Source organism: Hibiscus syriacus, unplaced genomic scaffold (genome assembly GCF_006381635.1).
Source record: "Hibiscus syriacus cultivar Baekdansim isolate YM2019G1 unplaced genomic scaffold, ASM638163v2 tig00110656_pilon, whole genome shotgun sequence".
In the NCBI taxonomy this organism is placed as follows: domain Eukaryota; kingdom Viridiplantae; phylum Streptophyta; class Magnoliopsida; order Malvales; family Malvaceae; genus Hibiscus; species Hibiscus syriacus.
This window is the reverse complement of record NW_024062816.1, coordinates 359807-503985: the sequence shown is the minus strand read 5'-3', so window position 1 is coordinate 503985 and position 144179 is coordinate 359807. Positions and strand designations below refer to the sequence as shown.

The 144179-nt window shown below is 34.0% G+C and overlaps 5 protein-coding genes, 3 long non-coding RNA genes, 1 other non-coding gene and 4 pseudogenes across 9 annotated transcripts; 4 read left to right on the top strand and 9 right to left on the bottom strand.

The window, feature by feature from the left end:
- Positions 1-15186: 15186 nt before the first annotated feature.
- LOC120137377 (BAHD acyltransferase DCR-like) lies at positions 15187-16857 on the top strand. Its single transcript, XM_039153138.1, has one exon. The coding sequence runs from the start codon at positions 15294-15296 to the stop codon at positions 16692-16694; it is 1401 nt and encodes a 466-aa protein (XP_039009069.1). The 5' UTR covers positions 15187-15293; the 3' UTR covers positions 16695-16857.
- Positions 16858-17835: 978 nt separating this feature from the next.
- TRNAC-GCA lies at positions 17836-17907 on the bottom strand. Its single transcript has one exon. It is a non-coding gene; the product is annotated as a tRNA-Cys (tRNA).
- A 10489-nt stretch (positions 17908-28396) lies between these two features.
- LOC120137301 lies at positions 28397-31369 on the bottom strand (annotated as a pseudogene).
- Positions 31370-37041: 5672 nt separating this feature from the next.
- Positions 37042-37423, top strand: LOC120137356. Its single transcript, XR_005517427.1, has 3 exons — positions 37042-37066; positions 37153-37223; positions 37303-37423. It is a non-coding gene; the product is annotated as an uncharacterized LOC120137356 (long non-coding RNA).
- Positions 37424-42325: 4902 nt separating this feature from the next.
- LOC120137324 lies at positions 42326-44536 on the bottom strand (annotated as a pseudogene).
- A 47575-nt stretch (positions 44537-92111) lies between these two features.
- Positions 92112-95618, top strand: LOC120137372 (annotated as a pseudogene).
- On the bottom strand, positions 92761-96590 carry LOC120137374. The gene is made up of 3 exons (XR_005517429.1): positions 96580-96590; positions 95768-95783; positions 92761-92873 (listed from the first exon to the last, which is right to left on the bottom strand). It is a non-coding gene; the product is annotated as an uncharacterized LOC120137374 (long non-coding RNA).
- A 5230-nt stretch (positions 96591-101820) lies between these two features.
- On the bottom strand, positions 101821-103023 carry LOC120137300 (lactosylceramide 4-alpha-galactosyltransferase-like). The gene has a single exon (XM_039153085.1). The coding sequence runs from the start codon at positions 103021-103023 to the stop codon at positions 101821-101823; it is 1203 nt and encodes a 400-aa protein (XP_039009016.1).
- Positions 103024-103259: 236 nt separating this feature from the next.
- LOC120137373 (lactosylceramide 4-alpha-galactosyltransferase-like) lies at positions 103260-104728 on the bottom strand. Its single transcript, XM_039153134.1, has one exon. It carries the CDS (start codon positions 104608-104610, stop codon positions 103345-103347), a length of 1266 nt encoding a protein of 421 aa, XP_039009065.1. The 5' UTR covers positions 104611-104728; the 3' UTR covers positions 103260-103344.
- A 5630-nt stretch (positions 104729-110358) lies between these two features.
- On the bottom strand, positions 110359-113591 carry LOC120137371 (uncharacterized protein PB18E9.04c-like). The gene is made up of 5 exons (XM_039153133.1): positions 113281-113591; positions 113028-113157; positions 112249-112363; positions 110958-112013; positions 110359-110856 (listed from the first exon to the last, which is right to left on the bottom strand). The coding sequence occupies exons 1-5, from the start codon at positions 113405-113407 to the stop codon at positions 110599-110601; spliced, it is 1686 nt and encodes a 561-aa protein (XP_039009064.1). The 5' UTR covers positions 113408-113591; the 3' UTR covers positions 110359-110598.
- A 6378-nt stretch (positions 113592-119969) lies between these two features.
- Positions 119970-122494, bottom strand: LOC120137320 (annotated as a pseudogene).
- A 9694-nt stretch (positions 122495-132188) lies between these two features.
- LOC120137277 (LIMR family protein At5g01460-like) lies at positions 132189-136356 on the bottom strand. Its single transcript, XM_039153073.1, has 14 exons — positions 135861-136356; positions 135675-135760; positions 135267-135391; positions 135073-135183; positions 134854-134952; positions 134624-134746; positions 134205-134267; positions 134042-134106; positions 133595-133704; positions 133392-133506; positions 133235-133300; positions 132919-133029; positions 132759-132825; positions 132189-132669 (listed from the first exon to the last, which is right to left on the bottom strand). The coding sequence occupies exons 1-14, from the start codon at positions 136208-136210 to the stop codon at positions 132622-132624; spliced, it is 1539 nt and encodes a 512-aa protein (XP_039009004.1). The 5' UTR covers positions 136211-136356; the 3' UTR covers positions 132189-132621.
- Positions 136357-138731: 2375 nt separating this feature from the next.
- On the top strand, positions 138732-140085 carry LOC120137360. The gene is made up of 3 exons (XR_005517428.1): positions 138732-138772; positions 139370-139437; positions 140054-140085. It is a non-coding gene; the product is annotated as an uncharacterized LOC120137360 (long non-coding RNA).
- The last annotated feature ends 4094 nt before the right edge of the window (positions 140086-144179 follow it).

Below are 144179 nucleotides of genomic sequence, written 5' to 3'. Positions count from 1 at the left end.
ATTATAAGGTACTAAATCAGTTATTTACCCTAAATATATAAACTGATAATGACTAAATGTAATAAAATAAATTGAATAACATAATTAAAAGAATCAAAATTTGCTTCCAGTGACTAATTTGTAATGTTATAAACTCGGAGTGACTGCGGAAAGGGTTTACCCATGATGGAAATTACACAGATACCCTCCCCAGAACGACGTCGTTTGGGGAGGGTTTTAAATACCCTAAACGCTTGGCCCGAAGGGCCAAGCTTCTCATTTGCCTATTTCCATTCTCTCTCAAAACGAGAGAACCAGAGTTCTCTCTGGTTTCTCTCTAGTTTCCCTCGCCGGAGGGAAACCGGCAGCCATAGGCCACCGTACTCCGCCGCCGACCACCGCCGCCGGCCACCGTAACGGTGGTCGGAATTCACCAAAAACACCCCCAAAGCGTAGATCTAAACGCCCTAAGACCGATTCCGGTCTTTGTTTTCCCTAAAAGACTCCTAATCGGAGTAAATCTACGAAATACCTTCGGTATTTTCTGTTCTCCGGCGATGTTTAGTGCTTCCGACGGTGGTCAAGGCTCCAAGGGTAAGTTTCTTTCTTTTTTCTTTGCTTTCTGTTTTGGTTTTATGTTGGTTGTGGGTTCGTTGGTAGCTTTCTGTCTTCCTTTTTTTTCTTTTTCTTTGCTGGATCTCTCGTTTCTCTCGTGTTCTCCGTTGCTCTCTGTCCTTCCTCTCCTCCTTTGTTTTGCAGGTTCAGTGGTGGCTTTTATAGCCACCACAGTGTACTCCTCGGACCGGTCCGATCTAGCATCTTTGGTGAGTCACCTAGCTATGGCGGTGACTCACCATAGAGCACTGATTTGGTGAGGCAGCTGGCTTCTGGAAAGCTCGACGAGGTCGGCGTCGTGGAAGCAGCAGCGTCGGCAGTAACTGGTTGGACCATCTGGCATCAGAGAGTCGGTCGTCGGGGTGGCTTCAGGGGTGGCGCCGCATCTGGAAACGGCTGGCTGCTAGGGTTAGAAACCCTAGGGTTTTCCATCTGGAACCCTTTTGGGCCGTTGGATCTTGTCAGATCCAACGGCTGATGATGTTGACGGCGGCTGGGGGCTAGGGTTTGAAAACCCTAGCTGAAACCCCAAATTGATTCAGGGTTTCCATTTGGGTTTGGGATTTGAATGTAATTGGGCTGTGATTTGGGCTTTGTAATATTTAAATAATAAATAATATTACTAATAATAATAATAATAATAATAATAATAATAATAATAATAATTTTAATAATAATAATTTAAAATGAAAAAATTGATTTCTACAGCTGCCCCTCTTTGCTCATTCTTGTGTTAACAAGAATAGAGCAAAGACGAAAAAGACAATAATTTTTTCATTTAGCTTATTTTGAGTAATATGGAAATGTTGAAAACATTCTGCCTAGAGGTCTTATGAATGACCCTGAGGGTTTGAAAACATCAAAAAGCTCCCGAAGGCTTTTTGGAAACATCATGCACTGTAGGGCTTACAGATGACCCGAAGGCTTTGAAAACATCAAAAAGCTCCCGAAGGCTTTTTGGAAACATCATGCACTAAAGGGCTTACAGATGACCCGAAGGTTTTGAAAACATCAAAAAGCTCCCGAAGGCTTTTTGGAAACATCATGCACTGAAGGGCTTACAGATGACCCGAAGGTTTTGAAAACATCAAAAAGCTCCCGAAGGCTTTTTGGAAACATCATGCACTGAAGGGCTTACAGATGACCCGAAGGATTTGAAAACATCAAAAAGCTCCCGAAGGCTTTTTGGAAACATCATGCACTGAAGGGCTTACAGATGACCCGAAGGATTTGAAAACATCAAAAAGCTCCCGAAGGCTTTTTGGAAACATCATGCACTGAAGGTTTTGAAAACATCAAAAAGCTCCCGAAGGCTTTTTGGAAACATCATGCACTGAAGGACTTACAGATGACCCGAAGGTTTTGAAAACATCAAAAAGCTCCCGAAGGCTTTTTGGAAACATCATGCACTGAAGGACTTACAGATGACCCGAAGGCTTTGAAAACATCAAAAAGCTCCCTAAGGCTTTTTGGAAACATCATGCACTGAAGGACTTACAGATGACCCGAAGGCTTTGAAAACATCAAAAAGCTCCCGAAGGCTTTTTGGAAACATCATGCACTGAAGGACTTACAGATGTGAGAAATAGTTTACTAAGTAAGAAACTATGGAAATTGTTTTCTTACTATTCAACAATTTCATTTTAAGAAAAGATTGAATGAGAAACTATGGAAATCGTTTTCTCATTATTTTTCAAAATAACATGTTGATTGGGTAACATGCCCCAATCTCAAGATAATGCTCATTTTTGTGGCGTTGCGTCCATCTCTTTTTCAAATGTTTGCATGATTCCTGTATTTACGGTTTTGAATACCTTCTTTTTGTAAGGTATTTCTTACCATGAATCTTCTTGTTATTCCGAAGATTTGTAAAACTTCATGTTTGAATGCACTCAAATGTATCAATGTAATGCATTGTTTATTGTGTAAATGATGTTTTTATGAATGCATGAATGTTGATGCAATTTTTATTTGACTTCAAAGTGGTGAACTTGGTCTTCCTTCACTTCATCATTTATTGCCAGGATTACCTCTAGATTTCAGTGTAGAAACTTATACTATCAAGCTTGCATTCATGCAGAATCATCTGATCAACTTGTATCTTTGCTGTCTTCTTTGCTTCATGAAAGTCTTAGAAGAAATGTTTCCCTTGTGGAACTCTTGTCGTAGTCAAAATTATGACTCTGATGCCCCATTTTGTCTTGGATAAAACCAACTTTATTTGTTTGGACTTGTGTAGAAATCCCATAAAGCTTTCATCTTTGAAAAGAGAATCTATCATCTTTAAAAAGAGAATCTATCATCTTTGAAGAGTGTAGATGTAGATATGCCTGACTCAGCAGGGATTAATTAGGAGAGTAGAGTATGTTCTTATTTAACTCTTGAAACACATCATAAGGAAGATTTATTCCAATTCATTTCATGTCTCCGCATATAATTAGATCTCGAATAAGGCAACTTGGACCATATAATGTCGAGATGTTTAACAACTTGTAGTTCAACCATAGTTGGCTCCACTAGTTTCTTATTGTTAAAATTTCTGCTTCCCTTCTGTGGAAAGAAATCTTCATTATATCTTGGGGTTGAAGAAGACAGATTTCATCTTGGATCAATAAATGGAAACCATATGATTGCAACATTGGTTCAGTATCCGAATAGCAGGTTCGTAAAACATTTAACAGTGCATTCATCCTTTCCTGTGGCTTCTGCTCAGATGTTCGTAAAACATTTGACAACACATTCATTTTTTTGTGGCTTCTGCTCAGATGTTCTCAAACATTGAAGCTCTTTGCCTAGTGTCCAAATGATGTCACAAGACCATTTGAGAACAAAAACTCAGTGGGGATTCAAGTGTAATGTTGGTATGACCAAAAAGTTGGTCAAATTCACAAGATATGCTGGTGTCGAATTGAATAGGAGACACTAACTGATCTTGATATCATCTCGGGCAAAGACAAATGTAATACTGATCACATTTTCTTCTATAATGACCTTTGTAGGAAGTAGAAACACATCAACTGTAGGATCAATGTACAGAAAACTATCCGTGGAATTTTTGCAGCTGGGGATGAAATACAAATGATAAAACCAAAATAGATGAAAACTCAGTTCATCTTGGCTAGCAATGATGATCCCAAATAACAACGGGAATAACAATGAGAGTCGAGTTTCCCTTTTCAATGTCATCAAGGAAGCAAAAACTGATGTGAAAAACAGTTTTATAATCTCAATAGTATGGTTGAAACTATTTGCTAGGAATCTCAAAGAAATATGAAATTATCACCGACACACAGAAGGCCAAATTCAATGCTGAGATCTTAAGGAACTGAACTCTGGATCGAGTGGTCTGCCTGGGGATAATCTTTATTCTTGTAACCGTAATGTAGCTTAACAAAAAACATACTATCATGTGACATATAGTTAAGAAGATTAGGTATTTGAAAACATACTTGCTGAGTAAACATTTATTCAACATCATGATCATAATGTAATTGCCTGATGAACGAAGCAATTATGTATAGTCAGCTCGACTGTCAATGTTTCACCATTTTCATTCTTCATATCTTTCTGTCTCATTGGAAATATTTGTTCAAGTCAATGATCTTTACACAGGATATTGTGGGTCTTCAGCATGCCCCGCCATTGGCTAATACAAGTGTTCAAAATGCATCAACAGTTCTGATTCTGGCTGAAATGGGTTTTCAGCATGCCCCAATATTTGCTTCTTGTTAATCTGAGCCTTCAAAATGCCCACATGGATCTGTCTGAAGGAACCTTTAAAATGCCCCAACATTTGCTGATACAGATGTTAAAAGTGTGCTCAACATTACTTCTTGTTGAGATGAGCCTCCAAAAATGCTCAAATATTCATATTACTGTGAGCCTTCAAAATGCCCCAATATTCTATTTCTGGTAGAAATTGGCCTTCAATATGTCCCTCTTGATCTGTCTAAATTGGGCTTTCTAGATGCCTCAATTTTCTATTTCTGGTTTACTCTCGACGTCTGTTTGACTTGAATATCATGATCCCTACAAGGTTCAATTTTGACAATACACTGTTGTAGGTACTTGAGGCTTTATTTGTGCCTCAAATCTATTTATCTTGAATGCTCTCATTCTGGTGTCACTAAACAGTAGTATTGTCAAGTAACTAGAGGAAATTTCTTCATGTTGTCACAAACTTAAGAAGTACTCAATCATTTTGACAGAAACGTCTGAGATATGTGTCTTCTGAATGAGGTGACCATTTTCCGTATCTGGAGGGATTTAGTCGGACAGAGTAGTAAAAATAGCTTGGTAATCCGTTCCAGGCTAACACAGTGGCTTATCATCTTTCAGTGAAGGCCATCTCTGAAATATACTTTTCTGTGGGAGAGAAACCAATTTATGCAACCAGTAATCTGATGCAATGGCAAGACTACATATACAATGGTACAAGCTCATCAAAAATCCGCACCCATGCAACATATTGATCCTGATAACAACTCATCTGATTATGAAGCGATCTTTCAGGATGATTTCATAGATATTGATAGTTCTTCAGATATCGAGGAAATCATGAATTCTGATTCTGATGAGGAGAGTAAACTGTTATACTTGACAAAAATGGGATTCTCAGAGGCTGAGGCTTCAATAGCCATGGAGAGATGTGGTCCAGATTCATCAATTGCAAAGTTGACAGATTTTATATGCGCTGCTCAAATGACTAAGGCTGCTGATGCATTTCTTCTGGTAAAAGGTAGGAAGCCATTATGCAATGATCCCAATTACAAGCAAAGGCGAAACTTGGGCTATGATTTGTGGAAAAGGAAGAAGCAGAGGAAGCTTGAAAAGAAGCTTCTTAATGAAGATGATCATGCAGTTCATCTTTCAATTCCAATGATCGGTTCTGGGGTTCCTACCGAATCAGATCAGATAACTTAAAGAACACTTCCAGAAGATGCTATTGGGTCTCCTTATTTCTACTATGAGCAAATTCATCTTTTAAATCCAATGATTGGTTTTGGGGTTCATACCAAACCAGATCAGATAACTCAAAGAACACTTCCAGAAGATGCTATTGAGTCTTCTTATTTCTACTATGAGCACATGGCACTTGCTCCAGTTAATGTTTGGACTGGAATATCACAGTACTTATTCGATGTAGAGCCAGAATTTGTAGATTCGAAGCATTTTCATGCTACTACACTGAAAAGGGCTATATTCATAATTCTGCCAATTGAGAACAGATTTTCTCTTATTCTGCTTCCTCTATGTGCTGATGCTTTTCCATTGACAAAGAAATGATGGCCTTCATGGGATCCAAGAACAAAGTTGAACTGTTTATAAACATGTACAAGAAGTGCCAAAATTGACAGAAAGGATCTGTAAGGCTCTTGAAGCTTATGACAATGAGCCACCTTCGAGTGTCCAGAAGTATGTTCTTGATGAGTGCTGAAAATGGAATCTGGTATGGGTTGAAAAGAATAAAATTGTTCCACTTGAATCTGATGAGGTAGAAATGCTTCTAGGTTTCCCTAAAAACCATATATAAGGAGCTGCTAGAGACATGTTCTCTGGTGATATCAATGTCCTGTCTCTTTTTTCTTCTGGGATCAATAATGCAGAGGCTGTCTTCTACTGTCTTGGCATATTTTTGAAAACAGATGTGCAAGAACTGAATGATGATTGGTTGGAGCAATTGATGAGTAGATTTGTCGAATTCGACCTTGTTGTCGGTGACATCGAATGTAACAACCTTACTGGAAGAAATAAACATCATCAGGATACAATAGAAGATTTTTTGCTGGTGCATTTTCTTACAATGACTACCACAATGACTGTCTCTTCTGCTGCTCCAAAATACACACTGTCTTATCCCACTCTTCCCTAACCATGGAAAGGTTTATTTGATGGTAAAACTGGTTATCTCAACTTTTGGAATCCTGTACGGCATACAAATGTAGAATTTGTTCCAATGTCTTATTCTGTGCCATAAGTCCTCAAATTCAAATTCAGCAATCTTTTGAAGGACATAATGGGTATCATCTTGACAAAGAAAGTGATCGGCATAGAAGAAGTATCAATGATGTATCAAGACTTGAGCCAGCGTCACAGTATAACCAGAGTGCAGGTAGTGACTTGTTCATGGTTATAATGTGATCTTCTAAAGAACATAAATTGATGGTTTGGGAAAATAATCTGTCTGGTGATGCTTATCGCCCTCAGCATGAGATAATCTTTCTTGATGAGTTGATAATAATGTCATAGGGAAGTGTCACAAGTTCAATTATCCAGACTTTCTGGCTTCTTGGACCATTTGCCTTCAGAAATGTGAAGTGCTTCATTATTCTGGCCTCGTTCATTCTTTTTCTACTACAGAGGTAAAATAAGCAACAATTACTTCAAGGACTTTCCTCATTTGAGACTGTCCTGTTTGAAAATGTTTTTTCTCCTTTCTTTATTGAAGAATGAAAGAATTTTGCAAAGTATTACCCCTTTCAGGTTCACAATATAATCAAATTATAAACAATGAATTTAATGAATATCAAATAAATCAACTACACTTTTAAATCATTCAAAAATCATAGTCCTATGGCAAGTGTCAAAATTATTGGCTGATTTGAGGTGTAGGTTGATTTTGGTAAAGTAGGTTCTTTCAAGTTGATTTAGTATGTCGCTTCGGGCTTCCACTAACTTGAAGAAATGGTTGTTATGCTCATCTTGTAGAGATACTTCTCGTTTCCAAAATCTCATGAACGTCTTTGGGATGTGCGGTGCTCCTTTTAAGAGCTTAAAATCGTCTCTCATGTCGTTGTTGCACCATTCATTATTCGAGCCGCCTTTTTTAGGTTTTCAACTCGAATCCTCCTTTGGTTTCAAAATGTTATTTAAAAATTTACATCTTGAACCCCCCTTTATCATTTTTCATATCATGCATTAAAGATTTTAAAAAACAATTTTTGCAAATAAAAATCAATCTTGGAAGGCGGAATGAATTCTAAAGATATCATCTTTTACTTAGAAATCTATGTATGATTAGAATGGACTTTTCAGGTACGTAATGTAGGCCATGGCTTATGGTTACGAAAGAAAGGGATAAAAAGGCCCCAAATAAGTGTTTAAGGGTAATCAAACCAAGGATCAATTCATTTTGATGCCATCAATCTTGCCTTGCTTAACTTGGATCTGCTTTGTTGGGAATTTTTCCATCATTTGGATCCCTCTAGACTGCCAAATTTTGGATTAATTTCCAATTTCTCATATCTTCAGCATTTCTTGCTCTTCTTGTTTGTACTTGACCAACCTTGTAACTTGAGGCTCAATAAATCACTCATCTTGATTCAATTTTCCTTTTTTTTTTCTTCTTTTTTTTTTATTCTTTCTTTGCTGGATGAGTATAATACTTCAATTGCTTTGAGCACCTCCTTTTCCTTTTGCATTTGGAGGTTTTCCATTATTCTTGATTGGATTGATCTTCAAGCACTCTGTATTTGACATACTTTGTAGTTCAAAACTTTCATGACTTCATGGAAACTTGTCTTCGTAATAAAACTGTATTGACAATCTTCATTCTTGTGAGAAAATATCCTTCACCTTGCCCCCTAATGTGGAGGGTGATCCTTGGTTAGGGTTGAATCAGAAGAAAAATTATTCAGGCTCAAGTGGGGACAACAAATGATATATTTATATATATAAAAGGATAAATGAAACAATGCCATTCGTCATCTCATACACAGAAACCTTTGTAAAAAGAGGTATCCACAGAGGAATGAATATTCAAGATTAATTTTATTTACATGAAAAATGTAATTAATGCATGATATATTTATTTTAATCAATCACTTTCCCCTTCTTCTTTGAGTATGCCCTAATCACTCAAAATTATCATCAATGAGTTGGTCCATGATGCCTCATCTCGTCTCTTCTTACAGTAAGATTCACGGATAATTGAAAGTTTGGTTCTTTTGAGGTCTTTTGGTTTATGATGGTTTTGGAAGGACAAATGTGTGACTTTTGAAGTCGTATATATGGTGGAATGTAGTATCATCAATCAACTCTACCCGAAAAGGTAAACATCTGGAGTAGGTGTCTCAAAAACAGATGGAGACATTACTTCGGGAACTTTGTAGTGTCAAGATTTGGTTTTGGTAAGGGTTAAGTAATTGGCATTGGATAGGGTATGGAAGATATAATTTTACCACTTGCCAAAGATCTATAACTCTTGAAAAATTAAAAGAATATTTAATCTACTTGATACTCAAGAATCTCAAGGTTAAACTTGATTCCTTGCTCATAACCATAAAAGCAACACAAGTTTATTTATTGCACAAAAAGCGGAGAAAGGAACAAAAACAAGTTCAAACAAGATGCTGAAAATAGAAAGTACTACAGTGGTAGATAACACTTCCACTTGTTTATACATCATGCCTCCTCTAATGTTGGGTGTATACTTGGACCAGGGTCATTGTCTTTATCTGCCCCCCATTTTTTTGATCATTTCTTGTGTCAGGACTCTTTTGTCAACAAGCATCTCTATTTCTTTCAACAGTGGCCTACAATTGCCTGTAGAATGCCCTTTTACCCCCAAGTGGAAATTACAAACACTATCTTGATCATAACTATGAGCAGAAGGGTTTGATGTCACTTTAGTTGGTCTTGGTGTGATGTATTGACCTTTAACCAAATGAGGATACAAGTCTGAAATGGAAGTTTGGAATGCTTCCAAAGTTTGTCTTGATCGCATGACTTTCTTTGGTCGATCCGAACAGTTACTCGCTCTTTTTCTTTTGTAATTACGAGGACTCTGGATTCAACATTCATTCACATGATCAGCTTTTGCTTTTTGATCCATCGGGCTCTTGGATATGACTTTTGAGTTTTCTTCATTGATTACATTCTCAATCAAATCTCCAGTTGTCACAAGATTCTCGAATTCCTTTGTCGGATTTGCCTGCATCAACTCGCGGAAAGGAGCGGGAAGGGAATCACGAAACATACGTGATATCTCTTCTTCTATCATGGGAGGTTGAACTTGTGCTGCCACTCCTCTCCATCTTAAGGCATATTCTTGAAATCTTTCATTGGTTTTCTTCTTTACTCTTCGAAGATCCATACGTGTTGGAGCTAAGCCTTTAATATACCGATATTGTCTCAAAAATGCATCAGCTAGATCTACCAATCTCTTTATCTGTTCTTGGGTCAACTGATTGTACCAGACTACTGTTGGGCCAATAAGACTATCATGGAAAGAGTGAATTAACAGGTCATCAGAATTTAAATATCCTCCCATTTTTCTGCAAAACATTCTCAAATGGATTAAGGGACAACTGGTGCCATCATATTTCTCAAAATCAGGCATTTTGAATTCATGGGGAATAATCAAATCTGGAACTAAGCTAAGCTCTCTTGCTTCTAATTCTTTGTGGGAAGTATCAACACATTTCATATTTTTGATTGCTTCATCCATCTTCTTGAATCTTTCCCCATATTGTGAATAATGAACAAGGCTATTCTTTGGGTTCAATTGGGATGCCCCATAGGGTTTTATCATTTTCGACTCTTTAATCTGACAGCATGGTTGCTCTTTATCAATTATCTCTTCTTTATCAGATGTCACATACTGGATAATTTGATTTGATCCATCTGGTACTGAATCTGATGTTTCTTTCCTTATATCCGGAGGTAACCCTGTCAATTGTTCTGGCCACTGATCTTGTAATCCCTTATAAGATTGCTCCATGATGACAGTAAAGTAATATGAATGAATGACCTTGGTTTTACTGTTACAAAACCTTTCATTAATTATTAACATGTTTTTATAATTAAAGTACATGACAATACTTAAATAAAAATGTGAAAAATGCATAAATGGAAAAATAAGAATGCAAAATGTGCAATTCAAAGATATAAAAAGTAAAAATACAAAATGAAAATGCACAGATACAAAATGTAAATGCATGTATGAAAAGGTGTTACTTAAGAATGATCATCTTAGAACAGATTTCATTGAACACAAAAGTTTCGGTACATCAAACAAAACTTTTACATGTAGGGGACAACTTTTAATCCTAACTTCAACAAAACTTTACATAAAGGGAATAACTTTCCCATTTTATTCTCTAAAACCAAGTTAGATTATCATCTTATGGGCCATATTGCTTGTCTGGACTGCAGCTTCTTTCATGACATTCTGGGGTTTTTTCATCTCCTATGTTAATTCTTGGAGTTGATCATTTTCCTTTGCGAGAGAACATTTGTGTTCAAAAAGTTTTTGGACAAAATCTTCATGTATGTTGCAACTCTTTTTCAGTTTGGTGACCCCTGCTATCCACTCTTCTGGGATGTTTCCTATACCAGCATTTTGAAAAGCTTGACTGACCTTCTGGAAGTCTTCATGTATGGTTTCCATTTTGGTGCTCAATTTATTGTTTTCAATCTTCAAATGACGTATTTGAGCTTCAAACCTCAGCAAATCTTCTTCTCTCTGGGCGCACCTACTGATATTCTTACCTTTGAAGACTTTTGGTATTAATCTATCAGGACCCTTGGTTACCAAACTAGGTCGATCATTTACCATAAATTGTAAGATTCCATGATTCAAAAGACTTTGGACTCGGCGTTTGAAGGCAAGACAATTTTCGATAGTATGTCCTTGAGCTCCGGCATGATATTCACAATGAACGTTGATGTCATACCAATTTGGATACGGAGGTTGGAACGGTTTTATATAATATGGATCCACTTCTCGTGCTTCAAATAGCTTCTCATACAACTCTTTATATGATATAGGTATAGCATCAACATGAGAACCACCTTTTGTCTTGGATTGAACCTGAGTTTTAGTCATTGGGAGTATACCAAACTTTGATGACTTCTGATCACATGATTTCTTCTCATCTCTGAGAGCTTTTACAGTGGTCACCATTTCTTTGGTATCTCCATACGATTTGTGAATACGAATGATGACTGTCTGTAATTTCTCAAATTGGTTAAGAATCGAAATCCCTTGCGTATCTGAAACTGCAGAGTTAGGTTCATTGAGCTCTCTCTCTTTCTGTGCTGGAATCTCTTTTCCTTTGGCCAAAACAGATATTCTATCCATCATTTTGGACATCTGCTCTCTTATTTCTCGTATCTCCTTTTGCTCTTCAATGGGCATATAATCTTTGGGTGCATAGCTCTTCTCTATCTTTAGAGTTCCCTCAGGATGTCTTTTCTTGGCTGCGTCATATTTTGTTCGATCATAAAACTTTTTGTCCATTTATGATTTCTTTCTAATTTGATGAACAATCTTTTCAGTTAACACCTTTTGGTCATGATCATGCAATGCAAACAAAAGAAAATAATTTAAACAAATTAGAGCAAAAATAACATACATGGGAAAATAAGAAAAAAAATAAAATGGTTAATACCAACTAATTGAAAGAAAAAATTTATTTATCATGATATATAATAAATCCTAACCTCATGCTTTCTAATTCCATGCTTTGTTTGGAAAAATTAACCTAACTGCATGATTTCTAGTTCGCATGCATTTATTCAGGAAAAAGAAAAGGAAATAAAATAAATTAAAATCTAAAGTTTATTTCTCCTTTGTGTATACCTATGAACAGAGGTTCAGTATTGTCTTAGATCAGAAGAATTTCTAGGGTTTATAATATGCAGAGTTTCAGTTCTAGGAGTAAAGGTACTCGAATTGTCCTTGTTGATACCCCCTTGAGCTGTCAACCCTCAATCCTAGTCCATTACAGACTTAAACGGATCGAGTTCAATTTGAGGGGACACATTTCTCTATACCTGACACGGAGAATAAATTCTCACGAAGTCATAGAGCATATGAACCCCGAAAGTTACTTGCTAGGTCTGACACGGAGAATAAATTCTCACGAAGACGTCGCTTTCACTCCCACTTAAAAGGGACAAACTCAATTATAGAGCTTTATGTTATGCAATGCAAGTGTTGTGTGTGAGGAGAAATATTCAAACCTCTAACAAATAAATAAAATAATTAATACCTGAATAAAAAAACAATATTAATATAAAAATAATAAATAATAAAAATTTAAAAGAAAAGAATTAAAAATTAAATAAATGAATTTTTAATTTCTAATTAATAGAGACAATTTATAATTGATTTTAAAGTTTGACAGTCCCCAGCGAAGTCGCCAAGCTGTCGTAACCCGGTTTTCGTCCGGGCACGAAAAATTTATTTGGCGGTGAAATTGATGTGAATAAATAGTTTTGAAAATAATTTGGGAGTCGCCATCGGCCTTTTGGGTCAGGTAGGTCGAATACCTAAAAATTATTTTTTTTTAAAAGAGTTTTAAGAAAACACCAAAAAAAAAAATGAACTGATCTGCGTTTATAACCAAAAATTCGTTCTTTTTAATAAAAAAAAGGATTCGTGGTCGGTTACGTTTAGGGAAGGATTAGCACCCCTACAACGCCCAAAATTGGTACTTTATTAACTATAAATTGTCTCTATTATTAGAAGAAAAAATTTCGAATATATTTAATTCATAATCTTTTTATTTCAAATTTATAATTTTAAGAAAATATATTAATATATAAATAAGATATTTATTTATTTAGAAATATCAGAAAAGGGCTTCTAGGTACCTTAAGACAGCTCTTTCCTTCTATATTAATAATAAATACGTAATAAAAACTAAATTATAATTTTTATAATAATTAGTTTTAAAATACCAAATAGGACATCCAGTTGTATTAAGACTGCCCTTTTCTTTAATATGGAAAATAAATAAACATTATTAAATAAATATATATATATTTATAATATAGTAAAACAATAATTAAAGTAATGATTTAAAATATATTAAAATAATAAAATTAAGTAAAAAATAACTAAACAATGACTATAAATAAATAAAATAATAATAAATGTAAAATTATTTAAAATAATGAACATAACTTGAATCATCATAAAATAAAATTACTAATAGTGTAATTAATCCTTAATTAATTAATCATTGATTAAAATAAAATTTATCAAAGTTTAAAGGCTCTATCTCGAATAAATAAAAACTTTAAATGCTAAAAATGTAATTTAGCCTTATTTAATTAATCGGATTAAAATAAATGTTAATAAAATTATAAGGTACTAAATCAGTTATTTACCCTAAATATATATATAAACTGATAATGACTAAAATGTAATAAAATAAAATTGAATAACATAATTAAAAGAATCAAAATTTGCTTCCAGTGACTAATTTGTAATGTTATAAACTCGGAGTGACTGCGGAAAGGGTTTACCCATGATGGAAATTACACAGATACCCTCCCCAGAACGACGTCGTTTGGGGAGGGTTTTAAATACCCTAAACGCTTGGCCCGAAGGGCCAAGCTTCTCATTTGCCTATTTCCATTCTCTCTCAAAACGAGAGAACCAGAGTTCTCTCTGGTTTCTCTCTAGTTTCCCTCGCCGGAGGGAAACCGGCAGCCATAGGCCACCATACTCCGCCGCCGACCACCGCCGCCGGCCACCGTAACGGTGGTCGGAATTCACCAAAAACACCCCCAAAGCGTAGATCTAAACGTCCTAAGACCGATTCCGGTCTTTGTTTTCCCTAAAAGACTCCTAATCGGAGTAAATCTACGAAAATACCTTCGGTATTTTCTGTTCTCCGGCGATGTTTAGTGCTTCCGACGGTGGTCAAGGCTCCAAGGGTAAGTTTCTTTCTTCTTTCTTTGCTTTCTGTTTTGGTTTTATGTTGGTTGTGGGTTCGTTGGTAGCTTTCTGTCTTCCTTTTTTTTTCTTTTTCTTTGCTGGATCTCTCGTTTCTCTCGTGTTCTCCGTTGCTCTCTGTCCTTCCTCTCCTCCTTTGTTTTGCAGGTTCAGTGGTAGCTTTTATAGCCACCACAGTGTACTCCTCGGACCGGTCCGATCTAGCATCTTTGGTGAGTCACCTAGCTATGGCGGTGACTCACCATAGAGCACTGATTTGGTGAGGCAGCTGGCTTCTGGAAAGCTCGACGAGGTCGGCGTCGTGGAAGCAGCAGCGTCGGCAGTAACTGGTTGGACCATCTGGCATCAGAGAGTCGGTCGTCGGGGTGGCTTCAGGGGTGGCGCCGCATCTGGAAACGGCTGGCTGCTAGGGTTAGAAACCCTAGGGTTTTCCATCTGGAACCCTTTTGGGCCGTTGGATCTTGCCAGATCCAACGGCTGATGATGTTGACGGCGGCTGGGGGCTAGGGTTTGAAAACCCTAACTGAAACCCTAAATTGATTCAGGGTTTCCATTTGGGTTTGGGATTTGAATGTAATTGGGCTGTGATTTGGGCTTTGTAATATTTAAATAATAAATAATATTACTATTAATAATAATAATAATAATAATAATAATAATAATAATAATTTTAATAATAATAATTTAAAATGAAAAAATTGATTTCTACACGATCCCTTTTGTAGGATTATAAACCCAAAACCGAACAAAATTATATGTTTTTTGTTTGGTCTGATTCATGACACCTATGGATGACCCCTTTTTTTTATAATTGTTTTTGGAGTAAAGAAACAACTACCGGGAAACCTCCTCCTTGTTCGAAGTTCATGAACTCAAGTCCTTCCTCTCTCCTATATAAACCCCATTTCCCTCCTTCATCCCTCACCCCACTTTTTCTCTACTGATCTGCAAAAAACATAGGAAAAAAAAACAAGAACCGAGAAAAACCCTTGAAGATATTCACTTCACCATGCCTTCTTCACAATGTTTTAATCTTGTTTCAAGATGTACGGTTTTCCCGGAGAGAAAATCCGACATCAAAACCTTAAAGCTCTCAGTTTCTGACATCCCTATGCTTTCATGTCAGTACATTCAAAAAGGGGTTTTGTTGACATCTCCTCCTTGTTCATTCGACGAACTCGTTGATTCCCTTAAACAATCCCTTTCCACTACTCTCTCCCACTTCCCTCCTTTGGCCGGTCGTCTCACCACCGACCACGACGGTCACGTGCACATCACCTGCAACAATGCCGGCGTTGATTTTCTTGTGGTGAAATCCCCTAATCTTGAAATTCGGAACGTTTTGTGTCCCGGCGATGTCCCGGAATGTGTCAAGGGGTTCTTCACTTTTGACAGGACGCTTAGTTACTCCGGCCACTTCAAGCCCTTGGTCGCGGTTCAGGTAACCGAGTTAGTAGACGGGGTTTTCGTCGGCTGCTCAGTGAACCACGCCGTGACGGACGGGACTTCGTTATGGCACTTTTTCAACACCTTCGCTGAGATTACTAAAGGGGGTTTGAAAATATCGAAAACTCCCGATTTCTGCCGTGAAACGGTGTTTAATTCTCAAGCGGTGCTTAAGTTCCCTCCCGGAGGACCCACCGTTACTTTCGCCGCCGACGAGCCGTTGAGGGAAAGGATTATTCATTTCAGTAGAGAAGCGATTTTAAAACTTAAATACAGAGCTAATTACGGTCGTTTATTAACTAAACAAACGAACTCCGAGGTTCTAGGAAAGATCTGTAATGACAGTTGGAAATCCGTTAACAACGAAATAAACGGTACGGTAAAGAACAAAATTGATGAGATTTCGTCTTTCCAGTCGCTTTGCTCTCATCTATGGAGGTCGGTAACACGCGCTAGGAAACTGGAGCCGACGAAAACGACGACGTTTAGGATGGCGGTGAACTGCCGTCATCGGCTTGACCCAAAGCTCAACCCGTACTACTTCGGCAACGCGATTCAGAGTATCCCGACTTACGCTCAGGCGGGCGAGTTACTGGCGAAGGACTTGAGCTGGGCCGCCGATCTGCTCCACAAAAACGTGGTGGCTCACGATGATGATACGGTGCGGAGAGGTGTAGCGGATTGGGAGATGCAACCGAGGCTGTTTCCGTTGGGGAACACTGATGGTGCGTCGATCACCATGGGAAGTTCTCCAAGATTCCCGATGTACGGTAATGATTTCGGGTGGGGTCGACCTTTGGCGGTGAGGAGTGGTAGGGCCAACAAGTTTGATGGGAAGATCTCAGCCTTCCCCGGAAGAGAAGGAGATGGGAGCGTTGACCTGGAGATTGTTTTGGCGCCTGATACTATGTCGGCGGTTGAGAATGATCCCGAGTTCATGCTGTACGTATCAGAAGTGGTGTGACTGAATACACCGTAACTGAGTCACTATTGAAAAACGATGAATCCCATACGGTGATCAGTTGTTTAATTGATCATCTTTGGACAAATCATATGATCTAAAGCCGTATGTTTCCCCCTATTTTTACCTAATTCAGATTTTAATATCCACACGTGTTTATTCTGAACTATCTTTGCATCTTCTTCTGTTTATAAGCCGCAACTAAGAAAGAAAAGTGATAACAATGGATGTGTTTTTAATAGTAGTATTATTATAAGATAGTGTTTGTTTTTAAAAAATTAACCTCTTAAATATTACATACGCTACATACGCAGCTGCTCGAATCTATAATCTTTGGAGAGAACAATATTTTTATTTATCATTGAGGTCATTTAATGAGCTCATATAAATACATGTTAGATAACAATGTACGAGAATAATCTAACGTGAGAATGATTCTTTAATATCATGTAACGGTGATAATGTTTTCGATGAGAGTAATACTATGTGTAATCCTTAGATTTAAGTTACTAAAATTAGAGGCGGATGCACTAAATTCATTAAGGGCAAGTGCATTTCATTATTTAAGAAAAAATATGAAATTTAATTTAATATGTTAAGAAAATATAAAAAATAAAAAAATTTACATACCCATTATTTAAAAAAAATATTAAAATTTTGGACGTGATTCATAAAATTTCAAATTAAGTGGGAAGAGGAATACACCCTAAGAGTTAATTTTAAAGATTTGACTTAAAAGAAGCTTAAGAAATGTGCCCTAGAGCATAATGAAAATCCTTGTTTATGCAATTCAAAACGGGATGAGAAGGGACGGAGATGTTGAAAATTTAAACTCAAAATTAACATTAAATGCAATTTAATATATTCTTTTATCAATTTATTTTATCAATGTATCAATATTAATCCTATAAAAATAATATAAAATTTATATTAAACAAAAATTGATATGACTCGTAATTTTATGGATATTAGCTAGTCTTATGAATGATTTTATAGGTGAAAAAAAAACTTAATCAAGTATACGTATGACCACCCTGTTCTAAGATGCACCAACAACACTTTCAGGACGATCGTCGACATATCAAGGCCCATAATTAATACAAAGAGACACCGGTTAGAAAAAGAGGAAAAAATTTAAGAAAATAGGGCCCTACCGGGTTCGAACCGGTGACCTCTTGATCTGCAGTCAAATGCTCTACCACTGAGCTAAGGACCCACGATGATCCCATTTTAAATAATAATTTATTTGATCTAATATATTCTAAACTGAAATGTAAAAAAAATCACATTGTACTTATATTGGGGTATACTAATGGAGCCATGGGGGGGGGCAAATTTACTTTTCGGTAAAATAGTATTTTAGACAACTTTTTAGTTTAAATATTAATTAAATAATATAATTTTTAAATTTTTATATTTAAATACTTAATAAACTTTTAACCCTTCTAATATATGATTCTAACTTTGTCCCTCATATATTCAATCATCTTTCTACTTTTCTTCCTCCCAATTTTGTTTTCATCTTAAAGCAAAGCCTTAAAGTCATTGATCCTAGTGACAAAAGCAGTGACAGAGCTATAGCTTGACGAGTACACCTTAAAATTTGAATTTTCTTCGAATAGTTACTTATTTTATTTATGTGTTTATAAGGATGAACTTAGGTGAGGGTGGGCGTCCCCTAAAATTTTATAAGTTTCTCTCATCTTAAAATTTTAAAAATTCGCCATCCCTAACATAAAATTTTTCGTTTGTCCTTGAGTGTCAACTTTAAAATTTTATTTGTATATATATATATATATATGTGTGTCCATCCTCAAAATATATTTAGATATACTACTCTTGACACAAGATCTGGAGACTAGGGCACATGTATCCAGCTTGAGGCCTTGTTAGAGCATTGAATCAAAATGGGAAAATTGGGTGAAGGATTTTCAGCTTCAATGCCAACTTTTGGAGTCATTGAATGAACCTAATGTCACGACGGCGAGAAAGAAATGGAAATGAAGAAAGTGCATGTTTGTGGTCAGCCTCAAATGGACCATCCAAAAGGAACATTAAAGCTTACTAACTCTACCCCTTTACACTTTTTTTCTGTACATGATACGTCCTTGTCCGTTACTGTCTGCGTTGTCACTACCTTCATTTCTGCAAGTGTCTAAAAAAGCAGTGGAATAGTATCAGTGACTAATTCAAAAATATTTTTTTACAGTTAGTATACATATGTTAATAACATAAAAGTTTTAAATAAAACGAGTATAAAAAAAAAATTACGTCGATATATGAAACGAATGGAAATGCTCTGGGCGCACGTTAGCAGGCCTAATGGTCTCTCAGATTTTCTTCCTCGTTTCTAATCCTTTCTCGTTCTTGTTCTTAGTGAGATTTCTAGGTTTTCTTCTTGTTGCTGTATGGAGTCGCGGTCATTGAGCCTCGATTGGAAGAAGCTCTTCGTGGGATCGAAGGAGCAGTCCCTCGACTTTTTTCCTCCTGAGATGCGTGATGGAGTGGCCACTGTTATACCCCCGGCTGAGGTAATTGATGAAGGTATAGCTGATTGGAATAGTGCTCTTGTTGGGCAATTCATTGGTTCAGCCCCGAGCTTCGGATCTATGAAGTGAATCATTGAATCAATTTGGGGGAACTCTTCGCAAGTTAAGGTCAGTATCGCTGGCCCTAATCTTTATGTGTTTTCGTTCTTGGATGCTGGCCTGAGGGACTGGGTTCTAGATAATGGACCTTGGCATGTCCAGATTAAGACACTGATTTTAAGGAATTGGGTTCCTAGTATGCAGAAACTTAGTTTTGATCTCTCCTTTATGCCAATTTGGATCCAGCTTTATAATGTTCCTTTAGAGCTCTATTCTCAAAAGGGTTTGAGTTACATAGCGAGTGCCTTAGGTAACCCTCTGTTTATGGACTCGGTTACAGCTTCAAAGAATAGGCTCGAATTTGCCAAGGTTTGTGTGGAGGTTGAAGCAGGGGTTGTCATTCCTGATATTATTCATGTTATTGTTAGTGATGGTTCCTCTGTTAGTATTAAAGTGCATGTGCCTTGGATGCCCAAGTGTTGTGATAAATGCAAATCATTTGGACATCACGTTAATTCTTGTTCTGTGGATAGACAAGTTCCTCAAAAGCTCAAAGAGGTCCAGGTTTGGAGGAAAAAGGATGTTATGGTGCCTGTAAGTAAGGGGGACTTACCAGGGGTTTCTACGGGGATTGCTGGATCAGTCAGCAGTTCCAAGGGGGTGACAGATTCTTTCTCTGGAAATCTAAATAACAATGTAGAAGAAATGGTGAATGGTCTGCAAGTTGGTGCAGCTGTTGAGACAACAGTACTTGCATTGCAGGAGGCTACTGTGCCTTTTTTGAAGGAAGCCAGTGTTACCTCCTCACAGTTTCCTGCTGCTGATTTGTTGAGTACGGTGCCCCTGACGGTGATTGACCCTTGTGAACAGGATAAGGGCCATGCTACTGAGGGTAGTTTGAGCCAGTTACAGGAAGTGGTTCATTCTGTGGATTTCCCTTCCCTCCAAGACTCCTTGAGAAAGAGGACTAAGGGAAGGAAAAAGAGGCTGTTAGTTCTTCCAGTAAAACGGAGACTGTGGTTGAGGGTCCTAGGAAAGCCCGAGTAGCTTCTATGGGTGTGGCAATGTTGCTTAACGAGATAAAATCTAAGAAAAAAAGATCATCTTGAGAAAGCTAGGTGTACGATGGGTGTTCCGGGCACTGGCAATAGTGCTCAATCTTTTCCAGCTTGAATGTTGGTTGCTTTTTGGAATGTTAGGGGGATTAATAACCCCCTTAAGCAATTGAAGGTGCTTAGAAGATTTGATGCTTGTGGTGTGGATGTCTTCTGTGTAATGGAATCTCGCATTAAAAGAGTTAACTCTGATAGGTTTCTAATGCATTGGCTGGTGACTGGAATTATGCTGAGAACTATGACTTTGTTGAGGGAGGCAGGCTTTGGATCTTTTGGAGGAAGCATTTGCTGTTCATTGTTTTGAATTGTTGTGATCAAGCTATAACTATTGTTGGGGTTGTTGATGGGCATAAGACTGCCATTACTGCTGTCTATGGTAGCAACCATGGTGTTCTTAGACGGGGTCTTTGGTCTTATCTTGGTGCTGTTGATAAAGACATTGTCCTTCTCCTGGCTGGTGGGTGGGGACTTTAACATCATTGCCAAAGCTGAGGAGAGTTCTGACTTTGATGTCATGGGAGTCCACTGCACCCTGATATGAAGGATTTCCAGGAGTGTTTGGAGAGCCTAGACCTTATTGATCATCCTTTCTTGGGCCTTTATTCACCTGGTCCAACAAGCAGGATGACTCTTTCTTGGCCCGCAAGCTTGACAGAATTTAGTCAATGATCAATGGTTATTGGATTTCCCAGACTCTTTTGTTGAATATAAAGCCCAGGGGGTTTCTGACCATTGTTTAGGCTTGTTGTGGTCACATAAGGCAACAATGACCATGCACCCAAACCTTTTAAGTTCTTAATTGTTGGATTGGCCATGATAGGTTCCTGATCACTGTAGAGACTCCTGACAGAGACATTGTGGAGGCTTGCTATGTGCTGTTTTTTCAATAAGCTTAGGAGGCTTAAGCCATTACTCAAGGAGCTTAACAATGAGTTTTTCTCTGACATTTCTGGTAGAGTCAAAGATAAAAGGTCTGAATTGGAGCATATCCAAACTTTTAATCTGACTCACACAGCTCTAAGAAGGATTGATGATGAGAATAGGGTTTATTCTGAACTTTTGGATTTGGAAACTGCTGAAGCTGCCTTTATAGACAGAAAGCCAAAGCTCATTGGCTTAGTGGACTTGAATACAAAGTCAGAAGGTTCAGGGAGGAACACTATCAGAGTTATTAAAAGCGAGGATGGGCAGGTGTTTGATTCTTTTAAAGATATGGCTGCTGAGTTAGTGGGTTTTTTTACTAACCTCATTGGCTCTCCTGACCCCTCAGTTAAAGGCTGCCCTGCTAAAGATCTGAAGAACTTGATTAATGTTTGTCTTCCTGAAGGTGCATATATATGTCTTACTAAGGAGGTGAGTGATGTGGAGATCAAAGAGGCTCTCTTCAGACAAGGGAAGGATAAAAGCCCTGGCCCTGATGGCTACACTGCTGGCTTCTTCAAAGCTGCTTGGAGCATTGTGGGCAGTGATTTCATTGCTGCTGTGAGGTATTTCTTCTCTACATCCTGTTTACTGCCTTCCTTCAATTCCACAGCCTTAGTTTTGGTCCCTAAATCTCCAAATGCTACCATAGCCAAGGATTTTAGGCCTATTTCTTGCTGCTCAGTTGTGTACAAAACTATCACCAGAATTCTTGTTGATAGACTTACTCCTTATTTCTCTGGTCTGATTTCATACAATCAATCAGCTTTTGTCAAGGGTAGAAACATAGTTGATAATACCCTGTTAGCTCAGGAAATTTTGAAGGGATGTTCTAGGAAAAACCTTTCTCCTAGATGTACTGTAAAGATTGATTTGCAAAAGGCTTTTGATTATGTTAACTGGAATTTTTTGTTGTCTGTTCTGGAGGCAATGGGGCTGCCTGATGTGTTTTGCAATTGGATCAAGGCTTGTATTACCACCCCTATGTACTCTGTTTGCTTGAATGGTAGTTTAGTAGGGTACTTTAAAGGGGCTAGGGGGATTAGGCAAGGGGATCCTCTATCCCCTTACCTTTTTGTTATTGTAATGAATGTCCTATCCTCCCTGTTGAATGCTGCTGCCAAGAGAGGAATTTTTAGATTCCATCCCAAATGCAAGAGAGTCTCTCTCACTCACCTTTGCTTCGCGGATGATCTGTTAGTTTTTTGCCATGGCTGTCTTGAGTCTGTGATGGGAGTGCTGAGTACTTTAGAGGTTTTATACGAACTGTCAGGATTAAAGCTAAATGTTTTGAAGACAGAATTTTTTGCCTGTGGCTTAAACATTAACACTCTTGGTCTGATCAAGCAAGCTACTGGGTTTAAGACTGCGCAGTTCCCTGTCAGGTATCTGGAGTCCTCTTGTTACTCGTAAACTCACGGGGAAGGACTGTTCTGCTCTCTTGGAATGTATTAAAGGTAAATTGGCTCAATGGTCTAGTAAAAAGCTTAGTTTTGGGGGCAGGCTGCAATTGGTAAAAACCGTCTTGTTCAGTATCTTTAACTTCTGGAGCAGGCAGCTGGTTCTTCCCAAGGGGATTATCAATGATGTTGAGAGGCTTTGCATGCGTTTTTTCTGGAAAGGTTGTGATGTCCCTGCCAGAGGTGCTCGTGTAAGTTGGAGCCAAATCTGCTCACCTAGGTCTGAGGGGGGTCTGGGTCTAAGAAGTCTTGTTCTTTGGAATAAGGCTTACTGCCTTTTGCTCATTAAAAAAATTCTTGCAAATGATGGTTCTCTCTGGATTGCATGGTTACATGCATACTGTCTTAAAGCTGTAAGCTTTTGGGAAGTTGAGTACAAAGCCTATTTCAGCTGGTTGTTAAAAAAGCTGTTGAAACTTCGTGAGGAGGCTAGGAACTTGTTTATTCCTTGTACTAATTGGAGCCTGATTAAGGGTAAATGGCTTTGGGATCAGATCAGAGTTCGTGCAGCGAAAGTTACTTGGCACAGGATCATTTGGTTCCCTGCTCATATTCCAAAATTCTCCCTTATTGCCTGGATGGCCACCCTTGATAGACTGCCTACGAGAGATAGGCTGATTAGGTTCGGTCTGGTTTTGGATCATGGATGTGTCCTGTGTGGGTCTGGGATTGAGTCCCGGGACCATCTCTTTGCTGATTGCTTCTTTGCTCAAGAAGTTTGGGATGCTGTGCTAGTCTCCTGTGGGATTCGTCCTGTTTCGCTTAATTGGGACGATTGCCTTCAATGGTTGATTGTTAACTTGAAGGGCAAATCTCTCAGGGTGAGGATTCTTAAGCTTGGCTGGACTGGTTTTTTGTATTACATTTGGGAGGAGCGTAACCATAGAAGCTTTAGGGGTGTTTCGCGTTCTGCTGATATGATTGTAAGTAGTATTAAAGATGCTGTAAAAATCAAATTGTATAGCTATAGTTTACAGGAGATTGATGATGTAAATAGGCAAGTGGGTATAAATTGGGGGTTGATCTAGTGCTGATTTTGCCTTGTTCTTGTAACAGCTTTGCTGTACTCTTTTTTGGATGAATATAATTTACTTATCCAAAAAAAAACGAGTATAATAAAATTTTAAAGTGAACACTCCCCATAAAATAATAAGCAACTAATAAATTAAAAATCAAATTTTATGTGGGTACCGTCAGTAAAATAAATAACTAATTGAAGAAAATTCGAAATTCAGGATAGGCAAGTGTCCACCCTCACTAAGTTGTGGCTCCGTCACTTATTAGGATTTTTTTGTATTTTTTATTGATAGTTTCTTTTCGTTTTCAAGATTTTAAAAGATATCTTTTAATACAAAATTTTACATTTGTCCTTGTCAGGAGCGGTTGCACCAAGCCCCCTAGGGATCAAGTCATTCCTATTATTTAAGAAAAAAATGTGAAATTTAATTTAATATATTAAGGAAAATGAAATTTTTTTATATACCCATTATTTTTAAGAAATTATATTAAAATTTTAGATTCTAATGTTAAATTTTTGGATCCGCTAGTACGCATGGTTTTCAGAACCGGACCGGTTAGCGAACCGGTCATGCTACCGGTTCTCTGGTTCAACCGGTTGAATCGATCCGATCGGTCGGAAGAACCGGACGACCTCATAATTATTTAAAAAATTAAATAAAAATACAAAAAATATTTAATAAAAAATAATTTTTTATATCACAAGTCATATTCAAAGCAAGTCATAACATATATAAGTTAAAAACTATAAAATCAAGTGAAACAAAATGATTCAAATTAACTACAACATAATATTTAAGGTAAAACATATTAAATAATAAATATAATTATATAACTATAATTAAAAAAATAAATTTGGGGTTAAAAAATCATAACAAAATGATATTGTTTGGTTTAATTTTTTTTTAAAAACAATCTCACATGACTAAGAAACATAGAAGAGCATCCCAAAAGTCTAAAGAGTAAAAATATGAGAACAAAACAATCTCACATTGCTAAGAAACATAGAAGCGCATCACAACTAACTTTTATAAATAATAGAGGTAATTTGACATTCAAAATCATGGAGCCTTTTGGTGAGCATTGAGAGAACTATTCTTTCACTTCAATCTAGCTCGAATTTTAGGCTTCAATAGAGCTTCTAAATTTTTTTTGAGTTCAAGCCTTTTTTAGTTCAAGTTTCAATATTATATTTCGTGTTTGAGTTGAACTTGAATTTTTAGCTTGTGAGTTTGAGTTGAGTTGAGCTTACTTTTAAAGTTTTCAAGTTCGAGTCGAGCTCAGTAATACTCGAGTTCGACTTGGCTCGTTTAACAAACGACGTTGTTTGGTTTAATTTAAAAAAAAAAAATCCCGGTTTTTTCCGGTTTTCAGCCGATTCGGTTCGAACGGTTCAGCGGTTCTGGCCGGTTCACTAATAGCGGTTCAACCGGTTTAGATTGAACCGGACTAAGCAACGATTTCCTGTCGAACCGGTTGAACCGGCCGATCCGGTTTTCAAAACAGAGCTAGCACGTGTTCGTCTGTTTGAGCCGAAACCCGTCGCAAGCAGCGTTGAAAGAAAATGATGGTTTAAAGGTCTCCCATGTGCAGTGAATCCAACAAACAAAAAGGAGTTGTCTAATTGCTTGAATTGTAAAGTTGGTAACTGTCAACAGATTCTACCTGTCAGAGCGAGAAAGAGAGCATCATTGGAGTACATGCATGCACCGTTCACAAAGCTTATCCAATGATTATTTTTGTCATTACCAAAACCATAAAATGAATCACTATTTGGACAAGGGTTAGGAGGGAAGTTAGCTACATATGTCCAAAGCTTCAACCAAACATAATATCGTATTGTAATGGAAAGCAACTCGTCTTTTTTCATTTGAAATGAAAACCTTGCATGTAAATATCCGATAAAGATAATTTTAATTTCTGTTGTAACTATGACTTAAAAAAGAAGAAGCTTAAATATAAAATAAGGGTTTAAATTATATTTTTTTTTATGAATAGGTGCTCAAAGTATTTTTTTACTCCTCTCGATACTTGACGTTATAAATATTATCATTTTAAGTATCTCGACTGCTATAAAACCCCGTTAAATGACACATATCATAATATTAGAATATTAAAATTTTATTTCTCTTAAAAAAAGATTTCCAGTTTCTCCCACCCATTCGCATCCCACCCCTTCACCCTCCCCTGCTTCCATGGCCAAACAGTCAAGCGAGCGATTAAACGTCCGGACAAATAGTTGACTTCTATAGTCGACTAAAAGTTCAATAACCTTGATCGATCAAAAAATTTAAGAGATTGAGTATTTGAGATTTTAATGATTAAAGATTGAAATGTAAATAATTATGGGTTTTGAGATGATAGTAAGAGTTGTGTCTGGTTAGTTAATGGTCGATAACATATGGGTGGCCGGAAATGATCGATAGTTGGACTAAATGAGACTAGAATAATATTTTTAAGTTTTTTTCAATATAATAAATTCCTAAAATTATCAGATTATTATATGTGTCACTTAACAAAGAAATTAACACTATTAACGGTCCAACACCTAAAATTAATGTTGTTCACTTGTCATTTTGATAACTCTCAGCAGTCATTCCGACCACCAATGATCTACGATTGATGCAGCATAAGAAACTAGGGACTAGGGAGGATATATCATCAATATTATTAAAAATTGAAGGCTTAATATAAAAATATATGCTTAAACTATACTTAAAATTAATTTTTTGTGTATAATTTTTTTTATTAAAAATAGGTGTTTAAAGTTTTTTCTATTACACGTTTAGATATATATTATTAAAAAAAACCCGTTAAGTGATAAATTTTTTTTATTGAGCCAAAATTGAATAATCAGTAAATATCTTTGTGGACAAAATTACTGTTTAATGTTGCCGATAGAACCTTGAGTGGACATCGTCCTAATATAACATAAGAAATTGGAGGGTATCCTTGGGTGGAAATGCCTTTTTTTCTTTTCGTGCGAGGCCTTCAAAATTTTCAAATGTCCTAGATGCACAAGAAAAAGTTACCTAGCATATTGGACGATCTATACTCTCGAAGAAACTAATTGGATGAAGATTGTTAACTTTTAGACATGAATTAGGGAAGAAACATGTTCTTGTAGCGAGCTCAGAAATTTATAAAAATTCAAAAGTATAAAATTATACAATTTTAAAAAAATATAAAATTATATTATCAATAAAAATATAAAAATTTAAAAATTTTAAAGGTACGATCGTATTTCAACTCTCATTCCCTAACTTGAAGTGAGTAGGCTACGTAATTAGGCAATTAATAAATGTTTGAGGATAGGCCGGTCCATTATTTTTCTCTCTTTAAGAACTTAGTTATTGGATGCATGAACGTAGGAAGCACATTTGACCAGAGATTTAAATTATAGATGTCAAAGTTATGTTTAGTTCAACTATATTTATCATAGTGGAAAATTTAATAAATATAACCATAATTAAGGTTTGTTATGTGGATTGATAAGAAGCTCAATATTGTTAAATAATATTTTAAATTTGAGTATGAAAGTAAAAAAAATGTATTTTGAGGTTTTTTTGTGGGTGCATTTTTAAAATAATATATTATTTTTATTATATTCCTTATTTACATTTTTTTGTATTTTAAGTATGTTTTAATTATATAAATTTAAGAGGGCGGACTTGAGCTTATAAAAATTTGAGGGTGAAATCATATTTTCAATAAAAAAATACATAAAAAAATCTAAAATATATGGTGATTATAGATTTTTAGAGAGGGCGACCACATCCACCCGCTTCCCCACTAAGTCTATCCTTGCCAACGATTAGGAAAGAGTTTCAAGGCAAGGGGTATGCTTGTTCATTCCAACTGCTCGGAGATTCAAACCAAAGGGCATGCTTCTTCACGCCAACGGCTAGGGTGCACCAAGGAACATGCTTCTTCACACCAACGCTAGGAGAATAAAACGATGCAACTCTTCATCGAGAGGTGCCTCGCCAAAATTCGTCTCTCTCCACCAAGAGGTGCCTACACAAAAAGTCGTGTCTCTAAATCAAGGGGTGCCACCAAGAGTTGTAACTCTTCACCAAAAATCATCTCCGGAGCCATACATGAACAAAAAGAATGCTCCTACATCAATTTGACTTGGCAATCTCCGGAGCCATGCAGCCAGTGGTTTGAAGATGCTGTGCATGTTTGCTATCTTGCAAGCCCAAAATCACCTAATTTTCCATAGAACTCACTGTCTAATAGTAAATTGCTTGCTTTATATGTCTGAAATAATTTAATTGGGCAATATGTGTTGAATAGTGGATATTTTTAAAAGGTAAAAAAACATGATTGAAAGAGTATTTTGATCATTCGAGGCAAAATGGTATTTTTTTTCATAATAAAGATTAATTATATTAATAATAAAAGATTTAAACGAGATATCTTACAAAAGACATATGAATAAAAACAGAAACACCTAGAGACATGATAAAATGAAATTATAGGCATCGATCACATATTAACAAATAAATCTTCGAAACATTCTAATGAACCATTCAAATAAACAAACCTTGAAAACAATAGATACACTGTAGTGTTACTACATATTAACAATATAGCAAAGAAGAAGAAAAGATCGATCAACGACATATACCGTAGAAGGGCCTCTTTGAAGCCTTGAACAAGTTTTCATCCCCTACAAACATGCTAATTCCCTAAATTCTACACAGCCAACCTAATATAATATATCCAGATCACCTTGTATCGATTTCATGGGACGGGGAAGGCATTCCCAAGCCGCTGCAGTGGTCGCGTTAGCTCTGCTCTCTCCTTCCGCCATAACATAATGGCATCGTGGTACTCCTTGTTGCGTATCATTCTCGTGGCTTCTTTCCAATCGTACTTCTCCATTTCTTGACGTGCGGCTCGGCCAATCGTTTCTCTGAGTTCCTTGTTTTGTAACAGGGGCACCAGTTTAGTCATGCAGTCGTCGAAATCCCCGGAGTAAAGAGAAAGCCGGTCTTGCCCTCCTGTCCGCAGGGATTATATCCGGGACTCCCCCCGGCATGAGCACCCACCACGGGAGTCCTGAAGACATGGCCTCGGAAACGACCTGTCCAAGCGTCTCGAATTCCGAAGGCAACACGAACACGTCCCCATTCGTATGCCTTGGAGAGCTCTTCACCTTGTAGCATCCCGGTAAAAACTGCAGCATGCCTCTAAACAACTTTTCTAGCTCTTCCTGCAAAAAAAATATATCATGTACATTTATAAGTTGCATGATATTTTTGCCTGATTGATTTCATATAAGTTACAAATTATCCGAGATTTACCTGTATGGTCCATCCCCAATAAAGAAATTCTTGCTTCTGGAAGTCTGTCCATAACACTGTACAATCATAGATTTGCAGTGTTTTCATGATGATTCTGTAGGAAGATATTAGCAACAATGTTCACGCATTCATAAATGGTACCTTTTAAGGAAATCTAAGCTTTTCTTGACTCCGATTCGTCCGACGTGAATTATCAATGGTTTCTCCGGTTCACCATTGCTGTACAAAGAAAAAAATGTAAAGCATTATGAGAAACATTACTAGACTGCAACTGGGAAGAGAGGAAGATATAAATATTAAGCAGAGCACCTCAATCTTAATCGCATTTCGTGAGAGCGATACGAGGGTGGAAGCTTTCGGAATCGACACCCTTGTTCCAAAGACGGATCCTATTAACTGGAAGTATTGACAAATAAGAAGCAGCACAACATGATTTATCACGAGAACACATGGCTTAGCTTTGTACTAAGCCACTACATTTACCTGCAGTTACCTCTTCTGCTTGGAGATCTCTAGCGATCGCAGCGGACGGAACCAGTGTGATATCAGCTTCTCTATGAAGAAATTCTAACAGGAAAGTGCAAAAAAATCTGTCGATGGCTCAAACTTTGGCATGGAAATTGAGTAAAAAGAAGGGAAAAACAAACATCTTACTTAGTACCCACCGCATAGGTTTCACCAACCGACTAAATGTGTATCTTGGGATATACCTGTAGAATGAAATAGAAGTTAGATTCCGGGACCGAGTACATACAACAGTTTGAGTCGATTTAAACCTGCAATGGAAGCCTTTCGAAAAGCACCAAATGATTTTCATGGTTTCATTGTGGAGTGACATGAAGGATTCAACAGGTGAATCAAAGAAGAATCAAACTCACACTGGAACATGGGGGTGTGGTAAGACATGACTATGGGCACCGATAGTAGTTTCGAAATAGCGAGAGCACCGAAAACCCTGGAATGCAGTTAGTATGAATCAGGAACGCGTCTCGACACGTTTTGGTCTCGAAAGGAAATCATAATAATCTATCAAAAACTCACATGGCAACAATTAGAACGTACCATGATACCAGGTGAAGAGGCATGGATTATATCAGCTTGAACTGCGAACCGCCGAAATTATTCTCGGACTGAGTGCCAAGGAAGAGACACGTTCTGATAACAAGGGCAGGAAGCTGCAATAGGGAGTAAGAAGAAGCAGAAGAAGAATTATACGAAAGAGAAAGCACATAGCCAAGTATAAATTATAACTTGAATTTAGTTGACTACACTAACCTGCTTGATCCAAACTGCAACCCATATAACTCCTGTGGGACTCCTTCATGTTGTTACAACCATTAACCTATTACCACCGATACCATTACTCCTCCGACATTACTAGTGCGGTTCGAAATTACTCGAATCGAATCAAATCATAAGGTAATGGAAAAATCTTGTATGATACGTGCCATCAAGCAAATCAGTCGTCTAAAGGTACTAATTTAGCTAAGCAATTAGTAAGCATAATGACAGAAGAGATCTAATTGGCTTACTCATCTCCCATTTCCCTTGAGTATCTTATAAAATTCTGGAACCTTTTTTTATACCCTGATACATATATGCACATGGAAAAAGAAAATGAACTCAGTGAGCTGCCATTGACATTACCTTACCTTACTATTAACAGAACAATAATGACATTAAAAAATTAACGAATTTGATTTTAAATATATGTTCAACTATAATCTTGATACATGCCATACTAGTTTCCGGCATCTTGATCTTCACAGACAATTTCTTGTAAGGTTTCACTAAAGTCTGCGAATTCACTGCTAGTTTCGAACTCTGATGAATCCCTGTAATTGAAACGAAATGCCACCACAATATACAAAACAGGTTAACAAAACCATAGCCGCTAATCCAGTAATACTTGTCCAACCGACTCCCTGTTTAGGTATCTTGAAACCAACTAGTTTTCCCCACCATCTGGCTAATCTTTCCGATCACCGCTGATACACACCGCAGATAATCCCTATTCCTCGAATCCCCTCGCTCAAACTTTTCAGGTACGGTCTCATGGTGGGAGGAACCTGGTTTCTGAAGAAACCCGAAACGCTTTGTTCGAAGATCCCATCGATGACAAGCACACGAACTGAGGCACCAGTACGGTGAAAAACAAGGGAATTTCGTCATCGGGCTTGTCGAGTGAACCGTGGCTCTTGACCACGTTAATCTCCAAGCCTCGACTGTTGCAGCGGTCATGCAGCAGATGGCGTCTAAAACCATGGATATACCGAGCCGATTCGGGGTTGATACTTGCTTGGGACTCCACATGAGATTACATGACTGTAGTTTTGGATATATCGAAAAAGAAAGGAAGAATTAGAAGAGGATAATTGTCGCGCTTCAAGTGGTTTGCTTGAGACATGAAGTACGTGTGACCGGTGGCGGATACAAGGCCGCAGATGATGAAGAACGGATTCAGATAAAACGAGCGGACGACCAGCTTCGTTTCTTCAACCTCGGTTACTCTACAAAGCCTCCACTGGTTTCGTTTTGTTGCTCTTGAGGTTGGTTTGGCAAAAAGTTGCAGCTTTATCCAAAACTGCATCAAATATTATAGATTCAACAAATAGATTCATTGCTAAACTGAAAGTTTAGCAGAGAACGAGAAAGCTTAACCGAGATCATCGGTGTGGTTCAGAAAAAGGATATGGTCATCGGCATATTTCTCATAAAGCTGACCAACATCCGTTGGTGTCCCATTGAACATTTTGGAAGTAGCTGCACAAATGACCCTGAACACTGGTGAATGGGCTTCCTGCAGGGGGGTCACGGCTATAATAATATGAACCACTTATAAAACCACCGTTGCAGCCGCAGTGCATATTGCCGGAAGCCCACAAACTTGGGACCATGGGTTTATATAGCTCAGTGATGAAACTGCAACAAGAGCATAATGCACACCCCGATTCCTAAAACGCAGTGTCATAGCTTTTCCTCACTGATTTCTTCTTCTTTCTTGGTATCTTCAAGATTTTTCTCCAAGAACGGGGGTAGGGAGGATCTTAGACCTGATATCCCAAGAGCTGTTAAAAGCATGCAGCGAAGAAGAAACTATCTTTTCGCCGCTGATGCAGTTCGTCTCGTATGAAGTACAGGTGCCTATTTCCTTGTAAAAACTCCCGGCGTCGACATTGACAATAGACCGAACCCCTGGACGGGATAACATAATGTCACGTCTTTTTTTCTGTATATGATAACATTTAGTTGAGAATAATCTTACTATACTGCTGATTACACCGGACAGCAAGATCATTGGAAACTTGCCCGTCAGCATGCAGCGAAGAAGAAACTTATCTTTTCGCCGCTGATGCAGTTCGTCTCGTATGAAGTACAGGTGCCTATTTCCTTTGTAAAACTCCCGGCGTCGACATTGACAATAGACCGAACCCCTGGACGGAACATAATGTCACGTCTTTTTTCTGTATATATGATATAACATTTATGTTGAGAATAATCTACTATACTGCTGATTACACCGGACAGCAGATCATTGGAAACTTGCCCGTCACGGTATCGGTGATATATAACATCAAATCGGCATAATCGACATCAGACCCCGCCAAACATTGACAATTGCAGCAGCATCCGCGTCATAAGCTTCCGGACACCAGTGAGGTAGGCATCATCAGCCATATGACGTAAGAGTTGAACACATCGGCGTAGGTAAGAGCTAGTGCCATGCATCGAAACAAACGATATGAGAAAACTACGACGGCGACGCCAATAAGGTGTTAATTAAAACAAGAGATATTACCAAGTATTGCCAAGATAGAAAATCCCATTTCTGTTCCTGCACAACATGATTAGCTGTACTAAAGTGTTTATTTATATAGAGTTGCGGACTCTACTTGATCCAAGGGAGAAAATAAACATATGCAGAGCGATGAAATCGAAACCTCGTTTTATTGCCATCGGCATCATTTCTTAGAGGCTTAAACATAGATTAATGGGCCTATGACATTAAAGATAATGGACATTAAGTTACTGTCTAGGATATGAATGTTTACTAAATATTACTCATGGGGAGTGTCGACTACGAACCGGCTGGAACATACACAAAGTTGGAGGGGGGATTACAAAGCAGAATCGTCCCTTTCTCCTAGGAATCATATGAACAAAGGTCTCAATCTCATGATCAGATCAACATAGTGATAATGGATTTTATACTCGGCTTTGTGCTTGCATTAAAGAATTAATTATAGTTAAATACAATTTTAAATATTTCACATAAATAATTTTATAATTACATTAAATAAATCTAATAAATGACAGAAAATGAAAACAAAATAAATACTTTTCCGACCCGTTTAAACAATTTGAATAAATTTTAAATAAAAATAATTAATTATTGTCACTCAATCGATAATAATCAAATTTATCATTTAAAAAATAAAAATTATGTATCAAGTGTGAATTGATATACACACTTCATTATGTATCATTTAATTTGAGATTGCATCTGATGAGTTGTAAGTCATCATGAAATATTTGAATTAATTTTAAGTTTTGGATAAACCATATTAAATATAATATGTGTGATATAATATTTTAGATAAACTATCAAATAATCTTTTTTGTTTTGGTTTGACCGATTTAGTCACCAATTTTAAAATTAAGGTAAATAATCCCTATATATTGGTTTGTTCAATTTAAGTCCCTTTACTGTTAACTTCCATTAATCCCTAACGGATATGTGACATTACAATTTAGAAATAATAAACAAATCATAAGTCACCACTACTAAGTGGCATGGAAATAAAAGTTTTGCATATATATATATATATATTACAAGAATCAATAGGATTAAAAACTACAAATTCCAATGCCCTTTTTTCTAAAACATAAAAACGAGGGAGAAACGACATAATAAGAAGAGGCAGAAGAAAAGAAGAATGGAAGCACTGACGTACCTATTATCGTGTCGACAATTAGATGGATTGTTACTGTTTGGACAGAAGATACCTAAGTATGAGATTGTTACTGTTGGACAGAAGATAACCTAAGTATGAGATTCTTTATAAAATAAGTATCATGGATTTATGATCCTTCTACAGCTAACTTTGAACCCCTTTGCATAAACCAAAACAACGTATGTTATATTTTTTGAAGTATACTTTTTATACGTAAAGCACAAAGTACCTACTATAATGAATGACACAGGTAAATTTTGTGACTCATGAACTATAAAATACAAAAATCAATCATATCAATTATATCATTAAGCTATCAATAAATAACTTACTGCATTTATTACAAATTTGTACACATTTAAAAAATATATTGTTTATACACATTTAAATATAGCACTAAAATATTATTAAATCCTACATTTTATACACATTTCAAACATATTTTTATACAACTAACCCTAAAATATTATTAATTCATACTATTTCTACACATTTAAATTTATTTTTATACACATTTAACATTTTATACAACTAATCCTAAAACATATTGTTTATACACTACTAAAACTATATAGTCTTTATACACATTAAATAATATATTGTTTTATACACACTATAGCAAAACATATATATAGCGAATTTTCAAAGAAACATCACTAATTTATACATATCGCGGCGTTTATATCCAAAACCTACTAAATGGTAACATTAACAGCTTTTTTCAACAAACACCGCTAAAGCCTCGTATTTTAGCGACGTTTATTTGAAAATGCGCTAAGATAAGTACTTTAGTGGTGTTTTTAAACAAACGCCGTAATAGGGAATATATATCGTCGCATTTTTAGACAAACGCCACAATAGGGTACATATATTGTGACATTTTTAGACAACCGCCACAAAAAATTGATACTTAGTGGCATTTTTTTACATAAACGCCACAATAGGTTTCATATAGTGATATTTTTGAACAAACGCCCTTACAGACCTTAGTGGCGTTTTTTTAGAAAACTCCGCAATAAGTTTCATATATAGTGGCGTTTTTAAACAAACGCTGCTACAACTTGTACTTAGTGGCTTTTTTTTAAAAAACAAAGCTATAAAATGATAACGTGGCGTTTGTGTCTACAAACACCGTAATATTTTATAATTTTAATCGTGCGAAACTGTTTCTCCTTTCCATTTGTTCCCATGATCCCCATTTTCTATTTCCCATCTCCGCCGGACCCAAATACCCACAAAACTACTGCTGCTCGTCGTTGCTCGAAGCCATCGAGGCCTCCAACGTCACGCCATCAACGCTCGACTCTCTGCCATCGTTCGTGCTCTTACTTACGTAAATCCCATCTTATTCTAAACCCTAATTCATTCTTTTGATTTGTTATTTTGTTTAATTTTTGAGTTTCCTTTTAAATTTGTATGATTTGCCCTGGTTTTATATCAGAAGTAGACGACTTCTACTCTCACTGCGATCCAGGCCAGTTCTTTGAAAAGATAATCATCATCGTTGTTTTATCTATCAGATTGCGATTGCTGCTTTGTTTACGATTCAAACATATTTTAAAATCTAGATTTATGAAATGTGTCGAAGTATGGAGTAATTTTGTAAACTCCACTTGTTTATGCCCTTCATATCATTACCTTTTGTTGAAATTATCTTAAATAATTACTTTAGTACTGATAGCAGAATAACAATCGAGCACATTTACTGGTGTATGTGGAATGCTTCTCACTGGGTAACAAACTAAAGTGTACAAGTTGCTGGTTTGGCTATTTCTTGTTTCACATGTTTTCTAATAGTAATGTTGCAATGGGTTTTGGGAGGTTTCACATTGTGGAGTAGTTTTATGATCTTTGCCTTAAGAAACTATGGGTTGACCATAACCTCGAGTGACAATTTATGGCACAATAGGGATAAATCGCTGATGTACCCTGTATTATAGTTCTTGCTATTGTTCAGAAAGCTCACGACTCCCTTGGTAGATTACTGGAAATGCAAGCTTTTGTTGAGACTAAAGTAAAAAGTTGTCAACTGGTTTGCTAAGAGAACCGAACTGCCAAGTTTGCTTAGACTTACTCATTTCCTTGTAGAAACTTGTTAATACTAGTGTTTTAATCCAAAATCTGGAGAATCTGAACAATCTTCAGAAGTTTGTCCGCATCAAGTACAATTTTAAACTGGAGTTAAGCAGCTTACTACATTATTTGGATCCTATATCTGTCGTTAACACAACCAGCTATCTTGTGATGTAGGGAAAAGGGATTAGTTGTTTGCTTTTACTTTCATATTCTTGTAGCTTTATGGGGTCTGTTGTCTCAGGCAAATGCAAAAACTGCTCGTTTTGAACAAATATGGAGGAGCAGAAGAGGTAAAAAAGAGTCAGTTGATGAAATGTGCCATTTCTACGATGTTGTTCGTGTTGATGTTGAGGAAAAGTCTAATAGCATATGATTTGAGTAAGTTTGTCTTAAAATTTATTTAACTTCTTGTAATTTAAAGAAATATTGTGAAACAGAGTAAGTTGCCTTGATTTTTACTGCAGAGAGAGATCCTTGGAGGATCAAAAGCTTTTGTCAAGTTATATGCCTTTAATTAAAGAGTTTATCCTTGAAGCTGTTGCCGAAATTGAATCTTATATGTGAGCATGTGTTGGAAAGGTTGTGGATTGTAATTTTTTATGATGAACCACTTTGCTGCACTATGTCTGGCCTTTCAGCTGCTATTGTTTTTGGCTTTAGAGTTCAGCACCGTTTGATCTTTCATATTCATATATGGTTTTTATGCAGTTGATTTCACTGGTTTTCCCTGCAATGCTGTTTCATTAGAGAATTAGTATTATTTGTGTCCTCTTTAGAACATCAGTGTGGCTGATATTTGGTTTATGTTCTTGAGACCATCTGATGTGTTATTTCCTTTTCTATTTAACATGCAGAACAATATGTATGACTACTACACTGTGAAGGATGACTCTGATATAGTGAGGATTATGGCTTAAAATCCATTACCACTGTGAGTATTACATTACATAGTCTGTTATTTCATCTCTCCTCCTTCTCTCTCACACACATTGAAAGTGATGCATGATCTTGTTGCAGGGTGCAGGTGGATGATGAGGATTTCTATGATGTGCCATATGAGTAGGAATATGATAGTGAAGATTCAAATGGTAACCTTTAGAGTCTAGTCTATGTGACCAAATTCTGGGGATGTTGGTATGACTTGTATATTCTTTTTGGTGTTTGCAGTTGAAGATAAACCAAGAAATGATTATCCTGATGAAACATCCGATGAGGAGGAAGAGGAGGAGGAAGAGGATGAAGATGAAGATGAAGAGAGTAAATCCTCTAGCAGCATCAAGTCTTCAGAAGTTGGATAAATATATATATGTTTTTTTTCTAGTTAACAATGTTGAACTAATTTACATTTCACTTTAATGTAAACTTTGATTTATTATTATGGATTTCAAGTTTGTTGTTATGGATTTCAAGTTTATAAGATAATGCTACAGGTTAAAATTTTAAATTTGGGTAATAAAATAGCAGAAAACAACATTTGAAAAATCAATTTTAATTAGCGGCGTTTGTATAATAAAATGCCACTAAATACATAATCAATACTTGCGTTTGTAAAAAAATGCCACTAAAGTTCAAGATCTTTTGTGGCGCTTATATAGAAAATGTCACTATATACGTAGTCAATATCAACGTTTTACATTTAAAAACGCCACTATATGTCATAACCTTTAGCGGCGTTTTAGGAACAAATGCCACTAAAGAAAAGATAAATAGCGGTGTTTAAAATGTCGCTAAAGATCATAACCTTTTAGTGGCGTTTGCTAAAAAGCACAACCTTTAACGGCGTTTCACATTCACAAATGCTGCAAGCTTTTGCGTCATTTGTTTTAGCGGCGTTTTTTATGGCGTTTCTTTTTGTGCCGTAAGGTTTTTTAGCGGTGCATAAAAACACAACTATATGACAAAAATATGTGTTATTGTAGTGTGCAACTAAACCCTAAACCATATTGTTTTTAATATTGCATACAATGTCAGCAATCATGATGTTTATACAAATTTAAAATATGTGTTGTTTATGCACTATTAAATTCTAATGTTTTTACACACATTTAAATTCGACTATATTTATACACTATTAAACCTATTGTTTTTTACACATTTTAAACATGTTGTTTATACAATATAAAGCCATACAATGTCATAAAACACATACCATGAATATTATATAATAAAAAATTATATTATAAAGGCATACAATCACATAACAATAAACCTAACAGATAAAGCATATTACATATACGATCACTCAATCCCAATGAACCATAAAAAAGCATATTCTATATACAAATAGACAAATAAACCCCTCACTGAATCAGTAATAAAGCTTTAAAAAAAACAAACAAACCCCCATAAATAAAGATTAAAAATACCCTAAAATACTTTGTCTTTATGAATACAAATTAAAAAAACCCTCAGAAAACTCCTCCATTTTGAATCGGATTAAAAAATTCCTTAAACACCTTCCATTTATCCCCAAAAATTACCTTAACAAATAAACACTAAAAATGATAAGAAAAAACCTAACAAATAAAAACCAAGAAATTACCATAAAACATCTCATTATCCCCTGATTTGCGAAGTCGTCATTTAAGTATTCTGGTATCACCTTCTTTTTTTCTTCTTCAGAGAACTCAAAAAACAAACCCTAGATTACTTTAGTAGATTAAGATGAACCCAAATCCTTTCTACCCATCTGATTTTCACCCAAGAACCCACATAGAGGAAAGATTTTTAATTCGAAACCCATATTCAACCCCGCAAAAACCCATAAAGAAAGAAATAAAAGGAAGGAAAACCCTTCATTTTTAAAGAGAAAATGAGCTTTTTGATTTGTATTTGTTCTGATTAAATGATTCAAATCATATTAAACCATCCTTCCTATAACACCCCAAATTCCGGACGAATAGTTTTGAGTTTACCCAAAAGGTATGTGGGCCCTAAGAATTTCGTGATTAAAGTCATTGATATAAGTTGAAATTAATTGGGTTGGAATTGGATACAATTAGCCATAAAAAGGGGTTTTTGAATAGTAGAAAGATGAAGGACCAAATGTGTAATTTTACAATTTTAAAAAGATGGCTTTTATATCCCATTCCATCTTCTTTTCTTCATTTTGTCCATCTCATTTCATTCTCCTTCATCTTCTCATAGTGTTATAGCTAAATGTTATGACATATAGTGGTGTTTGTAAATGTAAAATGATAATTTCACATTGATTGAATTTTATATTCAATCATATTAATTTATAACATGTGTATTAGTTAATTAAGATAGAAAATTTGAGAATTTCTCTATTCTCCTCCAGCAAAACCGTGAGCACCATAGCAAAAAGAGGTAAGAATTTTCAAGTTCATTTTTAAGCTTATTTGATTGATTTTTAGATTAAGTTATTAGATAGAGAATTAATCTACGTGAAATTCTCTATCATTTGGTATAAATATTTCATGGTGATCATGTCTATTTGAAGAGATTGGCATTTAGGATTTATGTAGGGTTTATGATTTTGAGGGTTTGATGAAGGATTATTATATTTTTGATGTTGGAGATTAATTCTAAAGTATATGTGATGATTAAAAATATGTATATAAGCCTAAATGATTTTTGACCTAATTAGGGTTTATGGAGAATTGTTGAATTTTGATGTAATTTGATGTTCTGATGATTAATTTAGCATGAAATTGAGGTAAGGAAGTTGATTTCAACCTTGAAATTGAATGGAAATCAAGTCATAATTTATAACTTGATGGGTATTTATAACCTGAGAGTTCTAAGTAAATAAAATAATTAATTCCTAAATAAAATAATCAAACTAAAAATCCTAGTAGAAGTTCTAAATAAATAAAATAACTTATTCCTAAAAATAATAATAAAATAGTCCCACTAGAAGTTCTAAATAATTAAAATAATTGATTCCTAAAATAATAAAATAATCAAACTAAAAATCCTAAATTTACAAAGTTTATCACAAAAGATAAAAATAAATTTTTAAATCTTGTAGTCCTGTTTGAATTCTACTTCATCTTTTGGATAACCTTGTCATAGGCAAATTACAAATTAAATATTCAAAATAATTCTTTCGTCTTCTAGAAATATTAATTGGACCGTCGCAATCTGTTGGTTTTTAGGCTAATTAATCTAATGAGACTCATGTTCAAAAAAAAAACAAATCAGTAATATTCAAAGCCACAAATAAGGAGTACCTAATAATAAAATTATGCATTATTAAACTCCCATCAATCCCTTACTTGCGCTCTGCAATTTAGAAGCATATGGAAAGAGAATATGCCGAGTCTGAGCCTTAAGGTCCCCTCTTCATTCCCTCTGTACAAAGGAAATGAACCTCGTGTATCATTTATGTCCTTTTACTGCACCCATTTTTCTTGTTTTTATAGGATGAACGGAGGCCCATAAGCTTCCCTTCAAAGATCCCAAGTAGTTGGATTTCAGTAGTTGTAGATTGCAACCTGGAACTTTATTTTCTTTTCAGACAAATTATGGAACTCGGAGCAACACTTTATATGCATATCAAAATTTGTGTGTATGTGAAAGAAAGATATTTTGAGACAGAACTATTTACCTGTCCAGTTCTTACATTAAACATCCCAAATTTAAGAGGTGCTGCATTTGTGGGGCTGCCTTACAGGGTGGATCAATTCTCTTCCTGTCATATCCACCAGCATCATTAAAGAATAAGAAAACAAAAGTCTAAGTTGATTTGTGAGGCTGGGAAATGTAAGAAATCCAGCTGGTTTTTTCAAGGAAGGAAGATTGGGATTGGTCAATGCTCACCTTTGCTAGGATGGTTAATGCTCACCTTTGCCAGGATGGACCATTCATGATCCAATCCAGTCCACACATTGTTCCATGAATTGTTCATCCTCTTTGCTGTTATCATTCATCATAAATTGAGGGTTGGTCCATTAAAAATAGAAACAAAACGATCTCCATTACATGTTGATGGAAATAAATTGGCTGTGACTTCGGTCATAGCCGATTCACTTTTTTTTAGTTTGGAAAGAGTTGGAAGCAATTTGTTTATGTTTACGAATAAATTCGTTTGAATTTTTGTTTATTGGTTCACGCTCATTTACATGATTCTCTTTTATTCTCTTTTATTTTTTTATTTTAAATATTGATGAAGATATGGACTAAATTGAACACTTACTAAACTTTGGAGTTCAAACTATGAAGTTTAAGAAACTTAAAGATTATTGGCATGATTTCTAAACATATAAATGAACATTTTCGTGAAAGCTAAACAATCATGTTTATGAATACTAAACAGACTAAAAACGAATATCTTCAAAAATAAATAAATGAATATGAATCCAATATTTTTTTTATTAAGCTAAGGTGATTATAAAGCATTATCTACACTAAATACTCTCAACCATTTAAAAATGAACACTCAAAATCACCCTGTTGCAGTCGCTGGTGCTCAACCCCGTGATCTCTAGGAACAACAATGATTCCTTTCATCACTGAGATAAATTGGTTCGTGCTCAAATATTAAAAATTTAAACGTACACATGCGAACATGAAAACATTCAAAAGTAAGTAAATTCATTTACACCATTACTATCTATCCGTAGGCTAACAGACTAAATGGATATGATCAACTGATAATAGATGAGGATATCTAAGGAAAGGCAGCCTAATATAAGGCTAATAAAAGACATTACCGAAAATGTTATTAATTTTTTAATATTTTCGGTAGAGTGATGCCTAAAATGTTATTTTTTTCTACTGGAAATGATAATATCGGAAATATTCATTTTAAGTAGTGAAATTAACATTTTCGGTAGAAAAAAATATTTTAGGTAGCACTCTACCAAAAATGTTAAAAAAATATTAACAATTCCGGTTTGGCCTTTTCTTAGCTTTATATTAGGATGTCGTACAACAGAACTACCGCAATAGAATTGACTTCGAAAAATAACGTCAACCTGTCAAAGTGCGTATCAAAAATTTGTAGCTTCACACGGAGTGTTAAGTGTTTTAGATGCTCTCTCAGGATCGGTCGGAGGTTTGAAAGAATGAAGATAAGTCATTTAATGCACCACCATTCAGATAAACCTTGGAAGAATGAAGATGCAGATAAGGTTGCAGAGACGAATGTCATATCGTCAGGCATTTTGGCTTAACGCATTAAACATTTGTATGTATCAAAACAGAAGCAAAATATACATAATTAGCATCACAATCGATATTTATTTGTTAAGACACAAAGTTTTAATATAATGAAAAACAAATATAAATTATCTGGCCCTGAAATCTGATCTTAGCTTTTTTTTATTTCCCTTAAGCCTTTTGCTTTTCTTGTTCTTTTTCCTTCTTCGACGGAACACGACCATCTGTTCCGGCAAGCATAGCATACTTGTCCTTCCTAGTCAAGTTGGTGCACTCGAACCCCAATGCGCCACCAAGCACCCTTTGTATGTAGTTTGCAACTTCAATTGCAGGCTTTCCGCCGTTGCAAGTCAGCTCTGCCGGCAGCTGGTTCAAGAAGGTGATCTCGTAAGTCGGCATCGGGTTCATGAACACGAAGTAAGGATCCAACAATTTGTATCCCCGGACAGTTGTTCCGTGAAAAACCGATTGCCTTGCGTTGATTGCAATCGGCACAATTCGGTCAGTGAGTTCAGCAAACAATGCACTGAATCTCAGCAGAAATGGTTCTCTGCAGGTAGTCCCTTCGGGCATATAACCAAGTCGCCTTCTTCTAGAAGGCGCTTGATGTTAGCTGCGTCTTTCTCTCGTTCCCTCGATAAAGCGACGGCTCGAATGGGGGAAATAATCTCGGTGAACTTGCTGATACTATAAGTAACACAACTAATTTTTCGGCCTAAGGCGACCGCCGTCACGACCGGGTCTAAAACCGTTCTATGGTTACAAACAAAGAGGACACCACTTTGGCCTTTCTTAGGTGCAGGTGGAGGAGTACCCTTAACAATCAACTTGATGCCTAGGATCTTGTAGTTGTACCAAGCAATTCTCTCAGGCAAAGGGATGTTAAGATAGACCCTTAGTAAAGAGAGGATGAAGCCAATAGGTAACCATAGAAAGGTCAATAGGGCAGCCAAGGGGGTTGGTCTTTGTACCAAACGTCCTTCATGAAATATAACAGGACTTAGAAGCTTGGTTCTCTGTAATGGCTCGCATTTAGTTCTTGGCACCATGTATCCTTCCTGCATTAGGCAAATTTATAAAATTTAGGAGATACCAATCTAGAAAATTTTAACGACGAAAACAAATTATCAGTAGAAAACATAAAGAAAACATCTAAATTATATGAGAATTTAAAATTTTCAGAAAAAACGGTTATCTCCACCAGTCGTCTTTGGTCAATTCCTGATCACAAGGATAGTGCTGGTGGAACGAGTAGGGCATGTAAAAGTTGATTCTAGTGGGAAAAAAATGGCCTGGAAATTGTTTCATTGCATGTAGTGGTTGAGAATTAGGGCACCTTGTGGACCACTGATTTAAATTTTGTTAACTAAAAAGAGGCCCACAAAAGGAAGGGAAAGACATAACGGGACATTATATGGATCATAAATGCTCCCACCAATCCCATTGCAAGGACAAAGATAATCTTATGTGCCTCAATTATGACTGTAAAAGAGGGTGTTGGAGTTAGTCAATGAGACCTAACCTTGCATAATGACATGAAACCATGGTCAGTTTCTCTGTCTCCGATGCCTAAATCGGGCAAATCTGTGCCAAATTCCTTCAAGATGGCAGCCCTTTTGTTTTCACCAACGAGAACTCCTGGTTTAATGGTGAAACCGGTCGCCCTGCCTGATTTCGTCACGTTCAGCTCGGTTCCAATAACCTTATCGGCACCTAAATACATCTTCACAAATGGTTCCACCATGATTCTAGGAGTTGCAGTAATAATGTATCTTCTCCCAAAGGAGCTGAAAACTCTCCAGGTCTTGGGATGAACATCGTCGGCATAAAACTTGGGCAACACCGACCTCGAAACGAGCTCGATGTCTCTTATTTTCAACCCGGCACAGGAGATGAAAACGAATGTGCTAATGGCTGCAGATTCGGACACGAACAAGTACGTAAAATACACGAACGGAACGGATGCTAAGAGAACGAGTGCTCTTATAAGGCTGCCCGCTTCCAGAGCAATAAGCATGTAATAAGGGAAAGCACTTGGTGATACGAGAAAGGTTCCATCTAAATCTGCAGCAACCGTCTGATTCGACCTCCCCTCGGTGCTACATTTCGAAATAGACGGAAAATTACACCGGCTTGCCCCCATGACCATAGGAAGAAAATTAGCAGAGGAAGAAAAAAAGATAGCAAATGGCAATGATATTGTTGAGGCTGTTGGTTGGCTTTATGTAGCATGAAAAAACTGTGGTTGAGACCAAGAAAACAACAAGGAAAGCCAATAGTTTTTCATTAAAAAAGGGAAAATCTTAATGAAAAATTGAATAATGATTGTTTACAAAGATGAATATTATATATTTTACGTATAAATATGGACAGTTGTGAAGAGTAGGGGTCCGAGTAGTTGGAGGTCGACACCAACACCCACATTTCATTCAATTAGCCTGCCTTTTAGTTTCCAGACGCCGGCCACGCCGCTTAATAAAATGTTCAGATAATAATCGTTGATTTAATGAGATGAAATATCAAATTCTCTAAATAAAGTTAAAAGAGTTCGAATTCTAGCATTGTGAATAGAAAAAAATTAAATTAGAAAGATCATGATCTCATAATAAATCTATGCAGTATTCGATCAAAATTAACCATTAAATAAATAGGATATCAGTTAAAAAAATAGTGCTCTTCTCAAGTTGAAGTAAAAGACTCTTCTTTCGTGTGCTTATAGCTAATTTTCTGATTCCTTGTTTTACTTACGCACTCCATTTGCATAAACCAAGGATAAAATGTATGTTATTAAGTCATAGTGTATCAAAATTAGGTTGGAAAGTTAGCTGTCTTGTCTTGTGGGATTTCGGGTTTATAACATTAAGTAGTTACCAACTATTCATATAGTTCTATTTTAGTCATCAAACTATTTTTTAAATCGTACATAACATTACATTTTGGTTTTATTTTGGTCACTCATTGTTAAAAAAATTAATAGATCCATTGATGTAGTAATTTTTTCCATGATGATTTGGCATTATCTTATAGACGTTAGAATCACCATTAATTTTTTTACGGCATGTGACTAAAATGAAACCAAAACGTAACGTTTAATATAATTCTGAAAAAAATAATTGAATGATCAAAATAAATTGTGTAAATAGTTAAGTGTATAGATATGTAGTTTACCCTTAGTTCAAAAATTGTACAATATTTATGAACTCTTTTATTGATTTGCATGTGGATTTAGAGCCTAGAAAAAGAAGAAGCAAGCATGTGGATTGATGGATAATACAGAGAAAACTAAATGAAGTATATCAGCTAATTTTAGTGCAAAACATTTAATTCAATAGATCTGAAAGGAGAAAAAATATAAGTGGAACGGCTTATGCACTTGGACCAGCTGGAGGTGGCTAAAATGGCTTACTTCACTTTCTTCACCATTTGGAAGCGCCATCGAAGCATGCTAGCCCACCCCCATCAATTTTACTTTTAAATAAAATTAGATTTTATTATTGTTATACTTTCACTCAAATTATAATCGGTAATTAAATTGGATTCTAGTGGTTAAAGATTATTTGGTAATTAGGTTTATTTAATAAAGTCGGTATTTATTTTAGGCAATAATTCTTGTGCAATAAGAATTTCCATAAGAATTATTGGTGACAATATATTTGGTTTTATAAATAGAGACTATAATTTAACCATTAGAGTTATATGAAAGAGAGTTATTTTGGAGAGATGTAATTCTTTTTTGGATCTCTGTAACTTTTGGGGTTTATGTTACAAAGATGATTTTGTAGGGATATTGGAAAAGTATTTTGGGATATGCAGAGTTTTGGTATCCATACCGGGTTTTGAGATATATGTGATATCATGTATTTGTACTCTTTGTGTTCTCTACGTTTATAGTGGATTATTATTCTCCTCTGCCCATATTTTATCACTTTTGGATTTTTCAAAATAAATCTTTGTATTCTTTGTTTTCTTTTTCAATCGTATTTATTTGTTTACCGATAATCATTCTGATAATATAACAAATTGATATCAAAAGTCCGAGTTCAAGATTATGGCAACAATAAAGTATGATATTCCGATGTTCAATCAAAACACCAGGTTCTCGTTGTGGCAAGTGAAGATTTGGGATGTCCTTGCACATTTGGACTTAAATGATGCATTGGAAGGATTTTATAAGAACAATTGCTTCTTTGTACACAAAATTGGAGCAACTATGCTTGCCAAAATCGTTGACCAGCAAGTTGCACTTAAAGTAGTATCTTTATTCGCTCAAGTTGGCAGAAGCTTCATCTCTTGAAGAGCATCTGATCACATTCTTGGAAACTGAATCTGATCTAAAGACTTTGGAAGTGAAATATGACCAAAAAGACATAGGATTGGTCATCCTATGTTTGTTATCTCATTCCTATTCATCTTTTAGAGATACAATCTTATAAAGTCGTGAAACACTCATGCTTGAAAAGGTGTACAATGGCTTGCACTCGGTTGACAAGATGAGACATCATGTATCTGGTTTCGAGCCTCAGGTAGAGGATCTCGTGGTGCATGGATCGACTAGCTTAGATCGTGTAAGAAAGGGCGAGCGTTCTTCTAGTACTATAGGAAGAGGCAAATCAAAATCTTCCAATCGTGAAAAAATTACTTTTGTAAAAAAATGTCATGTTAAAAAAGAGTGTTACAAACTATATAATAAAATAAAAAAGAAGCCGAAGAGCAAAACTCTAGAAAATCTGGTGAGGTTGGTGTAGCGGAGGAGTACAATGATAGAGAAACCCTAATTTCAGTTTAAGACAACTTTATAACTAGTGATGAGTGCATATTTAACTCTAGTAGTAGTTTTTATATGATTCTCAATCGTAATTGTTTGCGACGTATAAAGTTATATCCATAAGTGATATATTTTTAGGAAATAATGTCCCATGTAAAATTGCATGTATTAGCACAATCAAGATAAAGATGTTTGATAAGATTGTTTAAACACTTAGTAATATGAGACATGTCCCAAATTTGAGCAGAAATCTAATTTCGTTAGGTACCCTAGATTTAAAAGGATACAAATTCTCCAGTGAAGGTGGAGTTATGAAAATTTGCAAGGGCTTTTGTTGTGATGAAAGGGCAAAGAAAGGTTGTCAAGTTTTATGATCTACAGGGTTCAATAGTTTTAGTTAATCCATCTAATGTTTTCTCTTCCGTGTTAAATAACATTATTACTGGTAAAACTATTTCAACTAAAATAAGAAAAATAAGATTTTTGTTAAACAATATAATTGTGGGTAGAACGATTATGTGAAGCAGAAAAAGTTCAATTTTGTGGGCATAATAAATTTGAGGATAGAATTACTATTGATGATCAAGATTGTGTTGTGCATGATATTGCTCATGGTGATACATTTGTGAGCAAAGTTGGCACTTATGATAACCATATCAATATGAAGACTAAATTCAAGCTTAGAAAAAGTTTGGATTAGACCAGTCCTCATTACTGAAGAATACCCCTTGAAGAGGTGTTGTGGAAGAGGTGAAGCACTTGTTCGTGAAGTGAAGAATTATCTTTGCTGAGCTTCGGTGCCTCATTGAATTTGGGTATGTCGTATCGAATCTTCTCACTTATAGAATTTGTGTTAAGGTGGAGGTTTGCTAAAGTTTGACTCTAATTCAAAGTGGCACAATTTAATTGTAAAAGTAATAAACCTAGTTTGATTAAAATTAGATAATTTTATTAAAGTAGAGAACCATATAAAAGGAGCTTCTTATAAAGTGGGTTATTACTTTATTTAATTTTCGTCGTAATCAAGTAGTTATCCATATAAATAAATACTAAGGGTAAGGATTAGATATCAAATTTTTCTTTCTCCAAAATCCTCTTGCATTTTCTTCTTTCATATTAGTAAAATTCTTCTCCTCTGTTCATGGTTTTTCCCTTTTATATTTTCTACGTAAATCTTGGTGTTCTTTGTTTTTATATTTCGATCATGTTTATTTGTTTGTCGATAATCGTTATGATATTATGAAAAATTGATATTAAAGCTTTGGATTCAAGTGGAACACCCCAAATTCCAAATTAGTAGATTCAGGTTGACCCGAGATAGGCTAGATAAGCCCAATTTTATTTTGATAGACCTTGGTCTATTTAGATGTTGAGTTGGGCTTGGTTTTAGGGCCCATTGGGTTGTAAAAAGGGGTAATTTTAATATTAGGATGAAAGAGGGATGGCTAGAGGTGTAATTAACCCATTTTCAAAACCAAAGTTAAAAACCTTAAATTTTGATGATATCACGTTGGTACCCTCCTCATTCTTTTCCCGCCAAACACTCTTTTTTGTCTCATTCATTTCTTTTTTTTCTCCCTCTCCAAAGGTTGAGAAAATGTGAAAGCTTTTAGATTTGTATATTTAGTTTGGTTTTTCTAGGGTAAGAATATTCATCCTCACTCTCAAGCTTTGATTTAAGCCGTTAACTTTAAGCTTAGGTCATAAAAATAAAAAATGAGTTTTAGAGGGGTTTAAGAAACCAAGTGATTTCCAACCCATTTTAGTAGATTTAAGTTTTAGGAAGTGTCCTTAACTTTAATCTAAGCCCTTAAATGAGTTAGTAACTCATTTATTTTCCTTTGATTAATGAAAGAAATTGGAGAAAACTCTGAAACTGTAGGGAAAGAGAAATTGACCAATGGATTATTAGAAGGCATTTTCAATAACTAAGAGGTAAAGGTAACACATTCATAACTTTTTTATACCATTTGTGAGTCATTAGAATACATTCTAACTAAAGAGTTGAATTATGCAGTATGATTTAGCATCTATGGTAGATTACATATTTTGGTGTTTTTAACATGTTCTAAAGCCCTTTATGAACCTTGTATCACATATAAGACTTTAATAATGTTTGCGAACCTCAGTAGGTCATCTTGGGTAACTTTGGGAGTCAAATTCGTGCCTAAACACCTTATTTTTGGGTTTGGGTATCGGTACTGGAAGAATGATACCAATATTATTCTTGCGATGAGTGAAATAAGAGAATTTTGGTATAGGAGTGTCGATACTCATTCATTGAGTATGGATACTGTAGACTCAATTTCGAGACTCGCAGGATAGGTATCGATACCGATTTTCTAATAGTTTATTTTGGTATCGGTACTCACGGGGGAGTATTGATACTTGGGTATATTTTCAAAATATCAAAGCAAAATTTGGTATTAATACCCTAGCACTGGAGTATCGATATTGGTCAAGCAGTATCGATATTTCCATTCCATCTTAGCTTAATATTAGCTGTCAGTATCAATACCCGAGGGTAAATATCGATACTAGTAAGTCGACATCGATACCAAAGGGCTCTGCATTGGCACCCGAGTACATTTTTGGACATATAGTCCAAGAGAATAAGAAGAAATGCTAAGGGACCCGAAAGAACTCAAATAACTCTGGAATAACACTAAAAATGAGAACTATAATAATAATCAATTAAAGCTTGAAACAAGAATCATCTAGGATGACATAAAACTAGCCTTGGTTGATGCTCGAGAAAACAATCAGGACACTTGAGTTATTTTAGTAAATGTTATAGTTTCGAGTAATAGAATTGTTCGAATATCCTTATGTAGCCCGCAAGGCACTTTAAATTGACTAACTAGGGCGCAAGGCCCAAACACTCGCGAGTGGTGGGTTAGTCGGGTATTATGTTCGATGTAGATATTTTAAACCTCACCCTTGGTAGACTAGAGGGGTGTGTGTCATGAGATGTGTAACCCTCTAACCATACCATGATGTATACCCTATAGTAGAGTGGAGTATACGAGTATACCCACTATCTTTATTACACTCGTTAGCATGAGCATTTAATGAACACTTTTAGTATGGTTTAGTTATTAGTGTAGCACTTGGCTAGTGAGCTCAGCGTTCGGAATTTGTTTATGTGCACATGTATCTAGGAGGAGCATTCAAGGAGCTTATCGCATAGCAGACATATCAGACCGATCGAGCAACTGAGTGCGTCTTGAGTCATATTTCTTAGTGGACATGTACATTCATAGACCTTCATGTACTTGAGTCGTAACTTCATTTTGTGATACTCAATTATATTGTTTTGCTATATTAATTTTGGGAGCTCCCCGATGTAAATTATATATATATATATATATATATATACACACACACACACGTTTGATTTACTTTACTTCAAATGGTTTTAAATTTATGATTAATGAGTACTTAAATAAAATTTTTGGGTTAGCCACTATAGTGGTTCTGTGTGGCATGTTAATCAGCCGACTTTGTGTCGTACCAAATTAGGGTGTTACATCAAGATTATAAAAATAATAAAGTATGATATTTCGTTGTTACATCGAAACACTAGGTTCTAGTTGTGACAAGTGAAGATTTCAGATGTCCTTTCACAGTTGGACTTAAATAATACATTGAAAGGGTTGATAAAAAACATCATCATATTGAAAGAACAAAGATAAGTGTAAGAATTACTTGTTATATTTTTCATCGTTAAATCTTGTCTCATGTACATGTCTTATTTTATGTTGGCATCGCTTTGGTTATTTTTCCTCTCCCAGATTCCTAAAAAGTGGTATCATAGCTATGGATTAGACCGTGATTTTTTGAAAGAATTTATTACTACAAATTTATTAGCAATTTTGGAGACATACAAGTTGATATTGCTGAAATGGGTTTTCAGTTGCAAATGAGTAATTTTCGATTGATCCAGTGACACTTAAATGGATACTGCGTAAGAATTGAAGTTGTTGAAGAGTTGATGATATTGCTTTAATGAATATGTGGCTTAAGTAAATTTTAAAGTTGTTGAAGAATTGAAGACTAGTTTTTGATGAAATTTGAGTCAATTAGGAGATTTGTTATATTTTGACCCAAATTATAATTGATAACTAAGTTGAATTTTATTGTAATTTTAGTGGTTAAAAATTACTTGGTAATTAGGTTTATTCAATAAAGTAAATATTTATTTTATGCAAGAATTCTTATGGAATAAGTATTTTCATAAGAATTCTTGTTGACCAAGTATTTGGTTCTATGAATAGAGATTATGCTTTAGCTTTTAGGGTTCTGTAAGAGAATTATTTTGGAGGGATGTGATCCTTTTTGGGATATCTGTAACTTTTGGTTTTATGTTATATAGATGATTTTGTAGGGATGTTGGAATAGTGTTTTGGTATATATCATGTTTTGATATCTATACCGGGTTTTAGGATACATGTGATATTGTGTATTTGTACTCTTCGTATTCTCTACGTTTATAGTGGATTATTGTTTATCTTGCATGTGGAGGTAGGCAAGATCGAACCACGTTAAATCTCGTCTCTTGTGCATGTCTTATTTTATGTTGACATCGCTTTGGTTATTTTTCCGCTCCCAAATTCCTAACAATTATACTTTTACTCGTTGAAAATTATTATGTGACAAAATTTATTTAATTACATTTTTATAAAAATAATAATTATTGATTATCAAATATTTTATTTTAGAATTGTGGGAATGAAAATTATTTTAAAGAGATGTAATTCGTTTGTAGTATGTGTAATTTATGAGATTTATTTTTATAGATGAGTTTTATTGAGATATTGGAGGAGTGTTTTAAGATACACAAGATTTGAGTATATATATCGAATTTCAAATACATATGATATCATATATTTATACTTTATGTAATATCTACATTTATAATAAATTTGTGTTCTTTTCATCCTGTAGATTGACAAAATATAAATCACATAAAATCATGTTTCTTACATGTATCTTATTTTAAATTTATATCATTTTGATTATTTTTTGTTCTTTCAAATTTATAACAAAACCGAGTCCTCTTATTATACTTTTAGAGTCCAATAGAAGAATGTTATGAATATTTATATTAATACCTTCAAATTAATGTTGAAGGAATTAGATTAGTTTAAAAAAAATCTATGAAAGAATAAGTTATTAAAAAGTATTTTTAATAATTATATATTTTGTCAAATAAATAATAAAATTATATTTTTGAATAAATTAACTAAAAGTGATAATATAATATTTCTATTGAGTTTTTTTTACAATAAAGTTTAGGTCAGATGGCTACCCCAATCCAGGGTCATAGTATATCTAAGACTCAATTGGGATTTACAAAGGAATTTACAGATTGTCCACAAAGAGTGACAATGGTAGGATTCAAACTTGACCTTACAAGCTCAAATTCTTAAATCTCAACCACATGTACCAACACTCGTTGACATAATATTTCTATTGATGTGATAACTGCTAAACAATTTGATTTTTTTATTAAGATAAGGTGACTAAATAATTTTACATTTGAAAATTTATTGTTGAAGATAATTTTATATTATATGAATCAAATGTTATCTTACAACTATTTAATTAGAGAAATCTTATACATTCAATGATATCTAAAATTATAGATCATATTTTTCATGTTATGGTGATCATCTTATATTGATAATCTTAATTTTTAATAATACTGAGATTAGATTTAATAATATTACAAAAGATAATCTCATTAACACCTACTCTTAGGATTTTGGGAATTGTTCATTTTATGAAGTTTTATCTTTCTCATTAACATATTCTGAGCTATATGAAATTGGGGAATTAAATTATTTAAACTATATTGGGATTTTCGCACAAAAATTAATAGTTTCCTTTTAGAAAATAATTTCCTCCAGAAGTTAAAACTAGTATAGCAGTCAAAGATATTGAAATGGAAATAAAATAAAGAAAGTGTTCATCTTCTAGATAAAACGGTAGCAATTAATAAATGTAACCTTCGGTCGTGAGAATATATCAATGTTATAATTATACAATTCGTAATAATTATGGTTATAATTGAAAAGGTTATGAATAATGTAATTTTTTTTATTTTAGCCTAATTTATTATTATGTTCTACCTAAAAATTTATGTGTTAGATAAAATTTTCAGTTACAATTGATATATGTAGGGGTGAGCAAAATTCGACTTGAGTCGAAAAATCTATTTTTTGACTCGATTCGACTCGAAAAACTTGACTCGAATTGACTTCGAGTTACAATTTCATAAACTTGACTCAACTCGAAAAAATTTCAAGTTCAAATCAAGTTGTAAAATGCAACTCGAATAACTCATAATTTTTAGTAATTAGTGGATTTATTTTCAAATTTGAGTCGATTCCATGAACTTTGTATGATATATGTATATCACATATAAAAAATATGTAAAAACATATTTGTATTGTATATATGGTTATATAAACTCACTTAAATTGGAACCAAATAATATTATAATATTATAAATATTCACAATTAAATTTAAACAGAAACTCGAAAAATTGATTCGAATTTTATAAACTCAACTTGACTCAAAAAAATTTCAAGTCAACTCCGAGTTGTAAAATACAACTCTCAACTCGAATAACTCGAAATTTTTTGACTCGACTCGATCGAACACTCACCCCTAAATATATTTTGGTTTTTAATCTTATATTAACAAATTGTATTTTAAACTCTCTCATAAATCTACGAATAGTTATGTATAAGGTTATTATTTGATATATGTTAGGTAAATTTTTTTTACATAATTTGTAATCTTTTTATAAATTTTGTCTTAGTTTTCTTTTTTGTGATTCTCAAAATTTTTTAAAGTGTCGTCTTAGTCGCTGATCTATTGTAACAGTCTCTTTTTCTCTTTTTTTGTTTAATTTTTTTTTTGATTTATATCTAAATAAATATCATCTTATTTTGATTTCTTTCTTTTTACATATTCTCGAAGTGTTTGTTTTTGTCTGCTTTTACGAGATGGTTGTTCTTCTACTTTTATAGCATCATTTCTCTATCGTTATGATAGTTGGACATTTCGTGTTGCATTCATCATGTGTATCTCCTAATCAAAGAAGGTTGACGACCTCATATAATTAGATATCCTTTTGTGGTAGTTTGTCGATGCATTCAGAACTGTTCAAGGAATAATATATCAGATTGGTTCTCTAAATCTCCACCCCTACATCAATATTGTTTATGAGTGCTTGCAATAGACACTTTTTGCTTGTTGCTTTATGAACACTACTGATTTGGTTGCATTTGACTTATTTTTGTGCAGAGAACATGTTTACTGAAATTGGAAGCAAAAGGGTGAGTTCTGCAACTTTTCGTTGTTTTTTATCATTACCGGAGGCATGAACACGACATTGGGCACGAGCGATCTGACGTGGCAACTTCCAGAAGATCCAGTCAACAACAGTGGTTTCTAGAAGCAGTTTAGTCAGCATTATCTGGAAGAAGATGGACGAAATCTTTAGGAATTTAAATTTAAAAACACTTGATATTTATCTTTTAAGATTTAGGATTTTCATTTTGAATTTCCATGTTATCTTTAGGGATTTAGAAGTTATAAATACCCCTTAGGGTGAAGCTTGTAACACACTTGAATTAGATTTGTTTTTATTTTCATTTTATTAAAAGTTTTTTTTTCATTATAGCTGAGAGCTAGCAATAAATCAATTCCATGCGTGAGAATTGAACAACACTTAATTCCCTTTGAGTTGCATTCTTGTTTTTCTTGTTTATTAGTTTGGCAATTGACCTTACTTACAAATTTTAAACACTTTCAAATAAAAAGACCTCGTTGATCTAGATGTTGTTTAAATATATAGTGGGGATGAAGGATCGGCCTGTGGCAATTCGACTTCTTGTTAACATTGCGGTCCGCTAAGAAAAAACGAGATCGGATTTGATTCTCGTTGAGACAGCATAATCCGAGATGGGCCTTTCCATTACTTAATTTTGATTGTTTTACTGACAATAGTTGTGGTTAATCCACTCAAGAATCATCTTTCGAAGATAGATTTGGAAAGATCGATTGCATGAGAGAATGACAAGTTACAATGGGTTGGGCCTTGTAGACTGTTACCAACATGAATCCCAGAATAAAAATCCATTTCAATGATCAAACGGAATTGTAACAAAGCTAGCTTAAGGCGATTTCATCATTATTGTTTTCAACTTTATTTACGTTTTCATTTCTTTTAATTTGATTTTTATTTTTTATTTTCTTTTATCTTTCATCTCTCAATTACGAAACCCTTTTTTCTAATTTATTTTTCTTGCAGTTGTCTGAACTAAATCGACACTAAATCACATCAAGAGTTTCTAAGTCAATGTGGATAGACCCTATTTCACTATACTATATTTATTTTTATTTCTTTTATTTGAGAATAGGTTTTATTTTATTTTGACGAGTAAAACTATGCTTGTCAATTGCACTATTTAGATTTCCATGTTAGTATTATGTTGCCTTTATTTGTTTAATGAAAACTTATTTAGTTTCTTGTTTAAAAAATTTAAAACCCTAAATCTTTAGCCTAAATTATAAACCTTAAAAAATTAGAATTAATATAATAATGTCATTCCAATTGTTATTTAATATTTTTATTAAAAAAATATTTATTTACTAAGAAAGCTATCAATTAATCCAAAGAAAACATACCCACTTAAAAATCTTAGTTAAATGAGCTATTGATCTATTTCTCATGATTAATATTCTATCATTTTTCAAAATATAATTTTTGTGTATAAAATATTGTTTTTTTCACCCACTTTTGTGACAAATTCTAGTTGGAACAAAAGAACTATTATTTTTGCTTAATCATGCAAGTAACTGAAAATAGCACACATTTATGTCAAACCTGCCATGGAAATTTTTAGACTTTGAAATTTTAAAATAGTAAACGAAATACCTAAGGGGTAGATATTGACATATATCAACCAAAATCTAACCATCTTCCCCATTATTGGCTGCTAAGAAAGGGTTTATTGATGAACAACAAGAACCACAATATTAAAGGGTATTTTTTTAAGAGTCAAAGTCTTTTTTTATTTAAAAGTTTCTTCTTTCTTTCCACATTTATTAAGCTACCTTCTCAACTACCCTAATTTAATTTCCTTCCCTTTTCCCAATATTTTGATCAACTGGAAAAAATTGATTAATTGTTAGTTAATTTATTGATATTGTGAAATTTAAGGAGAATTTTTTTATTAAGTTAAGGTGATTACAAAGTATTATATGTTTTAAATATTTTTAATCATTTGACATTGAATACTCAATCACGAGTTAAGGTGATTAACTCGTGACTTATAATTCGTGTCTTAATTAATGAAAACCGGATATTCGTTAGTTGATTGTTCGAAATAATCAGGTGGAGCCATAGAGGATTTCAGATTAACTCGGTTTATTTAGTTTAGGTTATTAATTTGGCCAAGTTATTGGTTTTGGATATCTAAACCGAATAAATTGGTTAATTATTTGTATATATTTAACTACGCTAATCGAGATTAAATACTCAATAACTACACGTTATTAAGGGGAACATAGAACCAGGGATGGAGCTCCCTTAGGGGTAAGGGGTCCCGACCCCTGTTAAAATTTATATATTCGATATAATCATGTAAAAATAAATATTTAAATTTAAAAAATATAAAATTTTATTAAATATTTAATCAAGTAGGGGTCGAACTAAAGAATGATAAGTTTGTGTTCTCAAATTTTTGGTCTAATTACAATTTAAGTTTGTGTTCTTAAATTAGAAGTTGTCTTTTGAGTTTTGAGTTTTTTTTAAATTTAGGGTGAATACAATGTAATATATTTACAAAGACTTTCAACTATTTGACAATGAACGCTAGTACCCCTACATGCGTGCTTGAACTCGAGACCTCAAGGATAACAACAATCCCTTAATCACTAAGGTCGCTTGGTTCATGCTGAATTTCGAGTTTAAATACCTAATAAGTTTTTATATTTTTCTTAAATAAATATTTCGGCCTCTGCCAATATTTAATTCTGGCTCCGTCCCTGCATAAAACCAATTGTCGGTATGTACACGTATAGACATGTACGATGTGTAAATATGACAATTTAACCTAAATCAGACGGGTTTTAACCCGACCCAACCTGACCTGATAGGGTCGGATTTAAAAAAAAGAGTTCAGTTAGGGTCAGGTTCGGGTCGATGGTGAAAAAATTCTGACACGACCCGATTCGAGGATAATAATGTAATTTCCTTAAAATTTTTATTATCTTTTTAATTAAGTCCTTATTTTATATCGGGTAGGGTCAGAGTCGGGTGAAAGGTATATATTTTTCGGGTCGAGTTGAACAGGGTTCGGGCAGAGGGTGCATATTTTTGGGTCGGTTCGGGTTGACCAAAAACCCGACCCTAACTCGACCCGTTACCATCTTTAACGATGTGGGTAACACGAATGTCCAAACCAGTTGGGCCCTCCATGGGCTTGTGAATATTTTAATTCAAATTTGAAATAATTTTTCAAACAAAGCATATCTTTTTAAAAAATTTATTCGGAATTAAAAGGATATATTATAAGGTTCGTTTAATTCATACAGTAATTTTGTAAATTGCTTATTATTGTTATTGATTCTATTTTATTAAATGCTTCAGTGGGTCAAAAATTTCCAATAGTTCACTATGTGAAGCCCCTATAAATATTGTGTAAACCTGATAGGTTAAACACAACTTATTACAATTCAAAAAGAAATTTTTCCTTTTGTTCTAGTTTTCGGTGATAGACGAAGACAAGGAATAGTTTGTGATCTCTGCAGCAATGAAACTGAAGTTGATCATCTAGTTGTTATATCTTGGGAGACAGACAACCAACGATCTCAAGCACCATAAGAGTGGTCGAAAACCCGTCTAAAGGAAACTGTGTAGCTACATACCTCAACTTATTTCCAATATATTAATTTATCAGAAATAGAGTTTTTATTTCTTAATTGTTCTTTCCAACTATTTAATAAAATATTTATATTTATATTTTTTTCGTTTCAGATTGTTATATCTCTAACACAATTTTAATATGTATTTACCCTAACCCCAAATAAATAGCTTAGATTTAATTAAAATTTATAACTCATACATAAATATATTTTAACTCACAGTAAAACAATATCTTGTTTTACCTCAATCACAAATCCTAAATCATAAGTCCCAAAATCTCAACCCTAAAACCTTACCTTAAACCTCAAACTCTAAATCCTAAACACTAGACCCTATATCTTATATCATAAACACTAAATCTTAAACCCTAACTCTAACAAGAAAATAATAATAATTTTACTATGAGTTAAAGAAATATTTATTTATGAGTTATAAATTTTAACTAAATTTATGCCATTTATTTATTTAAATCTAATGGCTATAAATTGGTGTAAAACTTATTAGTTTTACATAGTGTAAGTGGATCATAACACACATATATATAGGGCAGAAGCCAATTACACCCAGTGTAGAACTAAGAGATTTACACCTTTTTAGAACCGTTGGATAAGGAAAATTGAGATTAAAAGTAAGAAATGAAAAGATATTTACTTGAAAAAAACACAATAAGTTCACTCATCTAAACGGTTAGCCGCAAATCCACGTTAACTTGAGGGTGGACACGTTCTCACACTAAAATCTGAATTTTCTTCGATTAGTTATTTATTTAGTGATAGTGCCCACCTTGAAATTTTATTTATGTTCATCTCATTTGAAAAGTTTGTGTTATTAACATATATGTGTCATCCTTAAAAATATTTCTAAATCTACAACTATAAATAATCTTAAAAATATATAAAACTCTTAATTTTACATTAAAGGGATACTAAATATATATATTCAAATCATTGCTACAAAATAAGAGCTAAAACAGACATTTTCGTTAAATTTATTTTAGTAGGTTAATCTTAGTTAAAACAGGTGGGATCTCATGTCACATCCTAAACATCAATCAACGTCTAATTATTAGTTGTTATTTCACACACTATTGGCGGCGTAGCATGCATGTAATTACTTAACATTGCATTAGTTCTTACCTAATTTATCGGTTTTTGTTCACTTGTCTCTCCTATAGCCTTTTCATCTACAATTTTATCATAAATCATACCTAACCACCGGTTATTTGGTTCCAAAAACCACAATTGTTTATATTAAATTTATTTTTTAAAAAACTTTATGTTAGCGTAAAGCACAAACATGCTCATCTAACTATAGGTGGTATTTTGATGATTCCCAAATCATTAAAAATTACAAAATTGTCCCTTGGTTATAGGACATTGTTTTTGTTGAGTCTACCGATTATTAAAAGTTATAAAATAGTCATTTGACTAGTCATTTATTCCATATTCGTCCTTTTTATTAAAAAAATAACGACAGCCTAAGTTGACTATTAACATGTTAATCGTGATATGATAAAATTCGATCAAAAAATCTCAAACGACTGTCATATGTAAATCAACGGATTAACGTCTGGTTCAGACGATCGTTGAATTTTAAATGAAAAAAGACGGTTTGAAACATATAAATAGTCAGATGATCATTTTATAACTTTTAATAGTCTAAACACTCAACAAAGCAACATTCTATAGTAAGGGGACTATTTTGTAACTTTTAATGGTATAGAGATTTAACAAAGCAACGCCCTATAGTCGGGGAATCATCTGTGTACTTTACCATTTATTTTATAAATATTATTTAGGGTAAAATACGTGTTTAGTACCTAAACTATTAGTTTTGACCCGTTTCAGTACATAAACTTTCAATTTTTTTTAAAACCATACGTAAAGTTTAGGTTTTTGTTTTATTTTACTACCCTACCGTTAAAAAAATTATTTTTTGTTTCATTTTAGTACCCGTTCAAAATTTAACGTTAAGTTTTGAAAAATTAGAAGTTTGGATACTCAAACAGACTAAAACCGATAGTTTAAGTACTAAACGCTTTAAGTTTTTAACGGCGGTGTACTAATATGAAATAAAAACTAAACGTCAGGCATGGTTTTGAAAAAAATGGAAAGTTTAGGCACTAAAAAAGACTAACACTGATAGTTTAGGTACTGAATTTTTAGTTTACCCTATTATTTAATATATTGAAATTATTTAATTCCAAAACCCATCTTAAGTTATAATTCGCCAAACATTCCTCAATTTTGCCAGCCTGATTCCAAGTCGGGTGTTTGATCCTTAAAATGTTCACTTAGCACGATATATCTCTTGTCAATCATCTAATTCATTGAAATAATTATTAAAATTTATGTTTAAGGATGATAATATGGACGAACGAATTGGATTTTTTATCCTACTAATTATGACATTTCACTTGTCTCGAATTTTGATAAAAAAAACAAAATAATCAAAAGGATAAACGAAAGCCTATTGATTAGATTTAACAAGGCTTTTGTATAACCCAGTTCCAGTTGTTTTCTGGTCTTTTGGCCCAATAGGGCAACCAGAAAAAAATGGGCAAAATAGGGCACATACAATTTTATTTTGAGGTTTATGGTATTTTTTACAGTGTTCATATAACTCGTCACCTCGACGTAACGAGTGTTAATATAATTTTTTTATTTAAACTAATCACGTCGAGGTGATAGGATCTAATAAAATATAATTTTTCTATTAAATTTTATCACATCAAGATAAAAAATTTGAATAAGAAATATTTTTTTATTGGAATTTATCACTTCGACGTGACGAGTATCAAATCACTGTAACAAATGATGTAGATCACAAAATAAACTTTCACATATCCTCTTGGACTATTTTTTTCTTTTGTTTTGGCGTATTGAGGCAAAAAACGATTGTTTTTCCCTTTAAGGCTCATTCAAATACAAAACTTTTTGTCCGTCGAATTTTGTTGGGTAATTACATCATTCATCATTGAAATTTACTCTCTCTCCTGTTTTACTGATTGTACTTACAATTTTTTCAATTTCTATGATTATGTGGATTGTTTTATTATTATTTTTATATGACGTGGTATATCTTATAATATTTTAATACAAAAAATGATTAAAATAAAAAAAAATTTAAAGTTTCTAAATCATTCCTTAAATTTTGATCCAAACCCTAAATTCTCATATTATATTCCAAACCCTAAACCCCAATTTACAATCCCACCCACCCTCAACCTTGATATGTTCACCCTCCCACGGTCGGACAGTGACTCACCGACGGCCTATTGGTGGCTCATCGAAAGTGGCTAAATTTAATGGTTATCTTTTGCCCTTTTTTTTATGGCAAGTTCATAAGCCTTCAACTAGAGGCTTTCTTCTCGTTCGTGTTGCTGAGAATTGCAGCTCCAGGAGGATCTTTGCAACTCCAAGAGATGGCATTGGAAACAATTGTAATTCTTTTCAAGCAACCGAGGTTTATAATCGAAGCTTACACTTACTTCTTCCGCTACACTAATACTGGACAAGAGCATGACCGGATATTACCTTGGGGATCCTGATGAGTTTAACCTTCAAATTCTTAAGAAATTCACAGTAACTTTTGAATTCAATTGCATGATTCTTGATTCTGCTCTTAGAACTTATCTTGAAACATTAGTCGGCGAGCCACCAGTGAGGCTGCCGGTGGGCCACCGTCCACTGGTGGGTGGGTGAACCTATCAAGTTTAAAGGTGAGTGAGATTGTAATTTGGGGTTTAGAGATTAAGATATAATTTGAGAACTTAAGATTTGGATTTAAAATTTAAGGAATAATTTAGAATTTTTAAATCTATTTTTATTTTAATAGTTTTTATTAAAATGTTAATAAAATATGGCACTTCATATGAAAAAATAATAAAATAATCCACATCATCATAGTCCATAGAGTGATTAAAAAATTCAATGTATAAAAAATTGAAAAAAATTGAAAGTACGGTAAGTAAGATAAGAGAAAGTGTGTGTAAAATTCAGTGATAAATGATATAATTTACCCAATTACGTTTCCACATGAATTATGGAGATCGTTCCTCTAATATCGTTTGTCAATTGGAGAATCTTCTCAACGATCGCTTCAGTTTTATTTTATTCATGACCTTGTTCAATTTACCTCAATTCTATATGTACTATTTTATTAATTATTTTGCCCGGATCGTATTTCTGTTGATATTATTAATAATCCTATTTTCGACTAACGAGCTATAAGTATTTATTTTCAAAAAAATACCAAAAAATTTGGTTAATCGTCAGTTTATAACTACTTGAATGGAATAACTGAGAGATCCTTAACAACATGCACGGCTTAATTGTGAATCTTGTACTTCGGCAACCTATATTTTATGTAATAACTTAACAAAAAGAGTAGTCGTTCATGTTCGTGTATTTGCCAATAACGAGATAAATTTACCAATTTCCATAAAGTAGAAAGATCGAAGCCCGATAAATTAAAAGTAAATAAAAAAGTTCACTTTTTACAAAATAAAAGGATGAGATGTAGAATTAAACCCAAATTTAACACCATCTCATTGGATTCTTGAGAAGGAATGCATTAAAAAATCAAAAATTATGAAAGATGGATGTGGTGGGAGAATCCACTAGGCACTTCATTTTCTCAGTTGACTTTGGCTGGGAATCTTGTAAGAAGTTTCCTGTGGGATCACAGGTGTCTGCCACAAAAGTATCCAAACCATTCGTGCAATATGATGGAAAGAAGAGTCAAATGATAGCGGGGAGAGAGATAATTCAGACTGAAAAAATATGATAATGGAATATGCTGATTATCAACTATATGGATATTCCAAAAATTCAATATCGTACTTGTCGAAGATTTTATGATCGACTCTCTCTTTCGGTTTATGCAAGGACGGAACGAGAACTAGATCTCAATAGAGGCTAAATCTATTTAACAGCTTTAACTTATATATATATATATATATATATTTATTTTTATTATTTGTTTATTTTAAAAAATATAAATGATAACATCAAATATGTATAGTTCTATATTTATATGAAATTACAAATTAAAAATTTAAATTAAAGTAAATAATAAAAAATATGATTTTAAAAAGTGCAAAAGACATAACTATCACATAATCACAATAAAACATGTCGTTCCTTCAAATCTCGAAATGCATCCACAAGCGATGTTGTACTAAAGCTCCTTGCAATATCTCTTTCAATGTTAATAAGCATGCAACTCGCAAAAAATTCATCATCTATTTTATTGCAAAGTATTGTCTTGATGATATTCATTGTAGAAAAAGCTCTTTCAACACTTGTTGTAGAACCTGGGAGAGTCAATAGAAGTTTTACCGTTCATAATATACATGGATAAGTGTTAATTTTCCTAGTATCCACCAACCACTGACTTAGACCTGAATTCCAACATAACTCCACCTCATAATGTCACAATTCTGTTTGTAAATCATTCTTTTCAACTTTTGTGAAATCCTCCAGATGAAATTTATTCACAAGATTGCAAACGTGTTCAACCTTGAAAAATTTGTCACCATCTCTTGGCTCCAAAGCACAACCAAGAGTTAATAACTCTATCGACTTCTCATTAAATCTATTGTTTAACTCTTGTAGTTGAACATCAATTGTAGCATAAAAAATTTCTACTCGATAATGATGTTCAACTGTAAAATTATCTTGTTGGAGAGAGCGCGGCCTCCTCTTTCTCTATAAATAGAACTCATATATGGGATACCTCTGTTGCAACTTTCACAAAATGAGGTAATCTCCATAAAAAAGATTATTCCGTCCATCATCTCTAAATTTTTGCAAAAGTATCTTTGAACTCTCAACAAGATGTAGTGAATTCAAAATATCTAGAGATTTTCGTTGTAATGATTGAGAAAGTGAATCAGTGATTTCTAATATTTTCTTCATAAATTGTAAAATGAAGACAAAATCAAATAAAATCAAAGTCTCTAAAGCTGTCACCGCTTCTCCACGTTCAGAAGATGTAATTCATTCATCAATGAGTTTATATAGAACAACATAAGTGACATTAAACATTTTTATCAAGCTTGAAATTGATCTCAAGTAAGAACCCCATCGAGTATCACCTACCTTCTGCAAATTACTTGTTTCATTCAAATCAGTTCCAGTTTCAAGTTGTTCTTCTTCAATCAAATGATTTATCTCATCAGAATAATCTTTTTTTAGTTCATCGATGCGCTTATATAAGGTAAAAACAACATTGATAATGAAGGATAACTTGGAAAAAAAAATGATAAATTGGTATGACCTCTTTCGTTGCAGCTACTAGTGGCAACTGTAAATGATGGGCAAAACAATGCACATAGTAAGCAAAAAGACACTCATTGCTAACTAATGCTTGTAACCTATTCCACTTTCCTCGCATGTTACTTACTTGGCCTCGAATATTCTTTATGCCAAAACAATAACGAGAAATAACGAAAAATATCTCATCTTTTAAAGTCATTGCTAAAGTATTAGGAACATGAATAATGCTAAAAATTGTTCCTTTACTAGACCAAAATTATCAACATACCGTAAAATGATAGACATTTGTTGTTTTCTTGATACATCTCCTACTTCATCAATAATAACACAAAAATTTTCTTCACCAATTTATTCATGAATTTCTCTCTTAATTTTCTCTGCCAGAATATGTAAAATATCCTTTTATATCTCAGGCGAAGTGTAAGAAGCTTTTTTGGAGCATTTTCTAATACAACTTTTTCAACATCTTTATTATAAGAGGCTAATTGTTTCATGAGTCCAAGAAAATTTCCTCAGTTAGAAGAAGATTCACTCTCGTTACCACCTTTCATTGGTAACCCTTGTAAAGCTAGACAACGCAATGCATCTATAGAGGTTTCAAGTCTATACCTAATATTAGTAATTTGTAATGATGTTTGCTTATGCAACACTTGTGGCAAGTGTAGACTGGTTAAGAAAATCCTTAAATTTTTGCTCAGTAATTTTATGAGGTGAATTAGGTTCTGAACCTACATGCATCTTAAAATAACAACTTTTTCCATTTACTTTCTTCCAATTTCGAAACCATAGTGAAAGTCTTGTGTGATGGATGACTATCTGGTTTGTTAAAAAGAAAGCAAATAAAACATAAGGCAACATCATTTTCAGGAGAATATTCTAACCATGAACGAAAATTTTTGTACCACTTAAAATCGACGAGGGTGAGAAACATGTCCATATTTTTTGAATTCAGAGGGTACTGATGGATATGGACCCTCAGCAATATAAGCTCTTCGAATTACATTTATTTCTTGTTCAGAAGGATATTCTCATATTTGTTTTCACTTACTAGGATCTCGCTCCAAGTAATTAAAGTTGGTACTTGGTTTTTGATTTCTAGCTATCTTTAAAGGTATATCTTCCAAAGGTGAAACGTCAATAGGTGTACCAGTTGTTGTACTTTTATTTTTCGACGTTTCCCCACTTTTTCTCTTAAAAAACTAAATAATTGTTGGATTTTTTCTCATGGCAAGCTGCATTTATATAAAATTAATTTACGAACATAAAAAATCAAATTTAGTAATCACCATTCACCTTAACAATTATTATATTAACTAAAGAAATACTGAAATTAAATATAAGATCAAATAATTCTAATTAAACAATAATAAATATAATATTATTTAATTACATACCTTTAAAAATTGAGTGTTGAACAATGGAGAATCAGATTAAAGAAATATTTGAGGAGCTTTAGTCGATGGGAAGATGATTAAGTCAAGGTTTTTCTATGAAATATTTTAATATTTTACTCTATTTATAAGCCTTTTGTCGACTCCTACAATTATATTAGTTCTAGGGTAAAAAAACATAAAATTGGAGTAAGGAACGAGGCCCCAAGGGCCCTTCGTCTCTGGGTTATGTGTCTCACAAGCTTTACTTAAGTGGTCCATTATCATAATATTCGTTATGTTCACAATCGAAACTAAAAATGAAGATGCAACAATAATTTAAATCCTTACCATTGTGACTGTCAGGTATTTGCGTAAATTATCTTAGTTCTTGAATATATTGCAATATGCCTCTCTCTAAATGAAGCAAAAACCTACCTTAGACATACCAATGATCCCTTTGTAAGGTGATGGTACACTTGATAACTAGGTATACTATAATACACCAAAATTTGGGTAGTGACTACAATGTAAGTTTAGAAAGTTTGGTGGCTAAAGTATAAATTTTGAAAAGTTTAGGGATCAAAAATATAATTTTGAAAAGCTATATATTAGCCCTTCAATGAACATTTTGGCCTAAAACAATGATTTTCGTGATAATCATATCTTTTGTGCGAGATTTATGTTAAAAGCTATAAAGCGTTAAAGTTTGGTGTGGAAATCAAATATTCAGATCGAATAGAAATTTTACGAAAATTTGAAGGATGTTATATAATGGTTGGAAATATTTTTTTTCTATTTTATATTAGAGAAATTTAGCTCATATCAGTGTAATTTTTCAGATTTGGTCAAACAGTGGAAGATTTAGTGACTAAAATGCAATTTCAAAAATTACATGGCCAAAGTAGAAATTCAAAGCCAAATTGATTCATCTTTGACCAAGGAATATTGTAATGGAAGATAATGCAATTGGATTTGGTAATTATTAAGGTTCATTAATGGTATTTTGGGAATTTCTCACTAAATGAATTTAAAGTTCATTTAAATTTGTATTAAGCCAAGTGTTAGATTAATTAATGTTAGAATATTCAAAAAAAGAAAATTTTTCAGCTTCAACTCTCTCTCTTGGCCAAAACTTTGAGGCTTGCTAAGGTAAGAATTTTATTTTGATTTTTCAAGTTACATTATTAGTTTTTGGATTAAGCTATTAGATAGAGAATTTATCAACATGAAATTCTCTATCAATTGGTAGAAAAATTGCATGGTGAAGATGTTTGTGTGTTGAGATATGTTGATTAGGTTTATATATGGTTTGGATATTTTGAAGAATCGATTAAATATTTTTATGTTTTTAAGGTTGGAGATTAATTATAAGGCTTGTAAGATGATTGAAATTGTTTATACATGCTTGTGTGAGGTTTAGCCAACTTAGGGTTTATAAGGAATTATTGGATTTTGATTCAATTTGATATTGTGATGATTGGAAATGCATGAATTTAATCATAAGAGGTTGAATTCATGTTTGAAATTAAACAAAAAGTTCCCCTTACGAAGCATGAAGCATTCAGCCATAGGGGAGAAAATAGGGGAAAATGTCGAAAACTTTCCTATGGTTTAGAATTAATACTAGAAGTGTGCTATGTGATTTAGAGATTGATTTGGATCAATTTGGAAGCTTGATTTAATAAAAGGGCTAATGGATAAGTTTTGAGAATTGTGGGACTTTAATGTGAAAAATTGTGTAATTTGAGGGACTTAATACTTGATTATGAGGATGTCATGCTGGAAATTTTAAGTTAGAAAGTTGAATGGAACCAAATTGCAACTTTGGTAAATTTGAAGGTGAAATTCAAAAAGTATCATTATTATAGGGACTTGGTTTCAAGTTTATTAAATGTGAAAGTATTATTTTGGTAAAATAGTACATTGCTTGAAATTTTATATATGTGCTGATTTTTTAGTTTAAATATTGAGTTGGGGTCGAATTGCAAGTTTATTAGGTTTGATGGTTGAATTTGAAAAGTCTAAGAAAGTTTAGGATGAAATTTCAAGTTTCTAAATGTTAAAGGATCGGTTTGAGTATTTTATTAAAGTGTTGAAATTTTAGTAATTAATGTGAGATGATCATAATAGTGAAGGGATGTTATGAATTTTGTGGAAAAGTTAAGGTGAATATTAGAAAGAATTCACAATTGGTGATTTGATTATGTAATTAATAATAGTTGAGGGATTGGTGATGAGAATAAATATTTATGGGATTGATCGAGTATGTTAGGAAGTTTGAAGTCATGAAGAAAATATGATTTAGTTCAATATCGATTTAATATTGATTTTATTTTATAGACTTTTATATTATTAAATTTAGATTATATTAGTACGATACTAACATATAGTCGAATATTATGTTATTATTACGATGTTGTTAGACCACGATAAACCTAACGATCCAAGTGATCCGAAAGGAAAGGAAATAGCACGTGAGTAAAGAATATCACCTAAGGTTTGGTAGTGAGGCGAATGTGAATATAGTTTATTTATTTAATTATTCTGATCGAGAATGACTTATGATAAGTCAACCTCATATTGTTTTAAAATATGATTTATGTTTTAATTATGGATTTATTTCCATAACATTTTCATAAAGTTTTATAAATGATTTAGGGTATGAACTGCCCAAGTTTATATTTAACATCGATGAATTAAAAATGATTTTGATTTCATAAATATTTATTATGAATTGATCCTGAAATAATTTAAAGTCCCATTGTATGTTGTGTTGAGAGTTATAAGTACAATTGGCATGTCATGAGGTAAAGTGAATATGATATTGATATGATACATATATGAGTATTATGTATAGCACTGTTGGTGCAGATGATATGGTTGCACTTGGAATGCATAGTTTGATTCTGATGACAGCACTAAAGTGTTTATTGCGCACACTCGTCTGACTCATATACCTTGCATTCTATTAAATATGCGCTGGGCCATGAAAATGAAATATAAAGTTCTAAAAATTTGTCTGAATGAAAAGAAATGTTAAACAATTATTCTGTCTGACACTAGTTATTATGATTTTGAGAAAATCATAAGATGATTATTTTCAGGTTTTTGAAGAAGAAAATAGCTTGAGATAATCGATTTGAACGTTTTAAGATTTTATTTGAATTATTTTGAATGTTATATTGTATTTATGATATTTTATATTTTTATCTCACCTTGAGTTATTACTGTCTCACTAAGATATACTTAGTGTGTGATGATTTTCATGCTTAGGTTTGAATAGAATTACAAACGTGCAGTGAGGAGCCTCTCGAGCAACTTTTTGGCATTGTCTATACTATCAGAATCAGAAAGACATTTATGATGTCACTTTTGACTAGTATTGACATGTATATTTATGTTATCTATCAGTAGTTTATTCGAATTTAATTTAAATGGTCTGTAACAGGAAACTAGGACTATTTTATTTTAACTAGACTAGCTATTTCCGTATTTATGAACAAGTAGTTTGATATGTTTAGAGTGATTTTAAAATTTAATAGTATTAGATAGTATTATATAGTTTATGAAATAGCTCTAAATTGCCTAATTACTTTCTAAAAATAGATTGGTTTTTTAATAATAAATTATTAAATTATGATTTCATGCGAATGAGAAATTAGTTTTAACATAGGTTATATCTCTATCTCTCACCAGTCATTAACAAGAGTAATTAACTCTTTTAACGGTACTAGATAATCATAAGGTAGGATCCGTTTGTTTCATGGAAAATAGATTTCGAAAAATGTATTTCGAAAAATGAATTTCGTAAAATGAATTTCGCAAAATGAATTATATTTTCTAAAAAATATTTTAGGGTGTTTGGATGATGTTGTGTAATTCATTTTCCACTGGTTAGTAATTTTTTTAGAAAATTTTTATTATAAACATCAAATACAATAACTAAAAAAATATTAGAATAATTTATTTAATATTATTTATGTCAATACTATTATCAAAATATTATACCTATAATTTTATAAAATATTAATAATATTATATTTTATTAAAATAAAATTATTAGTATAAATTATATTAATTATCTATTAAAATAATAATAATAATATATTATTATTTATATTAATTAAATTTGAAATATTATTAAAATATTATAAAATTATAATATTAAAATAAAATATTATATTATACTTTAAAGAGTATATTTTAAATATTCAATAAATCAATAATATTATTTTTATGAAATTAATAAATAATATTAATTTTATTAATAATTTATTATATATTATTAAAATAAAATATTATATGTATTAATAATATAATTATAACAATAAAAATATTATATTATATATATTATTAAAATTATTAGTAAATATAATTTAATAATTAATATTTTTATTAAATGATACTAAAATAATATATATTAACATTTAATATATAAAATAATAATGTTTTGAGTATTTGTGCTTTAAAGTGAAAAGTTCGTAAAATGATTTACAGAAAATCAAATTTTAAGTCGTTTTCCAAGAAATGCAAAGGAAATTCAATTAATTGTTTGTTTTCCGCCTATCAAACACATGAAAAATGATAAAAACATTTTCCGAAAACCAATTATATGGAAATAAACATAACCGTAACATATGTTCAGATGTTTTATTAACCTATTGACAACACGTATACCAGACAAGTCACGGCATGAAATATTCCGTTTCCGTCACGTAAAATATTCGAAAAGAAAGAGCAATTATTAGTCCAATTAATTAGGGAACAAATTTTGTGGACATGAAGTTTTAGTACGTAAATCTGGTGGTTGAGGCTTGGGAAATGTCTCCAGCTTGCACTCCGCGTTGTGTCGAGTGGTCCACTACGGTTTCGAAATCACACTGATTTTATTTTTCACCCACCAAAATACTCGATTGCTTTGAATAGCCGCACCTGATTCCCCTCTTAATCCCACTTCCTGCTTCCCGTTTTGCAATGTTCTTCGACGTCATCATGATGAATGAGCAATTCAGGAAGAAACAATAGTATTAAATTGTAATTGCGGTTGCTGTTGCATATCTTAAATCGTAATTTATTTCTTAAAATAACTACGTTTTTATGTTACGGACGTAATTTACGGTGTTCTTAAAAACATTATGATATAACTGTCACGTTACGTTATCATCGTAAGTTAATAATCGTAAGTTAATACTATAGAAAGAAAGGACAGAGGCAAATTGGTTTTAGTATCTTCTGGGAAATTAAAGTGGAAAAAGTTGAAGTACGCACTCATGGGAAAAAAAAGATAAGATTGTTGGGAAATAAACAAGTACGAGTAATTTTCCTATAACCAGAATAATGAGAATGCGAAATAAAAGCGGAAAAATAATACTCGAAATTGATAACGGAGTTCAGCCAATTATGCATACGTCTCCGGACTGCTGCAGATCTTTTACTAAGAGAGAAAATTTACAGGTGTTTACAAAACACTCACTACTCATAAGAAAGCTCTCTAGCATTGGGTAAAAGAAATGATTTGGGATTATTTTGAAACTAAATAAGTTAGGGTATTTATAGTTGAAGCTTAGGGACTAATCTTGTAATTAACCCTATTTCTATTTCAACAATAATCTGCCAACCCATTGAATTTTGCACTATTTGGTGCCTACCCCGGTGCCTACCTTTGAATTTGTTAATTTCCATTTAGAAATTTAGGCGGTACCCACTTTGACTTTACAATCTCCCACTTGAAGACTGATTTTAATATGTATTCACACCTCTATCAATGCAACATCATTTATGGTCTTGTTATTCTAGCATACCAACTGAAGCTTAACATAACTTCAGTTTGTCCGTAGTCACCGTCTTTGTCAACATGTCTGTCGAATTTTGAGCTCCACTAATCTTTTCAAGTTTCAAAATCCCATCTTCCAGAAGAGACCGGATAAAATGATATCGCAATTGTATGTGCTTCGTCCTGGAAAGAAAAGACGGATTCTTCACTAGATGGATAGCACTTTGACTATCGTAATACATGATTTGTGAGAATGCGAAATAAAAGCGGAAAAATAATACCCGAAAATTGATAACGAAGTTCAGCCAATTGTGCTTACGTCTCCGGGCTGCTGCAGATCTTTTACTAAGAGAGAAAATTTACAGGTGTTTACAAAACACTCACTACTCACAAGAAAACTCTCTAGTATAGGAAGAAAGAAATGTTTTGGGATGATTTTGAAGCTAAATGGGCTACGGTATTTATAGTTGAAACTTAGGACTAATCTTGTAAATACCCTAAAGTGTGCAGTGGCTAAATATGTGATTTAACCATTTTTTATTTTAATTTAATATTGGGGCACCGAATTCGGTGCCCCTTTTTTCAATGAGAATGTGCGGTGCCCCCCCCCCCAATTTTGAAAATTCTGCTGAGAAACAATTCAGATGGGCCCCACATTTGATTACTTTCAATAATCTCCCACTTAAAGATTGATTTTAATCTGTCTTCACACCTCGATCGATGCAGCAGTATTTTTGTTCTTTTATTCTAGCATGCCAACTGAAGCTGAACACAACTTCAGTTTGTCTATAGTCACCGTCTTTGTCAACATGTCTGCCGGATTTTGAGCTCCACTGATCTTTTCAAGTTTCAAAATCTCATCTTCCAGAAGAGACCTGATAAAATGATATCTCAATTGTATGTGCTTTGTCCTGGAATGAAAAGACGAATTCTTTGCTAGATGGATAGCACTTTGACTGTCGCAATACAAGACATTGTTTTCTTGTTTCTTGCCTAACTCTTCCAAGAAACTTTGGAGCCAAACCATCTCCTTGCTGGCTTCCGTAACAGCGACATATTCTGCTTCAGTTGTGGAGAGAGCAACTATCTTTTGTAGTTGAGAAACCCAACTCACTACAGTACCTCCTAGAGTATAGATATACCCTGTAGTGCTTCTTCTGATGTCAACATTTCCGGCTAAGTCAACATCTACATAGCCTGTCAATATCATATCTCCACCTTTGAAACAAAGTGCTTTGTTTGTAGTACCCCGCAGATATCTGAGGATCCATTTGACTGTTTCCCAGTGTATCTTGCCCAGATTATTCATGTACCTACTAACAGCTCCCACTGAATGAGCAATATATGGTCTAGTACAAACCATGACATGCATCAGACTTCCAATTGCTGAGGCATACGATACCTTCACCATGTGTGCATGTTCTTCCTATGTCTTTGGTGACTGTTCTTTGGAGAGTCTAAAATGAACACCTAAAGGTGTACTTATTGGTTTAGCATCTTGCATGTTGAACCTGGAGAGTACTTTGTTGATGTACTCAACCTGTGATAATATCAAAGTCCCCGACTTTGTGTCTATCTTAATCCTCATCCCAAGAATCTGCTTTGCAGCTCCCAGATCCTTTATAGCAAACTGCTTCGACAATTTTTGCTTCAAGTTTATAATCTCTTGCATGTCTGAGCTTGTAACGAGCATGTCATCAACGTACAATAATAAAATAATGAAGTTGTTGTCGAACCTCTTGATGTAGCAGCAATGATCTGCTTGGCATTTGGTAAAACCATTGCTACCCATAAAGCTATCGAACTTCTTGTACCATTGTCTAAGAGCTTGTTTTAAACCATACAAGCTCTTTTTCAACCTGCATACCAGGTTTTTCTTGCCTGCCTCTATGAAGCCTTATGGTTGCCTCATATAGATTTCTTCCTCCAAATCACCATGAAGGAAAGTTGTCTTTACATCTATCTGCTCAAGATGTAGATTTTCTGCAGCTACAATTTTCAACACCAGTCTGATTGTAGACAGTTTCACGACTGGAGTGAAAATTTTATTGTAGTCAATACCTTCTTTTTGCTGAAAACCTTTGACAACCAATCTTTCTTTGTAGCTTTTGCTCTCATCGTGTTCTTCTTTGATCCTGTAAAACCACTTGTTATGGAGCGCTTTCTTGCCCGATGGTAATTCAGTTAATTCTCACGTCTGATTTGACATAAGCGAGTCCATCTCATCTTTCATGGAAGACTCCCACTTGACTAAATCCTCCACCTGCATTGCTTCATCATAACAATCTGGTTCACCATTGTCAGTCATCAACAAGTAGTGCAAAGAAGGTGAATAACGCTGGGTTGGTTTAGGAATTCTGGAGGAGCGTCTCAGTTCTGGTGTGTCTGGTTCTTCTTGAACAGCTTCAGGACTGATCTGAATATCATTTCCAGGAATCCTCAAACTCAGCAAATTCCTTTGGTTCAGCTTCGGTATTGGAGCTACTTGATTCTATAGTTTACATGTCTTTGTACATCACATTTTCATTGAAAATGACATCTCTGCTTTTGATGATCTTCCTATTTTCGTAGTCCCAAAACCAGTATCCGAACTCATCACCACCATAACCAACAAAGACGCATTTGTTGGACTTGACATCAAGTTTGCTTCTTTCAGCAGAATTTATGTGTACATAAGAATTACAACCAAACACTCAGTGTGAAAGGTTTATTTCTTTCTTGCTCCAAACTTCCTCTGGTATTCCACCATCCAAAGGAACTGAGGGCCCATGGTTGATCAGGTAAGCTGCAGTGTTGATAGCTTCAGCCCATAGCAATTTGGGTAATCCGGCATGTATCATCATGCTTCTGGCATGTTCCTTCAGAGTTCTGTTCATGCGCTCTGCTATGCCATTCTGTTGCGGTGTCATGGGAACTGTTGTCTCCATCTTGATCCCATTGTTTGCATAGAAATCTCTGAATCTACTATTTCTGTACTCTCCTCCATTATCAGGCCTCAAACGCTTAACTTTCAGACCAGTCTCATTTTCCACCATGGCCTTCCATTTTCTAAAGGTATCAAAGACTTCTGATTTCTTCTTCAGAAAATAAACCACACACCTTCCTTGTAAAATCATCGATGAAGGTGACATAATATAGTGAGCCTGCAATAGATGGAACTGCATATGGTCCTCATACATCAGTATGAACCAACTCTAACTTTTCAGCCTTGGGTGTCTTGCCAATCTTTGCAAAATTGAATTTCTTTTGTTTGCCAAAGATACAATCCTCGTATAGTCTGACATCTACACTCTTTAGATCCGGCAGCTTCCCTTTTGACAAAAGTGTCTTCATCCCTTTCTCGCTCATATGGCCAAGCCTTTGGTGCCACAGGTTTGATTTTCCATCAGCATCTACTACTGCAATGATATTCTCTAAATTTGAGGTTACATAGAGAGTACCAGTCTTCTTACCATGAGCAATGACGAGTGCTCATTTGGTAATCTTCCATTCACAGCCTGAAAATGTTATACTATAACCTTCTCCATCAAGTTGTCCTACAGATATCAAATTTCTTTTGAGGCCAGGAATATCTCTCACTCCTTTCAGCGTCCAGGTGGTCTGGTTTGGCAGTTTTAATCGAATGTCTCCTTTTCCGATGATCTTCAAGGTTTCATCATCAGGTAGATGAATCTTCCCAAAATCACCACTGACATAGTTCTCCATGATTTCTTGGCATGGGGTGGAGTGGAAATATGCCCCTGAATCCAAGATCCATGATTCAAACGGACTGTTGACTCTTAGAATCATGACATCATCTATCTCATCTGTCATGTTGGCAGATTCCTGTGCGCCGATATCTTTCTTCAGTGCTCGGCAATCTCTTTTAAAGTGACCCTTCTTGTCACAATTATAACAGGTAAAATCTTTATTTCCAGTTCTTGATTTTCCCCTTCTGGATTTCGATCTACCACGATTTGAATTTCTTTATGAAGTTCTCCATCTAAACTCCGTGTACAAGGCTAAGGAGCTTGATGCTTCACCCGATTATCTCCATCGAATTTCTTCACTCAATACCATATCCCGAACATCATCGAATTTTAATTTACTATTTCCCGATGAGCTGCTGACTACTGTAACAGTAACATTCCAACTCTCTGGTAGAGATGATAAGAGAATTAAAGCTCAAACTTCATCATCGAATTCAATTTCTACTGAACTCAACTGGGTTGTGATTGTGTTGAGTTCATTTAGGTGTTGAGTCATTGATGCCTCTTCCGCCATCCGCAAATTGAATTATCGCCTCATCAAATGAACTTTGTTTGAGGTCGATGGCTTCTCATACATACTGGAGAGATCCGCCATAAGACCCATCATGGTATTTTCCTTTGCTATGTTGAAAGTAACATTTCGAGATAATGTTAGTCGGATAACTTCGAGGGCTTGTCTGTCGAGAAGAGCTCAGTCTTCATTCTTCATGCCCTCTGGTTGCTTTCCTGAGAAATATTGATATAGATTTTCCTAATACAGAAAATCTTCAATATGCATCTTCCAAAAGCCAAAGTCCGCACCATCGAACTTTTCAATTTTCACCTTTCCTTCGTCTACAGCCATCGCTCTCTCTCAAATCTGGCTTCGTTTGGATCGTTTCTGACAATTCTTGCGAACCACCGTGTATTAGAACACATTCCTCTACAAATTCGTATCACCGACAATTTTTTTACTATTAACGAAATTCACTATTCACGTGAATATTAATGAATAGTAGTGAATAGTTATCTCACAAAAAAATTGACAAAATTCAAACCCAAAAGCTCTGATACCAGTTGTTGGGAAATAAACGAGTACAAGTAATTTTCCTATAATCAAATTAGTGAGAATGCAAAATAAAAGCGGAAAAATAATACCCGAAATTGATAACGGAGTTCAACCAATTATGCCTACGTCTCTGGACTGCTGCAAATCTTTTACTAAGAAAGAAAATTTACAGGTGTTTACAAAACACTCACTACTCACAAGAAAGTTCTCTAATATTGGGAGAAAGAAATGATTTGGGATTATTTTGAAGTTAAATGGGTTAGGGTATTTATAGTTGAAGCTTAGGAATTAATCTTGTAATTAACCCTATTTCTATTTCAACAATAATCTGTCAACCCATTGAATTTTGCACCAATCGGTGCCTACCTTTGAATTTGTTAATTTCCATTTAGAAAGTTAGGCGGCGACCACTTTTACTTTACAAAGATTTTAATCCATTGTAGCATCTTGTGATTTGATTTTTACATTACGTTTTAAAGTATAATTATCTGTATATGATTCATTAATTCATTAATATATATATATATATATATCGATCAATAATAATTACTCAACAATTTTACCATTAATATACATATATGTTTATCTATCAATAATAATTACTCGACAATTCGACTCTATCAAGCATGAAAGATACCATGATTTATGTTGACCACGCATCTTCCTCTGTTACCCCACCAATTGAAGGCTTCACTTGATCACTTATTTTATTCCTTTTTAAATGAAAACCTAATTGAACGGTTGCATTTTAATTATATATTTAGTAATCAATTCATATGTAATTTTATCTGTTTTTCTTTATTTGGACGTAGAATCGCATCCAATCTTTCAATCCTTTTCTAGAAAGGTGTAAAAGATGTTGAGTTGAGGAAGAGGTAGAATGAAGAAGATGATGAATAGTCCAAAAAGTTCAACCTTCTTTTTAGTCTTGTATGAGAATTTATATATTGACTCTGAGTGTCGATGTCATGTTTAGAGTTATTATAACTATTTATAGGCCGACAGAGTACATGAATGTAGTCATCCATTGGTAGATTTGGAGTTGGTAGATCTCTCAATTTTACCAATTGTTTTGTCAAGTGTTTATGGTTAGGTAACAGATATGAAATTACAGAAATTTCATTTTTTTTAAAGACTGTGATAGATGAAGAGATGTTACAAGTTTCTTTTACAATATATTAAATAATTCAAATTTTTAAAAAATCCAATTAAATCTATAAAATATATATATATATATATATATATATATATATATATATATAATAGTGCTATAGGAATATTTGTGGATATTAGAAAAAGGGAATCAAAGAAGCTTAACACTTTCACTTTTGTAGTTGACCACACAACGATCATAATAACAAATTGCATAAACAAACACAAACCCAAGGGAGAAAACTTTCTTGGGAACTTGGAAACCTACAAGTTTCACCTTTTTTATTTCCTCGTTCCACTTGATCATCACTCGTGATCTTTCTAATCTTCATTTGTTGTCGCATTAAGAAATTTGGTTCTTTAGTTTCAATCATCATGATTTTCACTTATTTCCATACTTTAGATTTATAAAAAGGAAAAAAAAAGCATTTTCTTCTCGTCATGCTGATGGTTGCATACGAAGAAGAATCTCTCCATGATTGGAAGTTTTCCCTCTTTGCAGCAACCAAGTGAAAACTTTTGTGTGCGAGTGTGGAGGGGGCATTCACATGGTTGCTATGATAATTTTGGGATTCTTCTTATTCTGCAATATTTTCGAAGAGATATATATATATTAACAATATAACCTTTTTATATAAAATGAGTACAAATAAAATTTCAAAAATTAAAACGAGTTACTAGAACCCTAATTCCCAAAGCGATGCATAGACAGGGATTGAACTTTGTCCAACTAGATAAAAACACGTTCGATCCTTCTTCATCTTGTCTTGGTGCTCAAATCTGCTTGAGGTGATTGTGATTGTGTTTGTGTTACTATTATTTTTATGCTTCTTCTTAGTTTTCATTTGTAGGGCCTAGATTCTCAATTGAAGAAGACTATTCATTGACAATCACACGAGTCCCCATGCTTTTCTTTTTTTCAAGTTCGATGATCGAATATTCAATTTCGAACAATTAAAAGTTCAATGATAAAAACAAGTGTAAACTACTTGTATGATCACTGAACTATTGTCTTTTTCACTTTGACCATTGATGTTTCAATTTTGTCAATCAGATCGATTAACTATTTATATACTTAAAAAGGGCCACTAGTCATTAAAGGTGATGGTGATGTGGTAGTTAAAAAATTGGCATGATTATACATTTCATCCTCGATATTTAAACATTTTATTAATTTAGTCACCATCTAATTGGATATTAAATTTATTTCATTGAATTAAAACAAAGACTAAATTGATAAAAATGTTTAAATATTAAGGACCAAATGTATAATTATGCCAATTTTATTAATTGACACATCACTATCTCCGTTAAATGTTAACAGCTTGTGGCTTGATTGAAGCATTAAATAGTTAGGTAGTTTGATTGACAAAATCAAAACAGTTTAATGATCAAACGAGTTGTTTACCCTAAAAACAATATAGGATCTATGTTAATTAATATTTGGTATAATTTACCTTAGATATTAACATTTGAATTCACAATTCCCTTTAAAATTTAAATAAATATATAATACGAAGAATAAATGTTGAAAGCAAACCCATACCAATATATTCCACTGAAAACTGAAATGAGGTCACGCTTTTTACTGTGGAATCGACTGCAAAGTATGTTAGTAAGTAGCTATTTAGGATAGCATTGATATCTGATAGCTGTGGGGGAACCCAAAGAGTTGACAGTTTGGTACAAAAATAATATATATGATGGACCTTCCTCTACACATCAATTTTCTTTTGCAAAAAGGTCCCATTTTACAGCTATGGTTCGTCTCTTATCCCAAGTTTTTGCCCCTTTTTTTTTATCGTCTGGTCAGTTATCACCAACTAGGATAGTCCCCCATAATTACAATATTCTTTCTTCAATCTGCAAAACTCTTAATTTAAAGCTTTACATCCACAAGATTTTTTAAACAATTTTAGGGGTTTGAATTATGGCGTGTTCACGAATAGAATAAACGGAGTTGGAATGATTACCTCCATAATGATCCTCTATAAAATCCTATTCGAAATAGTCGATCAATAGATCAAATACCAGTAGTTAAAAAAAAAAAGCTTTGCACCCCCTAACTTTGCCTAATTGGTTTGGATTAAAGTACGGTAGTGGCATTTTATATACACTTTTAATGGGTTGGAAATTGCAATAATTCAGGATTTGAGATGTGTATGGTTTACAAGAAGCGGGAGATAAAGGAATTATTGGAGATGTGAAAGGGATAGACAATTAAGTTTGTGTCTTAGCATATGCTACTTATGTCCCATCTCATTATTCTTCTTGAAAACTTTGTTTGACAATTAATACGCCCTACTTCTATTAACAAATATTCTATTTTTTGTACCTACATTCACGAGAAAAAGTTATTTAGGCATTTCATATTATGATTATAGTCTATCTTAAATCCACGTCTATATAAGGATGAAACTAGAATTGTTGATGGTGAAATGGGATTGTGACGATTTTTAAAATTTCATTCTTTTTTATATAGACAAAGAGTCGAGTCAATTGTTCTGAGGAAAAGAAAGAGAGGAAAAATAAGTTAAACAAGATGATGAACAGTAAAGAAGTTGAGCCCGAGAGAGATCCTATATTCAGTCTCGTATGGTAAGTTATATAAAGATCCTTAGTGTTGTTGCATGCCTAAAATGATGATTTTTATTTGCAGGCTAGCAGTGGCGTAAATAGATCTGATTTTCAGTAAATAATTTGAGTCTATTAGTGATTATATCAAGAGATTGTGGCTCTCTATAATATATAAAACCTAGAAAGCTTTAAAATTTAATAAAGGAAAGGGCGATTTACAAAAAAAAAATCTGAAAGAGGTACAATAAGAATGAAATTACCCTACGTGTTTCAGCTTTAAACCATACACGACTCGACGGTGTGTGTACATAGTCCCTCTTGGGCAAGGGTTACCCTTGATTTGTTCAAGTAAACATTAATTGCTTTCGCATTTCGCAATATGGGCTTTGAAACTTGACCGATCATGTCGATTTCACGTACATATTTGACCATTATGGGGCAGTGCCATACAGCTGAGGTTTCCTTCAAACAGATGGGGTTTGAGAGAGCTCTTTATTGCATGAAAGGGACATTGTTATAATTCCAATCATTCAAGGACAAATCATAGTTAATGCTGCTGATTAAATATATGAAAAAGTGATGAGCTTTTATATTGTTAATGTTTATCTAATATATAGGATTAGAGTTTATAACTTGTATTTTAAGGTACAAATAAGTATAATTATATGTTAATAGGAATAAATTCGACTGGTCAATTGTAATATGTTCATCTTTTTCGATTTAAACGGAGAACCGTAGTCAATAATCGAGTAACCGTGGATGGTGAATTTTATCAAAAGAGGGAAACAATAATTTTTCCTAGACGGAAGAATGGTACTAAAGGAAAAGAAGAAAAGTCTTCTTTTTTTTAAAATTTTCCTGTGTATAAATACCTCGATTGTAGGGTGATCAATGACGAAGGTAGTAACATCATAACAGTCATTAGGGTTATCATAAATAATAGTAGATTATTAAATTTGTTCAGTTTGTGCAGATACGGTAGTCGACTGTTAAATTTAGTTATCAACATGACATCGGAAGCTAGTGAAGAGGAACATTCAGGTAACCATTTGGTTATGGTGGCTCTTGAGGTAACTTTATTTCTAAAGGGTCTTTGAAGGTTATGTTTTCTTTTTAGTATTAATTCGGGGTAAGTAAAGGTAATATCTATTCAAAGATAATTATACACTATTTGACATTGAATGTTCACACCCCTGGCTAGGAGTGAGCAAAACTCGACTCGACTCGAAAAATTAATTTTTTTTCAATTTCGAGTTATTCAAGTCAACTCGAATTATAAATTTGGTTTTTGAGTTCGAGTCGAGTTGAAATTTTGAATTTTCGAATTACTCAAAAAATCAAAAATTTGACTAAGTATTTTGAAGTTTTACGATTTAATCCCTGATTTAATTATTTCTTCAATTCTCCTTCATTTTAAGTCCATTTTTTTACCAAATTTGACCCACATGCTCCTAAACCATAGTAGAATACATCTGTACTTTCAATTACTCTTTTTGATAACAAATTTTTTATTTTTCAATTTAGTCATTCAATTTTTTATAATCTCCTTATTTCTTCAATTCGTCATTTATTTTAAGTCCATTTTACCAAATTTGAGCCACATGCTCCTAAACCATAGTAGAATACATTTGTACTTTCAATTCCTCTTTTTGATAACATTTTTATTTTTCAATTTAATCCTTCAATTTTTCATAATCTCCTTATTCCTTTAATTTGTGATTTAGTTTAATTATCTTTTTTACCAAATTTGAACCACATGCTCATATACCATAATAAAATACCTATGTAACTTCAATTGCTATTTTTTCACTAAAGATGTACTCTCTTTTTTATTTAGTCCCTTAACTTTGCATTTTACTCAATTTGGTCTTTTGACTACAATTGTTTGCAAATTCTTTCTTCTCATCGATTCTTTGACTCATTTATACTCTCATCAATATTTTACCCTCAAAATACTTTCTTTAAAATATACTATTATGAATATATTTCATAATTTTAGATTGTATTTGATATATTAAATAACATTATAATATGAAAGAATATATATATATATATATATTATGGTTGGATAAAGTCAAAAAATTGGAACAAATCATTGTCATAATACTATAAATAATTATAATAAAATTAGTACAGAAACTCGAATAACTCGACTCGAATAACTCAACTCAAATTTCTTAAACTCGAAAAAAAATTCAAGTTAAGTTCGAGTTGTAAAATACGACTCGTCAACTCAAATAACTCAAACTCGACTTGACTCGAAAAAAATTCAAGTTAAGTTCGAGTTGTAAAATATGACTCGTCAACTCAAATAACTCAAATTTTTTAAACTCGACTCGACTCAAAAAAAATTTCAAGTTAAGTTCGAGTTGTAAAATACGACCCGTCAACTCGAATTTTTTTACTCGACTCGACTCGATCGAATGCTCACCCCTACCCCTGACATTCCTGGTGCTCAAACCCAGGACCTCAAAGAATAATAACAATTTATTTACCACTGAGGTCACTCGGTTCGTGATTTTAAGTGACATTCTTCGATGGGTATAATCTGGATGTATAATATTATATAAACGTTAATTTACATAGTCCGTGGATAAAAAGAAATACATTAATCAAAGTCTCTCAATCAAATTAATGTTGCAATTAATTTAACTTAGCTGATAAATATTTTTGCATAAGCTTGCTTGGTCGATATAAGGTGTGGGGAGAGGTGAAGACGTGAAACAAAATCTTCCCCTTATATTTATTATTATGTGTAAATATAAAGAGCATCCTTATTATGTTGAGTACCTACATGGTGTTCCATAAAAGTGAAAGCCTAAGTGAGTTTTGGGGCACCTGAGTGACCCTAGAGGGCACTAACCCTAAACCAAAAAGGTAATTCCCGTCTTTGGGTTGAGATTTATGTCCCCTCCACTTAAACCCCAAACACTTCCACTTATCTCTATAATTTAAGATTCCATTGTTTAACATCAAAAGGGGAGAAAAAGCATGCTTCTAGCATAAAGTATTGTGGCAAATGATCCACTAACCATTCGTTCATGATTACATTATTAAACTCCACGAAAGTTTTAACTTAAAATTCATTTAACCAAAGTTCATTAATTCAAACTTTAACTTTTACTCAACTTCCAGCCAGCAATGCATGTTAATACAGTGACAATATTTACTTTTTGAACTACTTGGTCAATCGATTAACAAAGGGTCTATGATCTTGCATGACAGAATTATGTTTCGTGTCGTGTCGTGTCGAACTGGAATTGAATGATAGCAAGCAAAGATTAAAAAAGTTGATCGAATAAGCATTAGGTTTCTGACAGACAAACGATGAATCAAGGAGTATGTTTTCGACAAATTCCATTGCGAATGTAAGTGAAAGAAATTGCCGGACCCTTGTGGGGTGCATGGATGAAACATGCTCCGAATTTGGTTCCTCTTCGAAAATGCCAACAAAATCATTACTTCTTCCACTAAAGCATACATGATATATCTCCCATTGTTAAAACAAAATCTCATTAGTATCTACTTCCACTAAAGCATATACGATAGGTAAAAGGGTAACTTTTACCCTTGTTGGGTGACTTTTACCCTTGTTGTATGTTCAATTTATCATTTTTGTCCCTATTATTTCGATTCAATTTAGCATTTGAAGTTGCTCAATTGCATCGTTCTATATCTTACTCCTAACTTAAAATCTTAAATTATAAACCTTAAATCTGAAACTATAACCCCATTACCTCTAAACCCTAAACACTAACATAAGATTTATAATTTAGGGTTTTAAGTTAGGAAAAAGATATAGAATGATGCAATTAAATAATTTTGAGGGCTAAATTGATACGAAAATATGATAGGGGCGAAAATTATAAATTGAATTTACTATAGGGATAAAGATGACCCTTAAACCTATACAATAATATATGTTCATATATTTTTTTAATTTATCGTTAATATATGTGTTTTACAGACATAATTATTTAAATTTAATTTTTTTATCGTTAAAATTATTCAATAAATTCATATTTTATCATCGACAAATGACTAGTGAGGGACAAACTTACGGAGGACTAATTTTTCTTTATTTGGAGAGAGCGATAATAGTGGGAGATGTGCTGGATGGGTAACGGGGCAAAGGTGACAGCCCTCACCAAGCCGACAAATCCCCGTTTGAAGGGGTCTTCGTGGGTGTTTTCTATGGTGGCTCCACCACCGTTGCCACCGTCATTCCCGTCGTCACCACCCTCTTTAAATAGGTTAGATAATTATGATATAGCTTTTGTCATAGATTAAGTAGTATGTCCTTTAACATTAAATATGTTAGCGGGTTATTAAATTATTAAGGTATTTTTATATTCTTTATTGATATTTATGAACACCTCTTTCCTATGAGTAGCCATAGATTTTAATATTACTTAATTTATTCATCTTAACGTTACTTTTGCATTTAAGGGAGTTGATCCATATAGTAGATTAAATATTTTTACCCAACTCACTTTAAGAAGGTATATATTTATGTATAAACCTAGCGATTTTGATAGTAAAATAATTGTTATTGTTTTTTGGGTAAATTGTTGTTCTTTGATGTTATAGGTTCTAGCACCACAAATGTCAGGGTATAAGTGTTCAATGTCAAATGATTAATAATTATCTTTATATAGATATCATATTTTTTTGGATAATTCAAATTTTATTACCCAAAATAGCATAGTCATGCTACAACCAATCAACCAATCAACAAAATAAACAAAATGCCTAATTACAAACCAATGATTGGTTAGACTATACCCCAAGCATTACAGAAGTTAAAGTTAGTATTATCAATTCTGTTAATAGCTTTGTCCCTAAGACGAATACCAACAGTATCAATGATGTCTTTAAGAATAGCATCAACATCCCAAAAACAACCCTGAAATGTTCTCTGATTCCGTTCCTGCCATAAGTAATAGATGAACGCATTCCACGAGATCTTCAAAATGGTGGTGAGTAATGACTTCCCTTTCCAAGTTAAGCAAGAACGAGAGACCATTTCTTCCCATGTCAAAATATTCTGATTCATCCCGTTCAGATTTAAGATAGAATTCCATAGACGAATAGCCATGGAGCAGTTGGAAAATAAATGGTCTCTAGTTTCTTAATGCAAGTTGCAATTAACACAGAGACCATCTATGGAAACTCCCATTCTTTGTAACCGATCTTTGGTTGGTAACCTGTTCAAAATGGCCATCCAAGTGATTAAGCTGTGTTTTGGTATATGCATAGGGTACCAAATGAGACGATGCCAAGGTACTTTCTGCCCTTGTAACCGGATGATGTCCCATATTTCCTTTGTCTGCAGTGAACCAGCAGAAATAAAAGGAAAAGCAGTATGCCTTAGCTTTAAAATCCGTCTAAAACCCTAGCTGACGTTAGTTCTAGGTTCGAATTGCCAGAAGTCCTGCTCTTTAAGGATATAATTTTGCAACCATGCAACCCATAGGGAGCCATCAACAACAAGAATTTTCTTTATAAGGCTGATAATACAAGCTCTATTCCAAATGGAAATATTAATCAGTCCAAGGCCTCCTTCAACTTCATACGACAAATGTTATCCCAACTTAGCCGAGCATCGGTAGTAAGCTTGTCTTCTCCTTTTCAGAAGTACCGTGAGCAAAGTTAGTCCACGATTTTTAATATAGAGGCTGGGAAGGCAAGCTGTCTGCACCAGAAATTACTAACATTGAACAAAACAGACCGTATTAATTCTAGTCTACGAGCATAACTAAGGTTATGGGCAGACCAGTGGTGCAACCGTCTCCTAATATTGTCAAGAAGAGGTTCAAATTTTCGTAGTGAGTTTGCGGGTTACAAGCGGGATGCCAAGATACTTAACAGGAAGAGATCCAGATTTGAAGCCAGAAATAAATTTAATGATCTCTAGTTCCCTAGAGGAGATACCCCGCAGTAAAGAGTTCACATTTGGAGGAATTAAGTTGTAGCCCTGAAAGTTGATAGAACTTATCGAGAACACTAAGAACACCAGCCACAGATTCTTTGTTACCTTTCAGAAAATAAGGAGATTGTCTACAAAAGAAAGATGGGTAAGCCCAATTTTCTTGCATTTTGGGTGAAAAACAAAGATACCTTTAGAAGCAGCCAAATTTAGCATTGTAGAAAGGATATTCATTGCAAGGACGAATAAACCTGTCTTAGCCCTCTTGCCCCTTTAAAGTAACCGATTAAGGTACCATTGAAGGAGATAGAGTATCTAGCTTGAGTAAAGCAAACTTCAACCCAAGTAATAAATCTTTGAGGAAATTTCACGACTGAAAGAATAGAAGAAATGAAGTTCTAGTGCAAAGAATCGAAAGCCTTATGGAGGTCGATCTTCATTAAGCATCGAGGTGAAATACATTTCCGGCTATACCCTTTAACCATCTCCTGAGCAAGAAGAGAGTTTTCAATGATGTTCCTGCCACGAATGAAAGTAGTCTGGTTCAAGGAAATAATCTATGGGAGAAAAGCAATCATTCTATAGACGAGAATCTTAGTGATAGTTTTATAAATAACGGAGAAGCAGGAAATCGACCTGAAGTCTTTAACCGTGAGGGTTGAGGACTTTAGGAACCAAAGAATAATTGTGGAGTTAAAAGCTGGGTAAATGTGAGAATTGCAGAAGAAGTAATTGACAACTTTAATGATATCTTCACCCACTATGGACCATGAAAATTTAAAGAAGTAAGGAATGAAGCCATCCGGTCCAGGAGCCTTATCATTGCCTTGGCAAAAGATGGCATTTTTTATTTCGTCAACAGTAACTTCCTTAACAAGAGAAGAAGCAACCTCAAAAGGCAATGAAAAGTTAAGGAGATCATGAATAAATGAAGGATTGGAATCCTTAACCATAGAATCTATCGTACCTAGAAGATTAGAGAAAAAAGAAGAGACTTCATGGGCTATGGCATCAAAATATTCAAGTCTATTTCCTCTGTCATCGACAAGGACTCTGATGGTTTCCCTTTTGTGCTTAGAGGCCACAAATGAATGAAAAATTTGGTATTTTTAGTACCATCTTTTATGAATTTAACTTTAGTCTTCTGTTTAAAGAGCGAGATTCAGTTTCTTCAAGGGAGTTCAATTGCTCTTGTAATTCAAGTTCCTTCTCAATGGGATCCTCGCCTTTAAGAGTAAGAAGTTGATGATTTTCCAGCTCTATTATCTTAGTTTAACTCTATCAGAAAGGTTGTTGTAATAATCCTTGTTGAACCTTCTAAGACAATCTTTAAGACGTCTAAGTTTTGTGAACAAAATATCATAGGATTGCCTTGAACTTCTTGTTGCCATGAACTCCTTACTACATTCAAGAAATTAGGATTGACAGCCTAGAAATTAAAGAATTTGAATGGCTTAGGCCTGGAATCAGGAATATCTTTTGACAGCCAAAGCATGGCCATATTGTGGTCAGAGATTCCAGGGGCAAGAATTCCACAAAAGATTGTTGAAAGATGGAGCCCAACTAGGATTAATCATAACCCTATCAAGTTTCCTAGCCAGAAATAATTCTTGTTGCTTGTTACTCCAGGTGAATTTTGGCCCAAAATAAGGGTGGTCCAGAAAGCCAAGCTCTTGCGTGAAATCTTGGAAATCTTTCATATCAGGTGAAGAATAATAGCCAAATAGATCATTATCAGAACTTTCATGGGAATGGAGGAAAATATTAAAATCTCCACTTAAGACCCATGGGGATTGGTTAACTATATAATTAACTTTCTTTAGTTTGAGCCAAAGCTGTCTTCGAATAACCCCATCATTACTTCCATAGATGGTTGAGATGAACATCGGATTACCTTGGACAGTTCCTTTAGCAGTAGTAAATTGGTCAGAAACTTGAATAATGGATAAATCTATTCCCTTCTTCCAAAGCATCCATATTCTGCCATTAATGGCATGATCAAAGTTATAACAAACATTCAAATTTGAGAAATTAGTGCTGAAAATAGCCTGAGATTTTTCCATTTTCACTCTTGCCTCCAATAGGCAAAGTATATCCACATTATTGTTCATGGCTCTAAGAACCACTTTATTCTATTTTAGAGACTGTTAAGTCCTCTAATGTTCCAAAAACTGATTATCATTTGGAAGAAGATCCCAAGGAACACCCTTGGTTTTCAATAGGACTACTTTTAGCTTTGTTAAACTGGTCTTTCTTTTTGGATTTAAGTTCTTTTACCAAACCAGCAACTCCCAAAGATGCTGCCCTAGGCTTCCTTGGTAAATTGTCTAGATTATGATCTTCAACAGAGTTTAGAACTTCGAATCAGTTTTTTGAATCTGAAAGACAACTCTTAGCATTTTCTTTACTTGGTCTTCCTCTTCCCCTTTTAGAGATTACTGTCTGAGAAATTATGTCATAAACAGTATCTTCAGTAGGCAGAATATTTGTTTGGACATTAGCAGCAGCAGTTATATTTATATTTAATGGATCATGAACCACTTCAGTTACATGTTGAAACTTTACAAGGTTGTGTCAACAGAATGATCGTTTTGCTCAAGCTTATCAGAAGGATCAACAACTATCTTCTCCTGCTGGATGAAATCATTTGCTTCAGTACTGTCATTCTGATCTGGTTCCTGTAGGACTTCAACTCCTCCCACAATAGCAGCAGCCGAATTAGGGATAATGTCTCCTTCTTTTTCCAGACTTGGGAAATAGCATGTTGAGCATTTGATTTGTTGGGACAACCTTTATCATTGTGCCCAAATACTTTGCACTTCTTGCACGAAGAGGTAACCATGGAACCTCAATATAGATTGAGGTTTATTTTCCATCTTTAAGAGCAACTTCAATATACTTAGGAATAGTATCATTTACCCCTATTTCAATACAAACTTTGGCAAACTCTAGCCTAGTTTTTGAAGCAATTATGTTGTCCATTGAAAGAGGTATGTCAATGGCACTAGCTATGTAGCTGAGACCAACTCGAGAGAAGAGTTCTAATGGGACGTTAAACAGATGAACCCAAACCGGGATCTTTGTTAAATAAAACTAAGCGATTTCAAGCATGGTTCCCATTTTCTAAGTAAAAGAGTTTTGTTCTGTACGTGCCATGGGCCATTGTCGAGCACCCAATCCCTAGAAGTTTCACTATAAAACGTGAAAATAAATAGATTATTTCCAGCAGTACTAACCTGAACTCGCGAGCCCCCATAGCTTTACCCCATAAGCTGTCAACGATTCGTTGTAAAGATGAAAAGCTTGGTGTGACTCCAAGGAACTGACCCACCAGCGATAATCTCCATTCAGAAATTCCAGCATCAAGGATCTCCTGAGGGGGAAGAATAATCGGGGCTCCATCACGAACATTTGGGGGAAAATATTCTAGGTCATGCGAATCGGAGAACTTGAATAATTTCCTCCAGTCCATTTGTATTGTAGTAATGTAGTAAAGTAATAAAAAGGAGAGTGGAAACCCAAACAGCAGCGAAGAAGAAAGGTAGAACCAGAGAAACAATCGACGTCCGATCAACAGAGAACTCGGGTGACATTAGTCCCGCTAACTTGCGCCCAAAGCATTTCTTTATCGTGCGCCATTTTTGTTATCTAAGATAATATTTCAATATTTTTCTCAGATTGTTATTTCTTTAGCCATTCTTGGCCGATATCTATTTCTCTCTGTGAGTAATATTAGGACCATACTAGGAAAATGTAAAAAAAATAAAAAAAACTCATCCAAAAAACTTGAACAAAAGATATATACGAACATATCTAATTGTATTGATACCAAAACATTGGATCAAACTATTGAAAGACCAATGGTGATTGCAAATCAAAGTCTAGCTTTGTGAGAAAAATAATCTCCGAACGCAAATCATGTATCTAAACTCTATCTATTGATCCAAAGCATAAAAGATTAACATGATAACAAATAATTACTATTTTGTTCAGTTAAGGCATCGTCAAATTTAATCCTATGAAAATAAAATAAAAATGGTCAAACGATAAAAAAACATGTTAAAAGATAAAAGAAAATATGTCATAAAAATACAAAACGTAACATAAAGATAGAATTATTAAAAACTAAAAAAACAACATAAGAAAATAAAAGAAGAATAAGAAACACAAGGAATACATTTAAAAATTGATTTTAATATTGATGTTCAATATATTTGAGAAAGAATATTTTAAGTACCATATCTAAATTGATTCTTCCAAATTTATTTCATAAGTTTATTTTTATATATGGGATCCTACACTATTATCATAACTTTTTTTTTTTAATTTATGATTTAAAAAATAAAATAAGTATTTATTATTTAGTAAAATAAAATAAGTATTTATTATTTAGTAAAATAAAATAAGGACAAAGATGAAACAATTATCAAATATAGGGACTAAAAAGTACTTTATCCAGGAAAGAAAGCAATGGAGTAACCGGTAGGTTGGGTTTGGCAGCGCATTATTGTAAAAGTTCTCATCGTATCTTTACATTGGGGAACTTTGCTAAAGTATTAGAGCCACACACCCTTATCGAGCGTGCGAACACAGCCCTATGAAACTCGCCAAGTTATTGAATCAATCATTGATACTGAGTTCACGCGCTAATGAAATTGAGTGGGAAACATGATTCCATTACATTTATTGGGTATTTACTCGGTCCATTTGGTTGATCGAATAAATCAAATTATCTAACATTTATTAATCGAAATTGTTTTATCGAATACTGAAAGTTTAATAGGTATATTATGATTAAAAAATAATTGGATTTTAATTTTTAAAAGATATTAGCTTAAAATATATATTTAATATATATAAAATATATATTAATTTCAGTTAACTTATTTAATTCAATTAATTAATCAATTTCGAATTGAGTTAACTGATAATTGAACTTTAAAAATTTTCTTAATTGTTAATCAATATCAAATTAATCGACCGATTAACTGAATTAAATTTTTTATTCGATCAATTAATTCAGTTAAAATTGAATAATGAACACTTCTAAATAATCATATAGGAAAATGATTTTTTTGAAAAATTCAAGTGTTAGGAAACTAATTCAAATCATTTATTATAGTGGACATATAACTCATTATGTCCACCCATAATATTTTTGAAAATTTACCTCTAGCATAGAAAACAAAATAGGTTAAAATACACATTAAGTCATTCAATTATTACTTTGTGATAAATTTAAATTTATAAATAAATCATTGGAGGTTAACTATTAGATAAAAATAATAATATAATATGGTGTACTAAATCTTTTAATCTTCAAAATTTATAATCTATCAATTTGATCCTAATTCGAAACAATTTAATAAATTTAATATTTCATATTTAAGAATTTCATCATTTTAGTATTTGTTATTCTCTCCGAAATGCTATACTATATTTTTTGTTATTTTTACGTATAAATTATTATTTTATGGAAAATACAATTATGTAATTACTGTTTTGATCTTATAGGTTATGTTCGGGTCAGGTCAGAGTTTAGAGTGAAAATACATTATCCAAAAAATTTGTAATTTTATCTTATATATTTAAAGATAATTACAATAATACCTCTATATTATTTATTTTAATTAAATCTCTATTTTCATTGAATAAAAAAATATATTTTAATAAATATAATATTTTGATTCAGGTTTGGTTCATATTTTGTCTCAAAATATCTTGTCGAGTTCGGGTCGAGTGAAGGATTTATATTTTTCAGATCGGGTCGGTAGACCGAAAATCTGACCGGACCCATGTCCATCTTTAAAATTGAAAAATTATTAGATGGATCTGACTCACTACGTCATCCGTAATCTCAACTAATAAGATCTATCCATCTCTATGTAACTTTTAAATAAATACCCACTCTATTTTACACAGTGGAAAGAGGTAAATATTCACTTTAAAAAGAAAAAAAAAATTGGTAACATGTGAACGGAATTGATCAAATAGTTTCTCCTAAAAGTTGACCTAGATTTGGATCAGCTCCAACACCAACATCGGCATTTTTTTTAGATTAAAAAAAACACGAAAGCATAGATATAACGAAATTTAAGGTGCAAGCCACCGTTTCATAAATGCAAGCAACCAGACTCGCCAGACAGACTCAGTTAAAAAGAAGAAGAAAGTAAAAAAAATAAAAAATTCAAATCTCAGCCGTTGAAGATTACAACGGGATGTTTATAAAAGCCAATGGGGAGTTCAGTCTTCTTCCCTTTGTGATGATCACAACGTCAAATTCGCTTTGATCTCTAAATTCTCTCATTCTTCACCCACCAAGAATCGAATCATAAGTGGATTGCACAGGGAATTTGGGGTTTAGTCGCTCTCACTCTTCTTCTTCTTCTTCCCTCTATCCCTTTAATCTCAATGCAACTATATCTACTTGAATAGAAGCTTTAAAAAAAGGGTGTCTTTTGTTCACACCATTGGATTCGGGGTGTTTCTTTTAAGGTCAGTCGCCGTCTTTGGGCTGCGAAAATTGGTGGCTGAATTAAAGTGTGGCTTAAGTTTTGGTTTTTATTGACAGAAGCAAAAGGAGAAGAAGATTGGGGAGGCTATTATTTCTGGAAATTTTATAAAAGGCTCTGCGAATGGAGATTTCATAAACCCTTTTGAGAAGAAAGGTGATAGATCAATCAATACTTGAAAGAGACTACTCAGAAACAAGGTTCGTTCAGAGAGACAAAATGGAGCTTTAGTTGTTTGATTATACTTCTTTCTTTTTTTCTCATTTACTGTCTTTTATGTGTTTCAGATCTACCATTGAAAACAAAATGTTGGCTCTGAAGCAAGCAGAAGAAGCAATAGTGTCGAGCAACATAACCGAGATGGAGCTTGAAACAAGAGAAGTAAAGGAACAACAAGATGAAGACCAACAAGCATTGTTCAGCGTTAAAAACTTCCTCTGGCACGGTGGCTCAGCTTGGGACGCCTGGTTCAGCTGCGCCTCCAATCAAGTAAACCCAAAATTAATCCTCAAATCATTTCTTGTTCCTGTTCAAGTCCTCAAGAGTTTCACAAACTTTCTTCTCTTGTTCCATATAGGTAGCACAAGTGCTGTTGACACTGCCGTATTCTTTCTCCCAACTCGGCATGTTATCTGGTATTCTCCTCCAGATATTCTATGGACTCTTGGGAAGCTGGACTGCTTATCTCATTAGTGTGCTCTACATAGAGTACAGAAGCAGGAAAGAAAAGAGAACGTCAGCTTCAAGAACCATGTCATACAGGTTCGTCTTCCACACAAAAAAAAAACTTGAAAGCTGAAAATCAGCTGAAAATGATCACTTTTTTCTTGGATTTGCAGTGGTTTGAAGTGCTTGATGGGCTGTTGGGTCCTTACTGGAAAGCAGCTGGACTTGCCTTCAACTGTACCTTCCTCTTATTCGGATCTGTCATTCAACTCATAGCTTGTGCAAGGTTGGTATTATACGTATATCCATGAAGTTCAAGCAGATTCTGAAGCTGGGTTTCGTTTGTTTTTTTTTTACCCGTGGATGTTTTCACCTGTGTGATGAACAGTAATATTTATTACATCAATGACAAATTGGACAAGAGGACCTGGACCTATATTTTTGGAGCTTGCTGCGCAACCACCGTTTTCATTCCCTCCTTTCACAACTACCGTATTTGGTCTTTTCTAGGTCTTGGGATGACCACTTATACTGCCTGGTACTTGGCCATAGCTGCCTGGGCTCACGGCCAGGTAAGATAACATAAAAAACCCAGTTAAAAATCTCGATAGTAAAAGAAAATATTATTCTTTCTAGACTATACGATTTCGAACAACAACGTATACATATGATTATTTCGTGCTCAGGTTGAAGGTGTAACACACAGTGGTCCAACAAAGTTAGTGCTTTACTTCACTGGTGCAACCAACATTCTCTATACCTTTGGTGGACATGCTGTGACTGTGTAAGCTTTTGCCTTCGCTTTCTTCTTCTTCCCTTTCCTTTGCAGCTTTTGCCGGCAATCTCGGAGTTCGGTACTCCGGACAAAATCATACAAATTAGACCACTTCTGTTTTCTGGGGAAAAATTGAACTGTTTAGTTTGCCAATTGTTTATTCCTTGGTCAGTCCTGTCCAGTCTGCTTCGTCTTTACCTGCATACAGTAAAGCTTAAGCAACGTTATCTGCAATTTTTTCCAGGGAAATCATGCATGCAATGTGGAAGCCTCAAAAGTTCAAGTACATATACTTATTGGCGACCTTATACGTCTTTACGCTAACGCTTCCGTCGGCTTCCGCCGTCTACTGGGCATTCGGAGACCAGCTGCTCAACCATTCCAACGCCTTCTCTCTCCTTCCCAAGACACGTTTCCGTGACGCCGCCGTTATCTTGATGCTTATTCACCAGGTCCATCCTTTTTAAAACCCATGGTGAAAACATGTAAATTACCCTATAATGTGTGTGATTAACAGTGCGGTTTTCCATGAAAATGGTTTGCAGTTCATAACGTTCGGGTTCGCTTGCACTCCGTTGTACTTCGTGTGGGAGAAGATGATCGGTATGCACGACACGAAAAGCATATGCTTGAGGGCACTGGCGAGGCTTCCGGTGGTGATTCCGATCTGGTTCTTGGCCATAATATTCCCGTTCTTCGGCCCCATAAACTCCGCTGTCGGTGCACTTTTGGTTACGTTCACCGTCTACATCATCCCGGCTTTAGCCCATATGCTCACTTACAGAAAAGCCTCCGCCCGACAGGTAAAAAATTAAAACCCACCATTACTCATCCTCTTCCTTTACAAAAGCTCCACTCGGGTAGGACCATTATCTTGTTGTCCCACACCAGCCTGTGATCGCTTTATGTAGGGTTCAAGTTGTAGTTATCTTTCTTTTCTAGGCGTAAGTTGGATCTTTTTATTGAACAGTTAACCATCAAAGGTAGTTTTGTTCACACCCATCCTACATACATAATTACTCTAACTCAAATCTTCTAAAATTACCGTTCATATTTTAAGTCAGCAACAAATGTACAAAAGCATTTAAGGCCTAGATTTGGAAACATTAGGAGAAGAATTGGATAGTTGGGCTGTCGTTTTCATTTAGTTATTTGCAACAGTACAGTTTCATTGTTGTACATTGTCTTCCTGTGTGCATGAGCTGGCTGACTTGACTCTTTTTCTTCCATCTCCATCTGACTCTTTTAAATTAGATTTCATGTTCGAGTTTATCTCGAAGTTTAATTAACCTTTGTGCTTTTGTCCTGTAATGAGTAGAATGCAGCAGAAAAGCCTCCGCCCTTCATGCCAAGCTGGACGGCAATGTATGCAATCAATGCCTTAATCGTGGTATGGGTTTTGGTGGTCGGATTCGGGTTCGGAGGATGGGCTAGCATGACCAACTTCATTAACCAGATCGACACTTTCGGCTTGTTCGCCAAGTGCTATCAGTGCAAGCCTCCAACACCAGCCGGAGGAGCCGCCGCCACACACCACCACTGACCCGAAACATAAAATCAACAAACAAAAACCAAAAATATATATAATGAGTTCCTTGTTTCCCCTCCATATCTTGTGTCATATACATGGGGGAAGATATCAATGTTTCCCCTACTCGTGATGTGTGCTGAATTTTGCCCCTTTTTTTCTATTTTCTCTCTCTCCCACTCTTTTAAATTAGTATATTAAAAAATAGTGTGTTGAATTTGTGAGATTCCTTTGCAATCAAAGCATAGGCCTAATTAAATCAGATAAATAGCTTGTGTTTATACCTTTTTTTGTGTGGGCAATGCCAATTATTACAATTATCATGTTCCCAAAGTCACTTGTAATAAAGAAACCAAAGGGTATGGGTGTGTAGTGTTTTTTTTAGTTATTTTAATATAGAAATCAAAATTCTGATTGTCGGAGGTCTTCTACCGGAAGTTGCTCTCAACTTAGTGTTAGGGCAGTCTACTATCCTACCTTCCCTTACTCCATTACGTATGGGAATAGGGTTAACTAATTTTTTTAATGAGAGAAAATGGCTTTGATGTCAAAGACTGCATTTGGACATATTTTAATGGCCTTTTGACATTATATTCTATTGAGGAGAGTGGGCCGTGGACCCATCCCACTTTCACATGGCTTGCACGTTGGCTCAACCCTTTATCTCGTGCCACTCTTTACTTCTAAATATTCTCTTAAATTATATTTTTAGACTCTTCATAAATTACTCATAACCTAAATCTCAAATCCATGCCAATATTACACATATTTCTTTCCACCCATAGATTGGAGGATACCAAACGTTTAAATATTTTTAATTTTATATAGGGATGATGATTTAACTCAGATCCGAAAGGTTTCAACCTTATTTGACATAATAAAATTGATTTAAGTTAGGTTGAGTTTATATTTTGGGTGAAAAATCTTTACCCGACTTGGGATACTTGAGTAATTTTCTTCTATAAATTTAAGAAACATTGCTATAATACCTACCTCTATGTAGTTTTTTTTTAAATTAGGTCCTTGTTTTACTAAATAAAATTGATTATTTTTTATATTTTGGTCAGATCGAATATAGGATTTTACCCTAAAATTTGGGTGAGATTGAGTTTACGTGAAGGGGATATACCTCTCGAGTCGAGTTCGGGTGGAAGATATATGTTTCTCAAGTCAGATCGAGTTCGGGTATAGAAGATATACTTCTCTGATTGGGTCTAATTAGAAAAAACTTGATGCAACCCAACTCATTTTCATCCCTAATCTTACATCCTCTTTTATATTGTATCAACGACGTGATAACTGAGTTAAACTCAATCAATTTATATGTATCTAATGTTAAATTCAATTAATAATTAGTCAAGTTGAGATCAATTAAATATATTATTTAAAATAATATTTGAACATATAATTAAAAAAAGTCTCAAATGGGTTGAGCATAAATGTTGAACTAGTGAATAAAATCATAGAACATTTCTTTTAATACACCATTTTAAAAATTTAAAACTCTTTTTAAACAAATCATGTATGGATTCTAAATCAATTTATAAATAAACATGTTGATCAAAATTTATGAATACATCATTTATAATTAAATTAAGAATATTATTATTAATAATCATATTTTATAAATTTTTACACGCCTTTTTATGTATATAACTTCTTCAAGATGATGGGGTGAAGCAACTAAATTAAGTCCCATAATCACATATCTTGTGCTCTACATATTCATTAGACAACATGATGACAATCTGAAAATAAATAAGTAAAGGAAGTGCAGAATTTACTCTAAAATATATACCAAACTAATAGTGATTTGGGTTTTAAATTATTATACAAATTAAATACCAGCCAAAAAGAAATCCCATATAAAGGTACAAGTTCCTTAACAAAGGGTCTAACAGCATTAAGACTGTAGGTTAATATCTAACTTTCAGCCTTAACTTGTAAGCAAACTTTTGCCTTTAGACCCCTAATATTTCACTGCTTAGATCGAGTAACTTGTAACCTATCTCTAGTTGACCATATTCGAAGCATCTTTTGCATGGGAAATGTAACAATTTAAGCTTATTTCGTACTGCTTTAGCCTCTTAAACGAATTTTTATTCCTTGCTTGGCAAGGTACCTTGGGTCTTAGATCAGGGTGCCCATAATTCCTTCATTACCGTCAAAAGAAAGTAATATTTAGGATTCAGCGCCATCAATCTGGTGCAGCAAGAAACTGTTAAAAAAGAGAACAAAATATGATTCTGATATAAGCAAGCTTTAACATGATGGGATTAGGGTTACCTTAAGGTTAAAGGAATATATTGCCATAATAAAGAAAGTTGTTTGCTTGCTTAGATTGGCACACTAATTTACATGGGAAAGCTGCAGTTTTAGAAGATTTTAGTTAGATCTAAATCTTGTGTTCGGTTACTTGGTATTTCAGGTTTGTCAAATAGATTATGAGCTGCTAAAAAAAAAAAAAAAGACAAGACATGGACTCTCTTGTGTAAGAATCGTGAGTGCAAGTCCCAAAGGGATGTAAATGGATTGATGAGTTCTTTTCTCGAATTGGCCTGACAAGAAATGTTGTGATTGATCCAGAAAACTATTGAGATGTTCATCTAGGTTTTTTTGGCCCATTGGGCCATTCGGGTAAAAAAATTAGCTCATTAGGCCATCCATAAATAATATTTTTTATTTAATGTGATGAGTTTCAGTAAAATATTTTTTTTAGATTTTGTGATGTTAGAGTGACAAGTTTAAATAAAATTATATTTTATTCAACTTATCATATCGACGTGACGAGTTTTAACAAATATCTTAATTTTTAAAATAAAAAATTTGGTGTCATATTAGGCTAAATAATTAGCTCGCCTACGATATTAGGCCAATTTTACCGTTCATCCTAAGCGTTGGGCGTTGATCCACCATAAGATTACTAATCTTTTAAAGATTATTATAAAACTCCTCTCACAAGATTAGGAGAGGAAACTAGCCTTTTCTAACTTCTAATTTCTAATGAAGAGCTTTTTCTTACATTTTTTAAATCAAATGAAATTCAAAATGAAATTAAAGAAAGATGAGTTTTGGCCCGTTTTCCTATAACATAGAAAAAATTCGCTAAATTTATCGCACAAACTTTTTATTGATCTGTTTTTTTTCATTGGGATTCAATCCAAATCACGATGTCATTTTCTTGTTCCTGAATGGGTTTCATCAATTTTTTATGCATTTTTTTTAGGTTTATGCTCTACTCCGAGAAAAATCTGCCCGATTTTGATTTGGCTCCACCATTTTCCCACACATTTTTCTCTACTCCTCCCTACATGGAGTACATTGTCCATGATAAGGCCAATAGCTATAACATTACAATTTACATTAGAAGGGATGAATTATGAATAGCCATTGCAATTTTTTTAATAGAAGCCGCTAGTATTAATTAAAAGTGAAGATATTCAAAATTATAATAAAAGTTTATAACTATCATCGTAAAATGAATACGTTATTTAGACATTTTACTATAACATTAAAACTAATCACTTTAGTTCATATAAGGACCATACATGGAAAAGAAAGACTCGAACATAAATACATACGAACAAATTTGATTGCATTGATAACGAACAACAAAAGAAAATTAAGTTATTGAAAGACTACCAAAAACTGCAAATCAGACCGAACGCCGTGAGTAAACTATCCACAAAACGTAAAATCATGCATCAAAATTTAATCTGAAGATCCATAGCGCGGAAGATCAACAAGATTTCAAAAAAGCAACATCTTAATCAGTCGTGGCATCATCAAATCCAACTCTAAGAAAACATAAATAAAAGAAGACTTAATACCAAAATAAGTGACCGTTACACACGTTACCCATTTAGGTGACTGGTTGTCAACAGTGTTAATTACCCCGTTAATACGTGTCAAAATTTGGTAAATTTAAATTTTTTATTTAAAATTAAAAAATTAAATTATATATTCTTTTTAAAAAAACACAAATTTTGAAACAAACTCATAACTTTAAAATTTTCATTTCAACCGCTAAACCTACACCGACTGTCGCCTTTTGCAGTTGACGAATCTCCACTAGAGATGGTCATGGGTCGGGTCGGATTTTTGACCTATCCGACTCCGACCCGAAAAGTATTGCTCTCCACCTGCACCCGACCCGAACTTTTGAAGGGTTTCAACCAACCCGACACCGACAAAAAATTTAAACAAAAAATCCGATTCAACCCGACCCGAATTAATTTCATATTTCACTTTTTTTTTCTCATCTGGTCCCTTAGTTTCTTATCATTTCTTCAACTTTCTCACTAACCAAACAACCAAACATAGATGAAAATAAACTTAAAAATAAAACAAACTGAAAAACTACACTAAACTATGAAACAAATATGGAATTTTTAAAAATAATCTCAAAAATAAGACAAAAAATAGAAGAAATTTAGTTCACTACTTGAATCTTCGTACAAATTATTACTACTTATTACAAAAATCTTCAAAAAAAATACAAAGCTAAGATGAAAGAGACGATGGTTACTAATTATGGGGAAAATGTAAACAAAATTTAAAGGGATAAAATGAAAAGCAAACAAATGGAAGAAGAATGATTCTAGAAGAAGGAAAAAATAGAGGAGCAGCAGAAAAAAGAAAAACAAAGAAAGAGAAGGAAAGAAAGGAATGACAGAAGTGAGAAAATGAGGAGATGAACCACAGCCCTGAATAACATATAAAGGTTTGTAATTTTAAGTATTATTTTATAATTATACCGGGTAGGGTCGGGTCGGATTTTTTTAAGTCTAAATCTGACTCCGACCTTAACCCAACCTTCTCTCTCATATAACCCAACCTGACTCGAATTCGATTTAAAAAAAACCCGACCAGATCTGGTTGAGTTGGAACATGTCGGATTCAGGTCCCATACCCATCCCTAAGCTCCAGCCAACCTCCTCTCCCCCGCCGACCAAAACCCCTATGAAATCGTGACTGATCAATGATGAATTTACGTTTTATATTTGCGAACCTAGGTTGAAAATCGCGATTCCGACGGCCAATCAGCGAGAACTACGACGATGTATGACTAGGAGGATTGCAGGGGCTACGTCGACGACAATTGTTGTGGCCGGAAAAGGCAATGATGATGAGTTAAGGTTAGGATTTTGGAATTTTAGGGATTTTCGGGTTATTTTATTTATTTGCATGGATTACTTCCCATTACAGACGCGCATATGAAGACTGCATATTAAGATTGTTCAACTATGTATTTATTTATTTATACATGCATTGTATTTTATCTTTATTTTTTAATCTTCTGACTGCCGGAGCTCTTCCACGAAGCTGCTCTCAACCTGGCGTTGGGGGCAACCTACTACCCTACCTCCCCTTATCCCATTATATATGGGTTTGTTATTGTTGTTGTTGTATGTGTTTCTTTATAAATAAAATAATATTTTTAATTTAAAAAAATAAATTTCAAAACCACCATATTATAATACATATCACTTAACGAGAGAAATTAAAGTCATTGACGGCCCAAATACCTAAATGGGTAACGTTTGTAACGTCAGACACCTAGATAAGTCAAAAAAATAATTTAAGCACTCATTTAAGAAAAGCAATATAGTTTGGGCACTTATTTTGGTATTAAGCCATAAAAGAAAGTCCAAAATAATTCTCCATGTAAGGATTTTAGACGATATAATATTTCTCATATGAGTTACTTGATCTTCATAACCACATTAAACTATGAACATATTTAGCGGTCAACTGTAAAAAGATAGTCTTCTGGATGCAAATCTCCTTCGTTATATCACTTTCTCATAGTTCAACATAGGTAATCTGCTAGCCATGTTTATTTATATTATCGTTAAGTTTCTGGGAAAATTTTGACGCTAAAAGTTTCTCTTTAGTATTGTGGAAGGAGGAAAAAAAGAGGGAAGCGCTTTAACAACTCTGGCAATGTAAGTACTCTATCAAAACCCAATTTTAGTGGAACTTGAAAGGTTTGTAATGGAAATTAATTTTGATTTTCATTGAAAAGCGATGCCTAGGAGCAAGATAAGTTTGATGATAATGAGAAAACAAGATGTAATTGACGAGTCTCTTTTCTTTTCTTTTTTCTTTTCCTAGTTAATCATTAGGTCACCATTGCGGTTAATTTGTTTATTTCTTGTGTAATTCTTAATTTCCAGAATCTGGGTATCTTGCATTTGCAATTTTCAACACTCTTTTATATGAGTTCTTCTCTGTTTTCCCAATTCTGGGTTCTTTTCTGTTGTCTTGCATGAACAAAACTAGGAAATTTCTAGTACTGCACATGAAGTTAAGAAATGAAAAACAATATTTCGATGTAGTTTTACAGGAGGATGGCTGGCTATTGAGCATTGCCTACTTAGAAACAAAATTGTATCATCCCAAATAAATTATGATTTCGTTGTGGTTTTTTGTATTCAAGTGGACCATTTTCACCTACTTCCAATTGGTTTTATGTTGGATGCTCAATAGGGGTTCCTCTGATGGCAAATAACACAGTGAGCCGAGATTAGTCTTTGCACGACGCTTCCGTCTTCAATCGCCAACTCTTTGGTTCGGTGGTTCCATATGTGTATCGCGTAAGTGCTTCTTTCGAGTTCGATCAACATGTATTCAACCCATTTCTGTTCTGATTCTGTGCAGGGCTTCTTAAAATATCTGGCTATTTTGATCCAATCCATTGGATAGAAGGTTTTAGGTGGCAGGATTGTGAAGTTATAACCAGGTTTGTTTTCAACTCTTTGAATCACTCTGGAAATAAGGTATGGTCCATTGTGTCCCCATTTACTTCCATCGTAGGTTGCTGCGAATTCCTCCAAGAAGTCGTATAGAATCGGATGCCCCTCGTCGAAGATCATAGCCGCACCGTTTATTCGTGTCCATTTCTTGGTGATTGTACTTATGCTTTGTGCACCTATTGCGTTCCGCAATCCGATGAAGTCTTTGAGAATTACGAAATCTACATCCAAGTAAACCCCCCCATACTTGTATAGCATTGCTAGCCTGATCAAGTTGGAAAGATTGTAGGACAGCGGAATGCTTCCCGGATCTTGTCTACCGCTCTTCAACTCATTGAACCAACTCTCGGCTGGGGTGTTCTTCAATAAAAAAGGCAAATCCGGTGTCACCGCAAGGACTTTAAACCCGCCGTTGATTAGTGGTTTCAGAATCCGGTCCCCTTGTCTTGAATCAAGAGATGGTGATAAAATCATCAAGCAACCTTTAGGACTTGCCTTGAAGAGGCTGTCTACAGCAGAGAATTCCCTTACCCCGAATGATTGAGCTGGTGAAAACCATACCATGAAGTACTGCACTCTACAGTTACTGTCGCGAAAACCCGAAACTTGGTCGTGAAATTTCGAGTTCGAGCTTCTCGATTTGAACAACTCCAATTTCGGAAGCTGCTTCTCGAACCAAGCTATCCTTTCTTCCCTGGTGCCATTGAATGGGGGAATTAGAGGATCCTTGTATACACTATCAACCCTGTCCACCTTTCCTTCTGCTGTGATATCCTCAAGATACATATAACGATGAGTGATCACCATGTTTTCATAGACTATAAAGAAGACGGTTGCCACTGAGATGATGAGCAAAACTGATATGTTCGAGACGGTCGGAGATTTCAGAACTCGGAGGAATAGCACTCGAAACAGATTTCTCACCGTCATCTTCCGAAACAAATTGCTCATCTCTGCTGCGAATCGGAGCTTTTCAATGGTTGTGGAGTTGTAGATAAACATAATTATGGTAATAGTTTGATTTTATATCTGTTCATGTTAAAGCTTTAATGGCCATTTCTGATACATTCAATCAATTATGATAGATCGATTGTCGCACGTTTTTCACCATGAAAAGTGGCTGATGAAAACTATATGATTTTGCCAGAGGAGTTAATCTCATTACATTGACATGCTCGTGCTTTTCACATTACCAAAAATGGAGTATCACTTGTCACTGATATACATTTAATTCACAAAAGTATGTACAATTTAAGAAGTGTATACATTTTTACACAAAACACAGTGTTCCGCCATTAATCTTCCCATTACACTTCCTTCTTCAACCCTCAATTTGCTGCTCTGTTTATTCCATAGATGAACTCCATATGCTCTCTCTTTTAGCTGCTGCACCTTAGCTTCGACCCATCTCGACCCTGCTCGGTCTTTCGGGACCTTGAAAAGGCTCCCGATTTTGATCCAATCGACCGGGTAAAATGCCATGGGTGGTAAGATCGAGAAGTTATAACCGGCACGGCCTTCAACTCTTCCGACCACCCTGGAAACCATGTATGGTCCATTGTGTCCCCATTTGTTCCCATCAAATGTCAAAGCAAATTCCTCGATGAACTTGAATACAAGTGGATGGTTCATGTCGAACACCAACACTGCATTGTTCAATCTCGTCCAGTTCTTTGACGTGCCATCCACGCTTTGTGCTCCGATCGTGTTCTTCAGCCCTTTAAAGCTTTTTAACACGATGAAGTCCGTGTCCAGGTAAACGCCTCCGTACTTGTGTAACGCTAGGAGCCTGATCAAATTCGAGAGATTCTGTGCCAATGGGATCCCACCGGGGTCTTTTTTACCACTCTTCATGTCGTTAAACCAAGCTTCGGCCGGTGTGTTCTTGACCAGAAACGGAAAGTCCGGCGCCACCGCCGTGACTTTGAAGCCACGATCAATCAACGGTTTCAGTATCTGATAACCTCGGACCGAGTCCATGGTTCTCGATAGAATCATCAAGCAACCATTGGGGTGGGATTTAAAAACGCTTTCAACAGCCATGGTTTCCCTTCTCCCGAAGGACTCGACCGGTGAAATCCATGTCATGAAGAAGTGAACTTCACATCCATTGTTGAAGTATCCCAGAACTCGGCCATGGAACTTCTTCGTCAAGTCATCGGACTCGAAAATCCCGTACTCTGCTACTTTTCGCCTGAATTTCCCGACGCCGTGTTCTTTTCGAACACTCGAGGAAGAAGGTACAGAACTCCAATGTTCTTCATCGACTTTAATGATCTTGTTTCGTCTAGAAACGGTCAATGGTAGAGGAACAACAACATTCGAACTGGTTTTTCGTACAACTTTCAGAATATGTGGATCTTCTTTATCAGTGAAAGCAGCCGGTTCCAGTGATATGTTCCAAATCATGGTATCTGCCAACATGAAAACCATTAGAACAGCAAAGAAGATTATCGAAGCAATCGGCGATTTGGCTTGATTAACAAGCCGGCAGCTGAAGATCTTCGCCGGCAGCATAGTAGAATAAGGATGTTGAAGACGTTGAAGCTTATATCAGATAACTGAGATTATCAGAAAACCAGTTAGACCTTAGATAAACCTTTCATGACGGTCAATGGAAAGAGATCTTTTTATAAGTCTGCAAACCAGACACGTTCCTATGGATTAGGACTCCATTAATATAATCCTATCACAAACCCTCTAACTATGATCAGTATTTCAAATAAGTCCAAAATTTCAAAACGTTATAATATATTATTAAGTCCTTAAAGTATTAATATCTTTGGTCAGTTCAATTAGTATTCGTAAAAAATGTTTAATATCGACTTAAATTCTAATACACGATTAAGTTAGATTTTATTATAATTCTAATAGTTAAAGATTAATTAGTAATTATTTTTTTTAATAAATAAATACTTATTTTAAACAATAAATCTTACGGAATCAAATTTCGTATTTTTATTCTATAAAATATAAAATGACATAATCTTTAAAATGTCATAATCACGTTATAATGGCTGCTTACGAATTAGAAGAAAAGTCTAAATTGGAAACTCGCGTTATATATCTATCTATTAGGGACGTGGGAGTTGTGGCTACAGATTATCGTCGTAAGCCCTTGAGTTTAAATTATTGACAACTTGGCCCCCATGTTCTAAAATCTGTTTATTGTATAAATGTTTCGTGTGTCATTTTAAAGCAAAAATTGAAATAAAGAGGTCCTTGATTGAAACCTTCAGAAAAATATGTCTTATCTTGAAACTTCTGTGTTTATTGGTTTCTGAAAACTTGCTTTCATGAGGCCAACACAAATACCAACCAATCAAGGATTTAGAAGGTTGCATATGCTACCAATGGGATGATTTTGGTTTAAATATGTTAAAAGGTTCTTGTCTTATTTAAAATTTTAAATTTTGGTCCCAAATCGTAAATTAGAGTCGAGCATCGTGAGAATATTATCTGTGAGTGCAAAAATTGTGAATCCAATTCAATCCGAATGTCCAAAACAGAGAAGACTGTAATGATAACAAATAAACATCACCTTAATCAGTCTAAACGACGTCAAATCCAGCTGACTAAACCTTTCTTTTTCACGTTCAAAATCGCAAAAATTATTAGTTAATTATACGTAGGAATAGCGTGTAAATATATATAACTATGACTATCGTTTGCAAATCATACAATATTTGAAAATTCTCTTTCAAAAAATTGGAAATCAATATATTTCTAGAATAATTATGAATTATGGCACCGCCATGCATGTATCATACAATTATTATTTAATTCTTACCAAACTTAATATGTTTGAATCATATATGATATGGTCCAAGTGGCACGTTTAGGTAAATGACTTGGTTGTTGCAGTTGGTATATGTGAGAAGCAAAGCCATTAAATTTATATTGGCATGCCTTGTTTCAACATCTCAGAAAATCCCAAATTTCAAAGTTTTAATTTTTTTAATAATTTTTATTTGAGAACAAGTAAATCCCTAGTGATGATGCATGCTGCCTTTCAATTTTGGTCCTAAAATATGATTTATTACATATATAATTGATGCTGGTCCCTAATCTTATTCTTGGTAGATGAGATGTCGCTTAGTATAGCATTTAAGTATTGTACAAATGTTGTCCTACTTTGGGATTATTTGAAAATTTAAAAAATAATTTATCATTTATAATATAAAGTTGATTAATTGTATTGTAACATAAAATTAAAATAAAATTTTACGAACCAAGTTACATTAATAATTAAAAGAATAGTTGTTATTCTTAGCGGTCTTAGGTTCGAGCATCAGAAATCGTAAGGTATTTGAGCGTTGATTTAAAATGATTGAGAGTCTTAAGAATAGATACTACTACTTGTAAGCACATTAGATTAATAAAAAAATTAAAACAAAATTATTGAATAGTCTAAGTGGTAAGAGAATGTTACCTAGTGTCTACATTCCTTATATATAAAATTACGAAAAATTATGAACAAATATCATCTTGTAATTACTCCATACTATTAAAAATTTAAAATCAATAGTTAAAAAGTTATTTTAACTTTTTTTCTCATCTCTCTTTCCCCTTTTTTTCCTTCTTATTTACAACTTGTGTCAATTTTATTGATCGATCCAACTTTTTTCTCTTTAATTTTGATGCTGGTTACCACCCGTCGGTTATCTTTTTTCTTTATTTTTTTAATTTTTTAATAAAAATAATTACGTCTTTGTGACATGTTCTTTGCTTTTATAGCACGTTTATCTATGGCTTTGTGACACATTTTTTTCTACCTTCTAGTAGCTTACGATTTTTTATCGTTGTTTTTGTTTATATTTTTTCTCAGAGTTAAATTTGAAATTGTCATGACTGATCAATATGACACTTATCTGTTATTATGTTTATCATCTTTGGTTTGGACCCTCGGGTTGATTTGGATACGCGTTTTGCGCTCGTGGATAGTTTTCTCATGTCGCTTGACTCTGATTTGCGATTTGTCGATGGTCTTTCAGAAGTTTCATCTCCTTTTGTAGTTTGTTTGCCGATACAATCAAATTTGTTTGTATCTTTATTTTGTTCGAGCATTGGTTAGGTTTTTTAATATTTTCCTTTTATGGTCCTTCTGCGATCTAGGTGGCTAGTTTTTGTGTCAATGGTTGTAGGAAAAAGTCATAGTTAGAATTTAGTTTACGTTTACGGTTATGCTCGTAAATCTTTTTGTAATTTTAGATATTTTCTATTATTAATAAAACTAGCAACTTTCTATAAAAAATTAAAATTGATAATAAAATATTATTCTTCCAATTAGTTGGTGTCGAGAAGTAAAAATTAGAAGGTACTATTTTTTATTAATTTGAGGTGATTACAAGATAGTATATGATCAAAATCTTTTTTAATTGTTGACAATAGCACAACTTAAACTAAAAACCTATAAAAATAATATTTTTAATTATTAAAATCATTTAATAAATCCAGTTAAAACTCCCGCTGTCACACTAAATGTATCCATATTAACTTTTAAAAAATTAAAAATTTTAAATTTTGACCATGATTATTTTAAATATTTTAAATAAATAAATTTTTTAAAAAATATATTTGAAAAATACTTGATTTAAGGTTTTTAAAATATATCTTTTCATACTTATCAATAATAAATTTTAGAAAAATAAAGATCCAAAGTTTAAAAAAAATCGCTAAAAAATTAACAGTGAACAGATTTAATGGTACAAGGAGAGTACTAAAATGTGAAGTCTAGGGCACCTTCGACCTTGTTTGTGTTAGGCATGGCCTCAATGTACTTACACCAAACTATAATTATAATTTTTTTGGGAGAGAATAAGTTTTATTTCTTTTTACAATTTCTCTTACTTCCCCATTTTATTTTCCTTATAGAATAATGAAAATAATAATATGGTACGTTGGTTGAATTATTTTATTAGAAAACTTGGTCATATGCTCTTTTCATTATTTCTTGTTCAATAGGGTTTATGATTAAATTATTCGGGAAAATTCTTTTAAAAAATAGAAATAATCCTGAAATGGGGTCCATGGAAATACATTACTTTAAACCGATAATACAATAATCGTATTATTAATTGCGTCAAGAGTTGACGATAGTCTCGTTATAGCTTCTTAAGTAATCTAAGATAATGTAAGACTTTTCACAATTCTATCTCACTACAGTTGTGAGTGTTTGAATCTGTGATTTCTAAAAATAATAACGTTTGTTTTAACTATGGAAGTAAGTTGGCTCATGTAAATACTAACATATTGTACTCCGATTAATTGGGGAAGAAAAAATCTTTTTAATTCATCGTTAGTAGCACCGCTCAAAATATCACAATATACATCATATTCTTTTACTTAGGGTGTGTTTGTTTGTCGTAATTAGAATTACGGAATTGGTTTTTCCTAAATTCCCGTGTTTGTTTCACGAAATACGTTTTTCGGAAAATATTTTCCCGTGTTTGTTTCACGTAATTGGTTTTCCGGAATGTAATTCATTTTCCTAGTAACAGAACTTTCTTTGTGTTTTCTGTAAAATGAATTACGGATTCATTTTCCGTAAGTTATTTTCCGAACTTTTCACTTCAAAGAATAAATACTCAAAATAATTTTATTTTATGAATTTAATATTAATAAAATATTTTAATATAATTTTCATCAAACATTATTTATTTATTTATTAATATTTATAATAATATAATATTGTATTTTTAATATTATATAAAATAATCAATTATATTATAATAATATAAGATATTATATTTTTATTTTAATAATATAATAAATATTTTTATATATTTAATAATTAATAATATTATTTCTATATTTAAATAATATTTTAATAAAGATATTTAAAATATATTAATTAATATTTTTAAAATATAATATAACACTATTACTTTAATAAATAATTAATATAATTTATAATATTTTATTTCACTAAAATATACAAAAAAATATTATTTTTATTAATAAAATTAAAAAATAATATGTAATAATAAATAAATTATTTTAATATTTTAAAATAATAATATTAAGTTTTATGATAAAGAATATTATTTATTATATTTAATATTTGTAATAAATAATTTTTAAAAAATTCTTCAACTAGTGGAAAAATGTTTAAATAGCATCTTCCAAACATCATAAAACATTTTTCAGATGTTTTTCAGAAAAATGTAATTCATTTTACGGAAAATATTTTCCGGAAAACGTTTTCCAGAAATGTAATTCATTTTCTAGAATTCAAATTCCAGTAATTCATTTTTCAGTTCCAGTAATTCAAATTCCAGTAATTCATTTTTCGGAAAACCAATTACAGCCAAACAAACAGACCCTTAATACAAAAATAAGTATCTAAACTATGTTCAAAGTTAATTTTTTATTTAAGAGCGTAATATTTATAATGGTTATTTAAATATTGAATACAAAATTAATAAATTTAAGCATAAATTATTTATCAGCTCAATTAAGATTACTTGGTTTTCATTTCATGTTTAGGTGGTAATGTTAGTAATGGAACCCCTGGCTTGGGGCTTATCTTGGCTGATGTGTATCCTACTTTTATTTAGTAAACGAGCTATATATTATGTTTGTGCTCTTGCGATTTTCTTATCAAAGTTTATAACATGTTTCGTTTGTACAGACAAAGCTGGGTGTTTCGACTAACTTGGAAAGAAACCGTTAACTAATACGGATAGGAGTGTAAATGAATAGAGTGTTCGTTACGTTCGTGAACCGTTCATGAACCGTTCATTTATTAAGTTAAATAAATGAGTGTGGATACTTTTTTTATGTTCATTAGATAAATAAATAAACAACAACATATGTGTGTTCAATTCATTTACGAACAAGCTCGTTTACCTGATTGTCCTTTTTACGTGTTAAATATTAACAAAGCTAGGGACTAAATTGGGCATGTTGTGAACTTCATAATTCAACTGGTGAAATTTAATACTTAAAAGACTAGTGGTGTAATTTCACCGTTTTTCTTTAGTGTTGTTTAATTAAATTAAAGAATTAATAATTATTTGATTTTTAAATTTAAATCGATATTTATAAATTTTTTTTATCTAAATTAGTGTCTTTTTTTCATATATTTTTCATACCATATTAAACATCAAAACGTATAATAAAAGTCAAGTTGAGGATTAATTTAAACCAAAGGAAAATATAACTACCAATTTTAACCAAAATAGCAAGTTCAAAAGTTAAAAGCTATGAATCGTGAGTGCACATAATCAACCATTTTTTATAGTTTGAGAAAGGCAGGAACATTTCCAGGACCAGATATCAAAGTTCAACTACAAAACAGTCCCTTTTTTTCTTCTCAAAATCTAATCTCATCCTTGCATTACTGCACTGAAGTACTTACCTACAGGTACTACAGATTACAGACATTTGAAATGCTCCTTGAATATCAGCTTCCTTAAGAAACAGGTTGTTTCTTCGTCGTCATGCTGACCGAGCTTTCTCGTTAATTCGATATACATTCGAGGACTAAATCGTTTACCTCTGTCAGCCGGCATGCAGGCTGATGGGGGACGAGATTCCTCTCTCGCTACTGATATCATTGTCGTCTATTTCACTCCCGTCGATGAAGGAAGTGTTGTTTATGCTTGGCTCGGAGCTCGCAGTACTGCTCGTGGCAAGTGGAGAATCGGAAACACTTACAGTCCTGCTCCTTGTGGATGCTGATCTCACACTATATATCGAGGAAGCCGGAACATTCGTCATTAGCGGACGCTGATTACCTGAAATAGTTCGCCTGATATCCTGTACAAGAAATGATGAAATATATTAACGAGAATTAAATCCCGAATGCATCAAGATTCGTCGAGTTAACAGAATGAGTTGACGTAAAGAAAGAGATCTACCATGTGTCTCATAGCCATATCTAGAGACTTTTTGGAGAGTGTTCTCCCGAATCGTGAGCTGTCGAGGGAAGTTGATAATTTTGCAGTCAGGTTACTACGGTGATAGTCGTCTTGTTTCGGGGGTGCCAGCTTCCTCATATTTACCAATCTCTCAACCATTTTTGTTCCAATCACTACTGGACTCTCACTGTCGCTACCGTTGGGATCTGCTCTACGCAAAGAACGAATGGAGCTCCCATTACCGATACTGCCGCTTGATGCCCTACTTCTAGCAGGAGAGCAGGACTGGCGTCTTGGTCTTCCATTAGAATGGGCCTCAACAGATGATGATCTAGAACCGGGAGCTCCTGGCCTCCCACGAGAGGCAGAAGATGGTCTTTCTGGCAATGATGTCCTTAAGTTTGGTGGTGTTTCAAGCGAAAATCCAGGCATCTCCGATGGTTTCCAAGGCTTAGACTTTACAGTTGGCGATGTGCCCCGTGATGGTACCGAACTTTTTGTTGTAGTGGAAGCTGGTTTTGTAATGGAAGATGCAGCAGGCACTGATTTTGTAACAGATGAAGCTGGAGCTGGTTTCATAAGTGAAGTGAGGGAAGCCGATTTTGGTACTGAAGATGTGGTATGAGCTGATCTCGTTACTGAAGACGACCGACCAGAAGGTGCAGTTGCAGTAAGTGTGCCAGACGAGGAAGCTGGTCGACGTGTTGGCGTAGATGGTCTTGATGTCGACTTGGAAGCAGTCAATGAGGGTCTAGCAGTTGGTGTCAAAGAACGTGCAGAGGATCTAGTCGGAGTTGAGGACCTCACTGTAGAAGCAGCAGGTTTCACGGAAGGCAAGCTGGCTCGTGATGTAGGCGTAGAAGACCTTGAAGGCTTGGTTGCTGTGGGAAGCGTCGGCCGGCCAGTAGGTGTTGCAGTTCTACTAGCAGTTTTCGGACCCCCTGAAGAGGAGTGCCTTTTGGTTACAGCATTGGAAGAGTTTACTCCAGCCGATGGAGTTTGTTGCTTTAACGCAAGAGATTTCTTCGAAGCAGGTTCCTCTGGGAGATTTGCCAGCTGAAACCCCAAGGCAAGATAAATTTGCTAGATATGACAATAGGGAAGTAACAAAATCTCTAAAAACCACAGAGCAAATAAGGCCAGTAAACTATCAGAACTTAACCCCACAAGCCAACAAGATTTAATGCTCCCAGTATGACATGATTCAAACTCAAACCAACGGACAGGCTGATCACAGCAGAAGGAAAAGGGGTTAAAACATCTAGAACTCAAATCACATAAATGCTCTTACCCTCGTTTTCAATGCGACCGGATGAGCATTAGACATCCCACGCTGGCTCATTAGAGTCTTCTGTGATTCCATTTCCAAAGAGGGAAACAAAGGTGTACCAGGCGGAGTAAGAAGCCTGAAGACAGAAGATATCTTCCATATTAGTACAGACTACAGACAAAAAGAAACAATTCTATAATGAATCACATCATCATCATTTATATGAATTCAAGGTGCAACCATAATGAAATGTCCATAAACTTTGCTTCACTGTCGAAACATTAAAACATGATTACTAAATTTTGAAATACAAGTTTCTATGTTTGAAAGAGGGAATGGATCATGGATGCCATTAGAATTGTCAACATTGCAGAAGCAGCAGATTTAAAATTTTAATTCTGCATTAGAAAAAGGAAAAGAAAAACATTTAATGTAAAAATCCAAATTTTAAAAAAGGCAAATGGAGGTTTTCCTGTGAAGATATAGAATGATGCGAAGTACTCTCTTTATGGCTTAACTGGTACACACACCTTTCCCTCTAAAAGGAAGCTTTAAGATGAAATCAAATTATTGCTCACACAAACTTCATGATCTTTCTTTTGGTTTGAAAAAAGCGAGAAAAGGAGATTTGCTAAACACGTAGATTCAATTATCCAAAACCTACAGCTCCTTAATAAGCAACATACTGTTCCAAACAAAGATAGAAAGTAAATCTTCAGAGCAAAATACGCAGGATCGCCGAATACAGTAAAAGATCGACCAAATCAGCTAGAGAGATATCATATATCTTCAGCATTTACCAATCATAATCAGACTTTTCATTCTCCGAATTCAAAAAATTCTCCGCCGCAGTCTTTCGTACAGGCAGCGCCGAAACAATCTTTGCAACCGGAGAACCTCCGCCGCCGCCGTTTCCGTTGACATTAGACCCTATACAAATCCAACAGAACATCGCTTTAGTCAGCAGTCAACAAACAAAAAATCAGTTCAAAGAAAACCTTTTCATCTTCCACAAGGAAGAACCTCAAACGACATCGCGATCATTTTTTTTACCTAAAGGAAGATTTAGCTGTTCTTCAGAGTTATTGAGCGAGAGAAGATTGTTCTTCTCTTTCTCCTTCTCTCGTCTCCTCATTTCCAGGAACAAAGCTAGCTCTTCGTCTCTCTCTTTCATCACCATAACCTTTCGGATCTATAAAAACTTATCAAAGCCAGCAAATCCTCTGCTTTTAGATCCAAACCTGAACTTCGAATTCAAAAAAAAATGAAAAAAATAGCAACAAAAAAAAGTTGATTCAACGAAGCAAAGAACTTATTAGTATTACAACGTCATTTCCGTGTGAAAAATGATTCTTTATTCTTATTTTTGGAAGTGATCTGACAACGAACAGGTGTTTGTCTGGGTTTTCAGCTGAGGAAATTTGAAAATTTGAAGGAGGGTGATTGCTACTGCAGATGTATATATAAATAACTCATCATTGTTAAGATAATCACTAAAATGCCATTTTCCATGTATTTTTTTTTTACCTCCGAAGCTTTAAATTTAAATTTTGGCTTAAAACACGTAATGGCACCTAATAAACGTTTTTTTTTGTCAAATTAGTCCTTAAATTTGATAAGTTTAATCAAATTGGCACTTTAATGTATGGGGGTCAAATTTGCCCTTGATCTTGATGAGTTTGGTCATATTAGCCCTTGAATTTGTTTAATCAAATTATCCCTTGATATGTTGTTATATAAAGTTTACTAATTTGACGATACTTCTCGAGCTCAAAGGTGTAACATCATCTACTTGATCCGACGATTCACTCGGACAAAAAATATTATACGCAATAGGCAGAGCGAAAATTGGATCAGATTGAATATTTTTACGACTATTGCAAACCAACCAAATAATTAGGGACTAATTTGTAGTACAATCAAACTTTAATCATCAATGCTTACCGCAAAGAACTACTTATAACGTACGTATACATGTATAGGTATATTAACTATAAGCATCATAGGTGAAATCAAGATAGTTCACCAAAACCTAAATCACCAAAACTTAAAGGATTAATATAAAAATAGGTACCTAAACTATATCTTGAAAAATGTTTTAATGCCTAAAGAATTTTTCGTTAAAATAGATACCTAATGTATTTTCAATTATATTTTTAGGTGTCTATTGTTTATTTTTTAATTTTCAATAATAAAATATCATTTTTAATTCAAAAAAGAAAAATTAAAAATTTTATTTATAAAAAACCCAATTTTTTACTGAAATTATAAAAAAAATAAAAAAAATTAAAATCTCTCATTTTAACCCTCATTACCAACTGTCGTTGGCCATCTCAGACCACCATCTTCATCGTCGAACGGTCACCCACCCATCGCCATCCACTCATTGATCCATCGTCGTCCTTACCGTCACCCAAAATCCCCAAATTCCAAATTTCAATTTCCCAAACCCAAATGGTCGACGATCATTTCTGATCAGAATTTCACAATGGTTCGAATGGTGGCGATAGTGTGACTAATGGACGTTGGAATCGGCCGGAATCGACGAACAATGGTTACGGTATCAGACGAACTTTTGAATGCTTCTCTATAACAAACGATAGCATATTACGACGAAAAGGTCAACGGGGATTTGATCAAAGGTCGACGATGGTGCTAATGACGGTGACGATGACGATCAACTCTGCACACAATATTTTGAATAGTTCTGACCATTCTTCTGATGTTGTTTTAACTTCTTAGCATGATAGGCTTGATCACCCCAGTGGTCGAGTGTTAAAAACATAAAAAGATGTATTATCTTCATTTGCAATCAATAAAAATACTTGTCATATTTGTTCTCTTGCAAAACAACATTGTCTTTCTTTTCTCACATCTATGAATCATGCAAAATCTTCTTTTGAATTAGTGTATTATGGTATTTGGGGACCATACAAATCTTCTACATATAATAATTAACCGATTTTCTCACATTAGTTGATGATTATACTCGTTCTACGTAGACATATTTTGCAACATAAATATGGTGTGATCTCTATTGTTTTTATTTTCATTCATATGATCAAAAGATAGTTTGGGTAAAGCAAAATCGAATACACTTCAGGACTTATTTTGACCAAAAAATAGTTGAGATACTTAAAGTAGTTACATATAATTATTTGGGTAAAGTACACAAATAGTACCCCGACTATAGAGTATTGTTTTATTAAGTCCCTCGACTATAAAAGACAAAACGGTCATCTGACTATAGAATGTTACTTAGTTAAGTCTTTCGACCATTAAAAGTTACAAAATGATCACCTGACTATTCATTATGTTCCAAACTCGTCCTTTTCTGTTAAAAAATTGGTGGTTGTCTAAGTTGGATGTTGAGATGATGACTGGATATGATAGTCATTTGAGATTCTAAGATAAGATTTTATCATATCGCAGTCAGCAGGTTAACGCTCAGCTTAGAATATCCTCAATTTTTAACAAAAAATGACGAGTTTAGAACATAATAAATAGTCGAGTGACCATTTTATAACTTTTAATAGTTGAGGGACTCAACAAAGCAACACTCTATAGTCGGATAACAATATTGTAACTTTTAATAGTCGATAAACTTAATAAAGCAGTACTATGTGATCAAAGGATCATTTGTGTACTTTACCTAATTATTTAAAGACTTATTTTAACCAAAAATAATTTAGGTATTTAAAAAAAAGTATGTAGAAGTATTTTTCTTTAGTTTAAGCCTTTAAATAACTAATGAGTGGTAATTTTTGTGATTCGACTTAGATATTAGGTAAAAGGATAATTTTTGCTTCTGTAGTAGACTCAATTTACTATTTTCGTCATTATCATATTTTTTCATCAATTTAGTCCCCAAAATTATTCGATTGCATCCTTTTATAATCTTATCCTTATCTTAAAACCCTAAATTATAATTCTTAAACTCTAAACCATAACCCTATTATCTCTAACCACTAACTTAGAGTTTATAATGTAAGGTTTGAAGTTGGGGGAAAAGTATAGAATGATGTAATTAAATAATTTTGATGGTTAAATTGATGCAAAAATACGATAAGAGCGAAAATGATAAATTTGATCTACTACAGGGATAAAAGTGACCCTTAAGCGTATATATTTTTATCACTTAATTGGAATGAATGGCAACTGAGTAATAATGTCATAAAACATGCCTATTTATAAATAATATGAATAAAACATTCTTGAAGCAGCAAGACACATGGCGAAAAATTGCTAAAAAATGAATAAATAATAATAATAGGTAAAAACCGCCGCAAGGCATCGGATGCTTCCTACGAAGTTGAAATTCAAAAACTCAAAGGGCATTCAAAAGATGCTGTGAGTTTTAATCAAAACTCTCGAAATAAACAAAAGATGGCCGATCGGACGGCCGTGATTTAAACTAGGGCAGGACAATGAGCATCGTGAACCGAGCGGCGCCGGTCACTGCCATGCCATGCATCTTCGTTATTGTTGGCCGGCCCCACCTGAAGCCACTCAAATTTGTATTCGATGCCCCGTTTTCCGGAAATTTGGACCAACTCCTAATGTTTTCAAAATTGAAAGATCTTGTTCGGCAAATGCATTTAATCGGTTGCCGGTCCCTAAACTTTAAATGATTGGAAAGATTTTTATTTTAATAAAATATTCCATATATTATTTGTAGAGACCAAAATTCCATGAACAATGTTGAATGAATGATATCGGATATTAAAGATTTATGAGTTAGATATTGGGGTTTAAAATTTATGTAATTAGAGATTAAGATTTTTGGATTTATAATATTAAGTTTAGGGGTTAAGAAATGTGATAATATTTAAGCATTGATCTTACAATTGAAGTATTTTATTGACATCTAAAAGTGACAACGAGTCGAGTTAGATCAGATTTTTAAATATATTCTTTCGTGGTTGTAATTTGCAAATCTAAAACGTTGTTTATGTCACTATCAAGTAAAATGTATACAAATTTGGTGGTGCACGAAAAGTCTTTGGATTGAAATTATTTTTGGATTTGAATTGACGCAGAATCTTTGGATCCAATGTCCCACACATGTGTTTCCCCATGCCATTTTAGACCCCATCTAGAGAGGTTCATAATTCAACTCGTTATCGCTTTATAAGCGTAAAGGGTGGCACATATGTTTATGTGGGGTGATTTTTTTGCAATAGTGTAGTGGAAAAAAATTATTTGAATAGGGCATCCGAGAGATTATTTGCTCGAATGGGATGAATGCTACAACACACATCAAAGTGGACTCTCTGCGTCTCCCAAGGTCGCATGGAACACCATGCGACTCCCCCTCCCTCGGATCACAATGTGTCTCTCTCCCCTCCCCCATTTTAGCCTTTCCAATTTTTTATCTAATGATTAAAACTTAAATAAAAAATTAAATATGAAAAAAAATATGGGAGTCGCATTGCACTCCATGCGTCTCTCCCAAATTTATATTAGAGCCACATGGACTGCAATACATCTTTGGGGTGTACTGTAACAATCACCCTATTTGAAGAAATAATTCTGAGAGTGTCATATTCGAACAATTTTTTTTTCAACTGCATTATTGCAAAAAATCAACCGTTTATATAGTGGAGTGTTTATTGTTCGACTATAATTGAATTAGTTGAATTTAAATTCAATTCAATTAGGTTGAGTAATTAAAAGTTATATTAATTAATAGTTTATCGATCTCAATACTACTAGTAGTATTTCCTTCAAATTGTTTTCGCATGTATGTAGGGTGGACAGTTGGCTTGACGGATCATGTTAATCTATAGTTTGACGATAATGTTGTGACTTGAGATTTAACTTGTTGTTTTTTTTATTTTTGAATAGATTATTAAGATTAAGACCGATTTATTTAGGAAATATCCCTTTCAATATTGTATGAACCAACAATCGATCAAATGAAGTTAAGTTCATGATACCTCACACCACCACTTGGGTCTGACCTTAAACCGGCCCCTTTCGACAATGTTAATCCATTCTTCGACCACAATCATTTTTTTCATCAAGGTGTAAAAATTGCAATTAGACCTAGACACTTACACATAGATTTGGGGCTCACCTGCACATGGTTCATGTGAAGGTCATTCGGTCTTTTTGTAATGATATGTGAGTCTAGAGTTTTCCATGTTGAATGGTCGGTGTCAAAGAAGAAAAAATTAGCTGACCCTTATTCCCATATGTAATGGGGTAAGGGGAAGGTAGGATAGTAGACTGCTCCCAACGTTAGGTTGGGAGCAGCTTCTGTGGGAGACCTCCAAATTATGAATTGCCCACCGTGAGACTCGATCCCACGACTTCAAGGTTAAGAACCTTGTGCTCTACCAACTGAGCTAGACAGGCAACTCCGATCTATGTCAAAGAAGGATGTTTACAAATCCAAAGCACGTGACAAGTTCCCTAAAACCTTTGAAATTTTTATCACAATCATGTTCTACTTCAAATCCTATACCCCTCTCTATTTTTCTTTGTTTAACTACTTTTATTGATATTTATTTTAAAATAAGTATCGTAACAAAATTATATAAAAAAATTTATTTCGATCTAATTTATTTTATTTGTAAATATCAGGGTTTAAACTCTTAACCTATTTAAGAGATCTAAGACTTCATGCTACTAGATCAATTGATCATTGATTCTCTTTATCAATTAAAAAAAATATTTCAGAAGATCTATCTATTGATATGCTAATTGAAGAGATATATGGAATCATATAATATCATTATATATACTAAGATCTTCTTGATTGTGATTAAAGGAACAATGAATGTAAATCCAAAACTTAATTCAATCAACTCATAAAAATAGTGATGTTATCTTGAGAGGGAGTGATTTGATCTTTTACTAGAGTTTGATTTGGATGCTTTAGGTTCCGTACCTGAGGGCTATTGTTAGAGTAGTTTTGCACCACGACAATCTAATTTAAGGCTAAAGAAAGACGCGATCGAAAATATTATAAAAAATATAACATTTTCGATTGGACACAACTTAAAATGTTGAATTTGTTTTTAATATTTTCAGCTTATGTTACGAAGAATGTAACATCTTCGGTTGTCAACAAAAAATGTTACGAAAAAGGTTTACAACAAGGAAAAATTAATAAAAAATTAACATTTTAAGTTCCTCTCAACCGAAATATACATATATACATGGGATATAATTTATTTATTAAATTTATTTTAATAATTTAATATATATATATATATATATATATATATATATATATAATTAAAATAAACTCAAACACAATACATAAACTATTGTACAAATTATTACCAAAAGAGTGGCTTGACCCAGTGGTAAGGGCATGCCTAGGGACATGGCATGTTTTGACTTCCCTTTGCAAAGATGGTGACACGTGGTACCTCCGAATTGGAGTCTGATTGATCGTTTTCAAACATTGATGGTCAAAATGATTAATGACCATAATTCGGTAATCAAAATGATTAATGATCATAATTCGGTAATCAAAATTATTAATGACCATAATTCGGTAGTTACCCGTGTAGTTTACCCTAAAAGTTTTGGTTAACGTGATGCAACCTAACAAAAAGAAGCACAAGAAATGAAAATGAACAAAGATTGGCATGCGTCATCTCCATGTGCACTAGATTGCATGAAGATTTTATCAACCAACACCGTGGACTTAGAAAAATGGCCTCATTGGGCATGAGGATCACATTAAAAGAATATCTTAATTCCAAAGAATGCTTTGGCGTTCCACATAGACAATGATGAACAATCAAATGAGTAGCACATTAAACAGAAATGCCTTAATACCAAAGAATGTTTCCTTTTTCCCTTCCATTTTTCCTAGAGCTTCCACACTAGCTACAAGTGAGCCAAAGAGAAATAACAAAATGACTTCATCTAGAAAGAAGCATCTGTTATTTACATTTTTATAAAATAATCGGAAATTATACAAGTGATCAACGTTGGTGCCGCAGATCGTAAGAGACAATCTTTGGATTAGGGACGACGAGTGGCAACTTCTAGATATATATGAAAAGACGCTTCATGTTCTCCTTCCATATCAAAGATAAGTCGACAATGTCATCGTTGCTTGTGTATATCCAAAGATCACCGGAATCCACTCTTTTCAGGCTGTCCCGACAGAAGGGGCACGACTGAGATTTTATTCGTCTAAAAACACCGTGAAAGCACATGTATATTATCCTTGGTAATTGAGATAGTAAGTCAAAAAAGCCTAGTGTTATAATTATTTTCCAAGAGAAGAGCTTCATGTCTAGCTAATGTTGGTCAAGCATAACTTCGGGCTAATTACTTGATAATCATGAAGCAAAAGTAGAACATGAGCAGTTTTGATAAAGAGTGCACAATAGGACAGCTTACCAAGTTTGATAGCATTTCATACACATGGAATGGTTGCAATGGGGCAACACGATCTTGCTGTACATCTCCATGCAAATCCCGCATTCTTCTACACTTTCTAATTCGATTTCGGGTATCTTTCCTTTATTCATTTCATCCCTTTTCTTGAACTTTGTAGCACAAATTTCTTCCTGTTTCCTCATCCACATCTGTAATTCCTCGAGATAATTGCAACAATGACGGAAAGATCACCCCTGTCACAACTAGCAAAAGAACGAACAACACAAGTAGTTTTAAGATTTTATCAGAAGTTGAGGTAGACATGAATTGAACTCAAGCGTAACAACAACGGATACTCTCTTACACACCGTAGAATTCTCTTATGCTAGCTTTCCTTTCATTGATAGACATGGTGGTTTTACCATCGGTGTATGCCTTCAGAGAAACAACATTACAGATTAATGTCCCCGAAATGCTATCGTTTAAAACTCGACTGGAACATAAACGGATTTGTTACACAAGCACTTGCAATTACCTTGTATATAAGAATTCTGAGCAATCCCAAGGCACCGGTAATATGACAATCAGTCCACTGGACAAGGAAAAGGAAAAGTGAGCAGCTGAACTGTAGGATAATCGAATCTGAAGGCAAGGACCGTCATATTCTCTTGGATAATCAGAAGCCCTGATCATTCAAGAAAATTACACACATCAGAGAAAACAAAAGGCGAACAAAGTCGAGACTATAATGAACAGACTCTTCATAGAAAACATTACTCGGACATATCAACAGTGGTTGCATTAAAAAAGAACATGATAATACAATATGACTTGGCTGTATGACGATAGAACTCCAAGAATCCTCAGATACATGAAACAACTTTAAGAAAAACTAACCCAATCGCATATCCGATACATACCTATATCCGACACTCGCAACGATTTCAGTTTTAAATGTTCCCTACTCTGGTTTTCCCTTTCCTGGCAAGGGATGCCACTGGTTCAGCACGACTTTTGTCATAAAATTTCCATTTTCAAACTTGAAATTCTAAAACCATACCCCAGACATCTTAAAGCTTAGCGATGAAAAAGAACAATTACTTACGTTTTCATTACTGTATGAGCTCTCATTAATAACCAATACATAACCATCTAATTAAGCAATGAATATTCAACAAGACAGCAAAAAATTTACCAATTAAGCAAAAACAATCAATATAGAACCATGGTCATCATAAAGTCGTCGATCTGAAAATTTGAAGTCTCCCCAAAGTTAAAAAAAAAATGTTAACTAATCAAATTACAAGAGTTCAAATACTACGCTATAACATAATATAACGAAAATATCACACACTGGACACTTGAAAGAAAATTCAAAAAACTCTCCATAATTAAAGACCCAAACAAGCTTTAATGTCAGAAAAGAGAGAAATCATGGTGAATCACTGCTCATCTACAGAATATCAAAGGAGGAAGAATAAATTACAGGGTATTGGCGAACTGAATATCAGATTCAAGAGCCTTGAGAGAGTCCTTGAACGATTTCCTCATTTCCTAGTCTCTGTTTTCTGTTCTTTTTTGGCTAAAAAGTCTGAAACAGATTCACAGCTCAAAATCCAAAACCACAACTACCCATTTACCTCGAACAACAGTTCAGCACATCACCATAATCAACAAAATACTAAAAACGAACTCTAAAAAAGTAAACTTCCAATCGTCTTAATCTGAAAAGAAAAGAAAAAGGTAGACCCAGTAATTAGCTTAGATTACTGTTTACTCTCCGTATAACGAAACCAAATTTGCAATTTAGAAGAAGCTGAAGAGTGCGAGAAATGGAAAAAAAATTAAAAATTAAAAAATTAATCTGCTTCCACTTCCGCTTCCGCTTCCGCTTCGAGCACACGTAATTGTATTTCCATGTATCTCTCAGCAGGCAGCTAATTTTTTTTGGGGGTAAAATCCACGAATGGCCCACTAAAGTATATTGAAATGATCTTTTTAGATATTAAATTCTTATAGATTATAAATTATTATTAAATTTGTTAAATTGTTATAAAATAGTGATACTCTTTCTAATTTAAATAATTATAATTAATATTTGATACTAATATCATAGAACTTAATTATAAGTTTACTTATTTGATATATTTAATAAATCAATTTTAATTAAAGTTTAATAGCTAAAAATATTATTTTAACATAATTTAATGACTATATATGCATTTTACTCATTATAAAAAATGTATTTGTTTATTTTCCAGATTATTCTGCCAAACTTCAGAAATCACCATTTTCTTGGTATCTCTAGACAACTTGTTGATACGAACGGTGATTGTGCGTGATTTCTCAGATTGGCTAGGATCAACATGCTCTAAAGTAGACCCTTGCGTATTTGACACTTCGAGATTGTTTTCGTCGAGCTCTTTCTTTTCTTTTGTAGAAGTCTCTCATCCTTTGGCCAAAACAACTATTCTATCCATCATCTTGGACATCTGCTCTTTCATATCTCTTATCTCCTTTTACTCTTCGTCGAACATACGTTCTTTGGGTGCATAACTCTCCCCTATTCTCGGACTTCCTCAAGATACCATTCATCAGTTGTGTTATAGTTTACTTGATTACGAAACCCTTTGTCCTTCATGAAAACCTTTTACTCTGATGGTCACTCACAAATCAATACCTTTTGATTATGTCATGATCATGTGACGCAAGCAAAAAGAAAAACAATATAAAAAACAAGTTAGTACAAATAAGATGACAAAAAGCAACAATAGCAAAATAAATTAATTAATAATCTAATGCAAAATAAGAATGCAAGCGCGAATGCAAATGCACAAGGTGTTAATTCCAAAAGCGACCACCATAGAACAACTTTCATTTAGACAACAAGATTTCATTACACCTAGTAGTCAAAATAAAATTATGATTCTTCATTTCTTCATTTTCTTGAGCCGTACTCCCAAAGTTGTCAGTGTACTTTTTCACATCGAATGACGCCGGATGTCCTTAAATTATTTATGGTTGAATCTTGAGATCTCTATTTTTACTTCCAATGCGAAGTGGTTTTCATGTCTTTGTGAAGGGTATTCTCGTCCTTGGTATGACTGTATTTATCTCCTGAGGAAGCATCTAGTCCTTTGCGCCTTTAAAGGAAGTCTTCACCCAGCTTCAAACTTCTTCATCCATCGGATGTCCATATTCATGGATTGTTTAAACATCTTTGGATCTCCTGATTTTGACTATATGGTTAAGAATTTATTGTCTCATTATAACCAAACTTCTTATGTAGTCAATCACTTGGATGACATGAAGATACAAATACAATAAAATCAAAATAAAATAGACACAGAACAAAAATGGTTTAATACACATAAGATAAGCAACAAAATAATAAGTATCGTAATCATTAAATAAAACCTACCCTCACATGTTGGCTACCTAATCATGCTTTAGTAGATCCTACCCAACATGATATCTACCCACATGTTTTGTTTTCATAAAAAATCCTAACCGCATGATATCTAATTCACATGCTTGTTTGAAAAGTAAACCTAACCGCATGATCTCTAGTTATCATACATTTATTAGGAAAGCGAAATTAAATAACTCAAAAAACTTTTCCTTGTGTACTCTCCCTCACGGAATTTTTAAGGTTTGGGTTAAGCTCTACCTATGTTCGAGTTCTAGGTTTACTGTATGTTGGGTTCGGCTCTAAAGTAAAAGGTTCTCGAATTATCATTGTCGGTGCCCCTTGGGCTACCAGACCCTCAATCCTGGTCCATCACAAGCTTTTAGATCGAGTTCAATTCGAGCGAACACACCTCCTTATGTCCATGCAGAGTTGAATACCATCACGAGGACCATAAGGCGTGAGCTCTAGGAGCGATTCACTATCTCATGCGAAGGTGAAAACCACACGAGGGAGTAGTTTCTCACTCCTACTTAAATGGGACAAAGCGGGGATTTAGCTCATGTTATGATAATGCAACTGTGTAGTGTGTGAGGAAAAGCGAAAAACAATACACAACACACAAACTCATTCTTCATATCCAAAAACACACAATTAATCTGAAAAACATTAACAAACAAGTCAGTACAACTATTTAGTGGTTAATCAAATTACAAACAAAAATTTATTTAAAACCAAACAAGGGATCAAAAACCAAATTAGAATGAACATGTAATTTTCATTTACAAAGACAATTAATTAATCAACTATCGGCCTGACTCTCTAAAAAACGTCCTCAGTGGAGTCGCCAAGTTGTCGAAACAATTTTTTTTCAAATGGGATTTAAAAAAATCACATTTTTAATTCTCTTTTGGTTAATTTTTAATAAAAAAAAAAGTAATGTGATTTTTAAAAATCTCTCGCTTCGAAAAATTTGAGATTCTCTTTTAAAAATAGAAAAATGGTTCGAGGATTCGCCACCAATATTTGATTAGGGTGTGATTGGACACCCAAAAACGTATTCTGTCATTTTAATAAAAAAATTTTAATTTTAATTAAAAATACGAATTTGCGATCTGCGTACGGGAGTCGGTTACGTGTGAGGAAGAATTAGCACCCCCACAACGCCCTAAATCGATACATAGCCGATTAATTAATTATCTTTGCATTGAAATTTATAAATTTGGATTTAATTTAGCGTATGATCACATAGAACAACAATTTATGAATTTTAAAATGAAATCCAATAATATTTAATTATTTCCTATCGAGAAGACAACAACCCCTGATACCTTGAGGCAATCAATTCTTACTCCAATCGAAATAAAGAAATATTATGGTTCCATCATAATATTCAAATGCACCAAAACAAATTATATTAAAATTTACCAATCCTTTTTATAAAGAAGAATGATATTTGATTATTTAAATACATCGAGATCATACCTTAGACAAGTTCTAATAATCTTTTCTTGAAGAATTTAAATAAATGAATATTTCTTTTTCTTTTGTTTTCAAATTTTAGGTGAAAACAAAATTTTAGGGTTTCACTTAACAAGATATGCTTTTAATTTAAAATTCACGGAAACGACTTTCTAATAAGTTAAGACAAGCACCTCACAATTATTTTAAAACGAAAGGGTATTACCCTTAATCCAATTATTTGATATGGGACCAGTGATGCTCGTGAGGCTATAATACATATTGTGCAAAATCATGTCATGTGACTTGTAAATTAACCATTCGCATACTCATACATATGTAAACATATCAACATGCAAAACGAATATGTACAACTAATTAAAGAAGGCAATTACCTAACAAGTGACTAAATTAAAATAGATCTATATTTAAGGATTTAATCTAAAAGATTAAATAATCTAAATTAAGGGAAAAAATTAAAATCTAAGTCTAAGGATCTAAAATGAAATTAAAAGGAATCTAAAATAATGATCCAAAATTAAAACCTCAAACAAAGAACCAAAATGCACAAAAACATAAAGGTAATGAATAATTCGAAATAAATAAAATAATAATAAAATGACTGAATTATAATTAGCAACCTAATATAGGGACTAATTTAAGCTAAAGATGCTAACTTTAGAATAATGACTAAATTCAAGTAAATGTAAAATTAAACATGTAAAATTGGAAATAAACCAATGACCTAAATAAAAAATATGCATAAGTTATAGGGTCCTATATACAGTTTATCCTATTCAGTTTAAGCTAAAATAATATGAAAAATAACATAAACGGTGCTTGGACATTTGAAATATATCAGAAAATTAAAACAACCGAGGGACTATGTTGCAAAACTGCGCATAAATTTAGGGGCCTAAACCTAATTTACCCCTAAACTTTAAATGGTCAAAAGATAATTAACCCAAACGTATTAAATAAAACCTAATTTCAAAATAAACCTAAACTAAACACACGACCACCTCTTCATTTCCCAAACTCAGCCCGTCATCTCGACGCCGCTCCTCCCAAATAACCAGAACCTCGCCGGCCATCTTTCAATGGCGGTCCCTTTCTACCTCGATTACTCTTATTCCGACCGACAGAGACCCTAAATCAAACCAAGCTAGCAAGTGCTCCTACCCCCTCTTTTCCTCTCTCGACGATACCCCAAAAATACACTGTCCCCGGGCCGTAAATTGGCGTTGCTACAAGCCCCGACCACCACCAGCGGTGGTCGGTTGGACTTAGAAATGGACCTAAAATAAAAAGGCCTCTCATTTCTTGTTTTTCCCCTCTCAAGCTCTCTCCTCTAAGCTTTCGAACGGCGTCCGTGTTCAAAGGAACCCACTGCTCGCCGACGCTCCGCCGACGCTCGGCCGACCACCATACGTTGGTGGCATTCCTTACTCCGACCGCCACAGGATTCGACCGACTAAGGTAACAGAGCTCAACCTCTGTCCTTCGTCTCTAAATCCCTGGAAAGAAAACCCCCCGTTTTGGACCTAACCATCCGACCACTTGGCCTCTCAATCCCGAGTACTACCACTCCGGCCGTGAGAGCTCGCACCACTAAGGGAAAAACTCAACCCCCTATCTATCTCTGCTTTTCGATTGAAAGAAAGAAAGAGGAACAAAGAAGTATTATCTACCTTGGAAAAAAACCCTGTTTTGTATTACTTTTGATTCCGCTGAGGGAGATTACATTCTTGCTGTGTATATTCGGATGGAGAAAAAGACTAATTTTTCTTTAATTGAGGGGGAGAGTTACAATGGCTGTTGTTTTCTCAAAAAATGGAGAAAACATCTTGAAGCCCTTAACCCAACTGGAGCTCTCAACATCCATTCCTTCCACATATAATTAAGATCCATTCCATACGAATCATTCTAATGCAATTTCAACTAATTTGCAATCCTCACACGAACAACTTCAAATTGATTCTCGTTTTTAGCTTGGTTCTATGAATTTGCTTGCGGTGGCCCTTGATAATGGTGGCCCTTGATAATGATGCAACAACTCGTTTTTAGCTTGGTTCTATCAACTTTTGGGTTACAAATTATCTTTTATCTATCAAGTGCATGGTGCTATTCTTTGAAATATCGTCAATAATTAATATTAAATGTGACTGGTTGCCCTGTTTTTATCATCACTTTGAGTAAAATGAATCGTCTTCTTCCTTAAAATTGTGCTAATTGGAATCTACGTGCATGGATCATCTTCTTCCTTGAAAGAAAAATGATGCTCAAAACCTTTTGAAAAAACGCTAAAAGGTTTGAATCTGTTTTCCGTTTCATCAAAGGAGAAAACCCAGAATAGATGTCATCAAACCCAAAGCTTTTTTTAAGTTGAAACCAAATCTGGATACCAATGAAATCACTCTCATTTGTGCTTAAAATATTAAACCCAGAAACTTATAAATGCCAAGAGCAACAGCTTATATATATACAATACCTTGCGAGCGAAAGTATGAGCAAGAATGGCACCCCAACCTTGGTTGCTGAAGCTGAACTGAACGATGGAAGATCCAAAGAGAACAAAGACAGGTCTGCCTGGACCAAACATGTTGCTGTGCTTTTGTTTCAGACAAAAGCCGTTGTATTCGTCTCGTGTTTTTTTGGTTTGATTCTTGAGAGTTTAATGGATGGTAGGTGGGAGTGGGAATTGAGTGTATTTTTATTTGGATGGTTCGAATTGCCCGTCCAGTTCAGTTGGTAGAGCGTATGACTCTTAACCTTGTGGTTGTGGGATTGAGTCCCACGGTGGATAATTCATAAATTCAGACTGTCGGGGGTCTTCCACGGAAGCTGCTTTCAACCTGACGTTGGGGGTTACCTACTACCTTATCTCCCCCTCACCCCATTACATATGAAAATAGAGTCAGTTAATTTTTTTATTCGGATGGTTCATGGGCAGCAATCCTTCTTTATTGAGCGTATAAAGATTAAAAAATAGTAATGGCAATAATTCGCTATCAAATGTAAAACAAAAGGTAAAGTACGTAAATGGTCCCTTGATTTTAGGGTATTATTTTGTTGAATATCATAACTATTAAAAGTTACAAAATGACCATTCGGTTATAGGACGTTGTTGTGTTGAGTCCATAGACTGTCAAAAGTTAAAAAATGGTCATTCGACTATTCGTAAGTTCCAAATTCGTCATTTCTCTTTAAAAATTTGACAATAGTATGAGTTGAACGTTAACATTTGATTTAGATATAGTCGTTTGAGATTCTAGGATCATATTTTATTATATCTCAATCATCAAGTTAATGTCCAACTCAGATTGTCGTCAATTTTTTTTTATTGAAAAGGACGAGTTTAAAACATATGAATAGTCGAGTGACTATTTTTCAACTTTTAATAGTCAGATGACTCAACAAAGTAACGTCCTATAGTGAAAATATTATTTTGTAACTTTTAATAATTAAGAGACTCACCAAAAGCATCCTATAGTTGGAAGATCATTCGTGTACTTTACTCAAAAAGAATAATAACAATTTATGATTATTATTTTGGATGAGAAATAAACAAAATTATAGACTGAATATTTGATTAAATATTAAAAATGTCCTTAATGTTTGATTAAATAGTCATTTTGACCTTTATTCTTTTTTGAGAGCATTTTGATTTTTGACGTTTTATTTTAGGGCAAAAAGTCCTTAATATTTGATTAAATAGTCACTTTGACTCTTATTCATTTTAAAAATTATTTTAACCCTTAACATTTCATTTGAATAAAAATGTCTCTATTTTAGAGTATTAATCATTTGTTGACTAATAATTTCCATCTATGGAATGTTTATTTATTCTAAAATTAAATATTTAGAGTTAAAATATTTTTAAAAACATGGATCAAAGTAACTATAATTATTATAAGATTAAAAACACATATCTACTACTTAGATTTATGCACAGAAATATATTAGGCGTTGAGCTTTCAAATCGATAATATGTAAAAGTGAACAAAACTCGATTCAAATTGAAAAATCAATTTTTTTTATTTGATTAGACTCAAGAGAATTCAACTCGAATTGACTTCGAGTTGTAATTTCTTAATCCCGACTCGAGAAAATTGTAAGTTGAAATCGAGTTGTATTTTGCAACTCGAATAGTAACTCAAATAACTCAAAATTTGTAGTAATTAGTGGATTGATTTTCACGTTTGAGTCGAGCCCCTCGACTGTCGGCTCTGTATGATATATGTATATCACATACGAGAAAAATATAAAGAAATATATATGTATTGTATATGACTATAAAAAACCATTTAAATTGGAATCAAATAATATCATAATATTATAAAATATTTACAATTAAATTTAAACAAAAAAACTCAAAAATTTGGCTCGACTCGACTCTCAAAAAGTTTCAAGTCAACTCTGAGTTGTAAAATAGGACTCGTCAACCAGAATAACTCAAAAAATTTTAATTCGACTCGATCCGATCGAACACTCAGCCCTAAATTAATAAGTGAATAAATAATATACAATGACATGTACCATGTAAATCAATTTTTTTTTCGTAATATAAATCAAGTCTAATGCTTCATAATTTGGGTACATTAGTAAAATAAAATATGATCTTATTTTTCTAGATTTTAGTGGAGCCTTCCTTTTACCCATCTAAATTTGGTGTCATGCAGAGCATTTAGGGCTATAATTTATGAAGTAAATGAGGCATAAAAGGTTTCCCACCTCTGTTCTTTTTGCACGATGAATTAAGTGGTTACTACTGACGGCTGCCTCTGAACCATCCATTGACATGAATTCCGGTCTTGATACAGAAGTATGCATAGAAGGACACGTTCTCCCATCAAATGATTGTTTCAAGTACCTAGGGTCTATGATACATAAAGATGGGAGTGTAGATGACGACGTTACACACCGTATAAAGGCGGGATGGCTAAAGTGGAGGGCCGCTACTGGAGTTTTGTGTGACAAGAAGGTGCCTCTAAAACTTAAGGGAAAATTTTATAGAATGGCAATAAGACCAGCGCTGTTGTATGGATCAAAATGTTGGGCAACCAAGAAGGATCACGTAAGGAGGATAGAGGCCGCAGAAATGAGAATGCTTCGATGGACATGTGGTAGGACTCTGTGGGATATGACGACAAACTCTGCTATTAGGATGTCCTTGGGGGTGGTGTCTGTTTCCAAAAAATTGAGGGAGGGAAGACTACGGTGGTTTGGGCATGTCCTTAGGCGACTACCGTCGGATGCGGTCAGGAGGGTAGAGTCGATTACAGTCGACGGTGCCAGAAGGAAAGGACGACCAAGGAGGAAGTGGGAAGACTGCTTGAGATCTGATTTGATGGAGTTAGCCCTTACCGAAGATATGACCTCTCATAGGAAAATATGGAGGCTAAAAACTAGGGTAGTCGAGTAGTGTGGGTCACATCTATAGGGTGTATCATCTCTGTCTTCTTTTAATGCCTTTGTAGTAATTTCCATGACTTATACTTTTTATACGTTTCTGTTATTGGTATTTATGAAGGATTGGAACTGGGCTTGATATCGTTGACGTTTGTTTATCATTCTCTTCATGTTTCCTCTTTTAAATTTAGTTGGGTCTTATGTTTCTGTCTATATGCAGAGATTCTTTCGCAGGGATTATTTTACAGGGATTAATTCCCATTACAAACGCACATATGATTTTAATGACTGTATATGAATACTGTTTAGCTATGTATTTATTTATATATGCATTGCATTTTATCTATATTTTTAATTTTCTGACTGTCGGAGGTCTTTCACGGAAGCTACTCCCAACCTGGCGTTGGGGGCAGCCTACTACCCTACCTCCCCCTTACCCCATACATATGGGAATTGGGTTTTGTTGTTGTTGTTGTTGTTGATATAAAAACATAAACCCAACAACAAGAATCAGACCAAAACAAACATAAGACAAACAGGACCGAATTTAACTTTTGTCTGAGACTGCAACAAAGACAGACACCCGTGCTTGGTCCACCCGGACCTCTTTCAGCAACCAAGGTATGAGTATACCTTAATGTTTTGCATTGTGCAAATGGATCTTAATCATATTTTTTTTTTTATATTTCGAGTTTACTGTGGTTTCTGATTCAAACAGTTCATATTTCGAATTCATGTTGATTTTATGTTCGGGATAGATAAGTTTAGTTCTCTTTTTTAGTTTAAGCGGATTTAGATTCAAGGTGATTAGGACCAGATTTTCAAATTTAGAATTGACCAGCTTGGTTTCAATAACGTCTTTGTTGCCCCAGTAGACAAAATGACTAGTTGAATGCCTTTGACTGATAGTTCATCAGGTATAAAACCATGGGCACTGTGTCGCTTTTGATCTGATCTTCAGGGCTTATCGGAGAAGACGCGTGTAAGTTCAGTGCTTATAGTTTGTTTACAAGTATACTTATAAGAAATAAAAGTTAAAGAAAAAAATATTAAACGTTGATATAAAAGATCAAAATTTTGTACCAACCGAGACAACACATTGACACGAGTTGGACGTAACGAAGCGAACAAGAAAATAAGCGTAGATTTCTGGCCACTAGCCCAATGATGGTAGCAAGCAAAACCTAAGAATAATTACATACGTTTCTAAATGATTTAAACTATTTTACTTGAAACCATATTCTTTTTGGTAGAGTTACTGGTCTCAGATGGACCAACCCGAATCGAAACAATCCTCGCAATCCAATTTTCTCCATTCATAACATCAAGATTCAAATCCCAAGCACACTATCTGGGAATTTCCGTATGTTTCCAACAAAATAATAAATTTGCTCTTTTAACTATTTCTGTTCTCCATAAAGGTTACAATTACATGAAAACGAGTTCGACAAAACCCCGTTCTCATGAATCAACTCTCAAGTATTATCTCAATTACATGCCCAAGCCAAAATGTGTAAGCATTAATCAAATAAAAAAAAATAGCAAATAGATACAAAAGGAGAGGAAAGCAAAGCATCAAGACAAGCAGTAGCAGCACTCGAATTTAAAATCGGACGGGACTTACATATAACATTTAAACCTTCCACATTACGGCAAAACCAGGATGTTGTCATCCGCGCATAACGAAACACACTCCAGTAAGGATGATAAACGGAGAATTCTGATGGCTCGAGAGGATGCTTCATCTTCCGTGGAAAACCTTCTTAAGATGAAAGTTGGAATTTGCCGCTAGGCTTTTTTCTCCTCCACCCCTGAAATTTCCAAACAGAAAACAAGTTAGAAATCAGATCTTGAAATCTAGTGAGCACAAGCAGGAAAAGTAGAGGTACCCGAAACTTACAAATGCAATATAATACACGAAGGTCAACCCAGCTAGAATGATGAACGCAATTTGAAATACGTTGTACCTGTAATGGCAATTCAAACATCAGTAGAATATGATTAAATACATACAAGTCTGGTCACGGTAAAACAGTGATTTGAAAATAGTATATACTCACTTGTACAAATATTTAATTCCACGAAGAGATTGCAGTGTATGGCCGAATATCTCCTGGGCAGCGGTCGCCTGAGCATAGTACCCAAATGCTGTAGAACAGAACTGTATGACACTGAAGTTGCAAAAACAGACAACATTCCCATCAGATGATGTTGAAAACAAGCTCCCTTTATATAACAGCATGTAATTCTCTAATACAATTTTCAATTACCAACCAAAAACATAGAGATACAATTTCAATTTTCAACAATGATCTAATAGCAGGTGCCTTGAGATAACATGGAAACAAGATTGAATATATGAGCCAAGTCACCAACCTTATAGAGCACAAAAGAATAAGTCCCACATTGAACAGAAAAGAGTTCATTAGAGTAGCTCCCCACCTACGTAAGTCCATTAAACATATATTAGTCAGCTGGTGATTTTCTCAATGATAGAAAATTAAAAAAATGTCATCTACATGGAATCCATTACTTCATAGGATGGATAGTAATGAAAACTAATCTCAGACCAAGCATCATTGCACCAGCAATCACGGCAAGAAGAAGGTAGAAGCAAAAGAATGCAAATGCTGCTGTACCCAGAAGACCTGGCAAAATATAAAATATATATATCTATTTAAATTTTAAAAGCAGCAAAATAGAAAGAAATAAACTCAAACAAGGTCTACAAATTACCCCATATATCATCCAACTTGATGAAAACCTCATTCAGGAAGGGAGAAAGAGGTGGATCAATCAGAAGGTATATGACAATATGAGCAACCCAAGCCACTGAAACAATTAACCTAACAAAGTGCAGGGCAAATTGCAGGTTAGATAAACTCCTTTTAGTCAGGGGCCAACATCATCAATTTAACACATTTAAATAGACTTAAACAGGTTTATTGTGATCCCTTATTCTAAGAATAGCAGCATTTTATTTCTATTTCACGCATAAATCAAGCTCACAGTTCAAAATATCCCGTTATTATAGTGTATTTACAATAATCACTATCCTCCATAAAGTGCATGAAAATATCCAAACTCAATTTCTAATTCACAACAATAATAAAACTTGGGATTTTTTTTAAGTTAATTGCCATATTGGTACGAAAATAAATTATCTAAGCAGTAAGCACTCACCCTAGGATTCCCAACACAAGTTTTGCCAAGTATCCAAGAACAGTCAAGGCCCAGGATGTTTCAGCCTGAAATGTCAAGGGAAGGGGGTTAATACCGGAAGAGGGGGATGGGACCATAACCAAGTGCCATGCATACTTGAAGTCGAGCAAGTCAAATTAGATACCTTTTCTCCTTGAGGGTACATCTCTTCCAGTAGCTTTACATCTTCTTCCAGTTGAAGCAATTCCTGGTTTAATCAAGAAAATAACAATATAATTAGCCATGGATAACGAACAATGCCACAAAATGTGAAAAGACCACTAGACGTTTATTTTATCATCCCCTAAAAAGCAATGCTCAATTAACTTCAACTCTTCACTGAGAAACAACAAAAGAAACTGCCGCAAGTTAATATCATGGTCAAAATATAACTTATCTGCAAATAATACCATTATAATACAAGCCAAATTGTTGAATTAATAAGATCTTTTAAGTGTAATAGGAAAACTCAATAAAAATCTACATTTGAACTAGAGTGATCTACAACTGATGTCACAAAATATAATTCAATGAAAAATTAATATGAAAGGACTTTGCATAGACCTTTTCCACAGACTTAACATTTTTACGCCACTTTCGACCCTTTGAACCGCTTCTTTCTTCCTGATGAAGTGCATCAGCTGCTTTCTTCAGTTCTCTTGCCTTTTTACCAAGTTCAGTAGCTTCCTACAAGATCAATTACAATACAATGAGAATATCAATACTATCTTCTTACAGCATTGCGTGCTTTCATATGGCAGTTTGGCAGCATCATAAGCAATATCAATCAGCACCTTAATATACTGTGAGCGAGTGATAACAGCTTTTGGACGGCGTATAAATGACGCGATAAGCCCAAGAGGCAAACAAGCAATACCTACACCACCAAATATCTGACCAAAATTTCAAGATGTAAGCAATATATTCTAACAAAACATAGAACATTCCACGCTAGAATTGCTATCCAAATTCCAAACACAAGAATAACATACTCAAATTTGAAAGAAACTTACCGAGAAAAGAACAGATCCAACAATTGTAGCAAGAGCAACAACATATTCTGGAAATGTAGTGCGCATAGTCCATGTTTTCTCCGAAGATGCACTAGCAGTATATGCTGAGCACTGTAATGAAAAGAAAGATGATGAAAAAGAACATAAATCATGAGATAAAAAAGAATATTATACAGAATAAAGGAATTACTAACCGACACAGCTTGTGCACCAGATCCACCAATACATGGCTGACTGCTAGTGAAATCCCAATTACTGGGGAAATTAGTAGTGTCAGAAGACAGGTGCCTAACTGTAAAATCTACCTTTCCAACTAGCCCTGATACACCATTCAAAATGATAAAATCATGGGTATGACTATCAGCTGCTATGATAAAACCCGAAACTACACAAACAAACCTTCAAGAAATGTAAAACAAATTGTAAAAGCACCTTAATAAAAATTTATATTCAAAACATTAACCGAGTATTCCAGTGATCAATATCATGGTCCTATTCCTATATTAACATCAAGCTCAATGCTTCCATGGCTCGCAAAAACTTTTCAATTAAAAAAGAAATGCCAAAGAAATTAAAGAAAAGGGGGGAAAGGATAACCAAACCATATAGTATGCCAAGAAGGAGTGCACAAACTATTGCAGTTGTCACAACCCATAGCAACGCGCTCTTTATCCGTTTGCCAACACTCCTGCAATCAAAAACCAAATAAACAAAACAAAAATTAAGAGTAGAGCAATCCATCAATATAATCAATAATTTTTAACAATCGTAGACCTAGAAACACGTACTTATCCTGGTCTCCTTCGTAGAAGAACATGGCAAACGGGATTACAAAGAAAACGAGCACGGCATCTACGATATAAATGGCGAGCCAGAGATCTTTCATAGGCAAGGTGAGATTACACGCGCCGTTGTATATCGCGTGCCTACATGCCTGCCGGTTGGCGACATCAGCCGGTAACATGAGTATGGAAATGGCAGCGACGGAGAGCCCAAAAACAACCACGAATTTGGGGAAATAGGCTTGGTTAGCGTCATCCGGGTGCTGGTAATTAACGAGGAGGTAGATATTGAAAAGGAACACTAGTACACAAACGACTATGGCGACGATTACCAGAGCGAGATTGAAATCGCTCATCCTTATTAAGCTCTCGGTTCAAATCAATTCGAAGAATTAGGGTTTCCTATTGGGATTTTTTCCCTTTTTTTGTGTAGATCTCACTCTCTTTGTGTTGACAAAAGTAAAGGTGAAGGTTGGGGCTCCGGTGAAGTGTTTCGTTGAATTTTGAGCGTGTTTTTGAGGTATTGGAGACCAATTGACTTGATTATCCTTGATGATTTTGTTAATTACGACATGAAATGCCCAGGAGGAGGATTGCGTATGGATTTTAATGTCATTTTTCTTTTAGCTCCATCACAAGCATCGAACCAGCCGGTTCATAGCAAGAGTAATAAGGTCAATGTTCTTTTGGTTTATTTTATTTCTAGTCCCTGTACGTTTTAGAAATTGTTTTAATTTTTTTTCAGGTTCTCTTCCCGATTCCCAAGACTTCTATTTTCAGGTATTTAATTCTCTCTTTTTCCCAACAACAACAACAATAACAAAATCCTATTCCCATATACAATAGGGTAGGGAAGATAGGGTAGTAGGCTGTCCCCAACGTCAGGTTGAGAGCAGTTTCCGTGGAAGACCTCCGACAGTCAGAAAATTACAAATAAAGATAAAATGCAATGCATATATAAATAAATAAATACATAGTTGAAACAGTCTTCAGATACAGTGTACATATGTGTGTCTGTAATGGGAAGTTATTAATTGTTGAGTTAATCGATTGACGGAATCGGCCAAGAGGGGGGTGAATTGGCAACAAAAATTTTGGTGGAAGCTTTTGCAGAAAATTGAAAGAAATTACACGGCGATTTAGAGTGGTTCGACTTTATCAACCAAAGTCTACGTCCACTACCTTAGCTATCCACACTAAGGATTTTCCAACAAATTCACTAATTTGTTCTTTCTTTTGAGGCCAAAAAGATAACCTTACAACTCCCTCAAGAATATACCCCAATTCTTTAGAACACTCTTTTCTCAAAGAGAAATACAAATTTGCAAACTTACAAGAAAAACCTCACAAGGCAAATATGTTTGCACAATTCTAGAACAAAGAAAGAACACTCAAGAATAAATACAATTGAGCACAATAAGTGTTCTTGAAAGCAAAATGAATATTGAATGAAAAATAGGCTTGAAATGCTCAGACTTGAGGTTTGATGCTTTCTCTTTGATTCTCTCTTGATTCTAGTTGCTTGATGTTTCTTGTTGTTGATCAATGGCTTCTAAGCTTGCTTAAATACACCTTGAATCATTTCTGAACATTGGGGATGATTAGAGAAGATAATATAGTCGTTTTAGTGTGAAAACAATTAATAAAACATCTTGGAGCGTGGGGGAATCGGTTCCCTAAGTGTAAAATTCAAATATTTCGACCGTTACACAAGGGGGGAATCGGTACCCCCTGGGGGGGAATCGGTTCCCTCTGAGCATACTGGAATTCTCGGAGCCAAACCATTCAGGGGGAATCGATACCCCCTTGGGGGGAATCAGTTCCCTCTGAGCAATCTGGAATTTTTGGCTTTGAAATGGTTCGAAATACTTTGTAAAATTATTTTGAAATTGTTTTAAGATTAAAACTTAATTTTACACTTGAGTAAGGATTAAAAATGATTTTTGAAAGATTTGGAGTAATGTTTTGATATTCGAATAGTTATATCGAATATACTTAGAAAATCATTTGGAAAATCTTAAAATTCATTTAACTTAATTTGTTATATCGAAATATTAAAATGTTTTCAACAATCTCCCCCTTTTTGATATAACAAAACATTTTAGTAATTTTTAAGATTTTGAAATCAAGTTTTGAAATTACTCCCTCTTACTTTAACACTTCTCCCATTTATCATTTAAAAACACATTTAACACTTCTCCCCCTTTTTGTTAAACCAAAAAGACATTTTAAAGAATCTAAACAAGTTTTTGAAATCATTTAGCCAATTGATTATATTTTAAGCTGCTAAGATCACAAGCAAGAGAAACGTTAGCCATTAGTTTCATAATCAATATTCATAATTAATGTGACATGGCAAAATTGGTCATATTGCTAAAATTATGTAAATGATGCAATAATGAATAAATCACACCAAATATATAAGTTCATATCATCCATAAATCCAAACAAATTCAAAATCAATCAATCCACAAATTCAAACATCCAAACAAATCCAAAGTCACAAAATCAAACAATCCAAAAAGTTGAAGCAATAATCGTTTAGTTCAAGGTTTTAAAGCTAAGCACAGAATCACATATCCGGATCAGGAGGAGGAAAACGAGCTCGCATAGCGGCCATTTCTGTAACATCCTAAATAACGGGTTAGTGACTAAATTGTAAAAATTTAGAATTTGGTGATTAAAGTAGAATAATTAAATAGTTTAAAAATAATTGTTAGTAAATATGAAATGAATTAAAGGACAAAATGGTCATTTGCAATGAAAAATTATAATTAAAAATTTTAATGGGGTTATATTATAAACCACGTGGGGCTTGAGTAGGAAACAAATGTTTCCAGATTTCTCTCATCTCTTCTTCATTCTTTCTTATCTTCTTCACTCTTCTCTTCTTCCAAACGTGAAGACCCAAGCTTAAGGTAAGAATCTGAACATTGGTCGTTTCTTTGATTTTTAGCTTGGAAATTGAAGTTTGGATGTTATATAAGCTAAAGGAAAGCTTATATGACATTAAGACAACAAGATAAGTGTTTTAGAGATAGATTTGGAAAATGGGTTTTTAGATGAAATTTTGATATGGATGAGTTTTTGAAGTTTGAATACGATTTTTGACTTGTCAAGAAGTTAATTAAGGAATATGGAGTGTTAAAATTGGATTTAAAACATGTTGAAAATTTGGGTATGATTTTTAGCTTTGAGAATTGGAATGAAGTATTGGAAATAATAAAGTGTTGAAATGGTAGAAGTTAGTTAAAATGGTTGTAGCTAAGTTTGGTAGGATGGAAGAAATTGTGTATGAGAAAATTTAGCAAAAATGGAGGATTTTCGGATTTGAACAGTAAATTTATGGGTAAATTTTTCAGATTATGCAGAGGGAATCGATACCCCTGGGGGGGGGAATCGATTCCCCCCTAAAGGAAAGTTGAAGTTTGGTTCATTAAATTCGTTTAAGCTATTAGTATTAAATTATAAGATTTAGACTTTTGATAATTGTCTCGAAAATTATGTTCGTGTAGATATAAAACGTAATTCTATTCCAGAACAATCGAAGAGTTAGGATTGAAACAACGAAAGCGAGGCCAAGGTGAGTGCCTATTTTAAGGGTAGTACAATGGAATAAGACTTGTGATAAGTCTAATCCTATGTTGATTTTTATAGAACAATAGTTATGAACATGCATACATGATAATTATTATGATACATGCATAAGGTATATATGCTCATATGATTTGATAAATGATATATGTGAATAAAATCAAATGTATATGTGAAATGATAAGTGACATGAGCACATGAACATATGAAATATCAGAATGATGCCCATAGTATACGATATGAGAGCTATAGGTATAGTTGGCATGCCAAGAGTCGAGGGTTTCATAGGTCATTCGGGACAACTCATAGGTCATTTGGGACATATTCACAGGTCCTTCGGGACAAATTTCATATGCCACTCAGTGGGACTTATACGAGCTGTGGTGACAGCAATAGTGCACAACCTCAATGTACTCGAATACCTTGAGTTCTCAGTAATATACATGGGCTTATAGAATGTTATCAAAGGTAATTGTATTATTATTGTTATATGTTATATCATTGAATGGATAGATCACATGTTCATATTTATAAGGAATACATCATCATTATATTCATATGCCTCACTAAGTCTATGACTTAGCGTGTAAGTGATTTACACGTAGGTACATAAAAGTAAGAAGATCGATCTTAAGAGCAACAACGCAGCATACCATCATTAGGGGATCAAATCAGAAGTAAACAACAAAGTATGTATTTTAGTTGTATAAAGTATATTGGCATGTAATAAGTTGTTAGTTACGAACACTCTGATCGACTTTTCTAATGTTTTGAATGTAATTATGTAAGTGTATAGTAATGAACGGTTGAATTTTTACGAATTTTATGTACATTTTTACGGAAGTACTGTAGCAGTACTGTAGCAGGGGAATCGGTTCCCTGTAGCAGGGGAATCGATTCCCTATTTGTAAACTGGAAAATTTAACATTTCGGGTACTGTAGTAGGTTACTGTTCACGGTACTGTAGCAGATTAATGTTTATACATATTTTATTGTTTGCAAATACATTTTTTTACCTCAAAATTTTATACTGAATATAATTTAATAATATATTATCTTATTTTCCTAAAATAAGTTCAAATGTTTTGTTATTTTATAAGGAAAATTATTTTAAAAAGGTAATGTCACATCTCGGACTCGTACTCGGGTCGGGTACGGGTTAGGGGTGTTACAATTTCGTGAGTGAGTTCATTAATACGCGCGTTGGTTGCTTCGTTATTTGCACGCATCTCCCAAAGAATTTATAATTGTTGAGCTCCCATTGTGGATAAATGAGACTCTATAGAAGTAAAGCACGAATCCATGGTAGCATATCGGAAATCGAATGTCTCCATAAAGGATTGAAATATTGAGGCATTTGATGCGTTTGTTGTGCTTGATCCTCGGGCTGCTCAGGCTCATCTTTGGCTACATCGATATCTCGCATTAATTGCTCAAGCTCGAGATCGTCATCAGCTTCTGGTGGAGCTCGTGAAGAACTAGCTCCCAGAGTATTTGCAGAAGATCGAACCCATTCACCGGTTTCCTTATCCTTTGTCCATCCCGCTCTCGTTAAGGAAATAAGATTAATTTGTTTCTTAAGGGGGAAAACGGCATCTAGACCGACTCTAAGCCCAGCTTTGGAAAACATATTACTCAAAATGCAACCGTAAACTAGAGATGAACAGAGTTTCTTGTTAGGAACAAGATTTACGGTTTCAACAATTTCAGCAAAAATAATCTGAGGTAGGTTAATTTTAATATTGTTTTCGAAACAATGTAACCACCAAAGATCTAAGGCTCTAAGAGTATAATAACGACCTCCGGATAGTCGAAACCACCAAGACATCATTAGATGAAGAAAACGTTCATGAAGGTCTAAGACACTTGCACTATCTCTTCTTTTATAACGAGATCCTAAAACCTGTTTTTCATTTGAAATACCATCATTATCTAATCCGAATGTATTGGCTATGTAAGCCGAGTCAATATATAAGAATTGTCCTAGGAGGTAGGAACGAATTCCTATGGTTTCGGTTTTAGTTTGGTTTTTAATACAAACGACATTAGAATAGAAAATGCGAACAAGTTTATGGTAAGCGATGGGTTCAAGATCAAAGAGTTTATCAAATTTCCACTCTTGTAAAAGAGGAAGATATTTAAAATTAATAGCTAACATAGCTTGACGAGAAGGAATACGTTCTTCCCGGATTTTGTAAGAGTCGAAATATTGATAATACCAAAAACGATGATTTCTAGGACCATGATGATTGAAGCACGAATTTTGGATAGTCAAATTAGGATCAATGGGATTAGGATTAGGAATTGGATTTTGAGGATTTGGAGGTGGATTTGGTTGACGGTGTGAGCGACTAGATGATGACCTAGCACGTTTAGGATTGGACATGGTTTAGGAAATCAGAATAGAATGGATAACCTACAATTTAGAAAACACATGTATGCAATTCAATCAATCGCAAAACTCAATTGAGTCCTCAATATTTCAAGGTTCTCTAAATCAATCCTAATGGGCAAAGTTTTTGAAAACTTTTGAAAAATACGGTTTTGAGAAACAATATAGTTTTCATAACAACAACATAATTCAATCAAAACACAATAATTTGAAAATCAACATTTTTTTATTTCAAAAATTTAAAAATTTTTGGAAAAATTCTTGTGTTTTTGATGAAATTAGTTGTGATATCTAGTTTCTAATCACTAAACAATCAATGCCCGATCTAAAGTTCATCCTAGAACTAATTAAAACTAGTTCTATGTTCATAAATTGATGAAATAGAAGTTTTGGAAAAATACCTTGAAGGATTTCGGATTTGAGTGAGATTAGATGAAGTTTGCACGTTTTTGATGATTCCAACAGGTTTAGAAGATGATATTTGAAGTGAATTCCGATTAAGAACGTTGATTTAAGGCAAGAATGGAGATAGGGAGAGAGTTTAGAGGAAACGACGACAAGGAAAAGAAGGGTTTTGAACAAAAGTAAGGGTTCTGCCCGTGTATAACCAGAACCCCAGGGGGTATCGATTCCCTTGTGGGGGGAATCGGTTCCCCTTCAAAGGGGGAATCGGTTCCCTCATGGGGGGATCGATTCCTTCTGTACCAAAATGCTAAAATCCAATTTTAAACACCCAAAATGCTAAATTAATTTCCTCTAGTGGTATTGGCAACTCATATATTGAAATTTAATCATGTTCAAACAATTAAATTAATCTTTAAACGATATTTGAACATAAAATTAATTGTTCATTAAGAATCATAAACTCCCCCTAACTAATAGCAATGAATGCAATCAAAAATTACTATTATAAGCATTTTCATATATTCTTAAAAGTGCTAAAATTATTTTAAACACTAAGTGAAGATAGGTTGGTCAAACCTAATTCTCTCCTAAGTGTCCAAAATCTTTCCTTGTCTAAAGGTTTTGTAAAGATATCGGCTAATTGGTGCAAAATATCAACAAATTCTAGAACTACATATTCCTTAGTGACATGGTCTCTAATGAAGTGATGTCTTATTTCAATGTGCTTAGTTCTAGAGTGTTGGATGGGATTTTTAGTGAGACAAATAGCACTAGTATTGTCACACTTGATAGGAATGGTACCTACTTCAATTCCATAATCAAAAAGTTGTTGTTTCATCCATAAAACTTGTGCACAGCAACTACCAACTGAAATGTATTCGGCTTCAGTGGTAGATAATGCGACACAATTTTGTTTCTTTGAAAACCCAAGAAATTAGCATATTTCCAAGGAATTGGCAAGTATCGGAGGTGCTTTTCCTATCTAATTTGCATCCTCCATAATCCGCATCAGAAAAAGCATGCAAGCTAAAGCTAGAGTCTCTAGGATACCAAAGTCCTAAACTAGGAGTGTCCTTAAGGTATCTAAAGATTCTCTTAACAACTAGTAAATGTGATTCTTTAGGGCATGATTGAAATCTAGCACATAAGCAAACACTAAACATAATGTATGGTCTACTTACAGTTAGATAAAGTAGAGATCCAATCATTGACCTATATAATTTAATATCTACACATTTACCTCCTTCATCTAAGTCAAGCTTTGTTGAAGAGCTCATTGGAGTGTCATGAGGTTTCCCATTTTCCAGTCCAAACTTCTTGAGTATATCTTTGACGTACTTAGCTTGATTGATGAAGATGTCATCTTTTCTTTGCTTGATTTGGAGTCCCAAGAAAAATGAGAGCTCCCCCATCATGCTCATCTCAAACTCACTTTGCATTAGCTTAGAAAATTCTTGGCAAAGAACGTCATTAGTAGAACCAAATATTATATCATCAACATAAATTTGAACTACTAATAAATCTTTACCTTTATGCTTCAAAAACAATATAGTGTTAACCTTCCATTTTGAAAAACCTTTTTCAATTAAAAAATTTGACAATCTTTCATACCAAGCTCTAGGAGCTTACTTTAAACCATAAAGAGCTTTTGTCAATTTTAAAACATGATCCAAAAAATTTGAATCTTCAAAACCTGGAGGTTGTTGCACATACACTTCTTCTTTTATAAAACCATTTAAAATGCACTTTTAACATCCATTTGATATAATTTAAATTCATTGAAACATGCAAATGCTAATAACATTCTAATTGCTTCCATCCTAGCTACGGGAGCGTATGTTTCATCATAGTCTATGCCTTCTTCTTGAGTATAGCCTTGAGCAATAAGTCTAGCCTTGTTCCTCACTATATTACCACTTTCATCAAGCTTATTT

Bases quoted from the DNA above. Each gene is read 5' to 3' on its own strand.
- LOC120137377 (XM_039153138.1), top strand. From the start codon at position 15,294: ATGCCTTCTTCACAATGTTTTAATCTTGTTTCAAGATGTACGGTTTTC.
- LOC120137300 (XM_039153085.1), bottom strand. From the start codon at position 103,023: ATGACGGTGAGAAATCTGTTTCGAGTGCTATTCCTCCGAGTTCTGAAA.
- LOC120137373 (XM_039153134.1), bottom strand. From the start codon at position 104,610: ATGCTGCCGGCGAAGATCTTCAGCTGCCGGCTTGTTAATCAAGCCAAA.
- LOC120137371 (XM_039153133.1), bottom strand. From the start codon at position 113,407: ATGGTGATGAAAGAGAGAGACGAAGAGCTAGCTTTGTTCCTGGAAATG. The intron at 113,158-113,280 runs GTAAAAAAAATG...GGATTTGTATAG, and splicing joins ACAGCTAAATCTTCCTTTAG to GGTCTAATGTCAACGGAAAC. The intron at 112,364-113,027 runs GTAAATGCTGAA...TTCTGTCTTCAG, and splicing joins GAAAAGTCTGATTATGATTG to GCTTCTTACTCCGCCTGGTA.
- LOC120137277 (XM_039153073.1), bottom strand. From the start codon at position 136,210: ATGAGCGATTTCAATCTCGCTCTGGTAATCGTCGCCATAGTCGTTTGT. The intron at 135,392-135,674 runs GTTTGGTTATCC...ATGGTGTATCAG, and splicing joins CCTTCTTGGCATACTATATG to GGCTAGTTGGAAAGGTAGAT. The intron at 134,747-134,853 runs GTGCTGATTGAT...TTGATCTTGTAG, and splicing joins CTCGCTCACAGTATATTAAG to GAAGCTACTGAACTTGGTAA.